This window comes from Sceloporus occidentalis, unplaced genomic scaffold (assembly GCF_023333645.1).
Source record: "Sceloporus occidentalis isolate IW3139 unplaced genomic scaffold, rSceOcc1.0.p SCAF_7, whole genome shotgun sequence".
NCBI classification, from domain to species: domain Eukaryota; kingdom Metazoa; phylum Chordata; class Lepidosauria; order Squamata; family Phrynosomatidae; genus Sceloporus; species Sceloporus occidentalis.
In genome coordinates, this window is record NW_028316987.1 from 3,037,936 (window position 1) to 3,159,400 (window position 121,465).

Genomic DNA, 121,465 nt, shown 5'->3' on the forward strand with positions numbered 1-121,465 from the left:
TATCCAAGAAGATTACATTGGTACCTTCTGTATATTTTCAGTGCATAATACCTAACTCTTTTTATTCCTCCTTTTATTTAAAAAATAGCAATAATAATAATAATAATCAGTTTACAGGTACATTATATTCCGTTGCTTACTGATATTTGATCTGCTTACTAAGTTATAAATTAAACAATCTTCTTATTGTCCCAGTTAGCCTCCCAATAACTGATAAATAATGACCACTCATTCTCCACTTTATCTGTTCGTTTTTTGTTCAATAAAAATGTCAGTTTACCCATTTCTTTCATATCATAAGCTCTTAATAATTAGAGGTGGATCTTTCACTTTCCATTTTTTTGGCAAGGTATAATCTAGCCGCCGGAATTAAATATAATATTATCCTCCAGAAAAGTTACTTTCTTGGACTATAGCTCCCTAAATCTTTTGGTCAGCATAGCCAGAGGTGTTGTTAAAGAAAACCAGTACATTTGTGTAATGTACCAGTAAAGTACATTTCCTAGCAAATGCACATGTATCCTGTAAAAAGTGAGACAGCAGTTTGAAGTGCCAAGCACCGTTTCGCTGAGACTTCAGGAGATACATTGCAACTTCCCATAGCTGTTAGAAAAGGTTACCAGCAAATCCATCTGAAAAAAAGGATGCATTGAAGGGGAGAAAAAAAAACCACAGGGACATTGCAAGGGTAATGAGGAACAAGGGGAGGAGTTGCAAAGAACTTGTGCAAATCTAGGACATCCCTGGGAATGAAGGTCACCTGAATGGGATATCTGAGAAAGAAAGAGCTGCATTCTATGTTACGTCTCCTTCTGATGTCATAACTCCCAGCATGCCTGAACAGCAAAGCCACAGTGGGTTGCTCTTGCCTCGGCTTGAGAAATAGATACTGCATGTCCTAAATACTAAAATATCATTTATAGTTTCTATCATATCACTCATGGTTTCTGAAAAAGACAGACCTGAGTCTTGAGATCTTTCAAGTTGTCACCCCTCTGATCTGGACACAAAGCTATGGGGTCAGAGGAGCTCTTTGGTACTCAGGGAAAGAAATGCTGTGCATCCCCAAAGGCACCTTTTCCCTCTAAATTTTCCATGTTTTTCAGTTAGATGAGCACATGTCCTAATTTATAGATATACTCTATCCAAAGGTCTGTCAGAGGTCAGTGCTATATTTGAAGGCATCCTCTGTTTAAAACACTAGCTGGTCCAAATCCAATTTAAAAATAAAGAGCCGTAAGAAGGGCAAGGAGGGAACCTGAAGCAGTTCATCGGTAGTGAGCTGCTCACCTGGTCACAGGGTTCCCTGTTATCATGAGACGCTTTGTTCTTTAAAATATAGAAAGAGCTTTTGATTGGCAGTTGCATTTTAGGCCCAACATATCCATCAATTCTGCATTTATGAACTCAACTATCCACAGCATGAAACTATTCAACAGCAAAAATTTCAAAAGGCAAACCTTGATTTTGCCATTTTATATAAGGGACACCATTTTACTATGCTACGATATATAATGGGACTTGAGCATCCAAGGATTTTGGTATCCATGGGGGTCCTGGAACCAAACCCCAGTGAATACTGAGGACCCACAGTCTCTATAAATTAGCATGTGCAAAATTGTGCAAATCTGCAAGCTTTTTTCCTCCTTTTCCACAGGGGTGTTTCCCTTCTCTCTCCTTCTCTTCTTGAGTGATGTAAGTGGCTACTCTTCTCTGAGTGGGTTCAACACAACAGAGAAACTATTTTTGTATATAAAATTTATGGAGTTTGGTTGAAATAGACCCCCATCAAGAGTCTGTCTCTGCTTCCCCCAACATATTACCACATGCACTGCTTCTGCCAACTACATCTAAACATGTGCAAAGTGCTTTTCGTTCATTGTGGCATAACAATAACTCCTCTTCCACCATTTGGAGAGGAGGAAGAATTGTAAATACCCAAAAGCTGCCTTGTGGGCATAGCTTAGAAAGGTGTTACACACACACACATTTTGATTTAGACTATAATCTTCAGAATCCCCATGCTACCCATGCTGGCTGGGGTGGATGCTGGAGGTTGTAGTCCCAAAGAGGAAATTCCCAAGCTCTCCTTCAAAGCTGAATAGTTTCTCATTTTAGAAACAGTTTACCTTGAAAGGAACAGATCTGGTTAGTGGGATGTATGAAGTGGCTGATTTGCCGAGTGGGGATTCTAGCACAAAATTGAAAAGACAAAGAGAGTGGGGGGAAGGAAACTGCGAGAGGAGGAGATTCTATGGCTGGGTGGTGAGGGGGACTATGTTCAAACCAATTAGATTTTGCTGTGCATCTAACTGCTCGCTCTCTCTCTCTCTCCTCCACCTTCGACTCACACCTTTCTCAGTGGAAAGCACAGTCCCCACCCCACCCCCAGTCTCTTTTGCACCTTCCTTTACCACAAGCCATTTATATTTAGGTCAGCACATTTTCCTCCCATCCCTTAAGGAGGAATGCTGTCATGGCCTCCTACAACCAGGACGCCACCAGGAATTGTCAATCTACCTTTACAGGAAGAGAAGGATGGAGGGGGGTACAGCTGGGTTCCTCTCACTGTAAGCAAGTGAACTGATCTGTTAGTGAGCCAAAAAAGGGTGGGGGGAGCAATATCAGTGATCATGCCAAGGTCCTCTTCTGGACACCGGAAGGCACTGCTAGTGGGTCACACATCAGACATCATGGAGTTCCCAGCAGGCATCTGCTATACTGGCAAATTTAACAACAGAAATATTGTTGAAATACCAAATTAAACCTACATTTTAACAGCCTTGTGCTATGGCACAGTACTGAAATGCACAAAAAGCAAAGCAGACCCTCACTAGTGTTCTTAAAGCTAACCAGTATCATCCAAAGTATCATCCAAAGGGTGACAGATAGGTGGAGAGAAGGATGTCTTGGCTCCATCCTACAGAAACCTGGGGTTTGCAGTCTGTGGTGGCACCATAGCTCTCTAACAGAGAAGGCTAACTATCTCACAAAAGTACAAATCCCAGAATTCCATAACACTGAGGCATGGCAGTTAATGTGGTGTCAAACTGCATTATTTATGCAGTGCAGATCCAGCTGTAATGTCATTAACTGTTACGTTGGGATTGTGTTTTTTGTTTTGTTCTGTTTCTTTGTTCTATCTCTTTCTTTGTTTTTAGTAAAGCTGACATTACTTTTAATCATTTTACAAGTAAGCATCAGTGTTAAATAGTATAGTGATGACTTTAAAATGAATACATTTTATTTGCCATAAGCGTCCATGGACTGCAGACCACTTCATCAGATCTGCCTTATATTGGCAGATATTGATACACATGGTTGGGTGGATGGAAATACCAAAAAATTAAATACTGTATTGCTCATCAACAGGTACACTAGAACGGAACAGGACAATACAGTGTTAATTTGTTCATCTGTGCTAAGATATTTGTTGCCATCCCACTACTGTTTGTTAGTAACTACCGTTAAGATAATGATTGATATTTATATTTAAAACTTGAAACTATATTGTCTTGAGTTCAGTGGGAGTTTGTTGCAAGTTAAGTGTGTGTAGCAGAATGCAGCCTATAACCACATATTGAATTAATGACATAAACCAGATTCAGCACCTCATAGTTCAGACTACGTTTGGAACAAAATCCATTTAACTTAACAGGCTGTACTTCTCAATGGGCCTGTATAAGGTTGTGTTGCCGATCTCTATGAATGAATTAAATGGTTTGAAAATAATGTAGTTTTCATTTGATTATCCTTTCATTATGGACTTTATACAGATGTTGCACACAGTCTCCAACTGAATCCTAAGAGTGGAGGCATATAAATATTAACTATGGCACTGAAAGAGGCAGATTGCTGCGATAGAAAAAGAAAGCACTTTTCAAATTAAAACTGTATTAATGGTTGCTAGGATTAATAGTGAGCTTAAAAATAAAGACTGTGTTTGTCCCCAAAATTAGTGCACTGAATGCTTTCTAGGGTGGCTAGAGAGATTATGAGAGTTGTAGTCCAACATATCTGGAGTATACCAGATAGAGGGAATAAACTGAGACTTACAGATGTCTTGATTTGTGGGAATAATCATCATAGTGACTGCTAGACTTGGTTCATGCAAAGGTATAAAGATAAACTGATCCTACTATATTCAAGTGTAGTGAAGGATGCAGTCTCACTTCAGGTACTGTTCATTGACTTCTCCATATTGAAATAAGAGGTGCCTTTCAGTGGTTACTGGTGAATCCACTTTGCGGATAAGATTCAGCACCTTGGATAGCTCAAGGTGCTAAATCCCAAGGTGGCAATAAGGCTTTGCGGGGAAGCAGACCTTGGAAACTCTGCAAGGAGGATGTTGAGAGGCAGGACCAGTTCTGCCATTATTATGCTGAGCAAAGCAGCTGTCTCAGATGACAGGTGTGGGTGGTGAGAATAGCAGAAATGTTTTGGAGGGTAAGATTTTTATGAGCCACCTAGCTGGAGGCCTCCTCAAAGGAGAGAGTGGAAAAGGAGAGCAAAGATAATATGTTCCAGTAAGAGCTAGAGGGGGCCAGGAGTCCTGACCTGGAACTATTGGAAGCAGAGACTGGGCCACAGTTCCAAGAGCAGGAGTCAGATACTGAGCTGCTTCAAGTAGACTGAAATGTCAGATACAAAAGATCAGGAAATGCTTTGGCCTGCCTTGAAAGGAACATACTGAGATAATTAGACCAGCTAGGCTGATTTAGCACAGCAAAGGGCATTTTGTTGATGCAGGCAACGGTTCCAAAATATCCATCTGACACTGTTTGATATTCCTTGCACGCTTCTTTCCTGAACTTCAGCTTGATCTTAGATTAATCTTTTCAGCGACGGACTGAATGACACTGGACCCTGCTGAGATTGCCTTTCTGCTTGGACCTCATACTGCCTCAGTGAAATAAAATTCTTTGCCCAGGCTTGAGACAGCTCTGATGTTCAAGTTCCTTTCCTCCATATCACAGTCTGAATTTGGCTCATGCCACCATAGTTGATATACCAGGCCAAAGCCTTTGGTCATCATGTTACTGTGTGCCTTCAGGTCATTTTTGACCTATAACTACACTAAGATGAACTATCACATGGGTTTCTGGGGCTCAGAGTGTGTGACTCACCCAAGGTCACCCAGTGGGTTTCTGTGGCTGAATGAGGGTTCGAACCCTGTTCTCCAAAGTCATAGTCAAATGCTCAACCTACTACACCACATTGGCTCTCTTGGCCCTTGTATTTGTGGCATTTTAAGAAGGTATTTGGGAAGAGTCAAGAAAGGGTCCGCTGTTCTCTGTCATTCTTTCATTCCTGCCTTGTCTCCATGTCCCATTTCCATTTAAATTGTAAGTCTGAGGGCAGGGAACTGTCTATTATCCCCTCTGTTGTAAGCTGCCCGGATTCCCAGTGATTGGGCAGCATATAAATAAATCCTGTTGTTGTTGTTGTTATTTCATGTTGTAATCTTATTCCTAAACACTCCCCCCTCTCCACAACCAAACAAATACTTGAAAACCTGAAACTCTGGAAGCACATTTAAATTATTTCTTTTATTTATTATTGTACAGCTGCAGGAAAACATAACAGTGCTTAAGTAGCCAGGAATAGATGGCCAAGGTTTACGTGCATGTGCATGCAACACTTGTTATTATTGATTTATTATTATTATTATTATTATTATTATTATTATTTGCATTGTGTTTTGCAAAACAAATATGCTTCGGGACTCTCCAGTTCTTCTCTCCACTTGCCTGCCCCCCTACACTCCTTTTTTTTCATCCAGAGAAACAGAATTTAGGAAATGAAGAATTCCAAAGGCAATTGCTTCAACAGGAGGAATGTGAGTAAGTTGAAGACCTGGAGCTTACAAACAACAAATGATGTGGTGCACTGGTGCCTGGGCACTAACCCTTTGAACTATCTGTGAAGCTTACAAAACCGAATGACTCTGTATGTGGAATGACAGAGAGAAAACTTTTCTGTCTACCACTAGCTTTTTCTGTGTACATACACATGGAGTCGCAGTGAGTGGCTCTGGTGACTCTGCTCTAGGTTTTAGTCAGAACTTTAAAGGCATATCCAAAGGTCTAAGGCCTATCCTCAAAAGTGACTCATACCCTTGGATAGCTCCAACAACAGAGGAGCTACCACCCAGTACCACTGCAGAATATCCTGCAAGATTTACCTAGCAGCTACTACACCAGTGCATGGGGCACTGTCATCTAGCCATCATTTTCCTTTCCCATAATACCCCACATCTGGCATAATGCTCCAGGGCATTATGGGAAATTGAAAGGCTTGGAGGGATGTACTAGAAAAATCTCTGCCAAGACCTCAGCAATTGTCCAATGTTGCTAGATGGTATTTGAAAGATTAGTAAAGTAACTTTTTTGGATTACAAGGATTGTACAATTTGTCATCCAAAATAATTTTTCCATGCTCTACCAGCTGCTATGGAAGTAATGTTTTGAAATATATGACATTACATTTAAATATTTATGTCATCTTTGAACTCATACACAGAGTTGCCAATATCTCTTTCTTTTCTCAGCCTTATAGGGGAATAAGGACAGGCACCTTATTATTTTTTGCCTTTGGCAACCTAAGATCTTGAGCTAACCTTGCTTAAAGTAATGTACCTCAGGGAACGTCATTCATCCTTGTCACTTTTCCAGTTGAGGACATAAGAGGAAAGCATAGATAGTAATAACATGTGGAAAGCAGGATTAGAAGCAGAGGAAGCAGGCATGAAAATTGGGAGAACATACATTAATAATTTTAAATATGCAGATGACACCATATTACTTGCAGAAAATAGCAAAGACTTGGAACAACTTGTAATTAAAGAAGAAAGTGTAAAAGCAGGGTTAGAGTTGAATATTAAGAAGAGAAAAATAATGAGCATAGTTTTTTATATATCACATTAAAGTGGGTAACAAAGATATTGAAATAGTAAAAGATTTCCTATATCCTGAGTCAAGCATTAACCAAAATGAAGACAGTAGTCAAGAAATCAGAAGACAAAGGCTGCACCTGCACTGCAGAAATAATGCAGTTTAACACCACTTTAACTGCCATGGATCAGTGCTATGGAATTCTGGGATTTTTAGTTCTGTGGCTGTTTAGCCTTCTCTGTCAGAGAGCTCTGGTGCCACAGCAAATTACAGACCCCAGGATTCCATAGGATGGAGCCATCACAGTTCAAGTTTTGCCAAACTGCATTATTTCTGCAGTGAAGATGTGGCCTTAGACTTGGATAGGCAGTTATGAAGGAGCTAAAAAAAGATTCTTAAGTGTAAAGACATATAATTAACACCAAAGTCAGAATTATCTAGGCCATAGTATTTCCAATTTTTATGTGTGGTGTAAAAGTTAGACAGTGAAAAAAACTATGTGTGTGTATGAGCTTTAAAGTCACCTGTTGCTTTATGGCTTTCATAAGGGTTTTCATATGTAAGGAATACTCAGAGGTGGTTTTGCCAGGTCCTTCCTCTGAAATACAGCCTACAGCATTGGTGGTCTCCCATTCAGGTACTGACCAGGGCTGACCCCTGCTTAATGTCTAAGATCAGATGAGATCTGGTGCCTTTATAGCATTTAGGTTAACAGGAAGAAAATCAGCTAATTTCAAATATGGTGCTGCTTAAGACTTCTATGGATAGTGTGAACTAGGACAAATGAATGTGACCTAGAGCCTTATCATATGAGAAAACAAAATGGACCTGGAGAGTAGCACCTTTCTCTGTGCCTTACTCCATGACATTGTAGTGTTTCAGTTCTCTTCTTACAAGAGATTGTCGTAAAAGCATGTCTTTGGTTGAACGGATTTTTCCAGCTAGAAAAAAGATGCACTTGTACAACCATCTCCTACAGGAAGAGAATTGAAGTGCTGTGCCTGTGACGTCATGCAGTAAGGCGTGGAGATAGCCGCTATTCTCCAGGTTCCATTTCCACATTGTTTTCTTGTGCAATAAGGCTCTTAGAACCAATCAAGCCTGAGATCTCACTAGAAGCAAAGAAGACTGTGCTGTCATACTTTGAACCTATCATGACACAATGTTGCTCATTGGAAAAGACAAAGTGAAAGGCAGTAGGAACAAAAGAGACTGTATTACAGGTGGATTGACCGACTGAAGGAGGCTATGGTCCAGAGTTTGCAAGACCTGAGCAGGGCAGTTCATGATCAGGGCTCTTGGTAGTTTCTCATTCACAAGTTGAAGTCGACTTGACAGCAAATAATAACAACAAATAGGGAGCAACTTCCAGTCATCTGTACATACCTGCAACCAAACACGCATGGTGCACTTGTCATCTGTGAGGATGGTGGACATGAGTGTATGTGCTCATAGCTTTCCTCCACACATGTAGGGAAACTGTTGCAGCCTTCAAAGATGATGGTGCAATATCTAGCTCCCTATCTATCTATAGCTTTGTCTGTTCAGCACACTTGCTGTGTTGCCTAAAGGGGAAACCGCTTAGGTAGTGTGCTTCAAAAATGGGTATTAGAATTACAGTAGAAGGAGGGAGGAGGGAGTCTGCGTGTGCAGCGAGGCAGAGATTTCATTGATGAGTGGGCACAAAATGCTGGCAGCCGCAAGCTAGAAGGGCAGAGAAAGAAGAAATGGGGGAAGAAAGCACTTTCCTCTGCTCTGTAATTGTGAGACATAGTTCCGAGCTAACAGACAGACAGAAACTGAAAGGGAAAGTGGAGAGCGGGTTAGACTGTGATGATCCTTCCTCCTGGGTCCTTCTCATCCCACACTTTTGACCTCATGGTTGCCATTACTAGTCTGTTCACCTTCTCCTCAAGTTACTGGAACCTGGAAAAACTCACACCACTTCAGTTCTTGCCTAGACTGAGCAAAATGTGTCATCTTACTTACTTACTTACTTACTTACTTACTTATTTATTTATTTATTTATTTATTTATTTATTTCTACTCCACATTCATCCCAACACTGGGACCCAAAGTGGCTTACAGGATTGCTTTTAAAACTGCCAGAGGTAAAAGGAATGCCTTGCAGGCTTTCATTTGCCTTTTGAATTGTGACAAACAATCCTGTTTATGCTTTGCATGAGCAATAAAAAGATAACATTCTGTGCCAGTCAAACACCAAATCCTGCCAGTTGAAAACATGATGTAAATCAATTTAATACCTTTCTTGCTGTTGCATGCCTTTAAGTTGCTTGGATTTATGGTGACCCTAAGAAGAACTTTCCATGGTTTTCTCAGCAAGATTTGTTCAGAGGTGGTTTGTCTTTGCTTTCCTCTGAGGCTGAGAGACCATGGCTTGCGGAAGGTCACCCAGTGGGTTTTCATGGCCAAAAGGGGACTTGAACCCTGATCTCCAGAGTTGTAGTCCAGTACTCAAACCACTACACCACTTTAGCATGCTTCTGATAAAAGCATGGGAGAGGGTCATAAGGGCACTCCTTTTGCCGAATGGATTTTTCAAGCTTGCCAAAAGAGACATTTTTACGACCCTCTCTCATGCTTTTACAACTGGAAGAGAACTATAGTGCTTCCATCATGTCATGTGGAGACAGAAAGAGAAAAACATTTCCCTCTGCTTGCCTGCTGGATTTGTTTGTAATGTGATAAGGCTCTTATACCCAATAACCTTTGGAAATCATAATTATGGTTAGTCAATTGAGATTTCACATTAAACTATCATTGGTACAAACCATGACTTGCAAAACTATTTTGGTTTCTTGGTGGATTGCACTCTGGTTTGATAGTCATCTGCTTCTTTGATGCCTACTAATATATGCATTGCCAGGCATTGGAAAATGGTGACTCAATCACTTCAGTTTTTCTCTTCCCAGCCTGTCATGAAGTGGTTAAAATGGGAAGCAAATTTGGAGTGTTATGAGAGAAAGCAGATTATTTGCTATTTAATTCAATATTATACTGTATTTTTACTGTCGGGTAAAGGAATGGGGAATGCTTATGGGATTTTCTGACTCAAGATACCAAAAATACCTTGGCTGGATTTGCATACTATTTAACTTGACTTGGTGTCTTGGGTCAGGCCTGTCTTCCCATCTCCTGCATCCCTCCACACAGATGTGCACCAGCCAAGAGATCTAGAATTTAGGAATGTTACGTTTGGACTATGAACTCCATATTCCCCCACCCAGGCAAGACTGCTTGCTGGTGGATTCTGGGAGTTGTAGTTGAAAACTACTTTGTCTCTAGACTCTGGGAAGAATCTGTTTCCATACATACCAGCCCCTGCTGGACTGTGTAGTTGAAATGAGAGTTCATTTAGTTCTCTTACACCCAGATCAAACCTTTGTTTTGAGTATTCTAATTCTGATATCTGCCAATGGAACAATTTCTTGGTTTCTCAAAGCAAAGAATTAAATACATTTTCCCCAACTAGGAAAATTCACAGCATGAGAATCAAACATTTTGTCAAATGTTTTAGGATGAGGAGAAGAATGGGTAATTTAAGGAGGCTTTCCACTATTTGAACTGGAGCTTCCCTGCATCCCTGGGGTGAGTGGGTGGGGGAACCATTGTGGCAAAGAAGCAATTGCAGCTATTAATAACTTGATGAATAATTAATTCTGGGCTGCTGCCATATAGCTTGGCCCCGTCATCTTGACATTTCCTCCTCCCACAGCTGTCTCAACACATTGTTGTGTGTCCAATGGATGTTCAGTCTCTGCCCCTCCTTAGTAGGGAATGGACCAATTTGTCAGTGTTGCTTTCTCCTACATACAAACATGAATTCTGATTTCTTAAAGGTTTAGGGTTGCCAGGTTGCATATAGGACAGGCCTCCTGTTTCATTAATAGTTCAGAGATCCTGGAGCGTGGAGATGTAGTGTAAAGTTCTGCCAGATAGAACTATATACAACATAGTGTGGCAGAGTCTCCTTCTTTGGAGCTTTTTAAACAGAGGTTGGATGGACATCTGTTGGAAGTGCTTTGATTGTGTCTTCCTGCATGGCAGGGGGCTGGACTGGATGGCCCTTGAGGTCTCTTCCATCTCTATGATTCTATGGATCTATTTCCTCTCTCTCCCCCTCCTACCCTACTTTTTAGCAGTTGCATCCTCCATACACACATGGCCATTTGTTGACTGATGGAGATGTTTCCAGCTATACTTGGATGCACACATCAATTAAAAAGACAAATAAGATATACACATATTAAAACAATCTACATTTAAGATCCATCATTTAACATTCACAGTTTAAAAATCATCTGTGTAAGCCTGCAGAAAGAGATCAGTCTTCAGTGCTGTTTTGAATTTAGATAGTGTATTCAGCAGTTGAATCTCTTGCAGCAGGTCATTCCACAGTTTAGGGGCGGCTGAAGAAAATGTCCTCCGGCTCACACTTGCCAAGCTGGCTTTAGATACTATGCTTAATCTGGGTGGCATGCCATTTATTGCTGTACCTTAATCAGCAAGATGCCTTAGGTTGACTCGGTTGGGGTATAGCATGCTCAAAATATGTTCAGTATACTGTGCATTTGTTCCTTTGCATGGCAGCATGTTTCAAACATTTTAAGCTAAAACTTTCTAATGTTAATTGAATAGAGCTGAAATAAATTCCCACAGCTAAACTGTTGCTCTCTGTCCCAGATATATAGTGGCCAAAATACAACATTTGTGGCATATTTGTGGTATGGAGCAAGGCAAATAATTTTATGCACATGGCCACTCTGCAGAATATAGTATTCTACGTGCACACAATTTTTGCGTATCTGGAACATCAAGTTCAGCTGCAGAAACCTGATTTCTGAATATGGATTCAATTCAGTGAATCAGGGCACCTGTTTTTAATCCACAATGGATGCCTGTGGGAATAATTGTGCAATATTTTGAAACTAATAATTTCATTTTGCTAAAACTCAGTTTCATCTGTGTTGCGATGCAAGCTGCAGCAAAGCTGTTCCACCCATAGCTGTGCAGGGGGAGGGATCTAGGCTTAATTATATTTAAGACTTCATCACACCAAGATCATAAGGTGCCACAATTGTGTTAGTCTAGGAAATGCAAACATACCGATTTGGGGACAGTCATTATGAATCCCATTTTAGGAGAATGGCTGTTCAACCTTTAGTCATTTTTATTTATTTATTTTTAATTTAGTGCAATTGCATGATCATGGCTGTGGTGTCACTAGAGTTGATGTTACTTGATGCGGTAACTCATGGTGTCACCCCCATTTGCCTCCTCCCATACCACACCATACAGAATCCTTAGGAATGTTTTTTGTACTTATGTTACTCGTAAATTGTAATCCCTGTATATCATTGATTGTAATAGCAATAGTTATTACGTGAACAACTAGCAAATGGTAAAATATACCTTTAAATTACAATATCATATGCACAGCCTAAATGTACTTATATGTGCATTGTTTCATGTGGCTAGATTAAAAATTTGGTAAGATGTGATTTTTAAAAGAAAAATTTAAAGGAATAAAACAATTTTTAATTTTTAAAAAATATATATTTTTAAATTTAAATTTATTTATTTTTTTAAAAAACTGAGGCCTTTCTTTTCTCTTCCCACTGATCCTCCCCTCCCCTCTCCTCATATCATCTCTTCAGCATTTCAAAGGGGGAATACTACAGTCCATTTCTGTCAAAAGACAGATGCTTGGGAAGCGGTGGTGTCACTCCCCCTTTAGGATGTCACCTAGTGCAGTCCGCACCCCTTGCAAACACCTAGTGATGTCCCTGGATCATAGCAATCCATTAATTTTCTTTTCAAAATCTCCAAGATATCTCATTATGTACATATATGCAAATATAGGTATACCAAAATCCAACAACAACAAAATCCAATAACAACAAAAAATCTGAAACCCCAAACACTTCTAGTCCCAAGCATTTTGGATAAGGGAGCCTCAACTGTATGTCCAACTGAACCAGTGAGGTCTAGTAGTCTGAGTGTTGGACTATGACTCTGGAGATCTGGGTTTGAATCCCTGCATGGCCATGAAGACGTACTGGCTGACCTTGGGCAAGTCACCCTCTCTCAGCATTAGAGAAAGTGAAAGACAACACCCTTTCTCTTAGCAAGTCTTGCCAATAGAAACCCTTAAAATAAGTTCACCTTAGGGTTGCCTTAAATCGAAAACAACTGGAAGACACACAACAACAACAACAACAACAGCAACAACAGCAACAACATGCAACAAAGCTGTGCCTTCCTCACATGGGGTGTGTCTGCAAAACTGCTTCTGCTGTAATCCTTGCATTCCCCCCCCCCCCCAAATATGGTGACTGTTTTAATGCTAGGAAGCAATTGGAATAAGTAAGCAAGTGTTCTCCAGACATTTTGAACTACAACTCCTATTAGCCCTAGCCAGCATGGTAAGCAATCGAGGATTGTGGGGTTTTAATCCGAAATATCCAGATGGGATGTGATCACTTACCCCTGGATCAGGTAATGTAGCATGTTTAGAAGAATGTACTTTGAGCATTTCTTCAACCCATCTTTTCTTTTCTGTGCAGTTAAGGCAGCCCCCAAGTTTAAATACCATGCATTATTTCTGCCTCATGTTCCTAGTAGACCATTGCTATTGGAGTGATATTGGTGAATGGTCACCTTCTGAGCAAGTTCTGCATCCAGTTCAGTCCTTGAGTCCTACCTACAGCAAGCATCCCACACTAGGACAAGCAACAAAATGACTTTGAATACAAGATTTCCAGGATCCAGGTAGTTGATAAGGCTGATCATTTGCCAGGGTCCCCATGAACAGTGATGTCCCCCAAACCAGCAGAGGATCCATTACCCTAACAGTGACACTACAGTTTCCATTCTGCATAGACCAGGCAAGAAGATGACCTGCGGTTTTGCAGAACTCTCAGTTTGCATGTATCAGTTCGTGACTCTTCCAGGTTAAGGGCCTGTAGCCATGCCATCCACCACCACCAACAACAACAACAGATCCTAGACACAGCACTGCCCAGCAGTGTACAATGTGCAGATCCCAATAAAACCACAAGTACTCCAGAACTCCTCAACTTCTTAAAATAATGATGCTTTGCCTGGTACAGCTTGTGCGAAAAGCTCCATGGAGATGCCCCCCCCACCTTCTTTTTTTATGTCTGTCCCTAAGGCAGATGGTTTCAGCAACTGAATGCGAACAGTGTGTACTCTGAACAAGAACCTGGGTTGTGGGTGAATCTGGGAGAGCCTTTGGTTTGTTTGGTTTTTTTCTCCATTCCTCCTCCTCCTCCTCCTCCTCCTCCTCCTCCTCCTTCTTCTTCTTTAGCTGGAAATACCAGCAGTCTTCTCTGGAACACAGCTTTGGAAAGTGACTTTTGGGGACTATGACTCCCACAAGTTGCAGCTGAGAAAAAAAACAGAAGCACCATTCCCAGCATGGAATGTCAGCTTAGCAAGAGCTGCTGCAATGCTTCTTCCCTGTTAATGGAAGATAAGAAGTCATGACAAAACAACCCAGAAATGATTCCCCCCCCCCCAGGTTTAAGAAACAGCTGGAACCTAAAGGATTCCCAGATGGCATACCTTCCAATTGTCCCATTTTGGCAGAAACAGTCCAAATTATTCCTCTGCCATCCCATTTTGTCAGCAGTTTTTAAAATGTCCCAGCTACTCCTTCCTCCTCTTGTTTTATTCTCATCTTGCTTCAGTTGCTGCAAACTGAGTTCAGAGTGCAAAAGTTGTTTGCGTTCAGTTGCAGGGAACATCCCCAGATGTCCCAGTGCTAATATTGTCTGTGGTGCTGCATACATGTCGGCATCCACTGACACTAATGGGACTGAAAGTCCCATTTTTTTTGTATCTGTGAGGCTGGGAGGTCCAGAACCAAACCCCTGCTGATATGGAGGGCCAATCATAAAACAAAATTATATTCTAGTACTGAATTTTAACCTCTTTAGTTAGGTAGTTTTTGAAGTACGATTTTGATTATTTTTTACAATATCCATGTTAGACTTTTGACATTTGGGCATCATTTTTTTAAAAAAAATTTAAATCTTCTCTCAGATTTCATTTCAACGCTTAATATTTTTTGAAGCAGTGGTAAAAAAGCGAAGGGGGAAAACGTTTCAGGGAATCTGCCTATGGCAACCTGAGGCATCCCCCTCTCCTCTTTCCAATCATGGTGGAAATGGGTTATTATGAAAACTAAAATAGCCAGGAACTTGGCATTCAACCTCATCTCCTTTCCCCCACCCCGCTTTTCTCATAGCAACGTATCATGGTGGGGAAGTGGGTGGAAGGAAGGGGAGAGGAGGTTGTGAATCAGAGCTGACTCAATGCTTTGATGCCAATCTTTCCTGCCCCACGCTTACGGGCATTTTTTTTTTTTTTTTTTTTTTTTTTTTTGTCTCTCTGAATGCTGGATTTTCTCTGGCAGAGCATGGCACCAAAGCCAACTTGGCCATGGTACAGGTGTAGTACAGGTAGCACCAGGTAGGCGGGTCTCCTTTGTGTGCCTCCTCCACACCACACCATTCTATTCCAGGCCTGGATTAACACACTCCTAAATCCTACCTAACACAGCTATTCTAGGAGCCTTATGCCCCAGGCAGTTCTCTCATGACCTACAAGCCAAACCTGAGCTGACAATGACACACAGGCTACAGTCATTTGTTATGTAACTTTCTTCTGTCAAGGAGTAAATCGGTCTGGGGTCACATGCCAACACTGAGAGGTGCTAAAGCCTTAGTGCAATGGTTTCAAAACTTTGGTCCTCCAGGTGTTTTGGACTTCAGCACCCAGAATTCCTGACTGTTGGCCCATTGGCTGAGACTTCTGGGAACTGAAGCCCAAAACACCTGGAGGACCAAAGTTTGGGTACCACTGTTTAGTGAGTAGTTGCCATTGTGTGCCTTCAAGTTGTTTTCGAGTTATGGTGATCCTAAGGCCAGGGTGACCCGATGTCCTCTTTTTCTAGGGCATGTCCTCCATTTCAACCTTCTGTCCAGGAGGAATTCCATTCATTTTGAGCTCCAAAATGTCTTCCATTTTGAGCATGACTCAGAAACATAAATTTACATTTATGTGACTGTTTTTAGCCTTTATTTTGTAATGTCCAACATTTTTCTAGATTGGCCTACATTGTGAGGTGCCTTGTCCTCCTTTGCAGTTAGGATTTTTGGCCACCCTGCCCTAAGGCAACCCTATCATGGGGTTTTCTTGGCAATATTTGTTCAAAGCAGGTTTCCCATGGCCTTCCCTTGAGGCTGAGAGCATGTGACTTGGCCGAGGTTACCCAATGGGTTTTATGGTCAAGTTGAGAATTGAACCCTGGTCTCCAGAGTCTTAGTCTAACATTCAAACCACTAGGCCACACTCAGAGCCAAAAAGTGGCTACAGGACCCCACCTCCCTCTGTCTTTCAATCATTATTTTTCCTCTGCCTCTCTCCCTCCTCCTCTTCCTCTGCAGCCTGCTGCTGAGAAAGGCTCCAATTGCTCTGGCAAACTGAGGCATATAACATTAGGGTAAGCATTGCATGTCCCTCTGCAGACAGTGGTTACCTGTCATTACCCCCATGAGGTGGTCCTACACATCAATTTCTGTATGTACTTTCTTGTCCTCTACGGAATAGATGGGGGCACAAGAACAGAGTTAAATGTACTGTTAAGGGGAACATGTATTATAGCAATAGCAATGGCACATTTCTATACTGCTTTATAGTGCTAAGCACTTTCTAAGTGGTTTACAATGTGTTGCCTATTGCCCCCAACAAGCTGGGTACTCATTTTATTGACCTACAAAAGGATGGAAGGCTGAGTCAACCTGCCGCCCTGTAGGATCGAACTCACAACGTGTTGGGGGCAGTACCAGCATTTTTCCCTTCCACAATAAGATTTCCTCAGATACATGCCTTGGCAATCAGACTTGCAAATAACCCCGGCATTTACCTTTCCATGATTGTTCATAAAACAAAGAATGCAAATGCAAGATGAGGTGGTGAGGAAAGGCACCTGCAATGGTGGACACCCTTCATACCTTGAAGGAGCATCTCTTATAAAAATGTGCTCACTGAATCATCTTTCAGAGGTGGGCAAGGTATTGCCCCTGCATGCAGTTCCCAGGGGGCATTGGAATGGAGGGGTAACATTTTTAGAAGGCCCATGAAAGCCCAAAGAAGGTGAGGCAACAATGCCTGAAAATGCCATGGAATAGCCAGTAAGTCTAGGGGACAATTTGGAGCAAAACTTCCACCAACCCCCAATTTTGGGGGTGAAGTAGTGGCCATCCAGGGTTGGAGGGGAATACTGTCCCCCACCTTCAACCTCGGGCAATGTTTCATCTCCAATCTAGTACGTTCCAAAGAATGAACATAAAGCAGAGAATAAAAGAATCTTGAAAATATTCATGAGGTAGTTAGCACTTAGGTAGCAGATAGAGCAGGCAGGCCTTGCTGGGCACAGTCTTCTTCACCACTAGAGTGAGATTAATTGCATTATTATTTAAATTACAGCCATGATTTCTAAATTTGCTTCTACCCGTATAAATTATCACATGCATTTTTTAAAATGCAAATTAGTGTCCTCTTTTTCTGATGATACATTTACTCTTTTTCATTTTTTTTTTTTTAGCAGTGCATAAGTGGCCACACACAATCCTTTTACAGTCCATATCCAGGTCAAGTGAGAAAAGTTGCTTGCTGGTGATTCATTTATGCCTGCATTCAATCTCTTGCTCAAGACGCAAAAATAGCAGTGCCTGTGCAGACATGTGTAAAATTGACAAATTAGGATTCTTGGAGGTTTTGCCCGATGTCTTCCTAAACAGGGATTACCAAATCAATGGGGGTACTACAGATATTATCAGGATTCTGAATACTTAGGCTGCTGCCACACTGCAGAATTAATGCAGTTTAGCACTGTTTTAACTGTCATGGCTCAATGCTATGGAATCCTGGGAGTTGTGGTTTGTTGTGGCACCAGAGCTCTCTGACAGAGAAGGCTAAAAATTCACAAAAACTACACATCTCAGAATTCCAGCACTGAGTCATGGCAGTTAAAACAGTGTCAAATTGCATTAATTCTGCAGTGCAGAGACAGCTTTTGATAGCTATCAAAGGTTGGCCTGTCTATCCTGTTATGATGGATGCCCTTTATTTGAGGTCTGGAAAGCTTGGCCCTTACAGGATTGGTAGATGTCCCTTATTAAAAGCACTGCCCCCTATTTGAGGGTTGGAAAGCTTTTCCTTTTATACAGATGGAATTAAGATGCCAAAAAAAATTTCTGGATTTTGTTATGTGGGCTTTTCCTAATGACAGAAATGTGTGAATCATGTAGTTTATGAATGTGAACAATATGTTAATTTTACAGAGGAATGCATGGCTAGGTTAACTGGAAGCAATACTTGCATTTGGTGACTAGATGGAATACAAATTTGTTAATAGGAGATTGTCAACCCTGCATGTTGTCAATTTCAATTTAAAACCTGGCAACATTACAGCTACTTTGTATTGAAACTGGACCTTGGTCCATCTAGGTTAGTATTCTCTGCACCACCACAGGTGTGACCATGTTGCTAAACTGCAACTTCCAGCTTTCCTCACTATTGGCTATGCTGGGTTAGAGCTGCTGGGAGTTGTAATCCCAACAACATTTAAGGGTTGCAGGATTCTCACCGAAGCTCTACACTGAATGGCAACAATGCTCCAGGGTTTCAAACAAGAATCTTTACTTGGAGATAAAACCTGGAAACTGTTATTCCCCAGAAGCTCAGAAATAGGATATGTACTTCAGTAGGGTATGTATTCTCAACTTGGTAAAGTCGATGGAAATAGGAAAAGATCATATGCCAGATGGATAGATTCAATGAGAGAAGCCACTGCCATGCATCTGCAAGAACCTCTCATTCATGAGGTCGCCATAGGTTCAAATCTACTTGAAGGCTGTTCGCAACAACTAGCCCCAGATAATATTTATGTCTTACACTTATATCCTGGCTTTCCTCCAGAGCTGGGAAGGCTGGTAGGAAAAGGTTATCTGTTAGTAAACTGTTAGTGAGTCATAGACATTGAGCTTACTAATGATTAATTAAACTGTTAACTTTTTTTCTATAAAAAGGAGGAAGGAATGGGGAGAAAAGAAAGTGGCAGCCTCTTTAAGACTAACTGGTTTTTATTTTCCCTTGAGCTTTCATGGGTATAAACCCATTTCTTCAGATGCAGGCCTGAGTAGCATTAAGGCCTCTGGCAAAAAGCATATTTATACAGTTATGGGAGTGGGATAGAATATAATAGGATGCAGAAAGATGCAAATCATGGTCCTTGCCCTAAATTTTCAAAGGGCTGTGTAGGGCGATACAAGACTTTCACTTTTTTACAGCGATCAGTTAGTGCTGATGTATGAATACATCTGTTTATCAAAAGTCAGTTTCCCTGGGCTCAAAACTCTCTCAGAGAAGATTCCTTTTCGTTATATGTGCTGGAGAGGAATTAAAGGAGATAAAGTCCCATGCGCTATACGATGGTCAAAATCATTTATTTCTTCAAATGCACAAAGTGTCTCGGCCATATCTCCAATTGGCCTTCTTCAAGGGCTATTCAATTTTTAGAAATGTCTGGAGTTGCAGTCTGCACTCTCTGTACAAGTGGACTTTGATTATTAGAAGATAGTATAGACGCATGGCAGTTAAAGTGCAATTGTAGTGCTATAATTGTGTAGTGTGAATGGTCCTCAGACTGCAATCCTGTTCCAATTATTTGGGAGAAATTCTCACTGAACAGTGGCACTTATGGATGAGTAACCATATATAGGATTGCACTGTTGGCAAGATTTGTTCAAAACATGAGTGTAGATATTATTATGAGAAGGAGCATGGGCATCCTCACACTCGGACATAGGTAGGCTGACCATATTTCCTTGAGACAAAAACGGATGGTAAAAAACGGGATTGGGTTATATAATATTCCATATTCATGAAAAGTAACATGATAACAAAAGTTTGATTACATTAACATAACGACCTAACAATTTCAGTGACAGAACTCATACAAAAAAGTAGGACTGTATTTTACCACGATCGTACCATGAATATTTCTCCAGTGAGATAATCTTAAGCAGCAAATGTTGGTCTTTCAACACTTTATCATAAAACTTCTCACTCTCCATGACAATTTTTTGTTTTTGTTTTTGTATTTTTACTTCCACAATTGCAAACAGGGATCTACAAACCATTTGTGCAACATAACAGAGCATTTTTCTTGAAAACGGGACAAATTTTATATATATATATATATATATATATATGTATTGGGACAGTCTGGAAATATAAAAAAGAGGTACTTTTAAAATGGGACGTGTGGTCAGCCTATACATACGGGGAAATTTAACTGCCTCATCTGGGAATACAGAAGTTGTTTACCGGAAAACTGTGTGGCTAACTTATTTATTCCTTTATTTTCTGGTTGCTTTTCTTAGTTTCCACACTTTTTCTGTGCAAATGCCATATCCTCTATCAGGGCTGGAATTCATTGGGGAGAATATAATGTAATCTGCAAGCCTGACAGTTTTAGACAAATGATCTCTCTCTCCAAATAATTATCCGAAGCAGTAGTTAAGGCTTCCATCTTGAAAAGAAGCCAAGCCATCTCTGGTCCTCTCTTTGTCCAGGGTATGTGAGAGGAGAAACTGCAGTCTGAATAAAAAGACGTAATATAAAATAACCTCTTAACAGGATTTAATATTAGTGTTGTGTCAAAAGCCTCCATCCTGAATGCTATTGTTAGTCTCAACTGGAGTAGATCGATTGAATTGGTAGAACTTAAACAGGGCTGGTTTACCAAGTTACTATTCATTAAATGAATTTATTTAGCTAAGACTAACATTAGGATCTAGGTTATTTTGCCTGGGGGATATCTAAAATAAAATTAAGACATAGCATGTGCATCTCTCCCAATTCTGCACCAAGCGTATTCCACATACAAAACCATTTGACTTCCTCTTTGACACTAGGATGCTTTGTAAGGTGCTGCTCTCTGTAAAAACGTGAACATCACTCTGTACATGCTCAGAGATGCTTTTTTATTGGCACGTGACAATTTTCAGCATTTAGTCTTGAACATCAGGGGGGAAAAACCCTAGATGTCAAGAATATGAAAATTGGGAAGGTGCACCAGTTGTTTTGATAATATTGTCCACAGATGCCTCTCCCCTTGTGTTGTGTATTGTGGCTTTAGACACTGAAGCAAGTAGTGGGTGAAGAAGTACAATCGAAAGCCTCAGTAATTTGTGTTTCCTCTTTTTTATTTTCTGTTAATATTCAAAGCAAGGAGGGACTTGCCATGGTGAAGAAAGACATCAGTTTCACATTCTAGATTCTGGGTATTTTTCATGCCCGTTTCCCCATTCAGCAAAGAAAGCTGAGAAGAAGAAAATCAACTTGTTTGAAATGTGGTGCTGGAAAAGAGTTCTGCAGAGACCATGGACTGCTAAACAGACAAATGAATGAGCCTTAGAGTAAATCAGTCTTGAACTCTCACTGGAAGCCAAAGTGACTAAACCGAGACTGTCATATTTTGGGCATATTATGATATGATGTGACTCATTGAACAAGATGATAATGCTCAAGAAAGTAGACGGAAATAGGAAAAGAGGGAGGCCATGATACAGGTGGATTGACTCAATCAAGGAAGCCAAGGCCCTGAGTGTGTAAGACCTGAGCAGGGCAATGGATGAGCAGGTCTCTTGGAGGTCTCTCATTCATTGTTGTTCTGTGCCTTCAAGGCATTTCTAACTTATGGCAACTCTAAAGTGACCCTATCGCGAGGTTTTCTTGGCACATTTCTTCAAAGGTGAGGGTTTTTGCCATTGCCATCCTCTGAGGCTGAGAAAGTGTGAATTGCTCAAGGTCATCCAGTGGGTTTACATGGCCAAGCCAGGATTTGAACCCTGTTCTCCAGAGTCATAGTTTAATGCTCAGAGCACACCACCACACTGGCTGTCATTCATAGGGTTGCCATAAAGGCTGCATTTGCACTGTAGAAATCATGCAATTTGACATTGCTTTAAATGACAAGGCTCAATGCTGAAACCCTGGAATTTGTAGTTTGTTGTGGTACCAGCGCTCTCTGACAGAGAAGGCTAAATAGTCCACAGGACTACAAATTCCTCAGCATTGAGTCATGGCAGTTAAACCATTGTCAAACAGCATTAATTCTGCAGTGCGGATGTAGCCTACGTTAAAACCTCCTTGACACCAAACAACAACATCACTCTCTACTAGGTTTCCTATTCAAACATGGACACTAGAGGTATTTCCTCTTAGGCCGCAGGGCAAAAAAGGAAGGAAGGAAGGAAAAAAAGAAAGGAGAAAAAGGAAGGAAGGAAGGAAAGAAAAGAAAAGAGAAAAAAGAAATTATCTGTTTCCAAATCTTCCATGTCTTGCCTTCCCAGTTTTCATCTGTGTCTGGGCCCTGTTCAAAATGTTAGCATTCAGTGATGGAATTTGTAAAATAAAAGTGTCTCTGAGCATGTGTAGAATGCATTTCACTTTGTCACCCACAATCAGCTGGTAAAGCACCCTGGAAAGCCACATCAGAGGATGGACAAGATTCATCCTGGGGAGCTTTGGAGGAAACCCACCCCAACTCCAAATCCATCTGGATGAATAGCTCACACATTCTTATTCATAATTTTGTCTATAGCTTCTTTTAATGCACCCCTTTTTAGAGAGGCCGCAACAGCTAGTAAACTAAAGACAGAAGAGGAAATGGGGAAGATCACGGATAGGACTGCTTTGTGCACACGCCAAAAAAGCAGAAAGATGCAGGAAATGGGGTAGCACAGAAAGGAAGCTTTGGCCAGGCAGTTTCCACAGGGTCCTAAGAAACCATTCACTTTCTCTCTCATCCAGTTCTGTCTCAAAATGAGATTTTTTTTTCAGTGTGGCTGAATCATTTATTCAGTGTGGCTTGATCATGTATTCACTTTCCTTAGAGCATCACATCTGTTTGGTAGTGCTCAGTCCTTTCTCTCACAGATCTCTTCTAAATCATATCCAGGGATAGCCATGTTGGCCAGGGAGCAAGTACAATAACATCCAAAATCCACATGACAGGGATACCTCAATTGGACCAACCAAGTGCAAAAAAAATGTTGCAAACTTTAGTTGCTTCACTGGCTTCTTCATCAGGCAAAGATGTTAAAAATCATACTGAGGAAAAAGAAATTAAGAATATGTTTATATCTTGTAGTGAATGGTGCCTTTTTATCATTCGTGCCTTAAGAAATGATGATCTTGATCCAGATTAACAGCTGGCTCATCTAAAGGGAGTAGTCTGCCTTATGCATGCTCTTAATCTTGCGGAGAATGGAAGTAGTTCCCAACAGACAAATTCTGGGATGCAAGATTATTCTTTCAGGGCAATGGCCCCCATGTTTAGTGGATGTGTCATACTGCAGAAATCAAGCAGTTTGGTAGCACTCTAACTGTCATGGCTCCAGCTTGTAGAATACTGGGACTTATAGTTTGGTAGAGAAACAGTGTGGCATAGTAGTTTGATTGTTGGGTTATGACTTTGGAAGCCAGGGTTCAATTCCCAGCATGATGCCTATAAAACGCACTAGGTGACCTTGGGCAAGTGACATTCTCTCAGCCTCAGGGGAAGGCAATGGCAAACCTCCTCTGAAAAACATCTTGCCAAGAAAAACCCATGATAACGTTAACATAAGTTGGAAACAACTTGAAGGCACACAACACAAATGAGCTATTCAGCCTGATCTGTCTGAGAGCTCTGGTGCCTCACCAAACTACAAACCCCAGGATTCCACAGGATGGAGCCATAACCATTAAAGTGGTGTCAAATGGCTTTATTTCTGCAATGTGCATACACACTTACAGGCTGTACAGAACAGCCATTAAGGCTGGCCTGGGGGTGGAGTCGGAGTGTGGTATCCACACGACACATGGCCTGACTCTGCCCCCATGGAGGTGTGATGCTGTGCACTGCACTGCACTGCACAGCCTGCAATGTCACAGTGATCCTCTGGCACAGTGATCCTCTGGTTTAAATGACACAGCGCCAAAGGAGCACCATCAAGCTGCAGTGCCGGTGGCTACAACGCCTTTTGCAGAGTGCAAAAAAGGAGCCATTTTTTGTGGTTCCTTTTTGCGCCGCAGAAAAGCCAGATCAGGGCTGCAGTGTGTGATTGCCCAGGCCCCGATCTGGCAAAGATGGAGTCTGCACAGCCCCTTGGTCACCTTGATCCCACCTCCAGCCAACATTGCCAAAGATGAGGGAATGTGTGCACTGTAGTCTAAAATTTGGGAACTACTGGTATAGTATAACAAAGTAATTGTATACCTTTCCACTCTTGAACACCTTGTACAGTTGTCTTGTCCATTGTGGCCATCTGTCTTTGTACAGATTGCATGATGGTAAATGAGTATAAACAACAAGAAGACTGACTGAGGTTCAGCATTGGACTAGGAGGATAGATAAAATGGGAATCCACAACAGCAACTCAGCCGTGGAAGGAGGATGCTATGTGTCGAATTGCTTCCATTAGGCCATGGTGCTTGGGGATTTCTAGGGGTTGTAGCCCAAAAAGGTTGGTCATAAGGAGGGCAGCATTTTAGGTTACACTTTTGAATGAAGGCAAGAAACATATATTTGCAAATACACTTGTCTGAAATGTGCAACTAACTGAATAAACCTAGGTAAACTAAGATCTAAAACACACTGCAGAAATAATCCAATTTGAGACCATTTTAATCGCCTTGGCTGAATGCTTGGGAATTCTGGGAATTGTGGGGTTTTTAAGTCATTATTAAGTTTATTAAGTATATAAAATACAAAAATTTACAAATTTAGAGCTCTGGTGCCACTACAATTAAATAAATTACAATTCCCAGGATTCCCTAGCACTGAACCAGGGCAGTTAAAGCGGTCTCAAAATGGATTGTTTCTGCAGCGTGTTTTGGACCTTTGTTGTGTTAATCCATTGCAAATCTCATGTTTCATTTTAAACAGAGAGACTCTAAGCCTCTGAGCTTTTGAGGCTTTTTCTTTTTTACACTCTCATTTTAATGGGGAAAGTATATGCTAGAGAAATGGAGTATAAAATTCAGATTTAGGGCTCCAAGCTTAATGGTTCTGAAGAAACGGGAATAATTTAATACGGATAAGATTACACAGAAGGGCCAATCATAGGAGCTACAAAAGCATGTAACCCCAGACATGGGCTTATCTTATTATAAGTGTATGTTTGGGGTTCCATGCCTTTAAGTTGGAATTTCTCTGACAAAGCACAGAAATATCTAGACAGGGCTACAAATACAAAGCACAGCAACCAATGCTCAGCTGCCTTTGCTGCAACAGGTTGTGGTATGACTGCAATGCTGCCACAGTATACATTGTTCACACCCAGGAAGGTAAGGATTGCTTGGTATATGTAACTTAGGGCACTTTGTGCAGAGACAAAAGTAACCATATACAGCGGGCTCTTGGTATCTGCTGGTGTTTGGTTCTGGGACCCAAAATCCATGGATGCTCACGTCTCATTAAATGCAGTGGCACAGTAAAAGTGTTGCATGTATAAAATGCTAAAATCAAGGTTTGCTTTTTGGAATTTATATATTTTTGGAATATTTTCCAGCACTGGATAGTTGAATCCATGTATAAAGAATCCGTGGATACGAAGGGCCAACTGTTTTAAAAACAGACAATATTCCTTAACTGAGAGATATATCTCAAGATAAAACTGCAGGCCTTCGAACCTGCCTTGAAATGGTATCTACACCATGCAAGTAATTCCAGATTTATCAGACAGCATTCAAATGATCTTCCAGATAATTCCAGATCAGACAGCATTCAAACTCTTTGGGAGAAAGTGTGTGTCTGTGCCTTTAGGTTACCTGTCAATTTATGGCGATCCCCTGCATTTTCTTAAAAAAGGAGTCCTCAGATAGTTTGCCAGTTCCTTCCTCTGAAATATAGCTTACAGAACCTGGAATTTGTTGGTAATCTCCCAACCAAGTACTGACCAGAGCTGATCCTACTTAGCTTCCAAGATCAGATGGGATCTAGTGCTTTTAGGGTGTTTAGCCCCTGTTGCAAAATGTTAGGCAACATTAAATTTATAGTTCACTGGAGTGACATTTATTTTCAAATTATTTATAGGAAGAAACAGATAAGGCCCCTAAACTTTTTCATAAAATGAATGCAATAAAATTACCGCCTGCCCTCCCCAACTGTGGGCTTGCCATGCGCAGATTTAAGCATCTGTGGACAGCAAGCCCCATTGCTGCTAATGGTCGCATGTGCATGTGGCCATGCGCATGCCTGCCACCATTAAAACTGTGGGACTTGAGGTCTCACAGGTTTTTTTCCCTCCGTGACGATAGATCGGTGTACTTCAGTTTGGCTGCATCTGCACTGCAGAGATAATGTAGTTTGACACCACATTAACCATGGCTCAATGCTGTAAAATTCTATGATTTGTAGTTTTATGAGATATTTGCCTTTTCTGTCAGAGAGCTCTGGTGCCACAACAAACCACAAATCTCAGGATTCATAGCATGGAGCCGTAGCAGTTAATATATGATGCCACACTGCATTATTTCTGCAGTGCAGATGCAGTCTTAATGTAGCAGATATGTTCCTAAACATCACTTGTTTAAGAGAAAATTTGGTACCAGAGGCAAAAATAACATGGAAACAGGGATAGTTCCTATACCACAGAAAAGAAGAGCACTTCAGCATGTTTTAGTAAATCATTTTCATTACAAACTAATAATATTAACTAATACAATTATTGTAACCTGCCTTGAAACTCAATGTGAGAGAAAGGCAGGATATAAAGACTCTGAAATAATAATAATAATAAGAAGAAGAAGAAGATGCACATTTTTCTTATGATTTCCATTTTGGTGGCCAAACGTATAGATCTATACTTTTTAAAAACACGCTGAGGGTAGATAAGACAAACTAATCTCCATTCCCTCTTTCTCTTCTTTTTGCTATTAAGAATACTCAGTCAGGAATCCTGGGGAAAGCTGCTGGTAGAAGACCTTTAATAAATTTGACAAACCCCAGTCCCTGAAACTAGGCCTTTGGATCAGCATCAGATCAGCTCTGTTTGCCAGTTGTACGGATAGACTTCATCACTACAGCTGCTTAGCTAAGTCTGCAATAATTTCACTGTCAGTCATAACTGTCTCTAAATGCACAGCTAAAGAGGATTTGCGCCTTTGATTTCCAGTCCCTTAAAAAAAGAAATGTTTGAACTGCAATCCTGGAGTCTTCGTTTACTGTAAGAGTTTAATGTAAATAGCGCAGCTGTTTTATGAATGATGATGCTTGACAGCGGAAATGATTTCCATCAGCAGATTATGCCTTCAAACATTCTGGGTCTGTTCTAAAACCCGATCTATTCCAAGGGTGGTCTAACTTTTCTTTTCTCTCTCCCTTTTCGTTTCTGCCTATTTATTTATTTGGAGTGTCCAGGTAAGCAGCTTGCAAGTACCATCCCAGGAACACTTTGCAATATTGCTCAAAAAGCATGGTAAAAGCATTGGTCCATTAGAGGGGGGGGGGGATCCAAAATCCACTCCTAGGAGATCAATAGATCAATATTCTTATGACGGAGCCAAGTGTCACAGAAGCATGAGTGAGTTTTCAAATCCACCAGTTTGTCTTTCCTTATTTTGGTTGACATTTTAGTACTTCCAAATAAAGGTCTCTCCCTACTGTGAATTTTGCAATACCGCAGATGCTCCCTCAGCAATCCACAGCTCTTCCACACTGCAGAAATCAAGCAGTTTGACACCACTTTAAGTGTCATGGCTCCATCCAGTGGAATCCTGGGATTTGCAGTTCGGTGAGGCATCCAGCCTGGTCTGTCAGAGCTCTAGTGCCTTATTTGTTGTTGTTAACTCATGGCGACTCTGTGGATGACTAAAAGTAAAATATAGGGCAATATACCCTTCCATACAGAAGGTCTCTAAATTCAAGGTTCAAAACACACTGCAGAAATAATCCAGTTTGAGGCGGGATTATTAGTGCAATGTGTTTAGACCTATGTGACAACAAAGACTAACCAGGAAAGTCTGGTGTTCATACCATTCTGGTACAAAATCATATATACCATTCAGAAAATAATCATATTGCCAAATATATATTTAAGGTAACCATAATGTAAGGTATTCCATCCCTAAAACATCAATAGAAAAAATCAAGGGAACAATCTGATACGGATAAGGTAATGTCCACTAATTCAAATGTAAGTCTATAGAGAAAAGCTATGAAGTACATATAGTTTTTGATGTAAGGCCCAAAACACACTGTAAAAATAATCCAGTTTCAGATTACTTTCACTGCCCTGGCTCAGTGCTATGGAATCCTGGGAACTGTAGTTTATAGTGGCACCAGAGCTCTTTCTGACAGAGAAGGCTTAATGTCTCACAAAACTACAGTTCCCAGAATTCCCTAGCACTGAACCAGGGCAGTTAAAGCAGTCTCAAACTGGATTATTTCTGCAGTGTGTTTTGGACCTATGTTTCTTAAATCATGCTCAAAATGGAGGACACTGCAGAAATAATCCAGCTCAGCTCTGGGCCCCACAACAAACTCCAACTCCCAGAATTCCATAGCCTTGAGCCAGACAAGAGTTAAAGCGGTGCCAAACCGGGTTATTCCTGCAGTGCAGATGCAGCCAAATGTGTCAAAGCAGGCTTTTCCTCCTCCATTTCCTTTCCAATGGCAGAAAGGGTGGCCAAGAAGCCTGATCCCTTTAAGACCCAGAGGGAATTTCCTCTCCTTTCTTCCTCCCTCCCTTCTCTTTTTTTTTCTCTCTCTCTTTTTCTGCCCCCCTCCTTTTTAATTTTTTCCCCTGCAAGGAAAGACAAGGCTGGGTGCTGTTTGCATCAGGGTTGGGTCTCCATCCTCCAGCTGCAAAAGGAAAGAGAGAGACAGAGGATCATCATCATTATTATTTATTTAAAAAGGAAGAGCAAAGAGGGAAAGGAAGAAGAAGGGATGAAGAGGAGGTGTAACCCTTCCTACCCACCGGCAGGAGTGGGCCTGAGCTGAGCCAAGGACCTCTCTGGACGGATCTCTCTTTTGGCAAGGACCTTTCCCTCCTCCAGCCCTTCTGCAAGGACCCCCTTCTTCCTCCAGCCCCTTTGCAAGCACCTCTGCCTCCTGCAGCCTTTTTTGAAAGCAATCCCCCTTCCTCCAGCCTTTTGGCAAGCCCCCCTCCGTTCCTCCAGCCCCTTTGCAAGCACCTTTCCCTCCTCCAACCTTTTTGCAAAGATCCCTCTCTCCAGCCCCTGGGCAAGCACCCCTCTTTTCTCCAGCCCCTTTGCAAGCACCCTCTCTTTCTCCAGCCTTTTCCAAAGCACCCTTCCTTTCTCCAGCCTTTTTGCAAGCACCCTTCTTTTCCCCAGCCCCTCTGCAACCACCTCTCCCTCCTTCAGCCTTTTTGCAAGCACCCTTCCTTTCCCCGGCCTCTTTGCAACCTCTCTTCTCTAGCTTTTTTGCAAGCACCCCTCTTTTTTCCAGCCTTTTTGCAACCACCTCTCCCTCTTCCAGCCTTTTTGTAAATACCCTCCTTCCCCCAGCCCCTTTGCAACCTCCCTTCTCTCTCTAGCCTTTTTTTTTTGCAAGCACCCCTCTTTTCCTCCAGCCCTTTTGCAAGGACCTTTCCCTCCCCATTGGGTGAGAAAGCCTTGCTTGCACCCCTTTCCAACCTCCCCCCCCCCCCCAGTCAGCCAGAGACTGCTTGGCCACATTTCCCTGACACAATGAAAGCCGCCTTCTAGATGGAGCTGTCGCTGCTCTTGCAAACTGCTCCTGTGCTCCGCCTAGTAGCCCCTTTCTGCTGCTTCTGCTTCTGCTTTCTTGCAATGTGAGTCTGGGCTGGAAGAAGAGGCAGCTGGAGGAGGAGGAGAGGAGGAGGAGGAGAGGAAGAAAGGGGGAACCTTGGGGCTATGGTGGTGACCACCACACCTGGAGATTTCCTGAACCATGATGAAGACTGAGCCCCAGAACAGCCCAGGTGGCCCTGCTAACACCAACAGTGGCCCTACCGGTGGCAACGGTGGTAACTTGCGGAGCGCCTCACCTCACCGGAATGCCTACGAAGCTGGCATCCAAGCCTTGAAAGCCCCCAAAGATGCCCTGGGCAACGCCGAGAGCGAGGAGGCCAAGAAAGCCCGTAACAAGAAGTATGGGTCCAACGTCCATCGGATCAAGAATATGTTCCTCCAGATGGGAACATCAGCCCCAGCAGGAGAGGCTGGAGGTGGTGGAGGAGGAGGTGCAGGTGGTGGAGGAGGAGGGGGTGGAGGTGGACCTGCTGGGGTGGACTTGGCCAAGCTCAAGGAGAAGCCTGTCCGGTTGTCCTTGCCCCGGGCGAGTAGCCTCAATGAGAATGTGGACCACAGTGCCTTGCTGAAGCTCGGCACCAGCGTCTCTGAGCGGGTGAGCCGTTTTGACTCCAAGATGGACAAGCCGCTGTCCAAACTCCAGGAGACCAGGAAGATTTTTGAGAGGAGCCTTCAGGAGAAGGAGACCACCAACAAGCTTCTCCTGAGGAAAGAAAGGGGGGGCTTCCAGGACAGGAAACTGGATGTGGTGGTGAGGTTCAATGGGAGCACGGAGTCTCTGGACAAGCTGGACACAGAGGCTGTCTCACCCACCGTCAGCCAGCTCAGTGCCGTCTTTGAGAAGGCCGACTTGAGGAACAACCTTCACAAAGCCCCTGGAAAAGTTGGGCCTCTCAACTCCAAGATTGTCAGTAAAAGGTCTAGGGTCTTCCTCCAGTCCACCCCCGAAGGAGGGGCCAAGGGGGATGCCAGGAGTAATGACGGGTCTAGTGTTCAGGTGAGAGGTCGGCTACCTGAGGTTGACAAAAGCCAAGCCAAACCTCCATCTGGTGGCCTTGGTGTTGGCGCTGTTGGCAGCCCAGGAGTTGGGAAGCCAGGCGACAAGGAGAGTCATGCGGCCCTCCGTCCGCAGAAGGTCCAAGAGGTGCGCAAAATCAAGCCTGTGGAAGTGGAGGAGAGCGGGGACTCGGAGCAGGAGTTTGAGGCGGCGGAGGTGGCAGTGGCAGCAGCTATTGCAGAGGAGAACAGCAGGGCCTCCAAGGGGTCTGATGCTCTTAGGGCTGAGGTGATCCAGGCGGAGGTAACGGTCCACGCGGCCTTAGAAAATGGCAGGCTGGGGGCTGAGCCACCTCTAGAAACTCCGGACACCTTGGCGGATGCTTACTGTGAGGAAGCCGCCAAGGTTGAGGGACCAGAGGAGAATGACCTGGGCGATGAGTCAAAGAAGGAAGACTTCTCCGAGGCTGATCTGGTGGACATCAGTGCCTACAGCGGGCTGGGGGAGGACTCGGGAGGGAGCGGGCTGGATGAAGATGAGGATGCGGATGGACTGTATGCACCTGAATCCAGCTGTGTGGAGATCCCTGGGCTGTCAGACGAGGAAGAGAGTGCCCCCAGCCGCAAGATCCATTTTAGCACAGCTCCTATCCAGGTAGGCCTTTGGATGCAGTGTACCTAGCAGTGGTAACAAGATGGCTGGGCCTAAGAAGGACCAGTTTCCTTTGGGGAATGGGATGGTTGGTAATGGAACCAGAATCTCACATCCTCAATAGGCTGTAAGTTCAGAATCTCTGACTTTGGCCCCATTTTCTCACAGTTCACAAGTGAGATGGGGTACCATGGTTTCTTGACTACCATTTGAACGACAACAAGTGGATCTCACTTGATGTCAACGCTGTTCCATGCAAAACCTAGCAGATACCTACCATTTTCTGCACACAGAAAACTAGCACGTTAGCCTAGCCTTTTCCCTGATGTGCTAGTCTTCTATATGTGGCGAACGTTATGGGAGTGTTGTTTTGTTTTGTGAGCATCCAGGCGTGGGAGCCTCCATCTGTCATCTGAAGTGCCACAGTCAAGATACAGGCTTTCCACCCTGTTTGTGTGAACCAGGCCTAAGGTTGATAGAAAAGGAGGGCTCCCTTGTCTCTCTTCAGTATGATTTCCTGTTGAAGGTCTTGATTTTTGCAAAGCTTTTCCTCTCAAGGACCCACCAACAGGAAAGAGGTTGTGCTTTCTTTTGTTTGCATTTAATTCTCTTGTTTTTGGTGCGTCCAAATATATCCAGTGAAGGGGAGTCAATTCTTTCACTTGGAGGAGATTTGGGCCTCCTTTTGACAGAAATGGTCTCTGATTGAGGCTGGGAATTGAACTGGCGAGTCACAGGGCATCAGAATAGCTGCGAAAAAATGTGGTTTTTGTAGCATTGGACAAACCTTCACCGTGGTAGATAGTGCTGGCATTATATGTCTCCTCCCACCCAACAACTCCATTTCTGTCTTTTTTATATTATTTTTTCCTATCCAGTGCAAAATGAGGAGGGGAAAGGGGTGGGGTTGGAGGCATTGGGGTGTCTTGATTTGGAAAGATGGGAAAGCAAAGAGAGAAAGAAGCTGATCTCCATTACTCTTCCACCCCTCCATCTCTAAAGCGTTGCTTTTATGAAACACTAGGGGCGAGGGAGGGATTATTAATGAACCCATTTACGTCTGGCTGCTGGTAGTAAAGGGAATAACACATTTGATGTGAAATCTCAGTTTGTCACACTCTTTCCTGCCTTGGCTCTGTGGTGGTGGAGGTGACACAAACTGAGGGATGCTCACTGGGAAGCTGCTCCTTTCCACCTTCATCTACACACCTTTGGCTTGCTTGGGAGTCTCTGTTTCAATCTATTTTCATAAATCTGTTAGCCTCAAAGGGTTTTTGAAACTCCTCTTCCCCCTCCCTTCATCCCAATTTCTATCAGTTGATTATCTCCCCACTGCCACTTCCACGGATCAAAGGCATCCTGGGCACCGTTCCCAAGAATTGGCTGGATTTCATAGTATGTGGACCAGTTTTCCAAGGCAAGGTTGGAGGGCCATCTGTCTTCCCTAAGGGAAAAAAGGGGAGAAAAATGGCATCTCGCTTAGAAAAGTCATTGCCTGTAGGGCAGCCTTCCCCAAGCTGATGTGTTCCAGAGGCATGGGATTATATCTCCCATCATGTCCTACCAGCTATAATTGGCTGAGTATGCTGGGAGTTGTTGTAGTCCATTGCATGTGGAGGAACATAGCTTATGGCGGGCTGCTGTAGGGTCATAGAGCTGGGTGGAAGATGACACTCAACCTGCCCTGTCCAATCTGTATAGACTCCAGGACGGAATTTGTGACTTACTAACCCAGTTTATCTGTCAGCTTCATTTGAGAACAAGATTGGGCAACATGTGGGCATCCAGATGTTGTTGAACTGCCTCTCCTATCAGCCATAGTCAGAATGGCCAGCAGTGAAGAATGGTAGCACATTGTCGAGGGCCACTCTGTGTCCACCCCTGTTTTAGGCAGCATGGCATAGGACTTTGAGGACTGGAGGGTTTTTAAAAAATAGAACATAGAGATCCTGGTTGAAATTTCTACTCGAACAAGAAGATTCCTGATGAACCTGGGCTAGTCATCATGCCTCCCAATATTTTGTGAGAATAAAGCGGTGGGGCACTGTAAGATCTCTGGTGGAAGAAAGGGCAGGATATACAAAGATGGGTTGTAACACATGGGGAGACTTCAGGCTTCTAGGATCTACTTTGTTGTTGTTGTTGTTGTTGTTGTTGTTGTTGTTTTGGGGGGGGTTAACTAGAATCCTATGACCTACCAGCTAGAATCAAAGGACAAGAACTTTGATATACAGAATTCTGAACCTAGGAAACTGTTTTGAATAGCAGGACTGACCTGGAAGCTCAGGGCCCTTCTGTGCAAAAATCTACCTTTATTTAAATACATAGCATAATTACAGGCAGGGAGGGTCATTGTGTTCCTCCTATTGTTAAGAAACTGAGAATCAGATACATCAAAAATAGCTCAGATTATTGCAGTCACCCGATCTGTGTCAAAAAATCACCTGGGAACATAGCAGGAAATCCATATTTTCTTTCTTGGATTAGAATTGAGGGGCGGGTGAGGTTTATCATGCTGCAGACAGATGGTGGGCATGAACAAGGTGCCACATGCCAAAGGTTGGATTTCCTGGGCTCTTGGGGCATAGTTTCGTCTTAGCCAACATCCTGGTTCCAAATCACAGCCAGCTCAAATGCCTGAAGAGGAAGAAGCAGCGTTTACACAAGAATGCTTGGTTCCTTGGAAGTATCCTTACCTTGGCTTAACAAAAATATTCAGATTTAGAGGCCCAGAGATTAGCATCTCAAACCCAAGGATTTTAAAACCACTTCCTGATTGCCATGAGCCACAATTTGCTTAAGACTGTAATTCTCCTGGGATGGCAGTGGAATGGGGCATGGCTGAGTGGCAAGCTTCTATAGACAACAAATACATTCAGTTTTGTCAAATTATTCCCTCCCAACACATGCAAAAAATCCTGTCTGCCACCCACTCACTCACTGAATGTCAGGGTCAAGGAGAAAAAACAGGAAACCATAATTTGCCTTTATGGTTGCCTCTCTCAACCAGGACCCTTCCAAACATGTTGCATCATAACTCTTGATCTTGGTGGTGGATGATGGGAGTTTTAATTTAAAAAAACCTGGAGAAGCCCAGGTCAGGGGAGGCTACACAAGGGCAGTAGTTTTCAAAACAAAACAAATGAACAACTTCATACTGAACTTGCAATGTCTAAGCAGTGTATAAATTTAAGCTAATTGCCCCCAACAATCTAGGTACAGTACTTGTTTTAGCGACCCCAGAAATATGCAAGCCTGAGTTGAGCTTGAGCACTTTTACTGGTATTGAACTTGCAACCTTATGGTTTTGAGTGAGTGGCTGCAGTACAGGCATTAAACCACTGCATCACCAGGGCTCTTGGTGATTTTTAATCTTTGGCCCCTGAAGATGTTTTAGCAAATGGCCCATTGGACATACTGGCTGTGAATTCTAATAGTCAAAGTCCTATAGGCAACAAGTACATTAAGATTAGCCAGATTACCCCAACCCCCAAACCACTAATCCCCATCCTCTGAAGTACAAAAAGCTGAGGACCAAAGGTTGAAACCCACTGCTCCTAGGACAGTGAGGGATGCCACCTGAAAGTTATAAGGTGGGTGGCAGTGTTAATGCTTGTTGTGCCAAGTATGTGGTGTGATACTTGCCGTATTTGAGGCTGAGAAGGAACATTTGGTCCAGGTGACCTTGCTGATCATAACTCCAAAATTTGGATTCATCTTTTTTCACCCTCCTCTGATAACATTTCTTGGCTCCCTTGCTGGAGATTCTTTGCTTTTGCTCTCTGTTTGGCAATTGACCTTTTAGTGAGTGTGGGCTGTTGTGTGAGGAATCTGGTTGTGGAAATAAAATGTAGTTCCAACTTCAGTGATGTTGCGAATTCCCATACTCTCCTCCATCCTTCCCCAAAACCAGGTGGTTGTTAGGATGCTACCAATGCTGGCTGCTGCAATCTCATGTAGCAAACTAGGTGTAATATGCGAGGGCAGATTTAAGGACAATTCTTAAGTTGTAGGACTAAGACTTTGGAGATCAGAGTTCGAATCCCTGCTCAGCCATGGAACCCCACTGGGTGACCTAGGGTAGGTCTCACTGTCTCAGCTCCAGAAAACCCAATGATAGGGTTGCCATAAATTGGAAACAGCTTGAAGGCACACAACAATAACAAGTATGTTTAGCATAAGGACATAAGCACAGCCCTACCAGAGGCCTGTCTAGCCCAGCGTTCTTTGGGTTGGTGAGATGAGGAATCCAAACAATGTGGGTTTCTCCGTCACTGCCCAGAAATAGGCAGGAAGAACAACTAAGGTCTTGTGATGGTGGAAAATAGACGTTACTTGCTCCTTGCTTTCTGCCATCCTAAAGAACAGTTCTTCCTGCCTTTGCACAGAGCATAACTCTTTTTTTGTCGTTCTGATTTGGGAAGTCCCCAAAGCAAGACATGAATGCGACAACACCTTCCCACTCATGTTCCCCAGCAACTGGTGTTCCAGGATATACTGCCTACGATACTGGAGGTAATATGCATCCATCATGACTTGAAGCTGCAAAATTCCCTTTTAAAATCATTCAGGTTGGTGGCCAAGGAGGTTTGCTATTGCCATCCTGAGAGTCACTACCTTTTGTAAGAGCAAAATTTGTGTTGTTCTAAATGTGTGCTGTTTGGTGCCGTTTTAAGAGGTGTTCCTCCTTTTGTCTTTTTTGAATATCATGCTATTTGTTGGGGAGGGGGGATGAGGCACATGCAGATGATGGGATCTCATTTTGTGGTCCCAGCAGCCCCCAAGGAAAACAGATTCCATTTTTTTAAAAATGACAATCTGTTTACCACCACAACCTCCACAAGACCCCCATACTGATTAAAAGAAATTGCAAATCAGCAGAAAATCTGCCAAAAAGAAAAGCATAAGTGGCATGATTTCTTTTACAGTCGGATTGGTCATGCTGGTGTGTGCAAGCATCAGAAATAACCCATTCCCCTTTGTAGTTTTTCACCCCTGTCTTAAAGGGAAAGAGGCCAGCATGGTTTAATGGCTTGACTACTGGAGGGCTCTGGAGACCAGGATTTGGATCACCACACAGCCATGGAAATCCTTGTAGTCATTCATGTGTGTGTGTGTGTGTGTGTGAGTGTGAGTGTGAGTGTGAGTGTGAGTGACTGACTACAATTTCCAGAATCCCCGTGCATAGTGGCTGTGCTAGTTTGTGGATTTTACAGTTGTAATCCAAAAAAGTAATGTTTCTAAGCATCCAGAATTTGACAGATAAGTAGTTTTTAAAAAACTAAGTGTAAAAGAATTGTTTAAGACCATAAAAGAAGAACCCTTTAGGATGAGGCAAAAGCATCTGAGCCCAGCATTCTGTCTCCAACAGCAGCTATCCAAATGTCTCTGGGAATCCAGCAGAAGCAGGCTATGAGAGCAGCACCCCTGCATCTATACATCCCCAGCATCTGGTATATGAAGGTACACTTTCTCAGCTTATGGAACCTTTGCCTATTAGCAGTTCATGGACCTAACCTCTGCATCTAAAGCCATTAAAACCATCTAAAGCAGTGTCTTGTGACCACTTTTTTGGCCAGAAAATTCAGTCCTTGATTTTTGTTTTACTAGGTAGGAATGTCCAGCTCATTTTTCCCTCCTCATTCTATATTTTTGGTATGGGGTGGCCTTACCTAAAGACATAGCTAACCTATGTTCATTGATCGTAAGATCGAAGTAAGATCCTTGTTAATGTAGTTGTTCATAAAAACAAATTTACAAACCCAACAACAGAGAGAAAAGATAGCACAGCACAGGTTGTCTGTTATTGATGGACAAGACCAGGATCAGCCTGAGACATTTTTGCTGCCTGAGGCAAAGCAGCAAATAGCACTCAACCACTCGCACAGATCAGGGTGTGCCGTACCTAAAGCCTGCCAAATTATTTTGGTACCTGGGGCAGAATTATTCACAAGCACTTCCCCCCTCTTTTTGACAGTGAAAATGCAATGAACACAAAGTAAATCATCTACAATTTGCTGCTGCCATTTGCCAGTACCCCCAAATTTGCTGCCTGTTTCACCCTGTCTACTGCTACTCCCAGTGATCCCAAGTGTCAACAAGGCATGAGAAAACATGCTTGAGTCCCATATGAGATTAAATCCATCCCAAATTTGGGATCTTCAGCAGAGGCCCATTTACTTGGTTCACCATCTGGCTAAGTAAAGTTATTGTGCAAATGTGACAGGGTCTTATCTGTAGCAGCACCTCAGCTGTGGAACTTACTGCCAAAATTTGACTGACTTCACCTCTTCGGAGAGGCAGCGAAGATGGTGTGTTCCTCGTGACCTTTGGTCCTCAACATTTCTCTGTTGTTTTAACTATCTGACTGTAAATTATTTTAAGGAGTCTTCTTACCGGTAGTTCTTAGTTTGTTTTAAAAGTTTTTTGCTGTACATCATCTCAGGGGCTAGTGTGCTGAGAGGCAATTAAACTGACAAATGCACCTCCAAAATGTACCTCCCAAAACCTTAAACTAACAAATGTACTGCACTGTATATATTTATGTATAAGTCCAGAAATGTTAGTCAAAAAATTGACCCCAAAAACCTGGGTCGACTTATCCACGGGTCAATGTAAGTACTATACTTTAACTCTTATCAAAAAAAGGAACCATCCCCTGGTGAAAGGTGGGAGCTTAATCCCTTCTCGGAGAACCTAAAAGAAGCATCAATTCTATCTACTATCCAGGGTAGGCACAAACAGTTATGCCTGATGGAATTTTTTATGTTGTTTTTTTTTTGCCATCATATCCCTTTGTTTCACCCTTTATATCCTTTGTTACATGCTGCTAAGTTTTACCCTCGACTTACTCATGGGTCTTATTAAAATCGATCATCTTGGCCCCCAAACCTGCCCTCGACTTATACATGAGGTCAACTTATAGTTGAGCATATACGGTACCTCCAAATGCCATGATACCAGTAGTAACCCTCGTTTTGGATAGATTACAATACCCAGTATGATGTAGTGGTTTGAGTACTGGACTAACACTCTAGAGACCAGGATTCGATTCACAGCTTGGCCTGGAAACCCACTGGGTGACCTTGGACAAGTCACACTCTCTCAACCTCCTCTGAACCAATCTTGCCAAGTAAACCCCATGATAGGTTTGCCTTAGGGTCTGGTCTCAATAAGTCAGAAACGACTCTAAGGCACACAACAACAAAGAAACAAACAAGTCCTATCAACCAATGCAAGTTCATTTAATTTCATTTCCGAACCAGAGAGAGAGAAGGGGACATTTTTCCTTTGTTTCAGATACTGCATAACTTTGATCTTTCAAGGTTTTCTGTTTGATCGAATGAAAAAGACAATTTAATATCTGCACACACTATTATTAGAGGGCCAAAAGAGGTATGAACATTAAATCAAGCAGATCATGGAAGAGCCCAGCATAGAAAGGGTGTTAGCCCAGATTTCATATTGCCTGTCAGGGTTGCTTGTAGGAGAAAAGTCCTTTCCCCCGGAAAGGGAAACAGCTTGCTGCCTTCAGATACAAACTGAAAGGAAAAGCCCTCATTAAATATCATTTTTACGACAGACATGGCTGAAGGGAGAGGAAGCTAGCTTGTGTGCATGTGAAGTCTGCTTTGTGAAATGCCCTTTAGTCAACCCCACTGATCGCTTAGGGGCAAGAGGGGGCATTTTAATCTGTGATTAAAGCTTTGGTTAGAGAATATACTGATTAAATCAATTAAAGCTTACAACCCTCATATTAGCATCATCAGACAGTACCATGGAAGTTCTTTGGGTTTGCTTCAAGATTCCATATTTCTTAACAACTATCTTTGAAATGAGGTCGTGCAGTAGATTCTTGGGTTAAATCAGGACATGGCAGAAATTCATCCATTCCATTTTTATCTTGGTCTTCATCTTGGAAATGCAGAACAGTCTGCACGGTTCTCCTCCATCCTGTATCCTTTCAGTAAACCGACGAGGTAGCTGAGGGTAAGAGAGAGTAGCTCCACACCACACAATTATAGCAGTTTGATGTTGCTTTAAATGCCACGGGTCTGTCCCATGTAATCCTGGTATTTGTAGTTAGTGGAGAGATTTACATTCCTCTGAACTACTGCACTAGAGCTCTCCAGGACAGAATTCAGAACCTCTCGTAAATACTACAAATCACAGGATGCCACAGCATGGAGCCATGGCGCTTATTTATAGTGGCATCAAATTGCTATAATTGTGTGATATGGATATATCTAGAGAGACAGAGAGACAACATGACTGGCCCAAAGTCAGCCATGGAGCATATTATTTTATTTACAAATATTTATATACTGCCAGTGTGACCAGATGTCTTCCTTTTCCAGAACATGTCCCAAATTTCAACCTGCTGTCCATGAGAAATTCCTAAATGTCCCCCATTTTGAGCATGACTAAGAAGCATGAATTTAGATTTCTATGAGTGTTTTTACCTTTTACTTTATGATTCCCGACATTTTCCTTGAATGTCCTATATTTTATGGTGCCTTTGCGGTGAGGACATCTGGTTCTGCTGAGATCCAAAATTTCAAATTTGTGTATGTAAACTTAGAAAATGCACAAATTAATATACATTCCTTATGAGAACCATGTAAAGAGAAGGCTTGCCCAAATACGTTTTAAACATGCATCTAAAATTAAGAATAGTAGAGCATGTTACTTATTTAATATAGGAGTGGGAAATGTGTGGTCCAGGGGTGCCTGTTTTGCAGCTCCGGGAGAAGATCTCCAAACGGCCAAAAGAACTAGACAAATACCTTTCTAAAATGGTCTCTTTTCTGGCCTTCCATCCCTGAAAGCTGTCTCCTTCAAATTGTAGGAACTGTTAAATAAAGCATGCACAAACAGACATTTTTACTCGTGATTCTGGATGGTTTTTAATCTACACTGGTTTAAAAATGTGCTTGTATCTCTTCACTGGGAGAAAGGTGGGGTATAAATAAATAAAATAATAGCAAAGTGACCTCACTCCCATTCACATTGGGAGCAAATGTCTGACCTAGGGTTTCCAACTATAAGAGATGTCCCCTATTTGAAAGTTGGAGATATTTTACTTTCATATAAACTGAATAAGTTCCCCCCACAAAATCAATATTTTGTGGTGTGGACCAGCGAGGGGTAGTGGTTTGAATGTTGGACTAAAACTCTGGAGATGGGAGTTTAAATCCCTGCTCGATTATGGAAACCCAGTGGGTGATCTTAGGCAGGTCACACTCTCTCAGCCTCAGAGGGAGGCACTGACAAACCCCCCAATGAACAAAGCTTGCCAAGGAAACTCTATGATAGACTTTCCTTGGGGTTGCCATAAGTCGGAAAGGACTTGAAGGCACACAGCAAGAAACAACAAAGCCCATGTACCATATTTTCCGGCATACAAGACGACATTTTGACCCAATAAAATTGGGTCAAAAGTCGGCGGTTGTCTTGTATGCCGGGTTGAGCCCGGCAGCCCCGCGGCTGGGTGCACGCGCTCTCAGGGCCGCTGGCTTCTAAGGGGCCTCCGGAGGCCCCTTGAAGCTGGTGCACGTGTGCACAGCTGGCTGCCGCGCTACTCAGGTGGAGGGTAGCCTTATATGGTGACTATATGCCAAACTATATTTTCATTTTAAAAGTTGGGGGTCGTCTTATACGCCTGGTTGTCTTATACTCCGGAAAATACGGTAGATAGAGAAAGAGCACAGCAGACAGAAATGTTTGTTTCTGGCCTACTCCTTCATGTTATTCCACTTGCAAATTTTAGTTTATTTTTTTAAATGCAGAGGGCCATTTTAAAAATGAGTTCTCAAATATGCCATGCAAAATGGTACCGACCCACCTTACCTTCTGAGGAATTTTCTGTCTCATTCCGTTGCATATTTAGACCTGGTCTTAAGGTCTCATCATTTTTAACTATTGTCCAAAACACACTGCAGAAATAATCCCATTTCGGACCGCTTTAACTGCCCTGGCTTAGTTCTAGGGAAACCTGTGAATTGTAGTTTATTGTGGCACCAGCACTCTCTGACAGAAAAGGCTAAATGTCTCACAAAACTACAGTTATGGTGCCACAAGAAACTACAATTCCCAGAAGTTTCTGGCATTGAGCCAGGGAAGTTAAAGCAGTCTCAAAAGTGGGTTATTTCTGCAGTGTGTTTTGGACCTGAATCTCTCTTAAAGACAAGACAGAAATATGTGCATCATATAACTGATGAATGTAGACAGTTTGAAAGAGGAACACATGGCTAGGTTAACAGACATCGACACTTTCATTTTGTATTCAGATAAAACGCAAAATCTGTTAACGTCTGCTTCCCGATTGTCAATCCTACATGTCATAAATTTTGACCGTGTCCTTATTTCTATTTTGAAAACCTGAGCAAACTCACAAGCATTTGACGGTATTAGGAGAGACCCTTCAGATTCCTTTAAAGACCAAATGGATCTATAAGAAAAAGGCAGTCTCTCAGGTTATCACAAGCAAATGGATGAGTAGGGATTTGAACCCTAGGCTTTCCGTCCTAGTGCCATCGCTACACCACATTCATTGTCTGTCTTTCTAAGTCAGGAGTGAAAAAAGTGGTGTAGCTATGGGGAAGAGACGATGGGGAATTCTGTGTTTGCTCCCCTGTGACATTTTCTTTCATTCCTAAATTTTTAGCATTGCAGAGTGAGACACTGAAAATCATTCACATCTAGAACTCTTTAATATTTGCTGTTTTTGCATTCCCATGGTCATCTTGCCCCTGAAATTCAAAATGTTCAGTTGAAGTATTACATTACATTACAGTGGGCCCTTGTTATCTGCTGGGGTTTGGTTCCAGGATCCGCCATGGGTAACAAAATCTGTGGATGCTCAAGTCCCATTAAATACAGTGGCATAGCAAAATGGTGTCCCTTATATAAAATGGCAAAATAGCAAAAGGTTTGCTATTTGGAATGTATACTTTTTTAAATATTTTCAAGCTGTAGAAACTTGAATCCATGGATGAAAAAGCCGTGAGTAAGGAGGGCTGACATTCTTGGGGGTAATGCCCCATTTTGCCCCCTCCCCAGCTGCTGCTATTATTATCATCATCATCATCATCATCTTATATCCTGCTTTTCTCCCAATATAAGGGCTCAATGCCGTGCATGGCAAATTTAAAACAATACAATATAAAACAATACAAAGACATTAAAATATATAAATATATATTTCTAAAAAAGCAAACAGTTTTAAAAGTTAAGTAACTACACATTGACATTTAGAATGTATTAAGCCGCACCTCCTGAGTGAAGGATCTCTGGTCTCAAAAGCTTTCTGCAGGTGATCCATTGGAATCTTGTGCAAGAGATATCTTTTCCCTCCCCAGCTGCCTAATGGTGAGAAGGTAGAAAAGGAACAGGAAAAGGGATCATGAGAAGAGAGGCTCATTGTAACTTTCTTTTGAGTTACAATGAGCATATTTCCAAGTGTCCCAATATGGGAGGGCCAGTCCTAATTCATCCTTTGCTGTCCCATTTTTCAGCTGCTTTTAAAATGTCCCAGTTTGTCTCTGCTCCTCCCGCTTCCCCGCTTTGTCCTCAATTTACTTCAGTTGCTGCAAACTGAGTTCAAAATGCAAAAGTAGCATGCACTCAATTTACTCAGCAGGGAGAAGAGGAAAAAAGGTGGCGCAACCTTCCCCTTCCCAGTAAACTCATGCACAAGCAAACTGCTTCAGCCTCTCCTATCTTGCTGTGTTCTTCCTCATTCATTACTTTCGCCATCTTGACCACACTCTGGTGTTGCTTGGCCACATGTCTCCCAGTTTTCATATGTCAAAATGCTGGCGGGTATGGTACAAGTTTGCACTCAACAGGCATCTTTGTATCAGAGTGTGAGAGCCACAGTGGCGTAGTGGTTCGAATATTGGACTACGATTCTGGAGAAAAGGGTTCGATTCCAAGCTTGGCCATGAAACCCACTGGGTGACCTTGGACAAGTCACATGCTCTTAGCCTCGGAAGAAGGCTATGGCAAACCTCTGAATAGATCTTGCCAAGAAAACCCTGTGATGCCTTCGGCCGGGTCACCATAAGGCGGAAACAACTTGAAGGCACACAACAACAAATTGAAAACTACTGGTTGGGAAATTTTGACACTTGTGGGCTTCATCCGCACTGTAGAGATAATCTAGGTTGACACCACCTAACTGCATGGCTGATTGCTATGGCATTCTGGGAATTATAGTTTTGTGCTACAGTTAGCCTTCTCTTTTAGAAAGCTCTGGTGCGCCAATAAAGTACAATTCCCAGAATTACATAGCATTGAGCCATGGTAGTTGAAGTGGTGTCAGGCCTGGGTTATTTCTGCAGTGCAGATGCAGCTGTAGTCCAACAGCGTAACTTTGCTAGCTGGGGAAGTCTTTGAGTTCTAATCCTAAAAGTAATTTTTTGCACACGCTGCTTAGTAAGGATACCAGTAAGAGAGGTATTTTTCCTCTCAGCTCATTTGGTTAAGTGCAGTGATTTTCCGGTTGGTAACTGAACAGGTGTGATCATGATGTATCTGACTGAACTGCAGCATAATGTAAATTTTTAAGGCCTGATTTACACATGCAGCAGAATGAGGTAGTAGAAGAGAGAGTGCTACGTACTTTAAACTGCAGGAGGGCAAGTGCCCTTTGTGAATATTTCCCCCTATGGTGAAAAATAAATCCTTGCAGATAACAAAAGAGCACACCAGACAGAAATGTTCTTTACTGGCATTCTCCTTACTGCACTTTATTCCATTTGCAAATGTCATTTGATTTTTAAAATGCAGAAGGCCATTTTAAAAATGTGTTTTCCCAAATGCAATGCAAAACGGTAGAGATCCATCCTTTCTGCTCAGGAATTTTCCATCCCACTTTGATTCAAAACACAGTGCAGAAATAATCCAGTTTGATACCCCTTTAACAGCCCTGGCTCAATGCTAGGGAATTTAAGGGAACTGTAGTTTGGTGAGACATTTAGCTTTCTCTGTCAGACAATTCCCAGGATTCTCTAATACTGAGCCAGGGCAGTTAAAGCACCCCCAAATTTCTGTAGTGTGTTTTGGACCTTTGCTACACATTTAGGCCTGGTCTAAGAACTCATCACTTTTTAACTATTACAGGTCGAGTCTCTTTTAGCCGAAATGCTTGGGATAAGAAGTGTTATAGATTTTGGATTTTTTTGGATTTCAGAATATTTGTATTTGCAATCATTTACGTAATGAGATATCTTGGAGATGGGACCCAAGTCTAAACACAAAATATATATTTTTTCGTATACACTGTATGCATATAGTTTGACAGTAATTTTATACAATATTTTAAATAGTTTTCAAAGACATAGCCATGTTTGTTTGGAAAATCAGTATGCAAAGGAATCGTGCAGCACTTTTGAGACTAAAACTGAAAGATAGAAGTGTAAGCATAAACTTTTGTAAACTTGAGTCTACTTCCTCAAGTAGCGGGCTCAATTCTATGAAAGCTTATGCTACCAACTTCTACCTCTCAATTACTTTAATAATTTTGTGCATGGAACAAAGTTTGTATACACTGAACCAGCAGAATGCAAAGGTTTTACTAGTTCAGCCACCCATGAGAAAGGCTTTGGTTTTCGGATTTTGGAATTACCGATAAAAGAGACTCAACCTGTACCTAATTGCCTCATGCTTATAATTTTTTTTGCTCCTAAAGAATGCAAAGATTTGCCGAACTTAAGAAAAGCATATATTTACTACAGTAATACCATTTAAGCCATGGTATTTGTTTTAAGTTTCAGGAATAGGATGCCTTACTTTATGGTTGCTTTGGAACCAAATCCCTGCGGATACCAAGGACCCACTGTATTATTATTCCACTTGATGGTTTATATGGTATTATTGTAGTAAATATATGCAATTTATAAGATAAGCAATTTTTTTGCATTATTTTCTAAGTGTTAAATGGGTATTCATAAATACCACTCTTTCTTTGATAGTCTTTTATGCTACTTAAGTGTACATTGCCCTACATTTCCCATTTAAACTTGGCCTACCACCGGCATTTGCCAAATTCACACCTTTCATGCCACCTTATTGTGTCTGTGGTCAGGCTCGGCTCTCTGACTTAAAAGCTTGCTTCTCTGAAGGGCCTCCAAGGATTGTCCAAATATTTTCTAGGCTCTAGGCATTACAGAAAGCCACAAATCAATGTGAATTGATAATGCCAACTGGTAATGGACTAGGATGGTGATAGAGCAAAAGGAGATTATACATTCTGGCCAAGACAAGAGGCAGAAAACAAAGGATGCATCTGAACCATAGAAATAATGCAGTTTGACACCACTTTAACTCCCATGGCTCCATCCTACAGAATCCTGGTGTTCGTCATTTTGTTAGGTCATAGCACTCCTTGGCAGAGAAGACTAAAGACCTTGTAAAACTACAAATCCCAGGATTCCATAGGATGAAGCTACAGTTCTTAAAGTGGTGTCAAATGATCACAGAGGTTTCTTGGCAAGTTTGATCAGAGGGGATTTATCATTGCCATCCACTGAAGCTGAAAGTGTGACCTGCCCAAGTGTGTCACCCCGTGGGTTTCATGGCTGAGCTAGGAATTGAACCCTGGTCTCCAGAGTCATGGTCCAATGCTCAGACCACTACACCATGCTGGCTCAATCTCTGATATAGGGATTAAGAATTATCTACCCTCTGGGGAGAACCCTTTTCTTGCATTTCTGCACAACTCGCTAATCTGAGTGAGACTCTTGATTGGAAGGAAAGAAACCCGGTAAAGCATTTTATGCAGAAAACCAAAGGGCAGCTTCAGCTCTGGCTCCGGTTTGAAGAAGTCTACAGCAAAATGACTTCTGTGGGCCCTTCCTGTACTTGGCGATGTGTTTGGTTGCGCCCCTTCAACCCTTCAACCAAAGAAGTCCTCTTGTAAGCAGCTGCAAAGTACTATTTTCAGCTTCGCAGAATACTATAGAATGGCACACGGGGGGGGGGGGAGATTAAAATGGCAGCTTGTAGCCCCCTTGCTGCCTGGCATGAGAGGAACCAAAGGCAGGCATAATCAGTGGTGGGCTCTCTGGTGGCATTGCAGTCCTGACAGCTGCCCAGTGGTCTCAAGTGCTGAATTCCAAGGCTAGGTCATTTCCTCTGAGGTCTTGCTTGCACTGCAGATATATAGCAATTTGGCACTACTTTAACTGCCATGGGTCAATGCTATGGAATTCTGGGCACATCATGAGAAGGCATGACTCACTAGAAAAGACAGTAATGCTAGGAAAGGTAGAGGGTAGTAGAAAGAGAAGAAGACCCCATGCCAGATGGATAGACTCAGTCAGGGAAGGTATAGGCATGAATTTACAGGGCATAAACAAGAGCATTGAGAGCCAGTGTGGTGTAATGCCATCTCATTCATCACTTTTGCCATCATGACCACACACGGGTGTTGCTTGGCCACATGTGTCCCAGTTTTCATTTGTGAAACGCTGGAAGGCATGGTGCAAGTATGCACTCTGCAGTTCTCTTTGTATCATAGTATGAGAGCTAGCATGGCATATTGGTTTGAGTGTTGGACTACGACTCTTGAGACCAGGGTTCGATTCCCAGCTTGGCCATGAAAACCACTGAGTGACCTTGGTCAAGTCACATGTTCTCAGCCTCGGGACAGCAATGGCAAGCCTCCTCTGAACAAACCTTGCCAAGGAAACTCTATGTTAGGTTTGCCTCGGGTTCACCATAAGTCAGAAACTCCTTCAAGGCATGCACCAGCACCATCAAGCAGAGCAGCGGAGGACAAGGCAGTCTTGGAGATGTCTCATCTGCAGGGTTGCCATGAGTCATGGTCGATTCCAGGGCAGTTAACAACAAATGTCAAGCATTTGATGCATTTTTCCCCAGTGCCACAGCTCAGGTCTCAAAACAGCTGCGTGCCTTGTGGTGTCATGTATCAAAATAAGCAGTGAAATAGAGCCTTTCGCCTTCTGACCTGAAGTGGGTGAATGGCAGCATAGGTAGTGCAGAAGGTAGTGACGAGGACAGATGCAAATGAAGCTAGATCTGAGTTGATTTGATTGAGGCTGGCAATATAACCGGGAAAGCTATATAAGACCGACAGCACACACAGAGGGAGATTTGTTTACACAGTCAGTTATCTTAGGACAACAATCCCAGCCCAAACTCACTTCACTTTTTAGTTTGCTATAAAGTCAACGCATGAATGTCGGCAGGGATCCAGACAAACCCTTAAAAGTTGGCTTAGGCATGCCCAGTGAAACATTTGGCATTTTCCCCAGGAACAATGGCAGCCCCAGCCCTAGCCCTATGATGCATTAGAAATGTCCAGAGCTTAGAAATTGTTCTTTTTTGGACTACAAATCCCCAAAGCATCTAACCAGCATGGTCACTGGCTTTGCTGGCTGGGGGGGAATCCTAGGTTTTGTACAAAAATGGCCATTTCCAGGATCTGAAAATGGCTTATGAAAGTACAATTGACCCTCAGCATGCATGGATTCTTTATCCACAGATTCAATCATCCATGGCTTGAAAATATTCCAAAAATATATAGGTTCCGAAAAGCAAACCTTGATTTTACTAGGATTTTAACACTGACAGATTTTGAGATTCTGAAACCAAACCCCAGTGGATACCAGGAGCCCACTGTAGCCAGCAATTGTGCAGTGGGGAGGCATGCCAGGACTGAGGTAGAAAGAGAGATCCAGTGTCTCCGGGTCTCCAAGCATGAAGAACTAGTTACAGAATTACAGGTAAACATCAGCTTACAAAACAGATATGCTCCTGGGAATTACTTTTTAACAGAAAATGTGGCACCTGGCAGAAGAAACATGGAAAGGACGGGGAAAAAAGTTTCTGCAGCAGAAGAAAAGAAGAGCAGTTTAATATTGTAATGTAATAGTTTAATTCCATTTTAATTGTCACTTTATCAAGTTTTTAATTGTTCTGTACATTTAGACTGTAAGCCATAAAAAAATTGGGGGGGGGGAGTGGAATACAAATAACAACAACAACAACAAACTATTTATTCAAAACCAATATACACACATAATGAAACAACCAGGTCAGGTAAGCCTTTTGAACCTTCTAGAGGCCACTTGAAAGCTTTTTCCAAAATACATCCAGGGACAGTTTTTCCTTACTGCAACTTCCACTTTTCTTATGACTTCCAATTTGGTCATAAGATTTATGGTTTTAAATATGCTGTGAGGACCAGGTGAGGCAGGCTTATCTCCTTTCTCCTTTTATTTCCTTTTTGCTGTTCACATATGATCAATAAAGGGTTCTGGAGGCAGGCGCTATTTTACTTTTTCTGTTGTAGGCAGGCACACACAGCTAGAGGTCTGGCTGCTATAGAAGCCATTCTTTCCCATCTTAAACTTTGTCACATTGTTTACTGCAAATATGCTGCCACAACGCCATCTTAAAAATGGATGTTTTTCCAAACCTCAGCTACCATCCTTCCAGTGCCAATGCTGCTTAAAATCTTCCAGCTAGACAAGGGAGAAGGGGCTGGGCAGGCAGAGGTTTTTACTAACTCAGGTATGCTTGTATTTGCCTGAAACATTTTAGTCTTGTAGAATCTATTTTGAGCCAACATGGCGTAGTCATTTGAATGCTGGACTAGGACTCCGGGAAACAGGGTTTGATTCTCTGTTTGGCTATGAAACCCACTAGGCGACCTTGGGCAAGTCACACTCTCTCAACCTCAGAGGATGGCAATGGCAAACCTTTTCTGAAGAAACTTGTCAAGACAACGCCGTGATACGTTTGCTTCAGGGTTGCCTCACATCAGAAATGAAGGAGCACAACAACAAAAAGCATCTATTTTGCAGTTGTTAATTAGACCAGCAGAAGATGCAAAATACTGTAATTGTTCAGATAGCTAAAGTAAAGGCAGATATGGAATAGTAATTCAGGGCAGAGCTATTTATACATCTCCCCCCTCACACACACACACACACACACACACAAACACACAAAGTGTGGTGTTCTGCAAACCAAATTTTACATCTGAGTTTACTATTGACTAGGGAGCATTAATAGCCTAATTTGCAGGCCAGCCGTATGCACAGCTACTCAAAAGAAAACCCCGTTGGATTCAGTAGGACTTACTGTCAAGAAAGCATGTGTAGTATTCAGAGCTTGGAATAATGGTTGTTGTGTTGCTTGTATTTCAACTCCCAGAATCCCTACCTAGCATTGCTGAATGAGGACTTCGGGGAGCTGTAGTCAAAAAACAACTGTTCTGTCCTCTGATGGATTGCAGCCTTGGATGGTGAAAACTTTATGTATTGTTGCTATTATTAAACAATTGGTTGTGAACCCCATTTCTAATCTGCAGATTAGCCAGTAGATCCTAAATTACATTCTGCCCATCCTGGGGAAGAATTTGAATTAAAAATTGTTAGAACTGAGTAGTTTAGACCAGTGTGACAACACTAGTAAAGGTGTTGGATATACTGGCTAATCTGTGTCTCTTTCTCCCTCTCTCCCCAGCCTACCTCAGAGGGTTGTTGTGAGGGTGTACTGGAGAGGAAGATAGCTGGGTATTCTGTCCTGAGCAAATTTGGCACAAAAATGGAATAGATGGATAAAATAAATAAATGCCTTTCTGCTGAGGTTCTGAAGCACAGAGCAGAGCCATAGTCACAGGGAGGTTTCTGGAGTTTGCCCATATGGCTTCATTGGCACACTGTAGTAGTTGTGCCTTTCTGGGATTTATTTTACTTTCCCCCCCAAGGCGTTTAAATTGCATATGGCACTTTTGCAAATGGTGCAATGCAATACAATGCATGCAATATAAATCACAAGAAATATTGTAGCATTGGCGCAAGGCTGCTTTTCCTTCCTGTATCAATGTCCTTGCTTGTTGAATGAATTCTTTGCTAATTTATTTAGTTTCTTGATGCCAGTGTCAAGATTATCTATCTCCTCCTCCCATGTGTTTTGTTATAGATAAACTGGATTCCTTCATAAGACTGAATCAAGCTGTAGTTAACAAGCCTGATTCCCTCATCTGTATTAGTTTACTTGCTACTGAGAGAATCTCAGGCTGCATCTGCACCTCAGAAAGAATGCAGTTTGACACCACTGTAACTGGCAGGGCCCAGTGCCATGGAATCCTGTAGGATTTGTAGTTTGTTGTGGCTCTCTGAGAACAAAGGCTATATTCCTCACAAAAATACAAATCCCAGCGTTCCATAGCATTGAAGTGGTGTCAAACTGCATTATTTCTGCAGTGCAGGTGCAGCCTAAGATCACAAGGTTTTGTCAGGCTCTTGTTAATAAGCTTGGTTCTTTCATGAAGCTATTATCACACTGATGCTTAACAGGGCAGAATCCAGCGTGGTGGAATGTGTTTCCTACATCTTGTAGGAAATGTAGATGTAGGGCAAAACATCCTACATATTTTGCCCTACATCTTAAATTCTGCCCTACATCTTAAAATTCTGCTCTACATCTTAGATTCTGAAGCTGGAGTGTCATGATGGTATGCAATATGCAAAACAATCGCTGAAAACTGTCTGTTGCTGACACAATTATTGTTATGTGCTTTCACATCCACTCTGAGCAGTAGTGACTTTATCCTGGGATTTTCTTGGCAAGATTTTGTTAAGAAAGGTCACCCAGTGGGTTTCCGCAACTGAGCAGGGACTTGAACCCTGATCTTCCAGAGTCTTAGTCCAGCTCTGTGAAATCACTGCATCACGCTGTGTTTCTCACAGTTATAGACAGAATCAAAATGTCATCTCAGACAGAGCTGGAACAGCTTCTGTCAGTTTTACTAAAGATCCAAAATTGGATCAAACTTGTGTTAGGAAAAAGTCCTTTCTTAATCATGTCAGGTGAACTTGCCATAGGTATTGTCGCTTATAATACATGCACACCACAAAGTGGGTATGGTCAAAATAAGTTAAAATGAATGTTGTTCACATAACTTTATAAAGGGGATCATATAGAAGAGGGATAAGAAGTCTATGACACTCTAGGATTGGACCACAATTTCCTTTAACTCTAACCAACCTGCTCAGTGGTCAAGGATCGTGGGTATTTTAGTCATATACCATCTGAAGGAGGCACACATTCCCCACCTCTGTTTTAACTGTTCTCATTATAAGGAAAATAGTGCTTTACGTCTGGTTATAAACAGTTTATTAATATCTGTGTATTCATTCACTTTCTTATGAAAAGTTGAAGGACCAGAAAGTAACTGTTAGCTACAGCTGCACTGCAGAAATAATCCAGGTTGACATCACTTTAACTACCAAGACTCAATGCTGTGGAATTTTAGGATTTGTAGTTTTGTGATATATTTAGCCTTCTCTCTCAGAGCATTCTGGTGCCACAACAAACTACAATTCCCAGAATTCCATCGCATCGAGTCATGGTAGTTAAAATTGTGTCAGATTGGATTATTTCCATAAAGTGGATGCAGCCTGTTCTTTCCTCTTCTGATATCTTCTCTTTTATAATGGTATACACATACACAGCAGTAGAAACAACTCTTTGAAAGGTCTGACTGCACCACTGAGATGCCAATCCCTGCCTTCACCATCCCCTATCCTCACACCAGTTGTGTTCTCCTGATCCTAGGCAGGTGTAGTTGTACATGAGCATCATCACTTGTGTTATTTTCCCTGAATGGGATTTTGCAGGACTTTCAAACAGTGGTGAAATGCAAGTGGATCAGAACATCCATTCACTGGTCAGGTGATTATATATGGGCATATCGGGTTGACAGTTCTGGGAAGACTTACAGTTGGCCCCTGCAAAAGGACTTGGTTGGAATCACTTAGGAAATGGGAAATTGTTTCATTGAGATGCTTGAAAGCATAAAACGGAGCTGTGTAATCTCAGTGTGCCAACAAGTTCAGTGTTGAGGAGAGCATTCGTAGATGTAAAATGGTAAAATTCTGTCATCCCACCTTTTCATCTGCTTTTAAAATGTCCCAATTCCTCACTTCATCCACATGCCTCTTTTGTCCATAGCTAACTTTGATTCTGCAAACTGAGACTGGATCTGCATTGCAGAGATAATCCAGTTTGACACTGATTTAACTGCCCTGGCTCCATGCTGTGGTATTGTGGGAACTGTCATTCTGTGAGAGTCTGTCAGAATTCTGGTGCCACCACAAATTACAGTTCCCAGAACTCCATAGCATTGAGCCATGGCAGTTAAAGTGGTGTCAGACTGGATTATTTCTGCAGTGCAGATGCAGTCTGAGTTTGCAAACTGAGTTCAAATTGAGTTGCAAACTCAACAGGGAGAGAAGTGGGTGGATTTGTTGCCTTCCCTGTAGATTCAGGCAAAAGCTAACTGCTGCAGCCTCTCTTGACTTGTGTGTTCTCCATCATTAATACCTTTTGCCATCTTGACCACCCTGTGCTGTTGCTCAGCTACAGGTTTCCCAGTTTTCATTTGTGAAATGTGGGTGGATATGAGATTCCCAGTGTTGCTTTTCTCAAATGCAAGAATTGTGCTCAGTTGTGGCAGTGGAAGCTTGTGGACCAAGCAAGGGCATCCATTCCCTCAACCACAGTGTAACCCCAGCTTGGTCCACACCTGTGGCACTTGGAAGGTGAAGGACCAGTCCTCACCGCAAATGTAGGACATTGAGAAAATAAGACATGACCACATAAAAGCTAAAAACACTCATATAAATGTAAATTCATGCTTCTTAGTCATGCCCAAAATGGGGTACATTTTGAAATTGCTCCTGGACAGAAGGTTGAAATATAGGACATGTCTGGGGAAAGGAGGACATCTGGTTATCCTGGCCCGGAGGGAGATAAGCAATGACAGCAGGAGGTTCTATAATGCTCACTCACACACATATTTTGCCGTTTAAAACAGACCACATTCTGTTTTGGTACACTGAGGCTGATCTGTGTTTAAACACACTGATCAGCTGCTGTAGTTTGGCCCAAATTGGAACTATAACAAGGGCTTTCCTTGTGGCCACTGTAACAGGAAAATGGTCTGTGAGTGACCCAAAGGAAAGGGACATCTCCACGGATAGCAAATGCTAGCTGAAGCTAAATATGAGCTGATGGTGTACATCACCTGGGGAAAAAAACTAATTATAGCTAGCACATGCTTCACGATTCGTTTGTGACATCCAACAAAATTGGGGGAATTCAGGAACGGCAAAGAAGTGTCATCTCATTAAATGGCAACTCATCACATTAAGATCATTTGAAGGTCAGTAGTGGGGCAAGGGTAAGCAAAGCTGAACAATTCCTGCCTTTGGTGACTGCTCACTGTCCTGGGTAACAGCTGCTGCCCTGCCAGGTATGGTATACATGTCTTTTTACTTTCTCTATAGCATTTTGACTGTTTGATAACATTCTGTTGCTGCTAGCTTCCCTGTGATCGCTTTGAACAATTGGGAACATGTCACAACACCAGACCTGCTAAGCAATGGATATGTCTGTTAGTCCTGGGGATGTGGCATAGTGAGACAATGAAATCCACACTTCTGGGTTTCAGACAATTTCTAGCTTATATTCTTATTTTTATATTTTAAAAAAACCTTGTAGGTAAGGTCAACATTATCCGTATCTAGTAAATGGGCAACAGAGACTCATAACAAAATAAAACGGTGTGCTAAAGACCATATAGAATAGCATTTCCCGAGCTGTTTGATGTATGGGGCTGAGAATCTACGGAAAAGTGCAGGATTTGCAAAGTGCCTTGTGTCCACCCATTCCCCTGCTGTGGATGGTGTTGATAGATGGGTTCAAGCCACTATTTATAATCTCATAATTCCATGACCTAGTGTCTCTTTGGGGCATTGTAGGCAATAAAAAATGACAACTCATTGTTGGAAATTTAAAGTGGTGGGTCATAGATGGTGAGCAGGCATTTTTAGCCATGCCCTCTAACATTTCACAGATGAGAACCAGGCCAGTCAACATCAGATGGCAAAAATGATCAGTAAGGAAGAACGCACGAGCTAGGAGAGGATAGAGCAGTTTGCTTTTGCCATAGTTTACAGGAAGGGCAAGCGTCTGCCCTTCTTCTCCTCTTGCGCCTCTGAGTCAATTGAGTGCAAATTTTAGTTACAAAATGACAACATTAGAGTCATCAATACAATTACCAGAAATTATATCACAAATTACATAATTCCAGGCGAAAACGTGGTCACATGGGTAAACCTGAAGCCAACCACCAGATACTATTACAAAGAGAACATAAGAAATATTAGTTATTCATTCAGAATATCAGACCGGAAATCAGGATTTTGTAAAAGTGGAGGGCATGGAGCTGTCATTCCATTGATATATTGTAAAAAATAAAGACCATTTTCCTTCAGATTAAAAACAGGGAGAATTACTCTGATGTAAAGAATCAGTGCAAACTACTTTTTAGGCTTTGAACTCAGTTTGCAGTAATTGCTGCAGGTTGACAACAAAGTGGAAATGGGAGGAGGGGAGCGAAACTGGGACATTTTAAAAGCAGCTAAAACATGGCATGACAGAGAATCAGGGCAGTTGGAGGATACATTACCGGTGGTGAGGCTTGCTGGGGCAACAGGGTCTCAGTAGTGGATCATGGGTCTTAGGTTTCAAGACCTCTGGCAATGTGCACATCAGTTGTCAGCATGGCTAATTCTGTGAAATGTGTAATATTGCTCCTAGTCAGTGCAACATGAAGTGGTTTGGGGGGTAGGAAGTTCAGGGTCATGTCACCACTCAACCTTGAAACTCACTGGGCTAGTTACACTTAGACTGACCTCACAGGGTTGTTGTGACGATGAGATGCGGAAGGAGAGAGAGCTACTTAGGCCATTGTGAGCTCATTTAATGAAAGACAGGAGGAATACAACAGAGCAGTGTCAGTTTGCAGTGACTAGTTGAATATCAGCTGGCAAGGTAATAAACAATGAAATCAAATACATTGGGGTATCAAACACAGCTAACATTGTAGGCAGTGGCTGGAAGAAGAGCTAGAGAACCTATAGCCAGAAAGGTGAATTTGATGATAATTTCTGAGAGCCTCTCCATCTCTACTGCTATCACACCTCATAGTTGTTGTTGTTGTTGTTGTTGTTGACTGCCTTGAAGTCAGCCTTGGCTCATGACGAACCTGTGGATGAGACACCTCCAAGCCTCCTAATCCTCTACTGCTCCACTGCAAACCAATGCCTGTGACTCCCTTGATTGAGTCCATCCATCTTGTTTGTGGTCTTACTCTCCTTCTTCTCCCCTCTACCTTTTCTAGCATTATTTTTCCCCCTAGTGATCCATGTCTTCTCATTATGTGGCCAAAGTAGAACAGCCTTAATTTGACCATCTTGGCTTCCAAGGAAAGTTCTGGCTTGATCTATTCAAGGCCTCATTTGTTTGACTTTTTGGCTGTCTATGGTCTCCTAAGCACTCTTCTCCACAACTCAAATGCGCTGATTTTCTTTCTGTCTGCTTCTTTTACTGTCCAGCTCTTGCATCGGTACATGACAATGGGGAATGTCATTACGTGCACGATTCTAACCTGAGTGCTCTGTTTCATATCCTTGCTCTTCAGAATCTTTTCTAATTCTTTCATAGCTGCCCTATCCATCCTAGTCGTCTTCTCATTTCTTGATTGCAGTCTCCACTCTGGTCAATGTTTGATCTTGGGCACGGGAATTCTTTGACTATTTCAATTTCCCCATTGTCCAGATTGAATTTAATAGTAGGGATATCAAAACTCAGCCGTATGCTCAACCGCAGTGAATCCTCCATACTATTTTGGGTGGTAGGGTTTGTTAGAGTGGTGTTATTGTCTTCGTCTTTAACCCCCTGCTGCTGTAATCCCCCTCACGCCCCCTCCCCAGGAGAGGATGTGGCTTTATCCTCTTGGTTGGTGGCCTCCATTTGCCGGCTGATGGGCCATCTGCTCGGCCTCATTCTTGGAGCATCAGGTGTACCCTCAGCTGTGGGGATGAGCCAGAGAGAACAAATTGCAAGGCAATGCCCTTGGTTGAAAAAAAAAGACATTGCAAACCGGTTTGTTTAAAGAGACAGGATGTGCTGGTTTGAGCTGTGCCATGTTTCCCCTCTGTCTGAATGCCCAAGAGAAGGGGGAAAGTAAGGACAAAAAAGAGGCCTATTGATTGGACAAAGGGCCTCCCTTGCATGTGCCAGATGGGAGAGATAGATGAAAGAAAAGAGGGTGTGCCATGCACCGAGAGAAAAGATAACCTTATGTTTCCACTAAGTGTGGCCACAGAGACTCCACAGTTGTTGTATTGGGCAGGGACAATGGTCTGTCTGGCCATGTGGTAAGACAAAATTGCTGTAGAGGAGAATGTCAACAAGTGCTTCTGGGTTGAGGATGAAGACCTGTCTTTTCCTTCCTCTGGCATATTTTCTCAATAACTTTTCCAAGCTCTATGTTTTCTCTTCTTTGGTGTCACACTCCTCAAAGTATTTCTTTTAGTTAAGGTTCTACAAAAATACCTTTATTCCCCCTCTCCTGCTCGCCTTTTGCCAACAGTGATCCATCTCAGACGTAACATTAACCCATAGTTTGGAGTGGGGTACAGCAAGCTATGGAGTTGTGCTTACCTCTTTCTTCTGGTATAGCTACAAGAAGATGTTTCACTTTGTGATATTCCCCAAGCTGGATAAACTATTATTGATCCTATCTGTGGTTAGTTGAAAGAAGTCAACTTCAAACTGTGCTTTAAGAAGCTAGTTTGTTTAAATAAACCATAGTTAAAATTTACCACACTTTAGGAGGATTCAGTCATAATGTTGAACTGTGGTTAATTGAAAATGGAAGTAATAAATTTTTCTTCCTTGTAATTGCATTAGAGGAGAGGGAGGAAAGGCTGGAGTGTTTAACACCAAGGATGCAATTTTTGAAAGCTAAAGCATGCTTTAGTGTTACCACCAAACTCAGTGATTGTGTTAATCCAGGCATCATGCTAAATAATGGTTAAGGACCTTTTTTATGGTTTAATGTAATATCCAGTCTACAAACTATTGGACAGCAAAATGCATGGTTTGAAATAGCTTTGCATTAAATATGATCTAGTTAGTACATTGTGATGAGCCATATGTTGTTGGACTGCAGCTTCAATCAGCCATATATAGTATAATTAGTGGTTAGAGATGGTAGGAGTTGCAGTCTAACAACATCCAGAAGGCCACAAATTATCCATCCTTGGTTTAGGAGGATGTCAGAACCTTATTGCTAGTGTCCTTTGCAGGAGTAACTTCTGGAATCATGTGTGTTTATGCTATCTTGAATTACATCCCTTGTTTTTGGTTATGCAGAGAAAGGTTGATGTGGCCTTGCCATGAGATGAGGTGGCTGCTTCAGACAGCAGATACAAGAAGAACCCAGCTGGATCAGACCAAGTCCAGCTTCCTGTAGTGCCTGCCTGATAGTCCCAAAAAAGCTGGAAGCACTACTTCTTGCTCCCCAGCAAACTGAAGCTTTCATGTGGTTAACAATAAATCACAACAGATACCCGCGGATAACCCTTATCCTCCATGAACATATCTAACCTCCTTTTAAAGCCCTCTAAGCTAGTAGCTGTCACTGTATCTTACAGTAGCAAAGCAAATGAATTCATCATTTTTCTCTGCTTGGAATCTCCTGTCAGTCTCTCTCCTGTCAAACAATGTCATGAGTAACTCCCAAGTTCTTATAGTATGACATGGGAAGAAAATGGCCTTTCTTTTCTGTCTCCCAATATCACAAATAATTTTGTCAGAACGTGGAGTTATTTTATGGATTGCATTGTCAGGTCTAGACTATCTTAGGTCCTGTGCCATCAGGGCCACAAGCAGAGAACTAGAGACAGTCCCTTCTGATACATTCTGAGGGATGGGCCCTGGTGATGTTATAAGACTAATATTACAAGGGTCAGCCCCTGGTGATGTCATTAAATAAGATAAATAAGAATCTGTAGGTATGCAGTGTATTCCAATAAAATAAAAACACCATCTCTTAAGTACAGTGGATCCTTGTTCTACGCTGGGGTTTGGTTCCAGGATCCCCCATGGATAACAAAATCAGTGGATGCTCAAGTCCCATTAAATATAATGACATAGCAAAATGGTTTCACTTATTAAAAAATGGAAAATCAAGGTTTGATACTTGAAATTTATACTTTTTTTGAACATTTTCAAACTGTGGATGTTTGAATCCCTGTATAAGAAATCCATGTATAAGAAGGGCCAACTGTAATGAGAAAAATATATACAGTGCACCCTTGCCTTACACGGGGATCCGTTCCACACCCTGACGCGTAAGGCAACTTCTGCCTGTGCTTGAGCCCTATTGAAACTAATGGGGCTTGTGCACATGGTGTGCGCGCCATTTACTCTTTGTCGCATGGCTTTCAGTGTAAGCTGAAGCAGCGATGCGGGCGTACTGTATACAGTTGGTCTCTACATTTGTGTTTTTTACTTTTGCAGGTTTGATTATTTGCAAACTTCATTACTATGTTCTGTCCAAGAATCTCTAGGTCTTTCAGCATGACACTGTGGCCAACGTTCGCCAGAACTTGCTCTATAGGACTTAGAGATTCCTAGAAATAACACTTCTGTAGGCATTTGTAGCTCCTTCAGCACAATTCTATGCCCAGCAGATGTTGATAAGAGTTTGGCTGGAGAACCTAAAGATTCCTAGAGAGATGTTCTACCAGGTAAAAAAAAATAGTGTTTTTTTAAAATTTGCATTTTTTCCACTTTCACAGGGGTCTTGTGTCCCTAACCCCAGTGAATGTGGAAGGCTCACTGTAACCCATTTTTCAAGGCAATGGTCTTGCCCTGAGATTCTTCCCCTTCTTCCTCCCTTGATCACTGGAAAAGATCAGCCAGCCCCTGAGATCTGGGGATTCTAGCTACAAAACCCAGAGTCCTCAGCCAAAAGCTTTGCTCCCTTTCTAGCTCAGGGATTCATGGAGTTGTAGTCCAAAAAGTAACCTTTCCAAAGTCTGGATCATATAGCCCACTATCATGTCCCCTAGTCACTTTTTTTAAAGTAAAAAATGCTAGATGTTATAACCTTTACTTATAAGGAATTGCTTAGGTCCTTTGATCATGTTGGTTGATGTTTTCTTCCCTTTTTCCTAATCTACAATATTTGTGTTGTTTTGAGATGTGGCAAGTGGCAGCCTAAGACTTTGGGGGTATCAGGGGTGGTTAGGAGCTGGTATAGTGTAGTGATTTGAGTATGACTCTAGAGACCAGGGTCCAAGAAACCCTGCTCGGCCATGAAAATCCACTGGGTGACCATGGGCACATCACACTCTCTCAGCTTCAGAGGAAGGTAAAGAAAGGCTTTTCCCCTGAACAAATCTTGCCAAGAAAACCCCATGATAGGTTCACCATAAGTTAGAAATGACTTGAAGGCACACAACAACAGTTAGGGTGATTGAGTGGAAGACAGATATGACCCATAGGGATTAATTTGTCAAGGAGCTCCTATGCACACGAGCCATTGAGAAGGTGGAAAATGCAAGTTACCAATAACTCCTGTTTATTTCAAGTAGGTGGTCACAGAGAGAACCTCTCAGTGGATTGCAGCCATGTTACATGTGTATATGCACTGGCTATGCAAAAAAAAAAAAAAAAAAAAGAGTCCAAAATTTTCTGTCTTAGGTGAGTAAATGTGTTTTGAGATGTGGAGATGCCTTGTTCCCCCCTGCCCCAAAGTCAGCTGTGTCCAAATGTTTGCATTTTTCCTGAAAATACAGTGTGAGGAATTTTGTGCAAAAAGATAGGGGTTTGCACAAAAGACAGTGTTTCTGTGCAAGAACTGTTGTAGTTTGTTCACAAGGCAATGTTTTTGTGGGGAGATAATCTATTTTTTTTACCAAAAAAAACCCTCTTTTAAAGATTTTCATTAAAATGTCTTGAAAAGCAAAAAAGCATAAAAAAACTCACACAGAAATTCTTGTAATTTTAACCCAGTGTGGCGAAACCTCTTCCCAAATTGTATATGTGTGTGAATTTTTTTTAAAAAAAGAAAGAAAAATGTACATCATGTGCATGTACAGTGGAGTCAGCAGGGTACCAATTAGATTTTCTCCCTCGTGCATCAAAATGTCCTGGGTCTGCACCAGGATAATAAATGCTATGAAAAGCCTAAGAGGGAAGAGCCTGCTACTGATGGTTTGATGTGTATTTTGGAGTCAGTGCCTGTAATGCATGGTAAGACAGCTCTCAGGCTACTTTAGAGAGCTGTGAAAATCTTTCCCTAACTTACAAGAAAGGAATTCAGTGCCACTCTTTTGTAGTATTCATACTTGGGTAAAGAACAGGCTTTGATGTTTTGAGTGAGAAAGGAAAGGTCTTGGTTCAACCCCCAGTGATTTGGAAGAAATTTCGCAAACTTGACCCAGTTCTGCAAGTAGGAAGAGCAAGGGAGGCAGGAGAAATTCATTTGGTCTGCATTGTTAAGCAAGCTCCTGCAAAATCAGGCAGCCAAACCAATGTCAGGCTAGAGCTCGCATTAACCCTAGTCTTATAGGAACTGCACTGGCTTCTAGTTTGTTTCTGATCTCAGTTCAAGCTGCTGATTTTGACCTACGCAACTATAAATGGCTTGGAGCCAGGATATCTGAAAGACTGTCTTCTTCCCTATGAGCATGCCCCAAATTTGAGATCTTCAGAGGAGACCTTTTTGCATGTCCCAACAGCTCACAAGATTAGGATGTTATACACACATAACAGGGCTTTTTCTGTAATGGCATCCACATTGTGAAACTCCCTGCCAAAGGAAGTTAGGTTGGTTCCATCTGTTTTGAGCTTCTGATGGGCAGCTAAGATAGTGCTCTTCCACATGGCCTTTAATGTATGAAACTGCTCTGTTTTCATTGTTTCAAAATTGTATTTTTGGATTGTTTTTTAAAATGGGTTTAAAAGGTTTTAAAGATATTTTAATGTGTTCTTAATTTTTAAAATCTTTGTACTCGTTCAATTGCTTTTATTGATTCATTCCCTCAGGAGCCATTGTGGCCTGGGAGGCAATATATAAATACCATAAACAAACAAACAAACAACCTAATTCTCATTTCCTAGACTAACGTGTGTTTAGAAAGTTTTGTAATAACCTTTTAGGCTCAAATATTGTACTCCAAAAACGGGCCAGTATTGGGCAAAGTGGCATACAAAATGCATGTGTTATGGGGAAAGTGTAGGGAAAATGCAGCATTTTCAGTGAAGTCCTTAGCTGAAAAAAATGCATGAAAATTGCATGTATTAAGGGCTGTTGGATACAAAAATGTGCATAGTGCAGGTGCTGTCTAGAAAAAAAATATGTATAGTGGAAGGCATGGTATACAAAATAGATATATGGGAGGAAATGGTGTGAAAATAAATGTCCATTTCTATGGACTTATTTAATTAAATGTATTTTACTTTTGTTTTTTCATGTTAAAAATCTCAGATGTGGGAATGATAGAGCACAGACATAGGACTGAATGCATGTATAATTGACATTGATGAGATAGAGCCATCCCTAGGAAGAGATGTTGTTCTTCCCACCCGTCTTTCCCTTCAGCAGTCCTGAAGGGAAAGGAAAAGAGATTGAGAAGCATCTCTTTTGATTGTGGGCACCTTCTAGAGCCTTAGATGGAAAGAAGGCTTCTTCTGGCAGCTTTTTAAAACTAGTATTTCTGAGAAAGCACAGTGCAAGAAGCTAATTTGTTGCTTAAGCTCCTTGCAGACGTAGGTCAGAATGACATGTTTGTTGCTGATGTACAGAGTGCCTTGGGGAGGGGTGGGTGGGGGCGAACACTTGGAAGCTCAAAATAGCAGATGTTTGTGGGGGTTAATCCTTCTGCTGCTTTTCGTCTGCATCTCTCCTCCCCATTGATTCCCATCCCCCTTTATATATCTTGAGTGTAGCTGAGCTATGGAGATGCTGGAGTTCACTTGATGCAGAGTCCTTCCATGCAAGGGATCCCTGGTGCAGTCTCTGGTATTTCCAGTTCAAATAGGGTGGCTACTTGTCTCACTTCCCACAGCCGTGTCTTCTGGGCTATCACAGGACAGTTCTCTATCTGAAGACATTCTCTGCAGAGATGTTCAATCCAAATCCATTTTAATAATTAGTTTGTTGTTGTGTGCCTTCAAGTCATTTCAGAGTTATGGCAGGGGGTTTTCTTGGCAAGATTTTTTCAGAGGAGGTTTGTCATTGCCTTCCCCTGAGGTTGAGAGCATGTGACTTGCCCAAGATCACCCAGTGGGTTTCATGGCTGAGTAGAAACTGAACCCTGGTCTCCAGAGTTGTAGTCCAGTGCTCAAACCTCTATGCGATGCTGGCTCACAGTTTAACAATATATGAACCTTAAATAAGAGAGAAGCCAGGGTCCTAACTGTACTTGTTTGGCAGGGACAGGGTCTCCTTCTTGGAGGTCTTTAAACAAAGGCTGGGTGGCCATCTCTCGGGAGTGCTTTGATTGTGAGTTTCTGCATGGCAGGGGGTTGGACTGGGTGGCCCTTGTGGTCTCTTCCAGCTCTGCGATTCTGTGAATCTTCTCTCATCCCACTTTTTCAGCTACTTTTAAAATATCCCAGTTTCTATTGTTTTTGTGGGGTTTTTTTGGGCTATGTGGCCATGTTCTAGAAGGGTTTATCCCTGACGTTTTGCCAGTATCTGTGGTTGGCATCTTCAGAGAATGCATTGCTGCTGTCTACTATTCTGGCCTGATAAGCCAGAACATCCCATCCCTGTACAGTATAAATGTTAAAGCTGTGACTTGCCCAGTTACATGGCGTTAAGTGACATTGAACTCAGCGGAGCTTATTTCTGAGTAGCATGGTGCAGTGGCTACGACTCTCGAGACCAGGGTTCAAATCTCTGCTCAGCCACTGAAACCCATTGGGTGACCTTGGCCAAGTCATACTGTCTTAGATCAGAGATGGAAAAGGCAAGACCACTACTGAACAAATCTATAGGATGGCTTCATCATTGTCCTCAGTCTCGTTTGTTGAATAGTCTTGAGTTTAAAATTTAAGTTGACAAATTTCAAGTATATTTGTATCCAACAGCAGATCTGTTTCTTTTAAAGGCAGGAAGGAAGCAGGATGACCAGAATGGAAGAAGCATGTGCTCTGCAACTGGAGCTAGTTCTTCTCTCCGTGCCACTTTTTTCAGCCACAAGGAGTTTGCTTTTGTGTGCTTTCAAGTTGTTTCTAACTTAAGCTGATCTTAAGACAAACTTTTCCTGGGGTTTTCTTGGCAATATTTGTTCAAAGGGGGTTGCCTTTGCTTTCCAATGAGGCTGAGACAGTATGACTTGCCCAAAGTCACCCTGTGAGTTTCCATAAATGAGCGAGAATTTGAATCTTGGTCTCCAGATTAATCATGGCATAGTGGTTTGAGTGTTGGATTACAACTCTGAGACCAGGGTTTGATTCCCCATGAAACCCATTTGGTGACTTTGGGCATGTCACACTCTCTCAGCCTCAGAGGAAAGCAATAATAAACTTTCTCTGAATGATACTTGCTAATAAAACCCCATGATATGGTCACTTTAGGGCTTCCACAAGTCAGAAATGCCTTGAAGACACACAACTCCAGGATCATAGTCCAGTGCTCAAACCACTAAACCACGCTGGCTCTCTTTGCATGTACTCTGCAACTGGGACTAGTTCTTCTCTTTGTGCCATTTTTGGTGCCACAAGGAGTTAGCTTGAGACATGTGAGAGATGTACACTGGCAGAGGGACAAATAGAGAGTGGGGTGGCTTCTTATTTAATGGGGAGCCGTTGAGATGTAAGAAGTCACTGAAAAGAGAAAGGCAGAGGGGAAGTTGTTATGTGCCTACGTAAATAAGACAGTGAAGGTCATTTGGGGAAATGGGTGCAAAGAGAAATGGCAACACTGGAATGCTTGAGAAGGGAAGAAAGATAAGTTCGAAGTTGAAGAGGAGGAGGAGAAGAGCAATAGGGAGTGAGATCGCCATGAAAAGAGATTGTTCTCTATTTTCCAAACTCAGCACATATCTGTACTGATGTTCCTTGGCTTTGCTGGGCATACAGACAGGAGTTTGGGGAAGACACATTCATATGCATGCAAGGTCATGTGCGCGCACATACACACAAAGTGAAACACACTAATCACTCTGATTTTGTGAGTCTCTTTACCTATCTGCCTATCCACCTTGAACAATGTAATTGCATAGTTACAGTGGACCCTTGGTATCTGCTGAGTTTTGATTCCAGGATTATCAGTGGATACCAAACTCTGAGAATGCTCAAGCCCCATTATATAAAATGGTGTATAGTAAAATGGTGTCCCTTATTACATAAAACGGCAAAATCAAGACTTGCTTTTTGATTGGTTGGTTGGTTAGTTGGTTTATGGAGTATTTTCAAGATGTAATTGGTTGAATCCTTGGATGCAGATTCCATGGATATGGAGGGCTGATGGTATATAGAAGGGAACCACTGTTTGATTGATTGATTGATTGATTGATTGTATTTATACCCTGCTGTTCAGCATGGTGTAGTGGTTTGAGTGTTGACTATGACTCTGGAGACCAGGGTTCAATTCTCAGCTCGGCCATGAAACCCACTGGGTGACCTTGGGCAAGTTACATGCTCTCAGCCTCAGGGGAAGGCAATGGCAAACCTCCTCTGAACAGATCTTGCCAAGACAATGCCATAATAGGATCACCATAAGTCAGAAACAAATTGAAGGCACACAACAACAAATTGTGGAGGTGGTGAGTTTTGGCCTATATATATAATGCGCATCTGTACATACACAATGGCATGTACAGATTTTATGTATTGTTGTTAGTTGCCTTCGAATTGCCCTCAACTCATGGTGACCCTGTGAAATGTGTTCTAATTTTTCTTTTCTTTTTATGTGATGCATTTCTTCCATTTTGATCATTCCTCTGTGACTGCCCTGTTTATCTCTCTCTTTGCTGGGATGTTCTAGGCAATATTGCAAGTCTCAGTGTGCATGAGAAAGGTCTATAGACTTCTGATTTCTTACTGGATCTGTAAAGCCTTCAAAGGAAACGGCAAGATCACAGTATTTAGAATAAAGGGCATCCATCTCATATTTTGAGAGAAATTGCCCTTGCCTGGGGATGCAGTGGATGGATGGAAGGGGAGGGAATTAGCTTGTATTATTGGTGCATGCACCCATTACCAGCTGGCCAAGATCAATACCCCCCTCTGTCTTTTAGCCTTTTCTATGGGTTATGTGCAACTCATCTATCAAATCCACCCCCTTCCCTCTGCTTTCTATGTTACTTCATCAACACTATGCATATGTCCATTTTAGGCTCAGCTGTTTCTGCAGGAGAACCCCCCCCCCTTTTTTTTTTTTTCCTACTAAGAACAAAGCAAGTGTGCAGAAGGGGAGATGGAAGGAAGGAGGATTTTGAGGAAGGTCATGGAAAGGTCATCCATAGGGAACAGAAAATGACTTTTCAACTATCAAAGCGCAGGCCAGTGGAGTCAGGGTTGACATGCACCATGCATCTGTGTGGTACCTTCCTTCCTTCCTTCCTTCCTTCCTTCCTTCCTTCCTTCCTCCCTCCCTCCCTCCCTCCCTAGTATATTATCCATGATAATAATAATCCTTGATAAAAATGGGCTTATGTCTTGCAAAGTAAAGCAGCTTCCCTTCCTACTTGCCAGGTGGCCTTCAAAAGAAGAAAGGATGAGGGGAAGGATGCCACATTCATGTGCAGGCACATGCAGTGGTGGGTGCGTGGGAAGATGTGATTCTTTCAGCGGTCCAGCAACAGTGCATTGCAAAGGACTTATTTTGAGTATGTTACAGCTAATGGCACAGCTCTTCCATGAAGGACAAGGCTGTAGCTCATTAGTAAAACACATGAAAATCATAGATTCATTTCCCAACATCTCTGATCAAGTAAGGATGGGCAAGCTCCCATCTCGAAAGATTGCATTGCTGGCTGCTGGCCTGTGTGGACCAACATTCCCCCAATCTTCCAGGTATTTTGGGCTACAACTCCCACTACACCCAGCTGACATGGCCATTGGTTGGAGGTGATAGTGGCTTTAGTCTTTTTTTTTAATAGAAGGTTAAACCAGAGCTGAGGAGCCTGTGGCCCTCCAGATGTTGAACTACTACTCCCATTAACCTTCAGTATCAGTCAGTCAGTCATTTATATCCTGATTTGTCTCCAAAACTGACAGATTACAAAAAGTAAGGCAAATCTAGAGGAAGATAACAAAGACATAAGCAGAACCACACACATTATTGTTAAAATACAGTTAAACTATTAATCAAATTAAAACCTTGCAGGCAGTTTCTAAAAATCTGTGGGAATAAAAAAAATGTCAGCTTCTGATGAATAAACAGCAAGAAGGGAGCCATGTGAACCTGCTTAGAGAGGGAATTCTCTGAGAATGTGCACCCTCCAACTGTCCTTATTTGACAGGGGCATCCTGATCCATCTTTTGCTGTCCCACTTTTTCAGCTGCTTCTGAAGTGTCCCAGTTTCTCTCGCCTCCTCCCTCTTTGTCCTCAGTTTAATTCAGTTGCCGCAAGCAGAATTCAAAGTGCAAAAATAGTTTGCCCCAGTTAACACAGGAAGGAGAAGAGAGAAGGCGGTGGAATCTTGCAAAATTCAATAAGTTCAAGTAAAAACAAACTTCAGAGCCTCTCCTAGCTTATGTTTTCTTCATCATTAGTATCTTTTGCCATCTTGACCACAGTCTGATGTTGCTTTACCACATGTGTCTGGTTTTTGGCTGTTAACTCTTGGAGAGCATGAGAATGGCCTCTTTTGGAGAGCCACCAGATGTACATATGAAGGTGGACTAAGGGAAAGTACCCCGCTGAAGATCTTACAGCCCAGGTAGGCTCATATAGGAAGATACATTACTTCAAATCAACTGGACCTGAGCCATGATGGCTATGTTGACTGGGGCTGATGGGAATTTAAGTCCTAACAACTGCTGGGGAGGTAGACATTGCCCAGCCTCCAGCTGGATGGTTGAAGTTTCAGGAGACAAGTCACCTTCTGTAATAGTTGTTGTTCCTACTGCTGTTCACAGTATGGTGCAAGAAGCATAGGATGTTGCATTAGAGAGGTTCTGGCTCCCAGTGAGGCATAACCACATTCATTAAAATGTGAGGAAGGTCACTTTGAGGAGTCATTGGCAGGCACTTTTCTACCTCCCTGAGCTTCCATGGTAGAGAAATATTCACAAAGTCAGAGCAGTTTTACATGTTTTTCCCTTGAAAAAAACTGGATGGTCTCACTGCAACATTTTTCACCCTTGGGTGAGAGTGAAAACACTGGCTTCTTTTTTCTATTCTTTTCTTTTCTTTTTCTTTTTCTTTTTTGCAGTAGCAAAAAAGAAATAATGCTTTTGATGCCAAGAAAAACATGTTTTGTTGTAGTTTGAACGGTGCACACTTTGTGTAGAAGAGCTATTGTGAAATCTTTACCCCTCACCTCAAAACCCTTCTAAATGTGCAAAAGTATTGACAAGCTCTTCCCCCCACCCCATGAGAAGTTAATTTAATACGCTAAGGCGGGATACAGACGGGCAAAAAGGGGTGTATTCATGACGTCATGAAGGTAGAGCCTTCAGACGGGCCTTACCTGAATGCCGCCATGAACACGCCCCAAGCGGGAAGAAGCGGCATTAAAAAGGTGCTGCTTTTCTCCGCTTCTTTTCCGTTTGATGCGCAGCTGCGCAGCTCCGTCTGTAAGCTGCTGCACCGGTACGCCAGAATTGCTACGCCGCTAATTTAAGTTGCCCATTTAAAAGCTCCGTGTCTGCTGCGTCGCATAATGAGTCGGGGTCCTGGAACATGCGCAGTTTGCAGTCAGGCTTTAATTGCAGCGTCAGCTGCCATGCAGGTGTGGAAGCTGCAGCACAGCTGCAGCGCATTTTAAGACTCGTAACCCTAACCCTAACCCTAACCCTAGAGCAACATGTACGCATGCGCTGCTTGGAAAGTTTGGACTTTAAAGTGAGCCCCTACACACATTCCTGTGCCATTTTCACCTAACAATAAAAACCGCTAAAACTGTAAATATTTACATATGTACAATGGAGGTGATGGGGGATGGCAGGGGGACAGCGGTGGCAGCGGAGACAGCTGTGGCTGTGCATTGCAGATTCAGCAGGAGCGCGGGGACCAAAGGAGAGGAGGCATCCATGATGCTGGTGACTCTGGCAAAGTGCAAGTGGACAAGGATGCCAACACCAGCTGATCACCAGCTGGCAGGAGACCACCATTGTTCTTGGGCAGAGCGGGGGAAAAAGTTTTAAAGGGGCTTGGGCACTTTAAATGTGCCCATAGGCTTTCTGCCGCCGCTGCTTAGCGCTGCAGCTGCGCAGCTGCGCATCCACCAGCCGGCAAAGGAAAAAAAAGCCCCGTTTTTGGCCGCCCGTGAGGAAGCTGCCTCTCTCTTTGCAGCGTCCTCCGAGGCGGCGGTTTGGAAACTGCGGGTCAGAAACGGCCCCAGGTGAGGCGTCTTCACTGCCCCCCATGTGGAAGCCCCATCTCCTGAGCCACGCCCCCGGGGCGGGCGGTCTGGAGGCTCCGTATTCAGCAGAATACACCTCCAAGATGTCTTCCCCTGCCCGTTTGTATCCCGCCTAAGATTTACATCCCTATTCCTTACTGGATTTCCTAGTAGCAATGCTCACTAGCAGCAACACTGAACTGTTTTGATTTCCCATAGCACCTCAGGTGTACCATTTACTTTGGGGTACTGTTGGTGATTATAAAGGAGGCTCCTAGACCCAACTGCCTGATCCAGGAGATGGGGTGGTTGTTTAAAGAGGGATCCAAAACAGGAGTGAAATGTTGGACCCTGCTGGAACCCTAGTAGCTGCCCAAGGATGCTAGGTGCTGATACTGAGCTATGATGCAATGGTGCTAGGAGCAACAGCAGTTCCCCACCAACAGTCCAAAGACTGGGATATCTCATTCCCCTACTGATTGTGGCTGGCAGCTTGTGTTCCTTGAGATGTTATTGGAAGATAACCTTTCTCACTCCCAGCTAATGTAATGGAAGGGAGGGAGTTTCAGTCCCAAAAAATCTGGAGCACTGAAATCTTCTGAACCCTCTGGCACAAGGATGTGCAACATGTGACTCTCCAGATGTCATTACACTGCAACTTCCATCAGCTCTAGCAAGCATAGACAGTAACCCATCTGTGGTATAAGAGCATCTAAAAGGTGTCTGGATGTGTCCTTTGCAACAGAAGGAAGCAACTGTTAATTTATTGCAAAGAAAACAAGCTGGAAGGATTATTGGCATGTTGAAATTTTGAGTTAACAGTCTTTAGCTATGGCTGTACCTAAGAGCAAATAGAATCACAGCTCATTTTGAGTTACAAAGTGAGAACACGGTGGACTTGCCCTAGACAATGTCTACATAGGAATAAACTTCTCTTTCCCTTTTGTGCTTTGTTTTTCTCTGCTTTCTCACTTCACCTCTCTTTGTCTGTTTTTTAAACCTTTTCATTTCCTCCAGACCGGGCCAGGCTTCTGTTCATTTTTCCTTTAAAATATATTGCTGAGTATTGTTCATCCTTATGAATGTCAACTTTGTTTAATTGTCAGAAATCAGGATCAGAAATCCTCTGGACTCTTGGAGAGTCCAATGCAGTGCCTAGGACCCCATCAAACATAGGTCTGAGCATCCCCCAAAATACATTGGGGAGGGAGGACTGAAAATCAAATGTAAAAGGTTTTTTTTTTTAAATCTACAGTGCTAGAAAAAAAGTGAGGGCACACCATTTTTAAAAGATAAAAGTAGTTGCTGCTTTGCATAGAATTTGTATGTGTCCAATTTGTATGATGAAATTCAAGTACTGTTTAAAGATAAATACTTTACCGTACTTCTCACTTGATATGCTGACTAAATCTTTTGTCTAGATGCTCACTGTGGATGCACAACTTCAAGGACCCTGTTTTGATCTCCATTCTTCTGGTTCTGTTATCTTTAAATTGGATATGGACAGGAGAGCTCTGTAACCAGAGAACATCTTCGCATAGAGAACTGTCCTCTGAAAGCCCTTCAGTTGGAGGAATGCCCCTTGCAAAGTAGAATACATGGACAACCTTGGGCAATTTAACCTTCTCCTCTGTGCCATTTTCCCATTTTAAATTCCTCACCAAAACACACTGTTAGCCCCACAGAACAAATGCATGTGGGTGTGCATTTAAAAGGTAGCAAAGTACTTTCACCATTTTCAAAGGGCTAGCCATGTTAGTCTGTGTTGCAGCAAAACGGCAGAGTCGTGTGGCATTTTGAAGACTAACAGATTTATTACAGCTTGAGCTTTCGTGGAAAAGCTGTTAGTCTTAAAGGTGCTACACGATCGTTGTTTTGCAATTGACATTAACAAATTTCATGAAAAATGTGCTAGTGCAGGCAGACCCTTAGAGACTCCCTACTTCCCAATTCTATAGAATATACAGTCACATGAGCAGGCCTTCTGTTTCGTGTGCAGACAGCGTGGGCACACACTGAGTGATGTTCTCTGCAGCTGCTCTCCAGTTCTAGAAATCCCCTTTCCTTCTGCAGTGTGAGCTAGCCTTAGGGATCTTAAGAGTGCATCCAGATCAATGGATAGGAAGAGTTGCTTTTATGGATTAAACTCTTAGGATCTAGCAGTCAGCATCTATCACCAAGAACCTGCTTGAGCAGAACCTGAATCTCCTGGCCTTACCATTAGGCAGAGCGAGGCAGTGGCTTCAGGCAGCAATTACTGGGGTGCAATAAAAGCAGTCTTTTGGCTAATTCTTCTGATCTTCTTGTCCATTCTATTTTGTTGGAAGGACAGAACTCTGTTCTGCATTCCCTAAACTGGCCTGCTGCCCTCAGGTGTGATGAAAGATCCCGTCCTGTTGCCATCATTTAACTGGCAGTTCAGTCATCCTCTGAATTTAGAATGGAGCTGGGGTGCCATCCTGTCCTTTATCTCATACTGAATATTGTTCATCTGTATGAATGCCGGCAACTTGGTTTAATTCAGTGCTTCTCAATTATTTTCTGTCATGCCCCCCCAGGAAGAAGAAAACATTTCGCGCCCCCCGCGTGACTGTAAATAGTATCATTTGTTTATAAAATTGTTATAAGTACACCTCTGCATAACAGAGCCTCGCGCCCCCCTTTACAGAGCCTCACGCCCCCCCTGGGGGGCCCGCCCCACTATTTGAGAAAGGCTGGTTTAATTGTTGGAATTCAGGAGCAGAAATTATCTGGACCTCTCAGGCCAGCTTTGATTTGCATGTTTGTGGACCAACACTTCTGCTAATCACAAACAGCAGCTTCCATCCACTATGACTAGGGTTGTGCAAAATGCTGTTCTTCTTCCTCAATAGAACTGAAAGTATTATTTTTTTTAAAAGTGGACAGGGTCTTTAAAAAGAAATAGAAAGTGCCAGCTTTGTTTACTGGAATACTGTGTCATGCAGATGCACATGAAGGGGAAGAGGATGAGAAAAGCAAAGCAGAGATGCCTGTTGCTTCATTACCAGGTACAAGTAAAAGCCTAAACACAGTGGTCCTTTGGTATCCACTGAGGTTTGGTTATAGGACTTTCATGGATGCTCAAATCCCATTAAATGCAGCCCTCCAGCTCCAACCACAGGCTTGCCATCCGCTTTTTGAAATTTGAAATTGCTTGAATCCATGGACAAAAAAATCTGTGTATATGGAGAGCTGACTGTACATCACAGTATCAGATCCTATCTGATCTTGGAAACTAAGCAGGGTTAGGCCAGACTAATACTTGGATGGGGTCTGCCAAGGAATTTTTTGTTGTTGTTGTGTGCCTTCAAGTAATTTCAGACTTAGGGTGACCCTAAGGTGAACCTATCAGGGCTTTCTTGGCAAGATTTGTTCAGAGGAAGTTGCCATTGCCTTACCCTGAGGTTGAGAGACTGTGACTTGCCCACCAAGTACTATATGTTGTATTTCAGAGTAAGGCAATGGGAAACCACCTCTGAGTATTCTTTGCCTAAGAAAACTTTGTGACGTTCATGTAGTCACTGTAAGCCAACGGTCTACTTGAATGCACACACGGATGCATGTTTGTTTAAAAACCTTTGCAAGGAACTAAATTTATCTTCTTGGTAACTTATTCTTTTAGCCACCCACCCAGCGCAGCCCTTGCACTTGCTTCTCTTTCCTCTGTATGCAGCATTAGAAAAGATTTTATCAGTCAGGAAGACACGGTGGGTAAGGTTGAGAAAGTGGTTCTTAACTGTCACACCAGATTATATTAAAGCTGAGGAAGTGGTTCTTTTAGGATCTAATTATATATGTACACTATATGTTTATATTTAAGTGTTTTCCATTTATTTTTAAAAATTTTGACATTTAAATTAACCCAGGCCATCCGCCTGAACTATAAAAATTAGGTAAATAAGCAGTGACAGCTACCAATGCAAATATTTGGCCAATTTAGTTTAGGTTTGAAGTGCAAGGCTAAACATGTCTATGCAGAAGTAATTCCCAGCTGTATTCAGTAGGACTTATTCTGCAGTAAATTTCTACAGGATTACACTGTGAGAAGTATCAAATAGAATGATTTTCCTTGTTTGTTTGTTTGTTTGTTTGTTTTTAGCAGAGTGGTTGCCAAGCTTGGAGAATTTAAATTTTTGCCCTGCAGGTCCACCAACATACCCACTTTGAGTTCTGGGATTCTAGGAGTTGCAAAAAAAGTAACTTTTTCTGACTCTAGCTGTTTCTCATGTAGCATTGGAAGTTAAAATAGAAGACTTAGCAGGACTCGTTAAAAAAAGGAGAATGGCTATTTACTAATTTCCATTTTAGTCACTTTAGGGTAGGGAGTTAAATTTTTGACTATTTTGTCTTTGCATTCGAAGACAAATAATTTGTATAGTTTTCTGAATATCTGTGTGAATATTTTCACACAGCTTTTGTCCGGCATTTGCAAAAAATATTTCACTGTGCTGGCAAGGGCTGGTGGGAGTTGCAATCTCCTGAAATTTGGAGGACCGCAAGTTGCCCATCCTGATAAAAAGGAAGAAACCTCCTTAATGCAAATGTTCTGATCATTTGGGAGCATCCTTGAGCAAGCAGTACTTGTCTCAAATGGCTGCTGAAAATAATAATACACAATCCTTTATGATACACAAATATTCAGGTTGCAGAACAGGGGAAGATTGTTCATTCTGAAGTATAAGAAAGAGTCACGGCTACTTTAATGCAAAAAGCGAGACTACACTCAGAGGAAGGAGGTGTGAAAATTGAGGAAAATAACAGTTTAACATATGCATTAGTTGTTGTTAATCTGGTCTCTTGGAGGTCTCTCATTTATTAGGGTCACCATATGTCCAGGCTGACTTGATGGCAGATAACAACACGGTTACATATTTGTAGAGCCAGTAACGTAGTGGTTTGAGTGGAAACCAGGGATCGATTCCCAGCTTGGCCATGAAACCCACTGGGTGACCTTGAACAAGCCACATGCTCTCAGCCTCGGGCAATGGCAATGGCAAATCTCCCCTGAACAAATCTTGCCAATAAAACCCCATTGTAGGTTCGCTGTGAGTCAGAAACAACTTGAAGGCACCCACCACAACCACCAAACAGAGCAGTGGAGGACAGGGGGTCATGCAGATGCCTCATCCACATGATCGCCATGAATTGTGGTCAACTCCAGGGCAGTTAACAACAAAATTCAAGCATTCTTGCTTGCCAAAAAACAACAACCCCATAATAGGTTCACCTTAGGTTTGCCTTAAGTTGGAAACAATTTGAAGGCACACAACCAGTGGCTCTGAGGCGGTACAGAAAATGTCAAATGGAAAATGTCAAAAGGATCAAACTACTTTTTCTGTGGGGAAACATTAAAGCATTTCTGGTTTATAGCAGAAGAGCCCTGATGGAACAGACCAAAGCCCTGTCTGGTCCATCTTCTATTCCCCACAGTGGCCAGAAAGATGCCTCACAAGCAGGGCCTGAAGGCAGTCGCACCTCCTGCTGTTCCTCCCCGGCAAGTGCCATTCAGAGGCTTACTGCCTCTGATCTTGGGGGTAATATACAGTTATCATAATCCCTCTGTGACTCTGATACCTTTATCCTCCATTTAATGTGTATAATACCCCTTTCAAGCAATCTCACTCTGAGCCTGGAGGCCGTTATCACATTGTGGGACAGAGAATTCCATAAGTTAATGGTGCATTTTAGTTTGGGAGATAAGGGTGGCTACAGAGGAACATAATAGAGATCCATAAAATCATGTCTAGTGTAGAGAAAATGGAAAGAGATTCCCCCGCCATTCTCATAACGCTAAAATGTGGGTTATGCAATGTAATTGATTAGTGGTAAGTTCAGGTCAGACAAAAGGAAGTACTTCTTCAGAGAAGTTGTAATTAACATGATGTGCTGTCACAGAATATAGTGAAGCCCAGATACCTTGAAGAAAGAGAAATCAATTTTAAGAGCGGTAGGCATCAATAGTGCTAGCGTGGCGTAGTGGTTTGATCATTGGGCTACGAGTCTGGAGACCAGGGTTCAATTCCCACTTGGCCACTGGGTTACCTTGGACAAGTCACACACTCTCTGCCTTAGGAGAAGACAATGGCAAACCCTGTGAACAAATCCTGCCAAGAAAACCCACTTAGGGGCGCCATAAGTCGGAACAGACTTGAAGGCACATAACATGCTCTAATACATGTGCATCAATAGCTATTGGCCACACGGTAGCTCTCAGTCCTGAGACACTGGGCCCTTTTGTTGTTCCCTAGCCAACTTGGATCAGTTGCCCTGGTGCAAAAAGAATTACACCAGAGGGGAAGATTCAGCATTTTCTTTATTTGCTGCTGCAAAAGGGGTGCCTGAGAAATTGAATTATAGCTTTATATTCCACTTTAACCCCAGTAGCAATATGTTATGAACTCTTGGGATTTGCAGTTTGGGAAGAGATATTTAGAATTGTCAGCCAAAGAGCTCCTTTACTGCTTCACTGACAAAGATTGTGTGGATATGTAAGCTGTAGGGCATAGCTATCTTGTTTTTAATCTATGTACAGCGCTTTGTAAACTTTAATCACTTCACTAGCTTTACTAGTAGTAGTAGTACTAGAATGGGCATAATTACGAAATAACTGAGCATAACTATGAAAATGCTTCCAATATGAATGGAGTCCAAATACATTTTTGGTGCCTTGGGTGGCCTGGGATAACTTCCACTTTGTGAATTATACAGCTGAATCCTCCATCAGATGAAATGTTTGATTAATGCAGAGATAGGAAACATAAAGCCAACCAGACGTTAGGGATGCTAGAGGCTGGAATTCAGCAACATCTGCAGGACTGCATTATTCCCACCCCTAAGCTAATTTTGAGAGGATAGAATTGCCTGGAAACTATATTTTGAATGCAGTAACTCTCTGCTGTAATCTTAAAAATATGGTTTATTCATGAGGAAAATGCACACTTTGCATAGAAATACTTTTTTCTTTATGACTCTGATTTCGTATGTTCTGACACCCAGCATTAAAAATTAGTTGTGGAGCTAAATCTTGGTTAAACTTTGCCTCAACTTAAGTTCTAATTTAGATTTTCTTCTTTGAATCTAGAGGCTATTCCAGGGTGGAGGAGAAGTCCAGCTCTGTGTTGTTTTCTGTCTAGTGGAATTGCTTCCTTCCACGACTTTGGTTTTGTTTTGCCCTCTCGGTGCTGTGAGGCGGAAATCCTGGCCTAGATCACTACAGATGTCCTGGCCTCGGCTAGTTTGCATGCGTGACTTCCGCCATATGTGTGCCTGCTGAGTCATACACTGCTTGGCAGGTTGGCATTCTCATTTGGAGGGCTTGGCAGCTTGCATGTGGGCAGACTTTGCTGGTACAGCTCAGCTCAATTCTTTGCTCCTCCGGAGACAGTCAAAAGGAATGAACTGTTGGGGTGTGGGTGGGGCGGGGGACAAGAGTTGGAATCTAAAGACAACGGAGATGGCTCCAACTTGAGTGTGACTAGATCAAGCAAAGGTTGGATTCCACAGCTGAAATGTCATTGAGACATCTGGTTGCTTGGGGAAGCACATCTGAGATGGTGAAGTATTTCTCAAGGCCTATTTTATGGCAAGAGCGAGTATAGCATAGTATTTGAATGTTAGATTACGACTCTGGACACCAGAGTTTGATTCTCAGCTCAGCCATGAAACCCACTAGATGACCTTGGGCAAGTCACACTTTCTCAGCCTCAGTGGAAGGCAATGGCAAATCTCCACTGAATAACTCTTTCCAAGAAACCCCATGATAGGTTTGACTTATGGTCGCCATAAGTTGGAAATGACTTGATGGCACACAAGAACACCTACAGCCATGATAGTTAAAGCAGTGTGAAACTGATTTAATTCTGCAGTACAGATACAGCCTGAGAATGCATCTTAGAAGCAGCCCAAGCCATTGCAGCCTAAGGCAAAGGAAAACATGGTATCTCCTTATTCCCATATACAAGAGCCAACTAGATGGTGTTTAAACTTACTTTGGTGTTGGCGATGCAACAGCATCCTTCATCATATCCTCCAATGTTTCACGGATGGAAAACGGGACAGACATGGCCAGACAACACCAGAATGTCGGCAAGATGGCAAAAGCTATTAATGAGGAAGAACACACAAGCTAGAAGAGGCTGCAGTAGTTTGCTTTTGCTTTAATCTACTGGGAAGGGCAAGATTCTCCCCACCACCACCCTGTCCTCTCCTCCCTGCTGAGTTAATGGAGTGCAAACTACTTTTACATTTTGAATATAATTAGCAGCAACTGAAATACGTTCCAGGCAAAGGGGTAAATTGGATGGAAGAGGGACTGGGACATTTTAAAAGCAGCTGAAAAAGTGGGACAACAGAGTATGAATCACAACTGTTAGAGTATGTTTTCGTTGCACCTGAGAACGGGAAGATAGCTGAAAGGTGTCACATTGACTTACAATGGGACAGGACCACTGTAACTTCAATGCTTAATAGATCTTCAAGTATCATGGGGTACCAGAAAACTTAGTCAGCATAGTCTATGGTAGAGGATAATGGGACTTGAAGTCTGGTGGTTAAATGTTGGTGTTCCCCATTCCTGTTCTGTTTTCTCCAGCAGTCTATTTCCATCATCAGCCAGCTTCTCTGGAAAGCTTCCAGACAACACCTATTTCACCCCAACCCCTGATCTACTGAGGCAGGAAGAGTGCCTCCGAACCCAGATGTTTCATGTATCTGTCCCAGCCAATAACCACCAGTATATCTACCCTCTGTACTTTAACTGTTGCTGTGTGCACTTAACAGCTTCACACCAGTGATCTGCTTGTGTGAGCAGCTTAATGGAGAAGGGGGGAATTTGTGCAGTGACACAAATCAACTTATGCAATATCAAAGCGCAAGGAAGCATACACACACACACACACACACACATACAATTCCTGTTCTTAGAAGCGGCACTATTGCATAAGTTCCCTTTTTATATATTGCACCGCCCCTGTGAGCAGACCACTTGTATGAACTGTACAAATCCAAGCAAGTGAGCAGAATCAGCCCTAACTGCAAGTCAGTCCCAGTGTCAGTCTGTAGGTCAGAGGTGGAGGACTGGTTTTGGGGAATGAGGCCTGCACAGCCCTCCAAAGATTGGAGAAGGAGAAGTAAAACAGAAGCCAACTCTTAGCTGGCATGGTTAGGGGCCAGCTAAGACTGTTTCACTTCCTCTCCTCCTACTCAGGAAAGAGGCAGAAAGAGCAAAACATTCTTGGCTGGGCCCCCCAATATAGTCTGAGAGCAGCCACCTTTGCACACACACGGACTTCCTTGCTATCTTATGCAATGCCCCCTTATTCAATTTCTGTGGCAACTGTTATCGTTGTATGCCTTCAAGTCGTTTCTGACATACAGTGACTCTAGTGCAAACCTATCACGGGGTTTCTTGGCAAGATTTGTTTAGAGGATGTTTGCCTCGGGAGGCTGAGAGAGTGTGATTTGCTCAAGGTCACCCAGTGGATTTCATGGCCAAGCTGGGAATTAAACCCTGGTCTCCAGAATCCTAGTTTGACACTGAAACCACTATATCATGCTGGCTCAAAACTAATTTGCCTAAATGCATGCACTCCAGCTTTTAACAGATGAAAACTGGGACACATGTGGCTAAGCAACGTCAGAGTATGGTCAATGCAGTAGAAGTTATTCAGGAGGAAGAACACAAAAGCTTGGAGGGGCTGCAGCAGTTTGCTTTTGCCTGGGCCACCTAGGAAGAGCAATTTCTGCCCACCCTTTTCCTCTTTCCCTGCTGAGTTAATTGAGTGCAAACTACTATATTTTTGAACTTTGAACTCAATTTGCAGCAGTTGAGATAAGCTGAGGACAAAGGGGGAAAGGATGGGGAGGGGAGAGAAACTGGGACATCTCAAAAGCACCTGAAAAATGGAAGAGAAGAGGATGAATTACTGTTTCTGCCAAACTAAGACAGTTGCAAAGCATGTGGGTCTCAACGACATACCATATGGTCCACCACAGAGCACATGACTAAGGGACTTCCTAAACCTGGATCTGGCAAGAGACAAAGTTGGTTTCACCGGACTCAACTAAAGGCCTTAGGGCCTTTATCATCTTCCCAAAGGTGACATATGTTGATGCCCACTCTAGGCTTTCAGATACATATGAGCATGACTCTGGAGTGGGGGGCCCAGCAAGCTAAACCCTCAGACTAGTATCGGGGGCACTGCATTCCCCCTCCATGAACAGACAAAATTGGATCACCAAGACTCTTATGTCATTGAACCCCTTCAAAAATCACTGATCATAAGTGTACTAAATCTATGCTTTTTAAGCTGACTCATGCAAGGGATCAGCAGTTTTCCTTAATGTGTGAGGGATGGGTACCATATTTGTGCCCATTGGCTACACTTGTTTCTTTCTCACCTGGAAGTTCTCCATGGACCAGCACCATTTGATCGCACTCTACTAAATTATTCTTACTGTGCTATTTATGTCATACTTGTCAGACTGCTGTGAGTGTCAGGTAATGCTGCTGTTGATGGTTTAATGCAACATATTATGTTTTCATTGTTTTGTGAAAATACACCTGCAATTAGTCAACATTAATAATGAACTATCTGCCAGTGTTGAACCTTCCCCCTCCCCATACAAATTCCTTAAAAACTGTTTTGAAGTCCCTACATAAGCCAGAAGAAAGCAAGCTCTAATGATCTGAATGCCATTTTCCCAGCATTAGAACTTGCCTTGGCTGTCTTAAATTTAAAATTATTACCATTATTAATAATAATAAAAGAATTGAGAGTGGGCAGAACAATAGCAGAAATGGATGTGAGACATTTTGAGGTGTTTTTTAAAAGGTTTTCAGAAGGTGTAGGGATGGGGGAAAGCTACATCTTGCATAAAAGAAGCATTCCAGATCCTGGTGACTTCTAGGGGGCAGTAATTATTTTCTTCATGATTCCTACTGCTGCTAAAGAGCCAGATTGGATTTATCAAGGACAGGCAGATGGGCACAATGTCTAAATAGGGCAAAGCAGGGTTCTTATTTGGACAAAATGGACAGAGTGTCAGCAAACAAATTGTATTGTGTCAGGATCTCTGCAGAGCAAAGAGGTGGCTTTTGTAAGTGAGCACATCTGCATATTGTCAGAATATGCTATAGCAGCAGCATCAACCACCACCACCTGATTTAATACTTTCCGACTACATACATCTAGTCAGGAGTTGCCGTGAAGGCTGAGTTCAGAAGAGAAATGACATTTTGCAGGATCTTTTTTAAAACATGGGCAACTAAGGCAAAATTGGAATTCTCTGGGAAAATTCCACTAACACACCTAAATATATAGTATTTCTTTCCCAGCTGCTTCCACCCTTGCAGCTGGGTGATTATATCTCAAAGCAGGGCTATTTTGTGTAACATTTCTGAGTTTGAAAGATGTGGTGAGGATTTTGTTAAATACTTGGGGTGAAGGGGATAATTACCCCAAACCTCCATTTTTTCCCCACGCAGGCCTTGCAGATGGTGCAAAGATACGTCGGAAGGGCCAGGCAAAGGCAAGCTGGTGGCTACCCTGGAAGCCTAATTAATGCTGTTATGGATTGGAGGGAATGGGGGTGTTTTCATGCTTTGTTTCTCTGATTGTGACAGCCTGCATGGTTCAATTACTGGATAGGAAAAGCGTGAGAGACAGAGGATGGGGGCGGAAGGGAATTGAACCTGATCACAGAAATGCTGGGAACGGAAAGGAAGGCAGGATGGTGAGGATATGTGACAACATCTAAACTCGGAGACCATTCAGACGTTGTTTTGTTTAGCTCGACTTTGCGAATAATTTCAATCATGCAATCAACGTCATTTTGTTTAGCACGACTTTGCAAATAATCTCACTCATGCATTCTGGGTTTGTTATTCACACTATAGAACCACATCTGTGTGCATCTCTGCAAGTTTGGTTGCTCATATGTGCAAATATTCAAGTAAAGATGGAGTCAACAATGTGAATGTTTTCGAAACACGTTCAAGGCATGCAGAGTTTTACCCTGGGTCTATTTGCAATAGTTATTCACACTGCCAATAATGTATATCTTCAACAACAACAAAAAACAAACCAAGAAAACCTCTGATATCAATCATCCCAGATTGTGGGGGATGTTGCCCCCCCAAAAAAAAACCCTTAATTGGGTGCATTCGAAATGCATATGAACAATGGAGATTCAATCCAGATTCATCCTGTATTATTTTCATCATCTGAATTGAGCCTGAGTCTCCTAGTTGTGGAGGGGATAGGACTAGGACTTTGGAGATCCAAGTTTGAGTCCCTGCTCATCCATGGAGACTCTCTCAGCCCCAGAAAGCCCCATAATAGAATCATAGGTCGCCATAAGTCGAAAACATCTTGAAGGCAGACAAGAACAATAGCAAAACTGTGGAATAACAGATAAGTCTGGGCTTGTGAAGGTCAGAAAGTGAGGGCAAGACTAGTGAGTTTCTTTGGTTCTCAGGAACAATAGTGGTGAACATCTGAAATGCTTTCCACTAGATAATTACAGGGCTATAATTCTACTTTAACAGCCACTGCTGCATCCTGTGAAATCCTGGGATGTGTAGTTTGGTGAGCCACTAGAGTGATCTAGCTGAAAATTCTAAATGCCTCTTCCAAGGAGACACACAAATGTGTCCTTGACCAGATAAAGCCTGAACACTCCCAGGAAGCCAAGATGACAAAACTATCATGAGATGGCATGACTCACTAGAAAAGATGATAATGCTAGGGAAGGTAAAAGGCAGCAGAAAGAGAGGAAGGCAACCACCAGATGGATACTCAGTCAGGGAGGCCATGGGCCTGGATCTGCAGGACCTAAGCAGAGCAGTGGAAGATGAGGGGTCTTGGAGATGTCTCATCCACAGAATTGCCATGATTTGGAGTCAATTCAAGGGCAGTTAATAACAAAAGCTGCAGATCCCAGGATCCCATAGGATGCAGCCATGGCAGGTAACGTGGAACCATAGTGCTTTAGTTGTGAAAGGAGTGTGAAAGGAGTCCCATGAGATGATCTGTTGGAGCGTGCATATCCTGCCAGTGGGTGTGACTGAGGACTTTAGTGGACAGGGCCACAGCAAAAAAAGAGGGTAGGACCTGCCATTTTCTCTCTCCTTTTCTCTCCAACACCCTTTCCTGTTTATCTCCCTTTTTGCCAGTCACTTTACTTTACTTTATTTTATTTTACTTTACTTCTCCTTACCCAGTAGGCTGATGTCTGGACTAGATCAGAATAGATTGCATGCAGAGGACTTTGGCAGTTAGGCTAAGGGCCTCACGCAGCCCAGAGTCTGCAAGTTGCCCACTCTGATCTTGTCAATGAAGGCTAAAAGTGTGAGAGAGAAGGAAACAGCAGAAAATGAAAGGAGATAGAGTTAGAATTTGTGTTTTTATATTGGAAAGTAAAGAAGAAGAGGCAGAGATAGAAAAGGAAATGAATATGAACAGGGCAAAGGAAAATGTGTGTACAGTATATACAGGAACCAGCGTGGTCTAGTGTTGGACTACAACTCCGCAGACCAGAGTTCAATTCCCAGCTTGACTGTGAAACCCACTGGTAATCTTGGGCAAGTCACATGCTCTCAGCCTTGGGGAAAGGCAATGGCAACCCTCCTCTGAACAAATCTTACCAAGAAAATTATGCCTTAGAGTCGCCATAAGCTGGAAATTACTTGAAGGCACACAGCAACAAAACCAGGAGAATGTCAAACCTGGAACACTATCAGCCACCTGGAACCTGAAGAGCTTGTAGGACATTCAGTCCTTTAGATGTTACTGGCTTGCTTTTGGCTTGCCAATAGTGATGGGAGTTGCAGTCCAGCAGCATCTGGATTCCCAGTAAGAGTGGGAGGGAAGGAATAGGAAGCAACAAACCTAATTAGCATCAGTGGCCCCTTTGCAGCCTGGGGCTACCCTTTGAAAAAGACTATTCACATTTGGATACATATTCAAAGCGGGCATGAGAAGCTCAGTTTGGATACATATCCAAAGCGGGTATGAGAAGCACAGCAGGCAAGGAGAGGTGGGTCAACATGGATGATGCAATCTACATCTAATTCCCAGTATGCCGTCTCTGACATGGGATTAGGTCCAGATTTAATCATACTTAGAGGACACCCTCGGCCTCTTGCATCCCTGTTGCATTCATCCAGGGTGGTTATCATGTGCAGCAGCTTGTGTGTCCTCACTACCATTTTCAGTCGCCAAGTATTAGCAATACTGGCAGTACATACAATGAGATGGGCCCTGAGGAAGTGCTGCCCTTAATTTAGCGTTGCAATTACAGGTGAAGATTAGCTGGAAGCAGAGCGAGAGGAGATGCCTTATCACTTATTTATGATTACATGAGGCTTTTTGGTAACTAAAGTCTTGTCCATTCAAAGGGAAAAGGAGGCCTGTGAGAAACTAATGAGTGCCACTCCTTAGTGGCACTCATTGTGGCTTTGGAACTAGATACCAGTCCTCTTGCACGTAAAAAGCGTAGATGGACTTTAATGGGATTGAGCCAAACCTGATCAACAGTTACCCAGAGGCTACCAAAGTATAACTGCCTGGTCTATTAGAGAAGCTTTACATTAGCACAGTTGCAGTTATGTCAGAAAGGGGTGTGTGGAATCTAGAACTGTAAATACTGCTGAGATGGACTTAGTGTTGCCCCTCTGTTTAGAGAACATCTCAAGGCTTTACCGCCTACCTTTGGAAGCAATGAAAAGAGTACAGGGAACAAATGGAAGATGAGGGGAACAAGAGGGGACAAAGTGGGAAGAAAACGCAATTACAATGCTGGAAGCGAATTGTAATCTCAAAATTGGGCTGTGGAAATTAAAAGGAAGACTCAGTATTGCAGTCCCTGCCTTACCATCAGGCAGAGTGGAGCAGTTGCCTTAAGTGGTAGTTATTGGGGAAAGCACTGGTAGCACACCCACACTCATCCATTCTCCCTGAACCCTCCAGCTGTGTTTATGCCATGATTCGTCATGCACCTCCTAAATTAGCCTGTTGCCCTCAGGTCCACTGGGGGACACTGATCTGTCAGTAGTTATGAAGTAAGATGCAAGTACCCGTCCAATTCACTTCTGTATACGGAAGAAGGAAGTGGTATCATCTTATCCTTTACCTCAGGCAGCAGATTGTCTTTAGATCTGTGGCATTCACAGCTCATTCCTTTGACATGTTTGCTCATTTAGTAGGACTTGTTAGCATGGCGTAGTGGTTTGAGTGCTGGATTATGACTCTGGAGACCAGGGTTTGATTCCCTGCTCAGCCATGAAACCCACTGGGTGACCTTGGGCAAGTCAAATGCTCTCAGTCTCAGGGGACAGCAATGGCAAACCTACTCTGAACAAGTCTTGCCAAGAAAACCCATGACAGGGTCGCTATAAGTCAGAAATGACGTAAAAGCACACAGCAACTACAAGCTTCCTAGCATGTTTGGTAAAGGATTGCGATCTCAAATAGTTTCTCACTTTTTGGATCCAGCCAACTAGTCCAGCCTTGTAAAGAATCCTGCAAAAGTTTTGTGTGTGTGTGTGTATGTGTCTTTAAGTTGCCTGTCAACTTAAACCTGAGGTCAGTGCACCTGAGAGCAGCAGGCTAGTTTGGAAGGTGCACAACATGTTGTGGAGCACACACAGCTCTGCCCTCCCAACAGAGGGGGAGTGAATTTCATAGAGTTTTCTTAGGCAACGAATAATCAGAGGTCCATCCATGCGTCACTGCAGATGAAGGTGTTTTTCATTCTTTGTGGCTAGTGTTAAAGCTAAATGTGCTATGAGGATGGAACCAAGTGATCCATCCCTCCTCTCCCATTTTGTTCACATAACTACACTGAATTTGTGGTTACCTTGTTTGCACAAGACTTAACTAATCACTTTGCTAGACCATCTTCAAAGGTTATCTCTGTTTACCTGTCAGAGCTGGCAAGGCCATTCTGAAATGTTTATTTTTGCTCAATTTCTTGCCTGTTACTTAGTTGTGTTATTGTTGGGTGCTTTCAAATAGTTCTCAGTGTATGGCAACCTTAAAGGAAACCTACAACAGGGTTTTCTTGGCAAGATTTGCCATTGCCACCTTCTTAGTCTGTAAGAGTGTGGATTTCCATGGCTGACCAGTGATTCAAATCCTGGTCTCCTGGCTAGTCCAGCACTTACACCACTGTAGCATGCTGACTCTTGGACAGACCTGTGATATACCTAGTACTGTAAAAACAAAGTGCACTAAAACAATTATATCAAGCCTGAGATTATTATAATGGTTTTAAAACATCTTAATCATAACAGATACATTAGAAATTCATTTCAGTAATGAAACTGTCTCACAGAGGCATGCAAGAAGACATTTAAAAGTGGATCTGAGTTTAGGAATGAAGTGAGCAGAAGCAATAGAACTGGAAATCAAACCCTCTTTTATTGGTTAAGGGCTTCTAAGTGTCTGTAACAATGGGAGCTTGCTTACTGGAGCAATATCAAGGTGACCCATCTAGTCGTAAGAAAGACTTGGCAGAAAATATTCAACACTCTTTGTTTTTGCTGTCACCAGGGACTCTCACCTAATCCATTCCAAAGTAACCAAATGAGCACTGTCTCCATTATTCAGAGTTTAAAATGAGAGAGGCTGGAATCTCTTTTAGACATCTGTTTTGATGGGGGAAATCTGACAGTTTTAGTTTTTCTTACATTGTTTAAGATCCACAATTTTTTTCTGTCCCTGACAATAGAGAAGTTAAACATTTTAAAACAGGGACTGAAATTAACACCCCCCCCCCTTCTACACTGGCCACATTCAAGAGGTTTACTTATTCCCATAATGTATAGGGAGCCATGTTGTGTGCTTTCTGTGGTGTAGTCAAAGATGAAAGGGGGTGGGGGGGAGAGGTGGCAATCCCTAATTTCGCCTAACATGGCTGGATATAGGGAGCCAAAGTTTTAGTTAAGACAAAGCACTCAAATCCTGGATGTACAAATGTGAAAGCTGCCCCCCCCCTTTTTTTTTTTAAATTGAAAATAAAATCTCAAGTTCTTTCCTTAATATGCAGAAATTTGTGGATTTTAATAAATTCTACTCAAAGCATTTTTATCCATTCTTAATTCTAAAGAGAAGTGGATGACTCTGGAGAATGAATTTCCATCATGCCTAGTATCAAATCTTGAGGCTCCCAGGCAATTGGCCCTTTGGGGTTCTGTCAAGCTTGTCAGGAATGCACAATCTCTGCACCAATTTGTGGCTATGGACTTTTGAAAGAAAGAGACTCTAGGAAGCATTCATTTACATGTTTCAGATTTGGGGTCTCATCACTGAAAACAGTTCTCAGCATTCGGATTGATATGTATCAGGCCTTGTTATTCTCAGTGGTATTCATTCCTCCCTTTCCCTTTCCAGGTTTTCAGCACCTACTCCAATGAGGAATATGACCGGCGGAATGAAGATGTTGATCCCATGGCTGCTTCAGCAGAGTATGAACTTGAGAAGCGGGTGGAGAGGTTAGATCTCTTTCCTGTGGAACTAGAGAAAGGTAATGGAATGAGCAAATAAATGTGTGAGCAAGGGTGGGTGTGACTAGAAATATCTCCTTCTGGACAAAAATCAGTGTGAATCATACAATCATTTAGAGTATGACTGGAAAACAAGAAATTCCTCACAGTACTTTCTAAAGGGTTAGGGAGGCTATATCGAAATCACCTTTCTAAAGGGGTTTTCCAGATGACTAGTCATTTGCCTTGCTCCATGAAAACAATATACATTAGATTCTAAATAAGTTCTAGGGATAGGCAGTCTTTTTTGGAGTGGGAAGCCACATTTGTGCTTTCTCCTGGAATTCTTTGGGGGCTGCATGAAAGAGCAGGACTGACGATAGGTGGAACCGAGACAGATGCCTGCACCACACTCAGTTGCATAGAAATGGAGAATTCTCATGTGCATGCATCCCTAACACAAAACTTACCCACCCACTCTGTTACTTCTTTCTCCTTATCCTGCCTCTCAGTTGCTTTTCTAGAAGAGAGGCAGCTAGAGCAACAAGGAAAATAAGTCACTATAAGGATACGAACAACAGATGGGGAAAGGCTTCTTCATCAATGTGATCTTTCCTCAGTCCCACTACCAAAGAATCCTGGTGACCTGAAGTGCTGATGTACTGGGCCGTTTTTTCTCTTTCTCACTTGGCTTCTCTACTTCTTATTTAATGTGTGATGTTTGGTGCTTTTTACTTGTGACAAAATCCAGGAGTTACCTCTGAAACAGACAGATGTTACTGTTCTTCATTGCAAGCAGAGAAATTTCCATCCCGGTCTTTCCCTAATAGTTTACATCTGAATCTGCTCTAAGTTTCATTCTCAAATACCTATCCACTCCTGTTTTCTTTTTCAGATGCAAGCAGTCCTTTACCGATGTACATCCCCTTCCCACACAGACACACTCCAGTAATTTCCCTGCCATCTGTCCTCTGTGGTTTAATGGTTGTTGTTGTTTTTAAAAGTCTTCACCTGCTTTGAACCACTCTCTTTCTGCCCCCTGGGGCTGGAAGCTGAGAATACATCTTTCCTTCCAAAAAGCCACTAAAGATTCTCTTGGATGGAATGAGGATATCTGCAGTACTGGATTTCAAATGGAAAATGTATTGTCAGATCCTGATTAGTTCCAGCCTCAGCACCTCATATTTTAACACAAATCACTTCTTCCATTCTCTCTCTGTTTCAGATTCTGAGGGTCTTGGAATCAGCATTATTGGCATGGGGGCAGGGGCTGATATGGGATTGGAAAAACTTGGCATCTTCGTTAAGACAGTGACAGAAGGAGGAGCTGCCCACCGAGATGGCAGGTCAGTCTGGTTTGCATGAAACTTGTACCAGTGCAAAGTTGTTTTGTTGGTTACGTTCAAACTTCTTGCGCAGAAAGGAATGCTGGAAAAATCAAGTGTATCTGTTTCTTCTTGTGGTTATCAGTACTCCATTACTGAGGTACCAAAGACATTGTAATCTATGGAGTGGATGTTTGGTAGCAAGCAACAACACAATTCCCTCTAATTATGAATATAGATTATTATCTATCCCATATTCTATCTGTCTAGAGAAAGTGGTACTCAAACCTTTTACTTTTGGGACCCCCCCTTTACATCTACATGCGGGCGTCGTACTCCCCCATCGTTTGACATAGTATTTGAATGAAAATATTTCATTTAGTGTGCATATTTTCATTCGCATATTCATGTATACTTATATTTTAACATTCTATAAGGAAATAACATTGTTCAAATTAGAACAGTTTTATTTATGTAAATTCAATATTTAACTCAAAGTCTTTGTTAATTTTGCACATAAAAAAGTTTGGGAAGAGGAAGAGGCAAACGGATCAGGGCCTCCAAGTCTCACCCGTCTTGAGCAACTCTCACACTCTTCCTGGGGGTCCTGCCTCACTCACTGGTCTAGAAGGCAAAACAGGACAACCCAAAATGAGGAAGCATTTTCTGCAAATATAGTAAGTGGGAGAGGACTTGTAGATATTCCAAAGCTTTTGAACTAAATGACAATTGAAAAAACAAACAAACACAAGCATATTCATTCAGGACATTTGTTTATCACCTCTTAGGCTACCAGGCACCCCAAGACAACGTGCAGTTGATAAAAAATATTTTTTTGAAAATAAATAAATAAATAAATACCCATTAAAAACTGTTGAAACCTCTCTTTAAAATAGTTGCAAATCCAAATAGTTAAAAAAACAGATAGAGCAGAGATTCCTAATTTTAAGAGCCAAAGGCCACACAAAATAGCACATTTTCACTGCCTGTCAACTCAGAAGAGATGAAGCCAGCCTAACCTCTCTCAGCAGGTAGTTCCAAAGTCAGCATGTTGTTACAGATAAAGCTCTGCCATGTGTACCAACTAGCCTAACTTCATAGGGTGGAGGGATACACAACAGAGCAATTTCTATGACCCCTGACCATTGGACATACTGGATGGAAGTTGTCCAAAACATCTAGGGGTGCCCACTTGCCTTATCCTTACACTACAGACATACATGGAACAAAAAAACATTATAGTTGACAGCCAACCAAGAGCGATGGAATCTCTGATGTGTGTTATTACAGTATCAGTAGGCTGGGGGTTTCACAGTAATTGAACTGTAATGCAGCGTTTGAGACCTAAGACTTTATGCATCCCACTAAAATTTCTAAAGTAGACAGAGAACTCTGTTTTAATAGTGATGTTTCTACAGATAGCACAGACCCACAGAGACATGTTACTAGTGGTTGCTCCATATCTCAGCTATCCTCTCCTCTGGGAAACTTACCAAAACCAAGATTGAATATTGTTTTTAAAAACCAGGTAAATGGTCAAATAACATCTTGAAAATTATAAATAGTGACTGGTCTCAAAATCTATTGCTCAGTGTCATTGTACCAAGAAGAGAACAAACTTCTGTTTTTTTAATAGGATTGATTTTGATTATTATAGTAAAAGAAAATAATCAAGAGCCTGGCATAAAAGACTTGCACCTAGTATTAAATAATTCTGAGCCCAGGAATTTGTTTTGAGTACCAGAATTCAAGACATGCACAGTCTTTCCAGAGAATAATCTGCTTCTGGTTAAATCATGGGGTTGGAGATCATATTGTTATTGTTAAACGGTTGGGATTTGGAAATCCTTCCCAGTCTACTGCAAAGCACTCTGAGAAATACCAGCAGATTCAAATCTGCCATCTGTCTGCCTTTCCTCTCAGGCTTTCATAGCAAATAAATATATGTAAAGGAAAAGATAAGCCAGGATCCACTATTGTCACTATTTCCATATAAAATAATTCACCAAAGTTTAAAATAAACAAGTCAATAGTACCTTTCAGCTTCTGGCACTATCACGAAAGGTGATGTGTATGTTGATACCTTTTGTAGTACTCCAGAATAGGGTAAACAACCTTCCTCCTTAAATAAAATGTATTGTTTGTTTGCCTTCTCAAATAAGGTCAGATTTGTCACTTTTAGCCCTTTTTATAAATCAGTTGTTGGGATTCTCTAAATTGTGTCCTGAAGCTACAGTTGTTACAGTATAATAGTAACCTAATTTGGATTAGTTTTGCAGAGGTTACGTCACAACAGGACTGATATTTAAATATCATTTTCTATTATTTGATCTTCCTTAGGTTTTAGGAATATTCCATCATTATTTTCAAAGTTCTGTTACCCACCGTGAAGATATGTGAAAGGGCAGAACACTCCTCCATGTGTGCCGTTATGTGCAATATGTGTAATTCAGCATTTTTGGAGGGCGCCATCAGGTTCAGAAAAGCTAGGCTACAATGGAATGAATAAATATTTTCTACAAAAGAAGTAATGTAGCTTTGCAAGATATTTTTGTCTAACCCAGATTTTTGAGCTTGGGCAGACCATCAGTTTAAATAAATAAGCAACCACTGAAATGGCCTTTAATTCTGGCTGTGTATGTTCATAAAACTGAAATTTTCAAAAAGCAAGATGGGGGAAGCTGGGGAAGGAAAAGAAGCAACCCTTGTACTAAATGCCAGCAGGGTTGCTGCTTGCTGTCATGACGACCAACATGGCTCCCTGCCCAGTACTGGGGGCACCAGCAAAATATAAACAACAGCCTTTATGGGAGAAACTTCAGCAAGATCACATGCACACACAAATATCGCTCTCCCAATTTGCATCAAGCAAGGAGCTTAGTGTGGTCAGATGTTTGGCTTTCTCCTCCAGTCAAACACCATATTGATGCCACCTTCCATCTTGTGAGAGTCGTGCTTTTGGGCTTTCTTTCACACCTGCTAGTTACTGGGTTTTTTAAAAACTTGGATGGATAAAAGCATTTTTTTTAGGGAAGAAGTTGCTTTTGACACCTATTGACTCATCCCTACAACTCTTAACTTGCATCTTTGCCTCACAGTTCATCCAAAGATGCCTCATCTGCGTTTTAGCCTTTGCATTGTGCTCTGTAGTGGCATGACTACAAACACAGAGACGTGTTGTTCCAGTGTCTCAAACTGAAGTAGAGAGCCAGTGTGGTCTAATAGTAGACAATAGATTGTCTTTGGATGAAGGAGACCAAAGTTCACGTTCTCAATTAGCCATGAAGTTTATTGTATAGCCACACAAGTTACTACTCTTTCAGTTTTAAAAATCATAGAACCATAGAGTTGGAAGAGACCACAAGGGCTGTGCAGTGCAGTCCCTTGCCATGCAGGAATACGTAATCAATCTCACCTACTTGCCGATAAGTAAAAGACTATAAAGCCTTTTGTATACTGAGAAGTGCTATGCAAATGACTGGTAAAAATAGCTTGCAATTTTGCAGATTGATAAAAATAACACATCGTCTTCCATTTCTCAGCAGATAAAAATGGGCTCTCGTTTCCAGCTGTGAGATGGGATTTTTTTTTAAAAAAGGAGCTTAGTACAGAAGTGCTGTTTGTCAATGAAGAAGGAATGGTCCTTTTGCTGCATCCTTGGCTTTGCACAAACATATGAATCAAATGGCAAATCCATTTCTAACTCTCTTCTTTTTTCCTTCCATCTTTCAGGATCCAGGTGAATGACCTTATTGTCGAGGTGGATGGCACCAGTTTGGTTGGCGTGACTCAAAGCTTTGCGGCCTCTGTGCTGAGGAATACCAAGGGTAGAGTCCGGTAGGGGAACGGTGTGCAATTCAGCTGTGTGATGGGACCAAAATATATTGTCTATCTGTTTGTTTGTCTGCAACATTAAATATAAAGGCACAGAATTATTATCTCACAGCGAGTCCTGATAGGGAAGTTTTTCTATCAATTGTCCTTTTGTTTCCTGGGATATCTTTATGAAGCAAGATGGCAACAGATAGGCTTTCCTGTTAAGTGTGGTTTTGCTTTCTCAGTTTATATAGAGATAAGCATATACAGGAATGTATTGCCTTGGGGAGTTCATTACATCATAGGAGAGCCAAGAAGCTAAAATCATAATGGTTCTCTAGCAGTATTCTGGCTTCCAATTTTAGTTGATAAAATGCTCTGTGTGGGAGGCAAGAACAGTGAAATCAGAAGGGACTTAACATTATATAAAAAAAAGCAACCATATAAGACAGGCACTCATTGCAGTGCTTTTAACTAATTGTGCCAAAAAAGTAAAAAGGAAACTAAACAATGACGATGTCTTTTTTTTCTGGCAGAGAACCCAGGTTTTGCTCTGGCAAACTTCTGTGCTTTTAAATTTCTTGTGTCAGATATTGAAGTAATAGAGGTACAAAGAAGAAAGGCTTTACCTGATGAATTTCTGTCTATTTTTAGGGCACCAATATGTAATTTAAAGGCTGTGTCTTGCTCAGGTGCACTGCAAGCAGAAAATAAGGTAGATAGTTTTAAAAATACAGAGGAATGGGAAGGACACCGGTCCCTTTAAACAACAAAATTGAAGTTCAACAAGTACAAGCTTTCCTCATTGGGTGGAAAGGCTGCATTTAGTTAATATCTTGTAACTGTCGCATCTGTTCCAAAAAATTCTCAGTGCATTCGTACATCCATCCACATGTTTTTTAAAAAATCCACTTCAATTCTAATAGGTTACAGTATCAAACATGCACTTTAGTATCTCGAGAATCTGTTCAACAATCCTAATTTCATCTTTGACCAAGTATAATTTTCTCTTCTTGCTGTTTCTTCTTTTTTTAGGCGCCTAATTCACATTACTTCTCCCCCTCCTTTTTTAATCTACCAAGCAAATCCTATCTCCCGAATGTGTTACCTTCAGTTTTACTGTTAGATGTATTACTTGAATTTTGATGAAACAGGGGCTCTAAGATTTCAGAAAATCTTTGTCTTATTTATTGAGAGAATACTTTTGTGGAACAGAATAGAATTGTGGAATACCCTAAGCACTCTTTTGCTCTTTAGTATCCCAAAGTTTTATTCTAGTCATCCAGTGCAAAGAATAGTGTGGTAAAGGAGGGGAATTAAAGCTGTGGATTGCTCTCAAAGACATAGGAGTGCCACCACATCTGATAGTCCTGATGAGAAATCTGTACAAGAGGCTGCTGTTAGAACAGAATATGGAAAAACAGAATAGTTTTCAGTTGGCAAAAGGATCAGGCCAGGCTGCATCCTTTCACCCTACTTGTTCAGCTTGTATGCAGAAAATATTATAAGAAGAGCAGATTTAGACTGAGGAAGAGGAGGGCAGGAGGAAGGAACATCAAACAACCTAAGATATGAGGATGACACCAAACTACCAGCGGAAAATATCACAGTCTTTGAAAAATTACTAAAGGAGGTCAAAGAAGAAAGTGCAAAGGCAGGTTTTATGCTGAACATAAAGAAAACAAAAATAATGACCACCGAAGAAATACTTAAATTCAACCTGGACAATGGGGAAATTGTAACAGTGAAAGAGTTTCCGTACCTTGGATCAAACATTGATCACAACAGAGACTGCAGTCGGGAAATCAGAAGAAGACTAGGAGTGGGAAGGACAGCTATGAAGGAACTAGACAAAATCATAAAAGGTAAAGATACACAACTGAACACTAAAGTATTTCCCATCCCCATCTATGAATGCGGGACCTGGACAGTGAAGAAAGCTGATAGAAAGAAAATCAACTAGTTTGAGATGTGGTGCTGGAGAAGAGTGCTGAGGAGACCATGATCAGCTAAAAAGACAAACAAATGGGTCTTTGAATAAATCTGCCTGAAATCTTCCTGGAAGCCAAGATGATCAAACTTAGGCTGTCGTACTTCAGCTGCATCATGAGAAGGCATGACTTACTGAAAGAGACAATAATGTTAGGAAAGGTAGAGGGGAGTAGAAAAAGAGGATGACCAGATGGACTCAATCAGGGAGGTCATGGGCCTGAATTTACAGGACCTAAGCAGAGAATTGGAGGACAGGAGGTCTTGGAGATGTCTCATCCACAGGGTCGCCATGAGTTGGGGTTGACTCAAAGGCACTTAACAACAAGAGGAAGAATGGGAGAACAAGGCACAGTGGGTTATCTAGGTCTCAATTTCCAGCAATAAAACAAATTTTCAGACTCTGCCTGTTTTATGTGACTTTTTATGATAGCTATTCCTCTATATTTCCACAGCTCTTGCCCAGCACATAGAGCATTCTGAATGGAGTCAAAAGGGAGGGCTGAGTGGAACTTCCAGCATTTTATGGGTGAACAGTCAATGAGAAGGCATTTTGTTTCCTATGAGATGGACAGCAGCAATTTGCTGGCAGCATTGTCCTGACAAGCTTAGTTCCATTTTATAGAAACCAGGGAGCAGAGCCCATTACCTTGGAATGTGACCTCATTGCACGACGGGAAAATGTACTGTGCCATGGCCATTTTTATCCCTTTTTGAGAAACAAATCCAAGCGGGTTGGGAAGGTGTGGTGGGTGATGGTGATGGTGGTAGACGCAGAGCTCTGAGCTGGCTGGATTTTTCTCTCAGCTGTAGCGCCGTTTTGTCCTTTATCCGCACAGCTGCCTCTACGGCCTTTTAAAAAATCTCACCAGAGGCATTTGGCCTGCCTTTTCCTGGCAGCGTTAAGAATCAGGGGTTTGGCATTATTCCAGCATCCTTGTTGTAGTGGTTTTTAAAAGAATGGTCTGTTTGAAACTGGCTTGTAACCAGGAAAATCTCCCATTTCACCCCATCTCTCTCTCTCTCTCTCTCGTGCACACACACTTGCACACAAACAGGTTCACACAGCAGGATGATGTGCACAATATACGGGGTCCGACCTAGAACCTGACGCCTCCTTTTCATGTCGGAGTGCCGCTCCGTTCCCAAGCGACAGGAACCTCGTCTTTGAGAATGGGTTGCTAGGCAACTAGTTTCCTCCATGCTCCACAGCAACCATTCTGCCTCCATAGGCATAGCCTGGCCCCTGTTAACCAATTAAAGCTTTTGGTAATCAATTTAAGTGGTGCTTTGACCCATTTTAATCACAGCGTCAGGACACACAAATGCGAGGGGGATCAGTCACCAGTCTTCCCTTTAGTGGTTAATTTCTGAAAACGGAGCAAGTGGATCTCTGGCCTGTTTTGTCAATCATTTTGTTTCAATCTGGAAGCTTTATCTATAGTCCTAGCAAGAGGTGGTTGCCCAAATCCGTAGGAAAGTTACTCTGTACATGCTTAGAAGCACTCCCATTTATTCCAAGGTGGCCAGATGTCCTATAGCAAAGAAAGAAAAGGACATTCAAGAGAAATGTAGGACATTAAAATGCTCATAGAAATATAAACATATGCTTCTTAGGTCCGAAAAGCACCCCAGAACTAATCCAGTTTGAGGACGCCTTAACTGCCCTGGCTCAATGCGAGAAAATTCTGGGAACTGTAGTTCTGTGAGACAGCTCTGATGCCACAACAAACTGCATTACCTTGGATTCTGTAGCATTGGGCCATAGCAGTTAAAGTGGTCTCAAACTAGATTATTTCTGCAGTGTGTTTTTGGACCTCCGTCATGCTCAAAACATTTTGGAATTCCTCCTGGACAGCTTGAAGGCATAACATGAAGGCAGAGCTTTGTCTTATCTTCAGTTCTTAGACTGATCAACAAACAGTCAAAAGGTGGTCCATGAACCAGTACTGTCACATACTGGCTACCTTCAGCTCAGAGACAAAAGCTTTATTCAAGAAACCAGAGTAGTGCACAGCATAGCAATATTGTCAGAACTGAGGTACTTCCAGTTACTTGAATATATTAAAAGCACATAACATTCCAAACATCTTTGTCCACACGTCCCCTTCATCTTCAAACCAAAACATTTTTGTTCCCCAGTACCAAGTGTTCCCATCAAATTGACCTTTGCCAGTTTAAAGCACATTTTTCCTTCCCTCACATCTGCTCATTAGCATCTTCGTGAAAGATAAGCAACCCTTCCACCATGTGTATAGCATAACCCAGCATCTAGCAGTACAAAGCACATGCAAAATATATAACCAACAACCATGGCAGGATCTGTGATCCTGACAAGTACTGGGCCAGAAACCACTGACTGCCAGTCTGCAGCAGGTTTCCAGGGTGGGAAGAAAGTGTTGCTAAATGGGCACAGATAGGGAATCAGTCCATGGCATGTTTGGGGGAGGGGGATGCCACTGCCATTGGACTGGAATTCTGGAGACAGGTTCAGATCTCCACTTAGGCACTGAGTTACCTTGGGGATGTCACATTCTCTCAGTCTTAAAGGTAGACAAATCCAAACCCCCTCTGAATAAATCTTGCCAAGAGAATCGCATGATATATTCGCTTTTGGGTCGCCATATGTTGGAAATGACTTGAAGGCACACAGTGACTCTTCCCTTCATTTTGTGCCCTTTCTATGCTTTTAGGTTCCTGATTGGCAGAGAGAAGCCAGGAGAGCAGAGCGAGGTGGCACAACTCATCCAGCAAACACTGGAACAGGAGCGATGGCAGCGGGAAATGATGGAACAGAGGTATACACAGTACACAGAGGAGGATGAAGAAGTAAGTGGAATATGGCCCTTATGGTCTCTTCCAACTCTATGATTCTCTGGTTCTCTGAATACATAGCTAGTTACCTTTGAAAGGAGCAGAGGGCAGCCGTAAGTTTTCTCCCTGGTGCTCTTTTTTGGCCAGCTGCCAGTCGATACAACATGGAAGCTAGAACTAGGAGGAAGAAATTAATGGGCAGGGTCCCTAGATTTCTGTTAAGATCCACATGTACACACAACCTTTTTTCACATTGCTGAATTAAGTTCCTAGTCCCATTGTAAGGTGTTTGTTTCTGTTTTCCATTGCTGTCTCCTTTTTTATTTTCTTTGCATAGCTCCATATTTTATCTTGTAGGGTGCTTGCTTGTTCTTGGAAGAACTCCTCATTCCCAGCCCAATTCATCAAGTGAACTAACCACAACCTTTATGTGAGCTTAACTGCCAACAGCCACCTTTGTTTACATCACTGACGTCATTTCTCTCACTTTCTGATGCCTGTGACAAACCTGGAAAAAGCATTTCAGATTCTTGTATACCATTTTCAGATCTTTTGAGGGCAGGTTCAGCCAGGCCAAAATCTAACCAAAAATTAGGGTGCATCTACACTGTAGAAATAATGCAGCTTGACATCACTTTAACTGCCATGGTTTCATTCTACAGAATCTTGGGATTTCTAGTTTTGTGAGGCAGAGAAGAGCTAAAGATCTTGTAAAACTAGAAATCCCACGATTCCATAGGATGGAGCTGCTTCCAACCATAGAATTACGTTGGGAACACAGCTAGCGATCCCAGAAAACATTCTCAAAAATTTAATTTGGACAGCCACTGAAGGAACGATGATCAGAAAAGGACCCATGTCCTTCTCTGAGTAGAGCGGCGAAAAGTAAGAAAGTAGTCTGTCCCAGTAGAACCTAAAACAAGCACTGACCCCCTCTGCTGTCTCCACCGTGCTGCATTTTGCCTTTCTCGATGCCTAAATGGGAAAATGGCAGCATTTTGGCATTTCATCTCAAAGGAGTGATGAGAGGAATTGGGCTTTGAAGGATCTGAACAAGACATTTGTGTGTGTTTGTCAACTTTTCTGGATTAAAATCAGGCAATGTTATTCTATTAAAGTTAAAGGCTATAATCATTGCTAATGTAGGCCCAAAACAGACAGGCCAAAAGTGTCATGCCAGCGTCAAAATTAGGGTTCCAGAGCACGTGGCAATCGCACACTCTGAAACCCTAATTCGTATGGACAGCGCCATCTTTATATGGCACTGTCCATACATGGTGCGTGTGTGTGATGCAAGCATGGTGCAGCGTCCGCACCACCAGGCACCGCGCTTGCGTCTTGGACATGTCACAGTGCACCAGTGGCGCACTATGCTGTTGTCCCAGCATGCCAAAAAGAACCCATTTTTCCCGATTTCTTTTTGGTCCTGAGGGACGCCACACAGTTTGGCTGCTGTGGCATCCCTCTGGAGGGAAATTGGGTGCCTCCAGCCTGTCCTTTTGGGGTGGTCTGGATTGCCCCATAGTTAACATTTTCCTGGCTTTGTCCATTCATCCTTTTTTTACATGTGTGCATTTCCTTAGTCTCACTTGCACCTCCTTGCCTCCCCCAAACATCACACAATCACTATTTACTATAGTTCCCTCCTCATCCATCCAGCCTTTAGGGTGAACACAAACAATTATGCCTGCCACAATTCTTTACCATTATTTTCCTTTGCTTTGTACTTTATATCCTTTGTTCCATTTCTTTAAGTTTTGATTTATCCATGGGTCATATCAAAATACATAATTTTGGTCTCAAATCCTGCCTAAAACTTATACATGAGGTCAACTTATAATCGAATGTATGCGGCATTTTTTGTGTTTGGTTTCATTCATTATCTGGATGCAGAAAGAGGAGAAGTACAAGCAAACTCCACTTTGTATTCCCATAGATCTTCAGTAACATTTGAAAAGAGGTTTTAAGATGGATGTGTAACTATTTGGCCATTTCCCCCACATGGTCCCTCTTAATATTATCTAAGCCAGGCACAAACATGTAGTGTTCTCAGTACTATACAGTACATTAACATAAAAATGCCCAAATGATTCTGTTTTGCAACTTTCAGACAGGTGAATATGCAACGGATGAAGATGAAGAGATGAGTCCCATGTTCCCCAGCAGTGAGATGGCTATTGAGGTCTTCGAGCTGGCTGAAAATGAAGATATGCTGTCTCCAGTGGAGATGGACCCTGAAAAGCTGGTGCATAAATTTAAAGAGGTAAATATAATCTGTAAGAAGAGGGCAGTCTGTGTCCCTGAGCCTAATTTCAGACCAGTTCAGGTGTCTTGTCAGGAGTGATCTGTCCCTCCCACAGTAGCCTACTATGTACGAAAGAAGCACAAAAGAGAGAAAGAGAAAAGAGTGGCATAAAAAGGGACAGAGAAAAAAGGGATGGCAAAGGAGGGAATGCCTCTTCTGAGATTATAGCTTCTGTGACAAATATTTGTACTATGTAAATATAGAGAACCAGAATGGTACTTCTTCAGTTATCTGATGCAGGGAAGGTTTCTTCCTCTGCCTTCATATGCCAAGGATCAACACCATATATATGCCCAGTGGTGTAGCGGTCAGAGTGCTGGTCCTACTCAGTCAAGGAAATCATTGAGTGACTTTGAGCAAGTTACACTCTCAGCCTCAGAGGAAGGCAATGGCGAACACCTCCTCTGCATCAGGTGTCAGCTCTGATGAAGAAGAGAATCATGATATTAGAGCCTATAGGTCACCTGAGCCTATGGGTGGTTTTATCAAAGACTAACTACATAAGATGACAAGGTTTTATTACTGAATCCCTCATCTCTTCACATTGTAGGTAATAAGCACCATGGTGAGGCTTCCTGCAGATCGGGCCCATGGCATTGGAGAGTAGGAGGACAGCCATTGCCTATTTCTCTCATTTGCCTGTTAAAGAAACTTGCAGAGGCTGTGCCACACAGGTTTTCACTAATGTCTGTTGTTGATTCATTGATTTATTTGGAACAACAACAAAAGACTTCCAGAGGGCTCACTAACAGTCCCTGCCCTCAGGCTTATCATCTGAAAGAAACAATATAAAAAGGGGGAAAGGGATTGGGAAGGAGGAAATTAGTAGAAAATAGCTTCAATAAGAGAAGAATGTTGTGGGAAATGGTTTTTAACACACACACCCTCCAGTTCTGATCTGGATCATAGGCATGCAGACAAATAGGTTTGTCTCCTGTTTAAAAGGATCTCTGTTGTCTCTTCTATTTAGACTTACTTGTCTCTAAAGACTGGTCCTGTCTGGGCTGAAGTAGTGCAGTTAACTCCTGGGATCCCCTGGCTTTCCTATCAGGTTGAAGAGAAATTGTTGCCTACTTCTCAGCAACCAGAGTTTGAGCCCCTGTCAAATGCCCCCACACACACATGCGCGCGCGTACACACTACTTATGGCAGACGGCATTTATGGAAAGAAAAGGAACTTAAATTATGTTGAATTGGGTAGGAACAAGGGCAAAGCAATAGACTTTCAGATTGCAAGGTAGGGAAAATGAAATCATATGGACAGAAAGAGATGCTTGAAAGGATGGAAGTGAGTCTTAGGCCTGTTACAGACTGCCAAAATAAAGCTGCTTCGGGTCTCTTTGGAGGTATGCTGTTTAAATGATGTATGCATCCTAAGAATCCAGAAGCTGCACCAAAGCTGCACTCCAGTGCTTAGGAATGGAGTGTGGCTTTGGCGCAACCTCCGGACTCTTAGGACCTATGCATCATTTAGGACCCAAAGAGACCTGAAGCAGCTTTATTTTGGCAGTCTGTAGCAGGCCCTTGTCAGAGGTGTAATTAGAGGTAAATTATGAATACAAGTGCTCCTCATGACAGTCAAAATAGCCATGCCTCCCGGGAAAAGTCCAAAAGTGCAGACAGCCGTATTGATCCTAATAAACAGGCCAATTTTAGTAAACTTTATTTCAACCAGGAGCATATATTTTGTAATGCTAATGGTTCTTACTTGCCTTTTCAAAATATTTTGGACTTCAATAAGAGTAATATGTTGTTGCTAGAAACAGACATTCCCCCCGCCCCAGTCCAGTTCATGAAAGAATTGCAGTAAAACTTGGGAGCGAACATGTTTGTCTCAGGGTGGCAAAACGTCTTGTCCATGAAAATCCAGACATGGGTAATTTAAAGGCTAGACCAGTGTAACACATGCTGTGTGGTGCTGCCCTTAAGGACAATTCATGCAGCATGCTCCAGCTAAGCTTCTAAATGGAGCCGTTTTTAGTAGCATATACCAGTTCTCTGCTGAAAGAGTTGCACTAGATCTCTTCTGCTTAGTCAAGTTTAAGGTTTTGTTGTTCATTTGTAAACCCCTAAGGAACTTTGGATCTGCTTACCTAAGAGACCATCTTCTCCCTTAAAAACCCATTCAGTCTTTGGGTAGATCTTTTGGCAGTGCCATGTGATTCTGAGATCCATTTGGCAATCTTTCAGAGCAGGGATGGCATTTAAGGTGATAGTACCAGCATGGTTTAGTGCTATGATTCTGGAGGCCAGGGTTCAGATCCTGGCTCAGCCATGTAAACCCACTGGGTGATCTTGGAGATGTCCTTCTCTCTCAGCCCCAGAGTATGGTAATGGCAAACCCCTCTGAAGAACCTTGCCAAGAAAAGCCCACTATAGATTTGCCTTAGGGTTGCCATATGTCAGAAATGACTTGAAGACACAACAAGACAACAACCTACAATGTGGAATTCACTTCTTTTTGAAATTTGGCAAGTTCCAGCTAGTCTTACTTTTTGACTCATGTTAAAAAGACATTTCTGCAAACCTTCTCTGTCTTGTCCAAGCTTTTTCTTCTGCATGAAGGGTGTTTGCTAATTTGAATGCTGTGTATTGTGTTCGTTTTATGTTTCACCACTTTGACATTTTTGGATCTAAGCAGCATGCAGATATTTGTAAAGAAATGATGTCACTTTCCCTGCTAATCAAAAGGCCCCGGTGCCTTGACCCTATAACCCTAGCTCCACTACCACACTGTGCCCAGCAGCCAGCAGGCATCTTGCAGTTGCATGGGATTGCACAAAATTGGTTCCTCTGTACTGAGCTGAACTGACATTCCTGGTTCAGGCTGTGGGTCTCTGCTGACCTCTAGTGGTCAACATAAACCATCCATCTTTAGGTGGGTTGTCTTATAGAACAAAGTACTTGAGATAAATGGGATGCTCCTCTTACAGCTCAGCTGCTCAGTCACTGTAAAACTTGACCTATTGCTGTGCTATATACACCTTCTACTAATGCAGCCCCCTCATGCTCGCCAAGAGAAAGCACTCCTCCCTTTGGTAGTTCATTCCAGGTTTCATTTCATAATATTTCATAATTAATGAAATATTAGACACTTACTGGCCAGCTAGCCATTATTTTGATCCAGAGTGAAAATGTGCTGTGAGGAGCTGCAGCTGGCCCTGGCTCTTCAGCATCAGCTTCTGCAGCGCATAAGTGGAGAATTAAAACAAGAGATGGAGAAAAAGAGAGAGGTGCATATGGCAGGCTGGAAAGCACTGAATATTTAATATATCACAGCTTCAGCTGTAATGTGTGAAGCGGCCTCTAGTTGACCCTGGAATCTGTGTCAACAAGCTTTCATTTAAGCAGCCAGAATCAAGCCAGCTCAGTGCTGGTTTACTGACATGGTGTGTTGAATTTGAAGGAGGGAGAAAGTATATGTACTGGGAATGCTAAATAGAAACTTGACAGGACGTTGAGTAAAAAGGTGCAGGGTGGGAGGTGCTGTTCCAAGGATGGAGGACATCTTTTCAGCCCAAAGGCCAATTTTGAGTTTAGAGAACTTCTTTGGAATCCATTTCTAATAGTGGACAGAGCCAAAGACAAAAGGTAGAACCGAAAAGGCTAGCATATCTTATTTTTAGGCTCTAAATGTCAGCAACTAAACTTAAGGAGAGGCATTTAAACCTTTTTAGAAAGGGGACAAGCTTGTACTGAAGTTGGGAAACCACCAAGCAGTGATGTAATGGAGTAGGTGTGTGGTCAGTTGGGCAAGCCCAAAGGTCCTGGCACCCCTTAAAGGGCCAGATTTATCCTCAAGGCATGGAGTTACCCACCCTTGCTTTAGTAGATTATGACAAGAACAGAACAATAACTAGATGTTCCTCCTGGCAGTCTAAACTAAGTTTTTGTTTTGTCTTGTTTTTTATATGCATACATCCATTCCTTTTTCTTTCCTTCTCCATGCTGTCGAACTGTGGATAGCTAGTGCTGGTTAGCAATGAGTGCGAGGATGGCAGCATTACATCTTCACACAAGCTTGCTAGAGATCCTAGTAACATGGAAAGTTGTCCAAGATCAAGAAATATGCACGTATTCAAATGTGTGTAAGTGCATATACATATACACACACATGTATGCCTTGTACCTGAGGTTTTCTACCCTGGCTGATAGCAGGTGATATCTAAAAGGAAAACAAAACAAATGATGTAGACAAAGACTGTGGCTACTCACAAACCTCACCTGTGTTTAAGGCATCCCTTCCCACCCAGGCATCTCCATGGCCCACCATTTTGTTATAATCATTTATGGGTAATAAAAAAATAAAAGAAAATTAAGCATCTTCCAAGAGAGCTAGCTCAACCTTTTACCAAGATGTGCTCTGTCATGTACCATTAGGGTTCTGTGCTCTCATCCAAACAAGGAGCATGTCTAAATTGTCTTTTCCTCTCTTTGCCAGCTCCAGATCAAGCACGCTGTGACTGAGGCTGAAATACAGCAGCTGAAAAGAAAGGTAGGCACGAAGAGTGTGCTGGAGCTATGAAGCACTGCTTTTGGCGGCCATGAAAAAGCCCCTTCATTCTCTTCAGGACTTACCAAAATCCGTGTTTGAGAGCATTTTCCAGAAATGTTATGTGAGCGTCTCCTTTGGGTCAGCATTTAATAGCTGCACTATTTTTAATCAGTTTCAGGGCCCACTACACAGATGTTTGGGTTCTGATCTTTGCTCAGTCCTGTTTTAGTTCAGTATGATCTTGGGCTACTGTTATCACATGGTTCTTCTTGTGAAGGTAAAATGGAGTAATCACCTTTGAATTCTTCAGTGGAAGGGTGAAAATGCAGTAAAATTCATGTACATTCTTTAAAATTAACTAGTGAATATTTTCCTTTTTCCTATTTTTCTGGGCATACCCAGATGATTTTGGGAAAGTTACCTTTTAGGACCATATCTCCAGTATCCAGCAGCCAACATGAAGGGAATCTGGGAGTTGCAGTCAAAAAAGGAATACATCCAGGTTTTAGATTTTACTTTCCCTGAGCTGTTTGGGATGCAGCAGGTTGGAAGCCAACAGGAGTACGTATACCAGGCGTCATCCAGCACATCTTCCTCTGATGGATCTACAACTTAGTACCTGTATCTTTAGCTGGTACATCAGTTATGCCCGCCTGTTAAAAGGCAGAGGCTTGACCACAGATCCATGTACTCACGGCTAGTAAGTGGAGGATGAGGCTGTAGTCACCTTCAATATCAGGGGCCATATACTTCTCAGTACACATTGTTGGGAAACATGAGGAGAAAATTCCATTCATGTCCTATAAACATCTGTTTCCCAAGTACATAAAAGCAGTACTGACCTAAATAAGCCCTTCATAGGATCCAGCATGATTCTTATGGCCGTATTTAGTGCCCTCTAAGTTAATTGTTGTAGTATGCTCTACATGTGGTATCCCATGAAGATAGGAAACACAGCTGACACAATGAAGCAACCCCCCCCCCCAGTTACTGCTAGGTACAATAGCAATAGCAAATACATTTCTATACTGTTTATCAGTGCACTTAAGCATTCCCTAAGCGGTTTACGATGTTTAAATTAATTGCCCCCAACAAGCTGGATACTCATTTTAGTGACCTCAGAAGAATGCAAGCCTGAATTGCGCTTGAGTCCTTGACTGGTATTGAACTCACAACTTTGCAGTTTGTGAGTGAGTGGCTGCAATACAGGCATTTAACCACCGTGCCACCAGTCAGTGCAGTCATCAGAGCAATTGTCTCCTACCTGGCTGTTTCAGCTGCCACTTTTGTTTTGGGGCTGAAAACGAGGTGCTGGCTTTGTCCCATGATTAAAAAATGAGGTAGGTCCTGCACTGTGTACTTTCTTCTTTGGAAGCCTCCTTGTAGTGCAGGGGTGGGCAAAGTGCAATCTGCAGACTGTATACATCCCCAAGGTCTGTTTCTGTGACTCCTGTACCTCCCCCAGGTCACAAAAGTTGTTTGTTCCAAAATGACCTAAAGGGAGCATAGAGGGCATTTTCATCAAGTCTGGAGGACTTAGGGAGGTTACATATTTTTTTTTCATTTTCTGCTGCTGTTTTGCTCTTGGTTTTGCTTTTCGCTACCATAATTGTTTTCAGTTCTGTGTGGTTATTTTCCATTTTTGTTTTACAAGAAACAACTCTGGGATGTCTCTCTCTGTGTATATGAAAAGCAATATAACCTTTGAATTAACTTATGTAAGTAACTACATAAGTAATACTTATCTTTTTTGCTCTCTACTTTCAGCTGCAGTCTATCGAACAAGAGAAAGCCCGCTGGCGCCTTGAGAAAGCCCAACTAGAACAGAGTGTAGAAGAGAACAAGGAGCGGATGGAAAAACTGGAAGGTTATTGGATGGAGGCCCAAAACTTGTGCCAGGCTGTGGATGAGCACTTGAAAGAGACCCAGGCCCAATATCAGACTCTGGAGAGGAAGTACAGCAAAGCCAAACGACTCATCAAGGAATATCAGCAGAAGTAAGAATTCATTCTCCAGAGCCATATTTCTAGATCTCCATCAAGATCCTATTCTTTTATAAGGAGGCTTTAACAGCCATTGCTGCATAGCAGGCAGGCAGGCAGGATCAGCAATGGTTATTTTATAGGACTGTGTGTACATCAAACAGGTCAGGAAGTTGCCTTGGGTGGGAAGAGTGCCTGATTCACTCATGCATTACAATCTTTATTTCATGGTACATATTCTTAAAATGGGAGATAAAATATCTGATGGGATGATTCTATGGGTTGTGGTCTAAAAATGTAACTTCTCCAAGTTCTGTCCTGTCTTTCCTCTTTTCCACCCATTGGTTGGTTTCTATACTTCTTAATAAAATTCTTCTCTTTTCTCCTTCCCTATTCTTTCAGAGAGATTGAGTTCCTCAAGAAGGAGACAGCTCAGCGTCGCATCCAAGAGGAGTCTGAGCTGGCCCACAAAGAAGAAGTTGACAAGTTGCAAGAGAAGGTGGGCATCAAGGACAGCGCTGGGGGCTTGCCTTGAGCCCTAAGCAAGGAAAGAGAGGAAGGAAGGAAGGAAGGAAGGAAGGAAGGAAGGAAGGAAGGCAGGAAGGAAGGGCTTACTGACTTGGTTCAGCTCAGGGACACATGTGGAAATTGTGCTCTTGGAAGGATCTAGCAGTTCACATGAGTACTTGTCAGAGAGTGAGGAGGAAGAGAGGGACACACCAGTCTTTCTGAACTCCTTTAATTTTGTAGATTGATAGCTGGGTTTTGTCAGGCTTGTGTCAAGCACTGGTCCACTAGCTGGCCAGTAAATCCTACCACTTAAGAAGGGAAAAGCTTGAATCCTGCTGAATCCCAGATTGAATTGCATCTCATGTCCATATCAAATGGGATCCTGCACTTTGATGCTGTGGGATTCTATGACTGAAACCTATTGAGTCCTCCAGCAGGGCAAAGTGGATTGTTACACCCTTTATTAAGCCTACACTGTACCTTCCCCAAATCCTACCAGTAAGAAACAGTAGATTCCATATCGTCACATACAAGATCCCATAGTCATCTGCTTAGGTTTCAGTAGTGGTCTCTAGGTTTATGCCATCTGGTCATAGATTGAGCTTTTTGTCTCTCCATCACACACACACACACACACACACACACACACACACGAACAGCAGCTCATGAGATTTTGTACGGGGCACCAGATTTTGTTTGACTTTGCAAAAGATCTCATTATCGAATCTAACTATATATATTTTTGGAGCCATGGCGGATTCCTGGTACATCCTGGATCCTACATCAGGCAGTGGATCATGTCAGATTTGTCTTGCCTCTGTGTGTTAAATGTGTGTGTTTGTGTGAATGCATCTGGGTTTTTCTGCTGAGAATAGCTAATCTCAGAAAAGCATAGAACAGATTATCCCTCTCTGCAAGCATCCAGGAGGCTCCCCTGCCTGGTCTTTCATTAGCTCCTTCTGTGGGGCCCTATTGACAGTGCAACCTATAACAGTCTTGGTACGACCCATATTTACCCATCTATAAGATAGCCAGATAGTGTGGTGGTTTGAGCATTGGACTATGACTCTGGAGACCAGGGTTTGATTCCCACTCGATCATGAAACCCACTGGTTGACCTTGGGCAAGACACAGTCTCTCAGCCTCAGGGAAAGGCAATGGCAAATCTCTGAAAAAATCTTGTCAAGAAAACCACACAATAGATTTGGCTTAGAGTCTCCATAAGTCGGAAGCAAGTTGAAGGCACACAACACACATGACCCATATTTACAATGACACCTTCGTTGGACGAGGTCTTCCAGTTATTTTGGCACCCTGAATTCTGAGCCACTGCCCTTATGAGATTGGGAGATTAACTGTGTCTTACCTTGCCAGCTTTACAAAACTCAACTTGAGGGTATATTTTCATGGGTGTTTTTGAAGCCAACACAGGCTAACCTTTCTCAAATGAACATAAGCATTAACAACCTAATCTTTTGAATGGTTCAGCCACTTTCTGGCAACCATCTTGTATCCAAAGGACTTGTACTTTCAATTTGACCCAAGCAATAGACTGGAGGCCTCAACTGTGATTATTTGTTCTGGATTCACTCTCATTTTCCACTCCTTATTTCACCATCTTCACCCCACTGATTTTTCCTTGACCTGTGTCTCATACAGACTCTGAGCTGATATACCCACTTTGTCCTACTTAGGCCTGGTAATTGTTTGGTTGTAAGGTTTCTGGAAAAGTTTATCTTGAGAAAGAGACTGTGATAGGAATCTTTAGGCAGAAGATGGGGGAAAAAGAACAGTGGAGGCCTATAGCTTTCACAAATACATGCTAGATTTATAAAATGGGGAAAAACATTATTTCTGAGGGTTGTAACTTCCATACCACTCAAATTCTAACATGAACCTTTGGACCTCCAAATGGTTTGGGGCTGTAAGTCCCATCTGTTCCAGTCAGTAGAGAAAATGGTTGGAGTAATATAGTCTTTATCAACATCTAGAAGACTACACATTCTTTACTTTTGTTCTAACATGAGGTTTTTTTTACTACTTTAGTTTAATACATAGCCATATATTAAAGCTTCAGCCCAGTAACAGAAGTAGATTGAAAATATCTGAACTCCTTCTAGAGAATTAACCATGCTCCCCATCTGAAATAGAAAAGGATCTTCAAAAACCACTCACAAAATTGTTTATATTCCAAAGGAACAGAATACCAGGGTGAATGAGAGTCAGCAGAAAAAGGTCTCCATGCATAAACATGATATAACCACATAGCTAATAGTTTCAAGCGAGATCTTTGAAACCATGATAGCAGCAGTCCTCAGGTAAAAGCTTTGTAGGTCAAAAAAGATGCCTGAAAGAGGGTATCCAGTCGTAGTGACAGCTGGTCATGAAACTTGTCTTATTGATTTGTTAGAAAGGGGCATGTTTGGTAGGGAATACCATTTCACTCCTGAACCTTCAAGTCTACATCCTTGTCCAACTCATTTTTTGAATGGTTGGATTCGTGTCTGTTTTATGATGGCTTTGCTCTAGGAATGCATTTAGAGGCATGTCTAAAATGATCAGATCTGTCTATGTCAGCGTGTTTCAGAGGTTGCTAACTGAAATCAGAAACTTTGCCCTCTTACAGTAAACTCAGTTTGGGTACAAAAACAAAAGTCAGTTCGGATGCATAGAGGTATGTTTGTTGGTCTTCTGTTTTTTGTTTGTTGGCCTTCTGAAGAAATTGTAGATATATATTTGTATCCCCCCACTAATTTAACAACTTGTTTTTTTACAAGAGCACTACCAAGAGGATGAATCAGAAATCCTGGTTTTAGAAGAGGTTGTCAGATGTTCTTTCAGCCTCAGATTTACCCTTTCAGTTTTTTCAGTGAAAGAGAATCGGAGGTTGTTTTCAGATTTCATTATCCCAGTATAACTTAGAGCTAATACAGACTGGCACTTTGTGCCGGCCTGTGGGCAGAGTTAGGGTGCAGCATCCACACGCTGCATGCCCTAACCCCGCTCCCAGGGTGCCATTTTAGTGCACACCAGTCCACACAGTACATGCCATTATGACACCCCTCTGGTACCGCATCCACAGGGGTGTCATAAAGTCGTGTTGCTGCAGCTATGGTGCCAGTAAAGGGGTGGCTACATGCTGCCCGTCTGTACAGCCCCTCAATTGCTAAAACTCCAGCTCTTGGAAGTAGAACGAATTACACAAAGAAGGCAGATGTATGTTACTTTTTAAACTTTGATTAGTGTAATTCTGTAGCATGCAAAGCAGAATCTTCCAGAAACGTTTGGCCCAGCAGGGGCTGAGGATGACATGAAACGGATTGCAAATCACAACCATTCAGAAGCTGTGTTAACAGTGTCTCCCAGCTCCTATCCATACAAAGATACCAGATGTCTCTCTACTTCTTCTCCGTCGTTTTTTTCCGTCATAAATCTTTCCTCCTACAATCATTTCCCATTGCTGTTTGTGGCAAAAACAAACAACAACCTATCAGTTTGCTTCTTTTGCCCAAATTCCTGCATTTCCTTCCCAATTCTTCCCATTTCCTTCTGCCCCCCCCCCCCCCCACAACATTCCACTGTTCCTCTACCTGGTGATGTTCTCTTTACCCCTTTCTGTTATGTGTTTTTCAGATCTCTGAACTGGAGGCGAAGCTGCAGACTTTGAAAAATTCCAACCCGACTTAAAAAAAAAAAAGAAAGAGAGAGAGAGCAGAAAAACATATAAAACCAACCAGAGCAATTAATTCTTCTTCTTCTAACTACCACTATTATTTGCAAGGGACATATTTAGAATTTTGTCTCAGCCACCCACACTCTAGAGTTTTCTCCCCCCTCTGCCTGATATCCCTTATTTCTCCATTTGGGAAATAAGACCTAGTACTGTCAGAAGAACTTACGGCAGCAAGAGTAGCTAATGGCCTTGCCTTCTGCTTAATGTGGCAGAGAGAGAGAAAAGTGGTGAAATATCAGGTGAGGTACTCAAATTCAAATAGGGAGGCAGAGGGTCTCCTCTCAAGGGTGGTGAATCATTGTCAAGTTCTGTGTCCAGTGTGCGTCTTGTGTCGGCTGGATGGACAAGACCATGTAGGGTGGGGAGGTGGTGGCACCAGTCCCATGTGTCCAACCTTATGTGTCTTCTGTCCCATTTGCCTGATGAGAACCTTGCACCGGCCAGGATGGATCAGGACTGAAATTTCATGGCATCCCACTCCTGCACACTGTTTCTTAGCTCATAAGGTTTGCAAGCAACAAACTGGAATACAGCAGGACTCTGCTGGCAAGAAGTGAGACCAACTCTCTTCCTGTTGCTTCCTGAATCTTTTTGGGGTGGGTGGGGAGGGAGGGAGGGACACATGTTGGGCTTTGGAATTGGATGATCTTGCCTTTAAATTTTTCCATGCTTTGGACAGTTTGGAATCTGTTATTCTCTGTTTTGTGCAATGGTGGGAAATACGTCTGTGGATTTTTTGTGAAGGGGCCAGTAAGAGATTTTGCTGGCTGCCATCTTTGGGACTGAAAAGAGGCTTTGACCTCCAGAGATTCCAGCTAGCCTCTAAAAAGACACTATGGCTGACTTTTTACATCAGGAAAAGAATACCTGCCTTGTTTTTCCTCCTCGTTGCATTTTTATTCACGTTGTCTTGGAAGATATTGGGGAAATAATGCCCAGGAAGTTTACAAACTGGACCCTGCCAAGGGAGTTGAATATATAAACCTAAGAGCCGGGAGCAAAAATGCCAAGGTGACTGCAGCCAAGAGCTGAAGCCTGAGCTTTGGGAAAACATGGAACTGAGCAGGAAGTCCATTTTCTTCAGGGGAGTCTCTCACCTACTTGAGCAAACCAGTGTCACAGTTCTGTGCCAGCCATTCTGCATTTGATGGAAGGAAATGTGCAAAGGGCACCCTCTTATCCAAAGACTTGCTATGGGCCTGCTTGACTCCTATCTCTATGGGGGTGCAATGAAAAGGTGGGTTTCTGTAGCCAGGGAGCAGGGAAAGATAGAAACAGAGGCTTGTTCCTCAGAAAGTGCATGATGAACCAGTCTCTTGGGTCATTGCTTGTAAGGGTTATTGCCTGGTGTTCCTTATTTTAGGTAATCACCTTCATTCCAGAACAAAACACTGAACCACTGTGGATGTCTCATATTTTACATCACTCCTACACACACATCCTGTTTCAAGAGATTAAACTGCACAGATCCATTTAGTTTGGATATTTTGACCTGGCATCATTAATAGGTATGCTGTTCCTCTCTGATACAACACCATGATGCCAGAGTTATCCTAGCCTAGACAAGATCATGGCCAGCATCTTTTTATCCCATCCTATTCTGAAGAATAGTTGATAATGTCAGGCCCCAAAAGCTGTGGCACCTTAGCAGCAACTTACAAATCATGTGACATAAGGTTTTATAGCCAGTAGTTCAAATCTGTATCCAGTATAGGCAGTGACTTACAAAAGTTCTTGGTTTCTAAGATGTCAGAAGACTTCAGGTTTTCTTTCTTTCTGACATCTTCACTTGTTTAATCAGATGAGAGCAACAGTCCACGATTGTTGCTTTTCAACTGTACATGTGTATGTACAGTAACTTAAGTTTATGCATCATGACCCAGGGACAACTTGAACAAAAATGAAATTATCAAGGCCCAAGTCAAAACGTTATGCCACAATGAGAAATTGAGAGACCACAAAGTTGCATTTTCATGGTGTGGTGCCCAGCACAAGAGCCATCATGTTTCTGCTTAATATTTCTGCATAATGAAATATCCTCAGTGTATGGCACCAATTTCATGGAGGGTGTTGAGGCTGATGGTAACCTCTGTGCAATGTTGGAATCGGGTTTTAGAGAGTAAAATTGGTTACCCAAGAAACATGACAGGAAGATGCTTTCAAGAAAACTGGTGGCACCTACTTTTATCACATTTGGCTTCTCTGTCTCTAACTGTTCCTCTTTTGAACAGGTTTTCCCCCCTTTTTGGGCACCATCACACATTAATGGGCCTAGGATTTGCTGAAGAGTACCATTCATACTAACAAAGAGCTGGTGGACATTAAGAATTCTAGTCATTTTGGAATTCTCCCAGAATTCTGTAACATGGGTGCAAATCACCAACAATGAAGTTACCTATTGTATCTTCTCTAAAACGTTTGACAGTATTTTTCTGGCACTGCTGTTAGCTCTGTACCCAAGGATTTTGAGCATCTGCCAGAAGAAGTGGAAGCAAAAATACATATTGTAAAGTGGTTGTTGGGAATATTTTTCCCCATTGAAAAGCCACCACAAAAGGAGCCAAAATAATTCTGTAAATTATTATTAGTAGTATTAGTATTATTTAAAAGCAGTATTCAGTCAGGAAAGGCTTTCATCTGTAAACTGGAATTTTTGACAAGAGTGGAAATGCCTATTTTCTTCCACCTCCATGGTTTCCACTTTGGGAGGAAAGAGGCTATTTCCCTCACTTAAACTTAAGAGATATCCATCCTGAGTTTTTATTTGTGGGGTATAATGGCAGCAGTGGAGAACAGATATCCCTTGATAATCGCAGCGTCTGTGATTCTGACAGTAACTGGTTTTATTGGGGCGTCTGAAATACTAATGGATTGGTTGGCTGGCTAGGTGCTTATTTGAAAAGGTGGGCCATCTTTCTCCTATTCTTCCAGCCCTGACCCCAAAATGTTCAGACCCTGATATATAATCTTTTCAAAGGTGTAATAACAACTTTTTAACTTGGCATTCACTTTTCATTTCACTAGGTCAGGTGGATTAAGATGCATTGAAAACTCATCCATTTTTCCTTCATGGCAGTTAGGTACCAAGTTGAAACCTAAGATCACAGGTTAGTTAGCTACGAAATACCTCTGTAAATCTCTTCAGGCTACCAGAGTAGCCAAACATGGATCAAATGGTAACTTGTTTTCCAAAGTATGCTTACGAGTGAAGTGCGGGTTCTACTCCACATATCATGATTTGTGAGCAGAAAGCCTGGGTGTGAAAAATATTCTGGATTCAGTCATCCAAAATTAAAATGTGAGATGTTTTGCCCAAGACTGTTTATTCTAGCGCTGGGGAAACTGTTTGGAGTTGTGCAAATTCCATCTCTCCTACATTGCAGTTGTCATATTGTAATTGTTGTCATGCACACACACATACACATGGAAGCTTACACTTCTGAAGGTAAGCACATATGTGCCTATAAACACACACACCTTGGATATGAGTTACTGTGCTCTATGTTGTTGGCAGAGTTTGCTAAAACCAAATGATGCAATGATGTCATCTAGAAGGAGGCATGTGTGTTTTTGGCTCACTGTTCACTTTCTAATATGCTATTTTATCCACAGAATGCAGAGATTCCTGGCTGCTAGAAGTAGCCAGAGTCGGGAAAGGCAGTGGGTGACATTGTGGAAATCTTTCCCTCAAGGATTAAAAAAAAATCCCCTAAAAGGAACATTACCTAAACACAAACAACCACACATGATATCCCAGGTTATAGCCAGTGAAATAGCTTTGCACCCAAGATGCGGTGCCAGAGATGTACAGTTTACTGTAAACAGTAATTGGGTGCCAGGTTAAGTTTTTTAAAAATGCAGAGGAAGATATGTAATGTTCTGCTGAAAAGTGTTTTAAAAGAAATCATCTTAAATTTTTAATTTAATCTCCTTTACACAGGTATAAATGTGTATGTATATAATATATATATATATATCTGTATGTATGTATGTATGTACGTATTGTTCCTGGTTTTGTATTCCAATTGTCCTGTCATCCGATCATATCAGATAAACTGCAGGTCTTTGTTTCCACCCTGTTCAGTTTTTCCAACATTGCTCTGTTCTCCTGTGGGGAAGGCACTTTGCATGGATATCCACAGCTCAGAATATCGTTTGAGATGTTTGTCGCGGCAACCCTTACCCAAGGGCAGGGAGTTAATTTTGGATGGATGGATAGGATGTAACCAGTCAGTGAGGATTCAAATATAAAGTCCTCCTTTCATGGTGATGTTGACTTCCTTATTTTTTTAAGACGATCGCTTCAAATCATCACCAGCCATTAGATTTTTAAAAATGGAAGGGAAACATTGCAAGCACTGATTCGGTATTTTAGAATGTATGTACTACAACGTTGTCATTGGCTCATGGTGTGTCAGCTTGCCTTGTTTTTCACCAAAAAAAGTCTTCAAATCTCTCTCCTTCATGCCCAAGTTTTACATTCAGCTACTTCTCTGTTGGTTTTACTTTCTGTGTTAACAAAGGTGTTAGCAGGGCAGGTGTGGGTCAGCACAGCAGGTGCAGGGGACATTTTTCTACCTCTGAAGCTCTCTTTGGGATGTATTGGCTGCCAAAATGCAAACAAACCCCGACATGGCAAGATGTCCACTTGGAAAATAGGTGTTTGGTGTGGGGTATTTTTTTCCATGTTAAACTGTGCAAGGGGCCTTGCAATAGCAAGTACATTTCTGTACCAGTTATCAGTGCACTTAAACATTCCCTAAGCGATTTACAATATGTAAGCTAGCTGCCCCCAACAAGTTGAGGATTCAGTTTAGCAGCCTATGGAAGGATGCAAGGCTGAGTGGAACCTGGAGCCCTGCCTGGGATCAAACTCACAACCTTATGGCTGTGAATGGCTGCAGTATGCGCATTTAACCTCTGTGCCACTTGAGCTCCTTATAAGGAGTTGTAGGAGACTTTAGGAACGGTGCATTGCTGCTCTCTACCCTCCAAAGTTTCACAGATGAAAATCAGGCCACATCTGGACAAACAACATCAGACAGTGGTCCAGATGGCAAAAGGTATTAATGAGGAAGAACATGTAAGCTAAGAGAAGCTGCGACAGTTAGCTTTTTCTACTACGAAGGACAAGCTTCTGCCCCCTTCTCTTAGCCCTTACTGAATTCACTGAAAGCAAACATCTTTCAATGTGGAGTCGAAGGCTTTCATGGCCGGCATCCATAGTTTTTTTTTTGTGTGTGTGTGGGGGGGGGGGGGTCAGGCTATGTGGCCATGTTCTAGAAGAGTTTCTTCCTGATGTTTTGCCAGCATCTGTGGCTGGCATCTTCAGTGAACCTCTTTCACTTTGAACTCAGTTTCCAACTGTTGAGATGAGCTGAGGGCCAAGGGGGAAAGTGGAAGGAGGGGAGAGAAACGGGGACATTTTAAAAGCAGTTGACAAGGTGAGAAGACGAGATTAATTGTGAGTGTCCCTGCCAAAGGTAGACTATATGCTGCTCCTGGAGACTGCCATAAGGGGTCATTCGTACTCTCCATATATATATATAGGAAAAGGATAGTCCTAGGAATCTAGAGGGTCAAGGGCTACAAAAAATGTCCCTGTGAGCTACATTTGGCCAGCTGGCAACACTTAGCTCACCTCTGTATTAAGTGCACAGATTCAAAAGCATTAAACAAAAAGGAAGATGATTAAAGCATCTTTAAGAGAAAGCGTATACAGAGTCAGATGTCCCAGTTCAAAGCAAGGCCCATGTTACATGCAAAACACTTATCACAAGAACCTAAGCAGAGATAATATAAAATCAAGCATGTAAAACCTATATTCAGCCTTGAACCCAACTAGGGAATATTAGTACACATCTGTTTCAACAAATACTGTAGTCCTTTATCAAGTTCATATGATTTCCTAGGGGGGAAAGCTTTTCTGCTGAAATCCAGTTATATTAGGGTCAAACTACACGCCACATTAAACATGTAGCCTGCAGCTAAAGATAACCTTTTTTTGAAAGAACTCTAAGGTAAGTAGATGCCTGTGTCCCCAATCTGGATTGGGAGCAGTAAGCATGGGTGACCCCCATCTGCTTTTTTATTGAAAAAACCCATATATGAAAGGGGTTAAATATTAAAAAATGGCATCAATTAAAGATTGTTAAGTTCTCCCTTTTTATTTGTAGACAGGGATGAGATTTTAAGATTATTCTTTTTTTAAAAAACAGATTGGAGAAAAGGTTTAAATTCTCCAGCTTACTGATCCTGTTCTAGATGAGGGCTGCAGATGCTTTGCTATTGTTGTGGGCCTTCAAGTCTTTTCAGACTTATGGTGACCATAAAACGAACCTAGCATGGGGTTTTCTTGGCATCTTTCTTTGGACAGGGTTTGCCATTGCCATCCTCTGAGGCTGAGAGAGTGTGAGTTGCTCATGGTCGTCACTTTATAGTATTAAATCATGCTCTTCGGCTGTGCATTACACAACACATGAACTTGATAAAAGACTTTGTTAGATGTGTACCAATATTCCCTAGTTAAGTTCAGGGCTGAATATATTAGGTTTTATGTGCATGATCTTATCTTTGTTCAGGTTCTTGTGATAAGTGTTTTGTACTTATTCCATCACTAAATAAATACATTAAAACAAAAATACAAAAGATCAATATTGAAATGAATTAAACTATTAACAGCACTGAAACAGTTTAAAACATACAATTGAAATCGTATTAAAAGCAGGTTTTAAAACACCATCACAAACAGTTGTAAAAGCCCCTTTGAAAACCTTCTGTTCTCAAAAGCTTGTCAGAATAAAAAGTCTTTGCTTGCTAATGGAAGTAAAGCGGGGACCATTGTCGCCTCCCTAGGAAGGGAGATCCAGAGACAAGGGCAGCCTTTGAAGATGCTGCCACACTGCAAAATTAATGCTGTTTGACACCACTGTAACTGTCATGGATCCTTCCTATGGAATCCTGGGATTTGTACTTTGTTGTGGCACCACAACTCTGATAGAGAAGGCTAAATATTTTACAAAAATAACCCTGAATTCCATAGCATTGAGCCATGGCAGTTAAAGTGGTGTCAAAAATGTATTAATTGTGCAGTGTAGATGCTGCCTGAGGCGACTTGCATCTCTCCAACTGAAAGATTCCAGCCAAAAATGCCCCTACAATTTATTAAATAATTATATCACATTTAATAACAATAACAAATAGGAAAAAATGGTCTTAGAGGCTTTTCCATGATATGAATGTGTTGGCACTGGAGTGTTATAGTTAGATTTGGTAGGAAATGTGATGTAATTGCTTGCTGACGTGTTGCAGCCTTCTTGTTGTACTATCATGCTGTCCAGAGAACTCTGGGAGTTGTACAAAACAAGAAAACCCTGTGATAGGGCCTTAGGGGCTTCATAAATCGAAAACCACTTTGACAGTATACAACAATTTTAATGATGGGCCCATGCCATTACTGTGTACAACAACCATATAAGGTAGGTCATTCTTGCTACCTTCGTCTTCCATGTAGGCGGGGATTAAAACAGAGAGGATGGCCTGATTCAGGACTCGAGTGGCTTCACAGTAGAGGTAAGATTTGAACAAGCCTGCAGGATCTATATTGTTTCTCACTGCTGAATTCTGGGCTCAGCTGCTGGCCACTGGAAGAAGCCCAGCTGAGTAGACAGCTGCTGAGACCCCTACAGAATAAAGACAGGTATCATTTGGTTTGCTGACCACTCAGTGCCTGAGAAGAGGAGATGCTGGTATGCCAGTGCCACAGACTTGGAAGCAGGGCTTCCTAGAGGAAGGCAATCTTTATTTTAATTTTAAAATGAATTCAGCCGGAGGAACACACTCCAAGGTCCAAAAAGGTGCTCACACAGACTCCAGAATTCATTGCTGCTTTAAAAGGTAATTCTCTCTGCACAGCAGCTGGCAAGAGAATAGAAAGTAAGTCAGATGGTATGGTATGGTTGGGGAGGGAGAAAGATTCCCTCGAGCTTTCAGCATCATGCTCATCCCCATCTCTAGACCAAGTAATTGAGATAGAACCTTATCTCCTGAGAACTAGAGCTCCCAAACGAAGACTTCAGTGCAGCAAGTCCTGCCACCTACGCTGAAGTCACTCAGATAGTATGGAGACCCACCAGTAGAAGGACCCTGGAATAAATTAGGTATTGGGGCAAAAACCTTAACATCTGATCCCAAGGGGATGAGCGATGTTTCAGAAGAGACTTACCAGCCTGGAGAACCTGATTCTGAAGGCACCCAGCCATAGAAATCAATACTGACAGATTTTCCCATCCTAGGAATGATCTGGTGGGTTTGTTGATAAACCACATTGGTTGATCATAGGTTGGAGGCTGACATGCAACTATCTCATCAGAAAGCCAGCTGCCATGCAGATGAAACACACGTTGGTTGATGTTCGTTCAAATATTCTTTGAACTTCATGGATTCTTACACGACTGAAGGGCTACTCCACAATATACCTCCAGAGAGAAACCACTTTACTCTTAGTCAACACACAGCTTTCCCCTTCAATCATTCTGTCTCCTCCAAACCACCAGAAGTTGCTTTTCTTCCTCATAGGTGGCCAACTTCTTACATTTGGGCTGACGATGGGATTATCACCTTCTCTAGGCTCTGTTAGCCATCTTTAACATCTCTACTTGTTCAGCTCTGTGAGATGGTGCTGGCATGATATAGCACACACTTAGGAGCTCCATCATCCTCTGTTTTAATTTTGGACTGGTTGGCTCCTATCTTGCTCTCTGCTGAGTTGGTTTGCTGCTCCCCTTAACACTTTGTGAAAGATGCTTAATACATTCAAAACAAAATAACTTGTCCATGATGCCAGTACAATATCTTGCATGATCTCTTTAACATTCATAAGAACAATCTCTCAATAAAAGAAATCAGAACACAAATATTCCCACATACTGTGAGCTTGCTCAGTTCAAATTACCATGTCAGGAAAATTGCCGTTATGACCCAGTTTATAACGAGAGATCTAACCAAAAAGCTTTTGCATTCAATAAAAATATTTTTGTCTTAATGAATGTCATCTCAAAGACATGTAAATTGTGAGAATTAGTCTAGGCACCATATTCTATGATGATGCTCTGCTCTTGAGGGGACACAAGGTTCATCTATACTGTAGAAATAATGCCGTTTGGCACTACTTTAAGTATGGATTATGTTCTGCCAATGGTCCATGGCCACCATTTTGAGTATATTGTTTTAAACAAGCAAACAATGGGAAAAGCCAGAGGGAGGGGGGGGGGGGAAGCAATCCTGTTTCCAGTGTGTCCAGCCAAACAAAGAAAGTCATTGGGTGTATGCAGCTCCCCTTGCCAATTTCTTTAAAGTGAATACAGGATGAGTTGGGGGAACAGCTTATATTGTGGTTCACACTTCCTTCTACAACCACTTTTCTTCCACTGTTGTTGTGTGCTTTCAAGTCATTTCCGACTTGTGGCAGTGGTACCATGGGGTTTTCTTGACATGATTTATTCAGAAGGGGCTTGCCATTGCCTTCCTCTGAGGCTGAGAGAGTGTGACTTGCCTAACAGCAAAGCAGGGATCTGAATCCTGGTCTCCAGAATCGTAGTCCAACACTCCCTCCCCCAAATCACTCATGTACACACAGAGACATACAGGGATACATAACTGGGAACAGTAACAAGAAGGTTTCTGTTAGTGCTACATCATAACGTAGAATAAAATAGTAATGGGCAAATCAGGACAATCCACCTCTAAGGCAACTTGCTGTCCAGTTAGCAGAGATGCTTTTGCACAAGAATAAGACTGGGCTAAACAAATTTCCTGGAGCTGTCCATTCAGCACCAGGTCCTTGCCTTGCAAGCAAATACTTTCTTGTCTTTGGTCTCAGCCCATCTCTGCCTGGTTTCTGAGATCCAGCTGCTCCAAAAATGACCTACCACTTGAATTCACATCCAGATGTGGAAGAGACAAGAAAACAGTAACACTATCTGACGATCAAAGGGATGGTTCTTTCCCAGTTGTTAGTAGGGAAAGTAATTGGGAGGATTCACGTGTGTCAGTGAACTGGCAGGAAGAAAATCATCAACTCATTTGAAATGTGGCGAGTTCTATAGATACCAATGAGAGCCAAAAGAAAAAAAGGCAAATGAATGGGGCCTAGAGCAAATCAGGCCTGAACACTTCCAAAAAGCTAAGGTGAAAAACCGAAGCAGTTGTACTTTGGACATATCATGAGATGGCAGGACTCACTGGAAAAGATGACACTGCTCAGTAAAAGTGGAATATAGGAATAAGAAAAGAGAGAGAAAGCACTACAGGTGAATTGATTTAATAAAGAAAGCCACAGATGTGAGTTTGCAAGACCTGAGCAGGGCAGTTGAAGACAAAGCTCTTGGAGGTTTCTCATTCAAAGAGTTGAATGAGAGTTGAAGTTGGCTTGGCAGCAAATAATAGCTGTGAGAGTGTCCATGAATGTTCACATGCAGAATCCAAACAATCCTTTCCCCCAAAAAAATCTGGATGGGCTGATACATGAATGTCCCTTTCAAATTGCCGATTTATTTAGACTAAACATCCATGCTGTCTTTTACCCTTTGTAGTACAAGTCCTGAACCACCTAAAAAACAACAACTATGCTTTATACAACATCTTTCTAACCAGGAAATGAATAAGACTTCAACAGGAACTGATCTTCTTGAAGACTGATGACAATCGCCTGTCAAATCTAACAGCTTCCAGATGTGCTGGTCTACAACTGACACTATTTCCATCTGACATGCCTATCGATCATGTTGTGTATGGATGATGGGGCTGTTCAACCATTCTCATGATGACCAATATATTTTATTTATACATTTATTTCTTTAAAAGCCAGTGTTGGACCAGGACTCGGAGGTCCCAGGGTTCAAGTCCCCTGCTCAGCCATGGAAACCCACTGGGTGACCTTAGGCAGGTAACACTCTCTTAGCTTTAGAGGAATGGGACAAGATCCCTTTGCACTTTAAATTATGGTAATCTACTGCTTTAATGTATTATTAAAACTCTGTTTAAATGCTTATTTATCTGGGTGTTTCAGGGCTGCTCCTGAAATAGATATCTTTGGAGCATCACCACATTGTACAGTTTATGTGGAAAATAATAATAATAATAATAATAATAATAATATTTATATTTTCCCACCTCTCCCAGATGGTAAAAACACATACAAAATGCATCAATAAAATACTATAACAGGTTTCTCTCTTTGAAATCCTGTGATAAACCCACTGGGTGACCTTGGGTAGGTCACACTCTCTTAGCCTTAGAGGAATGCAACAAGATCCCTTTGCACTTTAAAATATGGTAATCTACTGATTTAATATATGAATTAGATGATTAGAAATCTGTTTTAAAAGCTTATTTATCTGGGGATTTCAGGACTGGGTGACCTTGAGCAGGGCACACTCTCTCAGCTTCAGAGGAAGGCAACGACCAAAAAACCTCTGAAGAAACCTTGCATCACCATAACAAACAACAACAAATGTGTTTCTTGTACTTTCAGAGAAGTGTTCATGTACATGCCCCCCCCCCCCCACACACACACACAACCATTTTGGAGGGGCGATTGGCTGCTGTGCTACAGGCAGCAGAATATCTTGGGTCTGCATTGCCACTATGGAAAAGGGAAATATAAACTGGGCCTGAATGCCAAAGTGAAGGGGTTTAGCATGCAGTGATTCCCAAATGATGGCCTTCCAGATGTTTTTGACTTCAGCTCCCAGAATCCCAGAGCAGTGGCAAGATGGCTGAGGCTTCTGGGAGCTGAAGTCCAAGACATCTGGGAGCTGACTCACATCCATTTTAGGGAGGTGGTTGGCTGCTATGCATCAGGCAGCAGAATATCTTGGGTCTATATTACACTAAGAAACAAGGAAATAAAAACTGGTCCTGAATGTCAAAGTGAAGTAGTTTGCAGTGATGCCCAAACTTTGGCTTTCCAGATGTTTTGGACTTCAGGTCCCAGAATCCCAGACCGTTGGCCAAGATGGCTGAGGCTTCTGGGGGATGAAGTCCAAAACTCTTGGAAGACCAGAATCTGGGAATCACTAAGGCTTGTGTCCCTATACTGGGAGGAAGGCTGGGTATAAA

At 42.3% G+C, this 121,465-nt stretch overlaps 1 protein-coding gene across 1 annotated transcript; it reads left to right on the forward strand.

Moving 5' to 3' along the window:
• Positions 1-29,865: 29,865 nt before the first annotated feature.
• PPP1R9B (protein phosphatase 1 regulatory subunit 9B) lies at positions 29,866-110,746 on the forward strand. The gene is made up of 10 exons (XM_089531665.1): positions 29,866-31,449; positions 86,285-86,417; positions 87,602-87,722; positions 91,434-91,538; positions 96,200-96,335; positions 98,431-98,583; positions 103,067-103,120; positions 104,888-105,117; positions 105,505-105,601; positions 109,246-110,746. Exons 1-10 carry the CDS (start codon positions 29,938-29,940, stop codon positions 109,297-109,299), a joined length of 2,595 nt encoding a protein of 864 aa, XP_089387791.1. The 5' UTR covers positions 29,866-29,937; the 3' UTR covers positions 109,300-110,746.
• Positions 110,747-121,465: the final 10,719 nt, after the last annotated feature.

What these genes read in the sequence shown, in the direction of transcription:
- PPP1R9B (XM_089531665.1), top strand. Translation starts at nt 29,938, where the DNA reads ATGATGAAGACTGAGCCCCAGAACAGCCCAGGTGGCCCTGCTAACACC. An exon ending in ATCAAGGAATATCAGCAGAA is followed by an intron (nt 105,118 to 105,504) that starts GTAAGAATTCAT and finishes CTATTCTTTCAG; the next exon opens with AGAGATTGAGTTCCTCAAGA. An exon ending in TTGACAAGTTGCAAGAGAAG is followed by an intron (nt 105,602 to 109,245) that starts GTGGGCATCAAG and finishes TGTGTTTTTCAG; the next exon opens with ATCTCTGAACTGGAGGCGAA.